Below are 144,179 nucleotides of genomic sequence, written 5' to 3'. Positions count from 1 at the left end.
ATTTTTAACCATACACCAAATAAAAGATAAGTATTAAATCTTATCTCATAAGCTTTTTAAAGACACTAAGAATGTGTACAAACATGGAGACCTGCATTTGTAATACTAAAAGATTAAAAGATAAGTATTAAATCTTATCTCACAAACTTTTTAAAGACACTAAGAATGTGTACAAACATGGAGACGTGCATTTGTAATACAAAAAAATAATAACTACTCAATTTGTTCCCTTAAGTTTTAAGTTACTTATTTTTTACAAGATAATATGAGGAAGTGCGACTATTGTGGTGGGAAATACCTTTTACATAAGGTCTTCCATGGATAAAGCTATGAAAAGTTTTAAACTAAGTAAGTAAGCATCTTGTGATTTCACTAGTTCCATCATCATAACAATACCTATGTATGAAAGATACAAAGGATCAAGGTTTATAATTTTTCTTCTTATAGAAAATTATACAATGTGATTAGAGAATCAAGTGGCTCATTTAAATCCAATGGAGAACCCAACTACAATGTCATATAAAAGTGATACATATTTACACACTTTTTGTGAGTATGCATGTATGCATACATCATAGTGAGTGAGTGGAGCTCAAAAGGTATGAACATGAACTACATAAATACAAGAAAACTTGTCATTTACATAACACAAACATTGTGGTGGAGCAACTTTTGACATCATCTATAAAGGAACAAAGCCTAAAAGAAGATTACTGTCGTTTGCATAACTTTGAAAAATAAGTTGCACAAACATTTGGTGAAGGATGTAGTTTTTAAGAAGTAAATGTGATAAGAATCTCCTCTATAAAACTATATGCATCCATGATGGCACATGCACACTGCACATTGCATATGGTTCCTTGTGTGCACCTTATTTCAAGAAGAAGTTGGCCTTAATGCGAAACTTAGTAAAGTAATATAGCTTTTATGATAGTATCCACCCAATTACTTGTTTACAACATCTTGATGGAATCTCTTTACATTTAAGAGTCCATAGAGGGGGGATTTGTGATATTTTGAGTAAGAAACTTAAAAGTAAACTTTATGCCATCCTTAGCCCAAAATTATTGTTGCACTTTTACATGTTAAAAAAATGTTACTTAGTTCGTCAAACAATTTAGCTAATGAAAAGCAAGTTATACTTTCTTGTCAGTTAAGTCACACTCCAAAAAATCACATTCTTTAGTTGTATAATATGGTCCTATGGTTCTATGGTTCTCCTAAGGGTTCTTTTGTTGTCAATATGATCCTATGGTAAGGGTTCCAAAAATATCTAAAAATCACAAATTAAACTTCAATGTATTATCAATTGTTGATTTCTTGAGTAAGAAAGATGTGTGTGTGTGTGTGTGTGTGTGTGTGTGTGTGTGTGTAAACTTGACAACCCCAAGATACCACATCATACCATAAAAATGAAAGTACATTTTAGAAAAATGAATCAACAGACCCAACTTTAGTCTGAATTTGATGATTTAGAACCTTTATTTAGAACTGCCAATACGATTTAAAGAAGTGCCTAATCTCTCGAGTAGAAAAATGTGTGTGTGTGTGTGTGTGTGTGTGCGTGTGTGCGTGCACTTGATAACCTTAAGATACTAGATTGTACATTTTCAAAGTAAAAATTTATAATATAGTTTGCAATATAAAAATTTACATTTTAGAAAAATTAACCAATAGACCCAACTTTAGTATAAAATGGATTATTTAAAACCATTATTTGGAACCTCCAATATAATGTCTAGTATTGAAATTCATAAAGTTCTATTGAAGTAGAGAATATCGGAGATAGACCACATCACATCATCCATACCATAAAGCTAAAGGGGAATGATTACCTATCATCATCCCAAAAATAACGTAAGTTATAAATTAGAAAATTTTAAAGGGGTATGCACTTGTCAAGACCCATCCCACCTTGTTATTAGAGTCACGTCTTCAACATGTGTGTAAGTGAGTGTGCATGTTTACATGTTTTTATTAAATTTTAAACATGGGTTATTTTGATAACATGAGAATCTCATTAAGGTCACTACTACTGGTGGATTTGAGTTGATGATGAGGCTAACGAAAAAAAGGGCTTTTCATGTTTCTCTAAAAAATGAAAAATTCAAAGCAATAAGGGCTTCCATGGTGTAAGGTATCGTGAACTAGGATCCATACGTGAACATTTTTAGTGAATTTGGTTTTTGTATACTTTATTCAAGGTTAAGGACAAAGAAATTAGTGATTAATTAGAGGTAATAAGCCATATTCCAGAGAAAATAAAATAGCTTACAACTAAGAATCGAGATTATCATTTTATATGGGTAAGAGGGGTAACCAAAACTAAGCAAAGTGAAGATTTTTTTTTAAAAAAAATAAGAAAAAGTATTACAAAACCTTGTTTTTAAACATGGATGTGGTGATCAAACAAATGTAATTGGTGCATATAACATGGAATGACCAGTATCTGTATTACATCCATGTTGTTATGATATGTGAATAAACAACTTGCACAAATAAAGGAGTGACCTGCTAAAATATCAAGCATTATAAAAGGTTGATCTATCTTCTCTTTTCCATTACGTGATACATGTGGACTTGCTCAAATTTGAGCATCTCTAGAACCACTATGTGATATGTCAAAATGCCTAACATTCTACCTCAACCTACTTGACTAAGGTCTTATACTAGACTCACTGGCTAGAGGACTCTCGTAGTCCACTTATGTAAAATCCCTCTTCCTCTGCCATAGATTTAATAGAGGTATTATTTTCTAAAGTGCACTTTCTAGTGAGGAGACGTGATTTTTTTAAAGAAGGTATGCATTCAATGGGAAAGATTTGGGAGTCTAAGATAATAAAATTAAAAAAATAAAAATTTAGGTTAATTGGCCAAGTTGGCATGTGCACAAATTTTTTGAGGGCTTTCCCATGTGCACGTGCCCCTCCCCTCCACACATTAGAGTTAGAAAAAGAAAAAGAACAATATTAGAAAATTTTATAAAATAAATAAATGAGTTATTTCTAAGAAAATTACATAATAAATTATGCTAGGGTGTGTAAGCATTAACCTTGGCAAAAAATTGTAAGCATTATGCTAGGGTGTGTAAGCATTAACCCTTGCTCCTACTCCTCACCCTCATCATTAGATTCTTCCTGTTTACCATAGGATTCACAAGGACAAGGCATGATGGGAGTTTTCCTGGCCCCGAGGTCCTTTTTTCTTCTTCTTCTCCATGTTGGCCAAGATTTCCTTTGTACTTGCAATGAGGACATGTGTTTCTTCTAAGTCTTGCTCTACTACTTCTTCTTCTTCTTCATGCTTCTTCTCCATGTTGGTGGTGGCCTAGCACCAAGATTTCCTTTGTACTGGTAATGAGGACATTTTCTTCTTCCAACTCTTCCAATACTTCTTCTTGGTTAAGCTTGGATGGTTCTATAAATGCTTCTTCTTTTGTACATAGAGGCATACGTGTCATGTGACTAAGGACCTTTGTTAGGAGATAAGGGTTTACCGCTTTGTTCTAATGTTGGGGCAAGTAGGCATTGAGATCTTTGTGGAGGTCCCAATCATTAGTAAGATTCATGTGAATCTTTTGGAGCTTACAAAGATAAATTCCATTTTACCAATCGACTGGCTCAATCTAATGATCATTAGAATAGCCTCCCTATGAGTTTATCTACTTTTTCCCTTATGTTTGTATATTCTATGCCATTGTTAATAAACACCCTTTCCTTTAGCATTGTATCAAAAGGTAAGTCCTTGCCCTCCACCATGTGTGTCCATGTTGTTGGCCGCATGGCTTGACAGATATCATCTTCCCTTATCATCATCACCCTTCTCTTTGTCCCATCCTACAAAGTGGCTTTACTTGTTTTGGTCCTCTTGTCATAATACTTAATAAACTATGCATATATGTGGGCATTGATTATTATGGGAAGCTACTCTTTATATTGATCCAATGTTATTGATTTTAGCTTCGCCTTTAGCTCTGGTGTCTCAAGAAATAAGAGGCAATCAAGCAAGTGATATTAGAAGGTGACTTTACCCTTTGGTTTGGTTGGCACCTCCCTGCGACGACTAATGATCCTATCAGCCACATGCCTTAGATATGGCTCCAAATGAGTTAGCTTTTGGGCCTTAGAGATATTCTTCCTCCCCTTTTTCTTAGTTAGTGTGCTCCCGATGCCTTCTGAGGACTCTCTGGCTTTGTAGGCATAGGCGGAGTCTTCATGCTTCTCCTTCTATAGGGAGTCATCCTAGCAGAATAATTATCCAATTTGTTAGCCCATAACCTTGCTAGTAGGGTAAATCCTTACTCTACTTGACCCTGTAATGTTTTTATTTTGGAGCTCATATGCTAGTGTTAAAAGCTATTGTTAGTGTATAGAACCTATCTACAAGCTTGTTTGATGTTCTAGGAAGGTTTCATGAGGCATGAAAAATCAAACTAGTTTTTCAAATGACCATGAACATCTTGAGATATTCACGTCAAAAAAGATAACATTTTGAGGTGTAAATTTATGGGAATGGTTCACTTATGCCAAAGAAGATGAGATCAAGGTGAAAAGTGCCATTCTTAATAACTTACATCAACGTGAAAAACCATACAGGTCTTTCATGGCATGAATATCTTAAGATATTCAATTTGAAAGATGTTAGCATTTAAAGACATAAAGATGTTAGAGTGGTTTGCTAAGGTCAAATAAAGTTTAAACAATGTGTAAAGTGTCATTACCTTCCTCCTAATGTGAAAAACTAGACTGGTTTTTCACAGCTTGAGATATTCACGTGTGTGAAGACTTGTATGTTTTGACCATTTTCATGCATGTTAGTATCACAAAAGATCACTCAGATGGTGCGGGGAGGTTAGTAGATCATGCCATTTTTAAGATTTTTGTGACGTGAATAACTATATTTCAGTGAAAAATGGTGATATATGAATGTGCTAAGGCTAGAAAAGATGAAAGACATGAGAGTTGAACCCTTCTTGAGACTTAGACTTGCTGTGAAAAATCAGACTGGTTTTTCACGACTTGAATATCTTGAGATATTCACCTCAAATTTTTTATTAGAAAAACAAATAGAAAATACATCTATGAGATTTCAAGCACTTTTTTGGGCATGAAAAAATCTAGAGATACTCATGGTTGTGAACTTCTACTAGTTTTTCACGCCAATTGAACTTTTGAATTTCATGTTTTTGAGCTAATTTTATGAAGCACTGAATCACTGTATGAAGACCTTGGCATGATTTATGCTACTTTTGAGATAACTTTTCGGATGTGAAAAACTATTGTTATTCGCAGTCATGGTTTTTCACATTGAATGATCTTGTGGTTTTTCTTCTTTTGAGCTGATGTTGTGGTTCACATGATCCCTTAGATAAGTTGGGTATAATTTTAATGCTTTTGGGATGCCTTTTTTGGTTGTGCAAAACTTAAGCTTTTCACAACATGAATCCACTGGTTTTTCATGCCAGCTAAACTTTTGAATATCGTGCTTTTGAGTTTCTTTCATGATTCTTCTAACCCTTCTGAAGTGCTAGTATGATTTATGATCCTTCTAGAGAAACTTTTTTGGGTGTGAAAAACTCAAGATACTCACAACGTGACTATCTGAGGAGAAAGTCATGTGTGAACATTCCCACATGTTTACCCATGATTGGCTCTATGGGTATAAGGGACTGAATCTCACTTCAGTTCTCTAGTATCCACTTTGTTCCTTTGTTTTTGAGGGATATTGTTGGCAGAGGTGCTCTAGCTCCTTCTTTGAATGTTGCATCTTGTTATATGTAGTGTGTAATACGCTTACGGCTCAACCACTAGTGGAGTTCGAGCATCGTAGAATGATCAACATGGGCTAGTGGGGTTCAAGGGTTATATGCCTAGTCGTTGGAGAGCAAAATTTACCGTCGTAGAGTGGGATGGTCGTGGGTGATCAGGTGGCCAACCAGTGTGTGTGGGCACGCCTACACATGTCTAGGGTGTGTGTGTGTGCACACACCCTATCTCTTTGGTTGGGTGGTGAACTGGGCTCTCTCTCTCTCTCTCTCTCTCTCTCTCTCTCTCTCTCTCTCTCTCTCTCTCTCTCTTTCTCTCTCTCTCTAGTCTTGGGAGCTATGGAAGCCCCTTACCGTTGTCCAGAACAACACATCAATGAGCTCCTTGTCATCCATAGAGCAAGGCTCCCGAGCTCCTTCCTCTTCGTAGAAAGTAGAGCAAGGCTCCCGTCGTTCAATGGCCATCATGGGGCGTTCCTTGCCACCATCAAGTGCCGAGTAGCCTCTCCTTCACATGCCATTACCGGAGCTGAGCTTCTTCTTCTCCCTGATAGAGGGTAGTCACACCGCCAAGCTTAGCATGGTTGATCATCTTCTTTTAGCTACAGTGGGACTTCAAGACCATAGCCTGGAGACCATACAAAGGCTAACATGTTCAGAGTTAATTGAACACCATCAACAAGCTAAAAACTATTTGCAGTAGACATAGTGGAACAAACAGTACGACATACACATTACAAATTAAGTGGGAATTTTCTCATCAAGCAAGGAGGGAGCTTGTGCACAAATTCTTCCATGACACTGGTTAATTGGGAGCAAAATTGTTCACATCAAGCATAAATTGGCTCTTACCTCGTGTGTGTGCCCATGGGCATCCGAGAGGATACGAGCAAGTGACATCTCCACCCATAACGGCGTTGCTTGTCCTTGGCATTAACATCGCACATCGGGCCGACACATTCGCGAAATCTGGTAATCCGACACTTTTTCATTCTTACATCATTATTTTTGTATAATTTATCATTTGCACTCATGGTATCGAGTGATAGCACAACCCCAACCTCATGGGGTACCTTAGGGGGTGTTTCTAGGGTCTTGTCACCTTTCTTTAGCTTGACACAAGCCGAGCTTGATCGTATACATTAATAAATACATTCATGTCAGATGAAGGCCATTCGTCAGCCTTGACAACCTGACTTGGCATGCACAAGAATGGTAGTTCTCATGGTGCGACTTAAACCTTACGATTGTCCTTTGAACGACCCCATAGATCAGTCCATATCGGGCTGAAGATGAGGGCTGAAGATGACCCACATTTGGGAGCAGACCACATAGATCTAAACAATTCTGAAATCAACTTAAACATAGACCAAGGACCTCTTAGACATTGAGGAGGAGGATGCCATAGATGTGCAACCTGATAAGTTCCCACATAGGAGGTTTCGCATATGAAACCTCTTGAATTTGTTTAAAAGAATCCAGACTTTAAAGCAAAACTAATGAGATATCTTGAAAGTCCTTTGAGACATACACCACCATTTGGAGGGCTAGTTAGTAGTCCCACCATTTCTTGTTGAGTTTCCTCAATCGAGCAGAGTGCATTTTGACTCTACTCGTTCGATGAGATTCTGTGCGATCCACATGAAGGCAGTCCTTAGTGTCTGTCATGCAATTCGAAGCAACTGCAAACGTCTTAAAAGATCTCAAAGCGCCAACCTTTGGGGGGAGAAAAAAGAAATCAATGTGATGACACCGGCACATCATGCTCACCATGAAATATAATGATTCTACCCTTATACATAAACTCAAAGCTGTTCTATTGGTAACTACAATGCAGGCTAGGGCCCAACACTCCCTCCCTAGTATCACATCAGCTCTCTAGTCAAGTCCATCACTTGAAAGTGAAGTTTGGTCTCATAACCCTAGGATGAGATAGGCACTCCTAAGACCACTATGTCCCAAATGGTCTGATCAAAGCCATTTACCAATGAGACCACGTGGGAGCAGATGACGTAGACCTAAACATTACCCAAATGAACGTTGACACAAATGAGGACCTCTTAGACATTGAGGAGGAAGGCGCTGTTGATGCGCAACCCGATGAGGTTCCCACATGAGATTTTATACATGAAATCCTCTTGGAGTTGTTTAAGAGAACCTAGACTTTAGATAAAAACCAATGAGATATCTTGAAAGTCCTTTAGGACATACACCACCATTTCCCTTAATCGAGCAGAGTGCATTTCAACTCTACTCGATGGGATTTCATGCAATCCACCATGAAGGCAGTTCATAGCATCTTCCACATAGATGGGAGTGACTGCGAACATCTTAAAGCACCAGTCTTTAGGGGGGAGGAAAAAGAATGCAACAAAGACGCAATCAACATATTTTTACAAAAATGATCTGACCTACATAACCATAGGCATACGCTTGAGAAATATAGAGCGGTTGAGACCACCCTGGCATTGTTGGGCTAGGCATACAAATGGTGGATGAGCCTAGTCGATAGTGCTAGATAGCCTCGCACTTGGGTTGAGTTTGAGAGCGCATTCTATAAGGAATTTTTACCTATGAATGAGTTTCAGAGGTCATGGCATGAGTGGGTTAGATACTCCATGAGGGGCATATTTCAAACTATCGCGAGATAGTTTTGAAATTGAAGGAAATCGATGCATTTTGAATTTTGCGAGGATTTATACATGGTTTAGAGCCTAAGTACAAAAGCTATGTGCAACCCAAAGAATCTAAATACCTTGATAAACCGATCAAGTACACTCAGATGTATGATGATATATCTCATAGATCACGGTCAATTTCCAAAAAACAGTCTGGGGAGGGTGGGACATTAATTATTTTTTTTAATCGAAGTGACAAGGGAAAAGGGGGTCATGGAGGGCAAGAGAGCAAAAATCTCACAGAGAAAGGAACCCAACACACATGTAAAAGAAAGAGCAGTATGAGAAAGCAAAAAAGGATAATTTATACTTTCACTACTTTGAACCCAAACATAGTAAGGCGGCTTGTTGGTGTTGGACATAATTCCAATAAGGCTAAGAAGGATGCTAAGCCTTCTAGGCAAGTACACACGATGCAGGTGTTGCCTCTCTAGATCGGAGTTTAGGGAGGTGATAGTTTGTCACGCTGATAGCACCCATGCCTATAGTGATATGTAGGCAATGTGGTAGCCATCATTTGGGCCACATAATTTGGTCTGAATGCATAGTTCGATCAATGATCATAGAGTCATCATAATGATCAACGACAGTGCCACACACAATTTTCTTAACTACGCGTTGGTTAAGAAATTGAAATTACCTGAAACCCATATAGCGATCATAAGTACATGGTCTCATTGGCAAATGGCTTTGATCATACCATTTGGGACATTGTGGTTTTAGAAGTTCCTATCTCATTCTAGGGTTATGAGACCAAACTTGACTTTAAAGTGATGCTTTTGACTAGAGCTGGCATGATACTTAGGGAAGGAGTAGTTATTCCACTTGGACTCTAGCTTGTGTTGTAGTTACCAACACAATAGCTTTGAGTTTATGCATGAGGGTAGAATCATTGCATTGTATGGTGAGCATGATGTGTTGGCATCATTGTTGTATGTCCAGTGTTTGAATTACTTAGAAAACAATTACTATTTACGCAGAAAACAAAATGTATTTTTTTTGCTAAGGAGATTTACTATCTGGTTCATATTGTGTCCGCCCCACTGAGGAAATTCGAATAGACCTAGAGAAGGTGGAATTCATTCTCAAATGTCTAGAGCATAAAAACCTAGAAGAATTACAACTTTTTCTTAGTTTCTTGAGATTTTACCGACAGTATGTAAAGGACTACGTGAATATCGAAGTCCCTTTGCTGATTAGTTTAAAAACAAAAGGTAATTCAATTTTATGGGAAGAACGCCAGCGAAAGAGCTTTGAAAATCTTAGGGTTGCATTGCAATCGCACCTGTGTTAAAAATAGTCGACCCAAATGAGTCATTTATCGTTGAAACAAATGCAAGTGGGGAGGCGATTAGGATAGTATTGATGCAAGCGGGATGCTCTATTGGATTTGAAAGGCAAGAAGCTTGACCATGCTCAACGTAACTACTCGACCTATGAGTGAGAGCTACTAGCTATTGTTCATGCTCTTTAAAAGTGGCACCATTACCTTTATGGAGCCAAATTTGAGATTGAAATGGTTTTCTAGTCAGAATGAATTTAAAGGGAGGAAAGCTCATTGGGCTCCAAGAGTTCGACTTTCATCTCCATTACCAGTGTGGTAAGTATAATATAGTGGCCGGATGTGCTAAGTTACATGCCAATGGTGAACAAGTTGAGTTTCACCACTTTCAAGAATGATTTTTTGGAATCACTATAAGGGTTATGTGAGCATGATCCTTCTTATAGTTAAGCATGTCTTGTTGTACATGATCACACTTCCCAATAGCCATGTCCTTCCTCGTCACATAGGAGTACTGATCCAGAGAGATTAGCCAAGGTTTCTATGAGAGAAAGAGTGAGCACTGATCTAAAGCAATTAGCCAAACCTCTTAGGTTATGTATTGAGATGGAGCGCTCATCAGAGGTGGACCCTTCACAATCAATTGATCGTGTGTCAAATGGGGGTGATAAAATTCATCGAGGGGAAAGGTTCAGAAACTTTTCCATTGACAAATGGCTACTTACTTTACAAGGGTAGAGTTTTTTTCCCTACTTACTTTACAAGGGTAGAGTTTTTTCCCCTAATAATGGCCTAAATTCTTATGGAAAGTCACTATAGTCCAAGTGCTGGTCATCCAAGTGTGCAAAAGACCTATGCACTTGTTAGATGGAAATTTTATTAGCCCGGTTTGTTCCAGGACGTCGAAGACTCTGTGCTGTAACACAAGAAGTGTCAAGTCAATAAGCATAAGTGCCTTAAGGTAGGAGGTTTGCTCCATCCATTGGAGAGGAAAGTGGGAAAGTATATCCATGGACTTTAGCACCAAACTACCTAAAACAAATTGAGGGAATGATTCAGTTTGGGTAATTGTGGATTGGTTAACTAAAATGGTTAAATTTATTCCAACTAGAAAAGATGTGAAAACATCTGAGCTTGCTAGGATCCTTATCGAACATCTCTACGAACTATATGGCCTAGCCTCATAGATATAGTGTCTGATATAGATTGGAAGTTCAATAGTCACTTTTGGAGGGAAGTTTTTAAAAAGTTGGATACTACGTTGAGTATGAGTACATCTGATCATCCATAGTCTGATGGTCAAACTAAGAGAGTTAACCAGATTCTAGAGGACATGCTATGTGCATATATCAATAAAAACTAATCCAATCAAGAGGAGTACCTGCGCCACATTTGGAGTTTGCTTATAATAGTTATAAACATTTGACAAACTGGGTTTAGTCCTTTATGTTAATTTATGGATTTCAGCCTAGATCTCCTATGGCTGTAGGGCTAAAGAAGGAGAAGATGCAATCCATGCAAAATCAAGACATGTAGGATATGCTCAAAGTAGTATGGACTAACATCCATAACACACAGGATTGTGCAAAGGCTTATGCAAATAAAGGCCTCAAGAAGGTAACCTTTGAAGAAGGTGATCGAGTCTTTTTGAAAGTCCCCATGAAGTCGGAGACTCAAAAAATAGGAAAGCGTCAAAAATTTTCTCCAAAGTATTATGGTACATTCACTATCCCTAAAAAGATTGGTAGCATGGCATACAAACTCGAGTTGTTGGAGAGCTCTCGAGTGCATCTAGTTTTCCATGACAAGATAACGTGGTTAGTCTCGAGGTTTTAGTTGAGTTCATAGAACTACCATCACTTCCACATGAACCAAAAAATATTCCTTGAGTTTAAAACTTGAAACACAAGGCATAACATGTACTGAGAGGCACTTATTAAAAGGAAGGATAGGTCGAAGGAGGCCTTAGCATGGGAACGATTAAGTACGCTTACCCAAAGATTTCCCCAATTTGTTTTCGCAGAAGAAAACATTTCTAAAGGGGGGAGTAATGTTACGTAGCATGTAATATGCTTATGGCTCAACCACTAGCGGAGTCCAAGCATTGGAATGTGACTGGCATGGGCTAGGTGGGTGCAAGGGTGAGATGCCTAGCGGTCGGAGAGCTAGAGCTACTGTAGAGAGGGATGGTTGAATGATCGGGGGTGTTCAGATGACCGATGAGTGTGTATGGGCAGACTAGGGGGTGTGTGTACACACACCTTATCTCTTTGGTTGGATAGTGAACTGGGGCCAATTGGTCTCTCTCTCTCTCTCTCTCTCTCTCTCTCTCTCTCTCTCTCTCTCGGGAGCTATGGAAGCTTGGAGCAGCAAAGCTATGGAAATGGTGTGACACATCCCTTCTTCGAGCCATTGGATGAAGCTAGTTATTGGTATACATGCACATGCGGGGATGGACCTAAGCACATGGGGGATTAGGGTCATTTGTACATTGGGCACATGGTTTATAAGAAAGTGATCTTATGTGCATATACACATTGGGAGGATGGGCCTATGCACATGGGGGATTAGGATCATTTATACATGGGACATATGGTTTGTAAAGAAAGTGATTTTATGTGCACATGCACATGGGGGGATGTGCCTAGGCACAAGGGAGCTTAGGGTCATTTGTACATATGGAACATGGGCCTTGGGACTACCTTTTAATGCATCCTCTTTGAATTGGGAAGTGAGGACTGACCCTCAATTCATGTACAATGTCTTCCATGATGCATATATGCATTGGGATAGAGTTCTCGATTTCATGAATGGAGAGAACAAGATTGAAAGTGCACCCACAAAGTTTAGGCCGATCAAGAAACCCTAGTAGTTTATTGCAACCTAATTTAGACTCCTACATTGAATCAAAACGATATGTGTTCATTTTTTACATGCCTATTATTTCAATATCATGCAAGTTATATTTATGCTTGTATGTCTTTTGTAGTTGGTGTGCCTTTGGTCTCATCTGATTTGAAGTGAAAATCTATTAACGAAGAGGCCAAGATGCAAAAGAAGTGGTGCAATAGTGATGGACAAAAGATAATCAGATTTTTCTTTCAAAAAAGTATTGAAAAAGTTGATTGTATTGGTCATTCTCCACCCACTTTCTTCCTCTCCTTCTCAAGCCTGCCACCACCACCACCCATTACAAAAACATCAACATGCATAGACAGAGAAGAAGGAGATGTCTCTTCTACAAGAGTATCATGTTTTACATTCTTCTCCACTGTTTCTTATTTCTAGTATTGTTTGCCTGAATATATGTGAATAAAAAATAAGAAAAATATATAGTACAAAATTTAAAAACAAATTACATAGCGTAACTGAATTAGCATAGACATGTCTACCATCAAAATTTACATCATAAAGTTGCATTTTCTTTGAGATGATAGTGTATCTTAAAGCCATTTAACATACCTTCACCTCATGCTTGCATAAATTTCCAAGCATAGCCCAATTACAATTACAACATGCCCATTTGCCATATCCACATGTTGTACTGTATTACAACAAATATTTTGATTTTGGTAAGCTCATGATCATTCATCAATGAAATTAACTAGTAGCTTAGGAAAACTTAACAGAGAAATGCACAATTTTTTAATGTTGAAACTCTTTTTAAACCTAGCTTTTTTAAGTATATCTTGGTACCAATAGTGTGAGAGTCATGAGCTTGTGTATTAATTAAGTATATCTTGGTACCAATAGTGTGAGAGTCATGAGCTTAATTAATCCACACATCGATGGCCATGTTGTTTTATGCCTTGTCTCAAGAATCGAGATTTGAGGATTCCATGGTCATTGGTAAGACTCAATGCTTCCATTTGTATCTTGGTTGTTATGTGGTAGTGTGCATGCCACTCATATATATCGAACCGATGAACGATCACGACAATGTACTCCATAATGACACACTACATACCAAAATCAATTGTGAGATGGCCAATTCTCCATGAGGTAGGATAAGAAACCTTCTTATGACTCATACTTTTGAAAGACTAGGAGTGACACATCTTCAATTCTTTGTGTCATGTATCACCTTGTGCACATGTTTATGATGTTCCCTAAATCGTTGAACATATTAACCCTTATCTCGCTGTCACAAACCTTCTTAACCAAGTTCTTAAGTTAACATCTCCTAACATGCCATATGTAAAGAAACATAGATAGTCCAAAAATAATTTTTCATGTAAGCATTGTAAGTCAACAAGACAATAACATGAGTGCATTAGCAAAATAGCAACATTAGAAAAACATTTATCTATGCTTATGCATTATCCACCCATGAAAGCATTTGTCTCCCACAAAGAGTGTGTGCATTGCTCGTACCCACATGACTAAGAGAAGAGAACATGTAGGAGCTCTTTTTATAACGGACAACTGCTCATACCAATGTACTCTAAAATGACACACTACATACCAAAATCAATTGTGACAAACTGCATACCTATTTCTAGATGACCAATTCTATTTGAATTAGGATAAGGAACCTCTTATGAGTTATAATTTTTAAGGAATTAGTAAAATAGGAACAAATAATCCTCAATTCTTTATTTTGCACACTCATGCGACCCCTTGTGTGCATGTTCATAATGTTCCCTAACTCCCTATAGCATCCATTGTCTCAATAAGCCATTGTTACCATACTTGTCACTCATAAGCATTTGTAGTTTTTGAATACCTAGGATAAATGGTTGATCTTTTCCATCATTGTGTAACTCATGGTATATGAATATATGACCCTAGCCACTATAACCATCATAAAAAATGCCATTTTACACCAAGACTCACCCATATATATGAAATCCATGACTATAAGCATCATTACAATGGCTTCAACATATAAGCATCATTTTGCACTTAGACTTACCCATATATATGAAATCCATGACTACAATGGCTTCAACATATAACAATTTACGTGTATATATGAAATCCATGATTATGGTAATCTAAGTATTATAAATTCACTTCATAAAAAAACTATAACAATGCATTCTGGGAAATCTAGGAAATTATGTTGGAACCATTAGGTTCTAAGAGTATGACATTGTTCATTTCTAAGGGTGTGAATATGTTGGCCTTAAACTTTTCTCACATTTATAATTATAACTATTTTGGCCATTTTTTTGTGACGGTTTGAAATTGTGACACAGAATTTATTTAACACCACTATGTCCTAACATGTTAGAACACTCAGGTTTCAAATTTTGTAACCATTTTTTACCTTGCTCACATCTAACTTTAAACTCATGTATGACACCATTTGTAGGGGATGAACACCACTAGGTTTAATCCTTCACACCATCTCTTATTAATTCTACATAATAGATGCCACGAGGCTTAATATTTGAATCCACCATGCTTAAAAACCATGATAGGACTTTTGTATGATCAAATTTGACACACTTTGACACCGACACCAGAATGCTTTTCCTTATGCTATAAGAAAATTATTTTTTAAACTTTTGTTTGTAAATTCCTAAGGGAAATTTTGTGAGTTCTTAACCAATGTGTTGAGAAAAGTGGGTATGAACATAACTGGGATGGGTGACCTCCTAGGACTTGGCTCTACGCCCAATTTCCAAGATGGTATCAAAGCCATGGGATACATCACCCATCAACCTTATGAATAGTGTAATAAGATTCACAGAAAGGGTGTTCAAATGCTTTATCTTTGAAGGAATTAGAGCACTACTATACCAAAAGTTTCCACTTCTAGATTTACTCCAGTAGTACAAACTAACAAGCATAAGATGTATCAATCATTGGTTAAAATACCAATGTAGCACAAACTACAAATCCAATGATGGGAATTTTGGCTAGTGGCTATGGGCTAGTGGTGGCTATGAGTACCATGCCTAATTTCCCACCCAACAGCCACATGAGAGAGTCAATTATGTCTCTCTAAAAACCTTACCCAACCCCCAAATAATTACTACCTATACTGCTCTCAACCAATGCGCACTGCTTGTATGGGCCAACAACTTATCTAGGGCTTACACCTAATACATCACCACTTCATGGGGAAGCGCACAACCCCTCATGCATGACGCACCAACTAGGTTGAGGTAGGCAAAAGCCAATTCCAAAATTCTCACCCCAAATAGACAAATCCCTCAGGAAAAACCATTATTAATCCCTTAATCACTTATTAAGGCCCCAAAGACTTTGGCTTATCAAGAGAAAGCATGCTTCGATAAATTTGATACAACCAAACACTACAAGGGAAACCCTATAAGGGATGCTAACTGTGCAAAATTACATTTGCAACCTCAACCTTTTGTTCCATCACCAAAAGGATAAGTAGAAGACATGTTAAGGATAAGTAGAAGACATGTTAAGGATAGCAACAAAAATGGGGAAAGGGGGTGGCATATGATACCTATGCAAAGAGCTCTAGACTAGATACGGGTAAAGCGAGTCCACATCTCTAAGCTAATAATAAAATTTGGATGGGAATGGAGACATGATTTCATATATTCAAAAACGTTTGATCAAGTTTGTAAGGCTTTTGGGGGAATGGATGACATAACAAACGTCAGTGCCTTTGGCCTTTGTCTCAAATACAATATTGAGACATGCTAGGTGGAGATTCTTGCTACTACCATCAAAACCATGGACATGTGGAGATACTCTTGGCTACTATCGCTTGGCCCATCGCGTGAGCCTCGTCTCATAACTATGGCCATGCATATTTTCTTAGTTGTAATCTCTTGGCACCGATATTGACATCAGTATGTGATCCATTGACATCAACATCACCCATGATGGAGATTAAAGACATGATCTTATGTTTTATGGATTCCTTAAGGTTCACATGCAGTGGACTTGTGTTATCTTTTGGGGATTTATACATGGCATTCTAGTTAACTTGGCATGTTCCATGTGTGGGAACAAGAGAGGCCCCAAACTTGTATGGGAGAGCGGCAAGTGTGGTGTCAGATTCTTATATGTGCCTGTATGCCTTTATTTTTAGTGTTTATTTGCATTAATAGTCATGTGTGAACACCATTCCCTTTTCATATGCTAGAAGATCGAGGAAGCAACACCTTGGCATGGTGATGAATTTCTTTCTCTCTTCCTTTTGGAATTCATCATGCTTCAAGCCAATAGGTCTTGCTCTTATATCAATGTTAGGACCACATACCTGGAAACCTTAAAAGGGTTAAGTTAACCCACATCGAATTTGATGTCAATGTTGCAGGTGATTATGGCTAGCATCTCACCTCCAAGCCCTAGGCTCCCTTCCTCAGAACCACCCTCGAGCCATGAGTTAGATCGCCATGAGTCAACCAAGCCCTGATAGCTCACCTTGGCATCCCATACCACCAAACTGCTACTTGCCCCTACAGCTACCTTGGGCCCTGAGGTCCTGCATGCCTTGGAGACTTCTCTCTCTGCATGGATTACTCATAATAATCATAAGTGAGCCCAAACTTACTTATTAGTAATAGCCAAACTATATTTGGCCCATTGATTTTATAATTAAGTCCTTAATTAACCTAGTTAGTATTTTATTGATGCTAGGCTAATCTCTACCATATCCTTTCTAGACCTTAGCCCGTGAGCAAGTCCTACAGCCCTTAATTAACTTAGTTAGTTTTTTATTAATGCTAAGGCAACCTATCTCGTATTCTTTCTAGCCTTTCGCCCATGATGGGAGAGTCCTATCAGCCCTTTAACCTAGTTAGCCTTTTATTGATGCTAGGCCAACCTATATCGTATCCTTTCTAGCCTTTAGCCCATTCTATTAGCCCTTATAATTGACTAAGCCTTGACCTTAATCTTGGGTTACCACATCCCCTTAACCCTAGGTTATCCTAACCCCCAATAACACTAGCCCACTAAGGCCCAATTAGGGACATAAAAACTATGCTTGTGATTGCCGGAATAAGTAAGCTGAAAGAAGAAATCTAATAAGAAGAGCAAAAAGAAAGAAGAACAAGCAATGAGATTGGTTGTGATTGCCAAAAGAAGCAAGTCGACAAGAAGAGCAAGCAATGGAATTGCTTCTCAAGTAAAGTTAATGTTGTCTATTGAACAACACTAAGAAACGAGGCACGTGACACCCCATGCCAACTAGTTGTTCAGTGGCATGAAATTGGTCACCTCAAATTGTGAGCAGATCATCCGTGACATCCTATTTAAGGAGTATGCCATATTCTTTATCTACCTAAGGAGGTAAAACTCTATCACATGTTCTTTGCATGCCTTCTATGTCAAAGAACTTGTTGTCTATATCCAGCATGCTAAAGAACAATATGAAGCTCACTTTTGAAGATAAGGGGGTAGAGATATGTCATAACGATACTAACCAAGTGGTGGCGATGAGAATGGAAGATTGTGGAATGTTCAAGATAACAACTTTTGTGGTGCAAGTAAGTGTCGGCTATGGCATGAGCGCTTCCGCCACTTACCTCTTCAAACTTTGGTAGAGATGCATAAGATGTTAACCATTAAAGAGATGCATACAATTATATGTGTTGATTGCATGCAAGGAAAACAACCCTGGCTTCCACCCCCAACATCATGCCTCGTCCTTGGTTCATTTGGATTTATGGAAACCCATGTATACATAATTAATATTTTATGACAAAGCTAAAGAGAACATTAGATGAGGATCATTCCAATCCAAGAAAGAGAGAACCCTAGATCATTCTATTGATATGCTTGAGATCTCCATGTCACTTGGGTGTGCAGGGAGAGCTTGATCTGCCTTGATGGAGGCAAGAAAAGATCCCTACACCTCGGTTCATTGATATAAGAGGTGGTAGGAGACAAAATTCATGCAAGAGAGAACCCTAGAGAGATTCCCACATTTAGGCAAACTTCCATCTAGATAAGCATGGATCAAAGACATAGAGAGGAGAGGATGGTAAAACATTGCCTTACAAAAGATATGCTTCATGCTATAAAAAGATATTGCAACACCTTATAAAAAGGCTAGGATTGAAAAGGGACCATGTCCTTGCAACGTCATGGAAGGAGCTTATATAAACAGCTTACAGGAAATCCATCGGCCCACTACATCTACCACATGATAGCAAAGTCTATAAAACCCTATGTCTGACATGTGCTCAAAGATAACAATGTGGAACCCATAGAGGTATATCTATGGAGTCCACTAACTTCCCGACTATTTTGCATTAAGCATGAGGTAAGGCCACTTTAACATATGGTGTAACATTGCCTTACAAAAGATATGCTTCATGGTAGAAAAATATATTGCAATACCTTATAAAAAGGCTAGGATTGACAAGGCTATGTTAACCACAGAGTGGTTAACATACCCCCTAGGTGTGATCATATCCTTGCAACGTAAGCCAAAGGTGTTGAAGATTATATTGGCTTCATGGAAGGAGCTTATAAATGGCACGGGAAAGCCATCAACCCACCGCATATACCACATGATAGTAAAGTCTATAGAACCCTATTTTCGACATGTCCTCAAAGATTACGATGTCACACCCATGGAAGCATTTGACCATGCCATAATGTTTGAAAGTAGAGATTTCATTGAGATTGAAGATAAGTACTTGGACCATTTGTCTTGGCACCTTCTCTCTATGATGAGGATGATAAGCTTGAAGAAGCAATAGGTGGCACACCCATGGAAGCATTTGACCATGCCATAATGTTTGAAAGTAGAGATTTCATTGAGATTGAAGATAAGTACTTGGAACATTTGTCTTGGCACCTTCTCTCTATGATGAGGATGATAAGCTTGAAGAAGCAATAGGTGGCAAACATAATCGGATCTAGCACTTTGGTGTAGTGCTTGTCGACAAAGTTCTTCATCCTTAGTTCCATCTCCGGGGTGATGAGAGGTTTAGGCCCAATGAAGTAAGTGTTGTTGCAAGTAGAAGTGACGAAGGGACATATTAGGAATGAGGGGGAGTGTGCACCATAGAAGAAATATTTGTGTAAGGCCTTTATTACATGCTATTTGTCAAAGTGAATGTAAAAGCCTAGGGAAAAGTGTAAAAGCCAAAGGTCAAAGGGAGATTCCTAATGATGTATGCAACGAGGTGTCAAAGCCTCTCTGGAGGTTATGAAGAGGTGAAGTGTCCCTTTAGGTTTTGAAGAGGTGAAGTGACCCCCAATGGGAGTTGATTATGGATCTAGATGCTTCCATGAGAAGTTGTTTTATGATGTACTCCTATGCTCATCTTAGAGCTTCATTAGTATGAGTTGATGACTTGATAAGTGTTCTTAATCACAAGAGTTGATTGCTCATTAGTTTTCAATCATAATTTTTATTATTCTCTTTTGATCCTCCCTAGCTTAGGTTAGTATGAGAGCTTAGGTTAGGGAGTGATTAGTAATAGGTTAGGGAGTGATGAGGAACTGATTAGCAACATTAGATTAGTGGGGGTTGCTCTTGGTTCTTTAAAAAATCTGCATCTAACTCCATTAAGGTTTTCATAGTGAGAAGGAGAGATCATGGCTTCTATGTATAATAGGTCTACAATGAGGCTCTAGACCGGGTCTCTTTTCCAGAGAGAGCAAATGTAGAGAAGGTGAGTTGTGTGGCCAGGCTGCTTGAAGCCGCAGATGTTGGTGGGTATAGATAGGATCATCCACAATAGCAGAATATTGATTGCGCTTCGTATGATGATCCAGGTCGGCGAGGAAGAAGAAGAAGATGTTTCCTTTCAAAAAAGTAATACAAAGTCGTCAAACCCTTAGGCCTTTTGAAAACCAAAGGATCTTAAGTTTTAAAAAGAAATTGATTCTTTCACACACACTCTTTCAATTGATTCTTGAGCTTTTGGGAGTTCAGAGAAAGTATCATTGCTTCTATGATGAGATCATCATCATCAACATCAATAGATGCTTTCGCATCGCAAGACTCTGCTACAACAACTTGAACGTTAAGAACATCTGCATTTACACAAAAAAACCATCATTTTGTAATCGGCCAAAGAGCCAAGTCCAATGCATCAAAATGTTATGTGTGAGTTGAGAGCAAGCTTTGAGGTATAATGGCATAACTCTCACCCACATCTGTAACCCTAATCCTCCCATGTGTAAAGTGTCAAATCGAAGCCGACCTAGTAACCCATTGGGCAACTGAGATAGACCACTCTAGCATATGACTAGGAATGTAGGTCCAGTGTGAAACATGTAAGGTGACATGCCCTCATCAAATTGAGGGGGAGTGTTGGAAGTCAAAGTGATGAAGGATACGTGTTATAAACGAGGGGCACCTTTAGAAGAAATATTTGCATAAGGCCTAAAGGGTCTTTATTATTGAAGGTTATTTCTCAAAGTGATGTGAATGTAAAAGAGAAAAGGGTTGAAAGCCAAAGGTCCCAATTATGTAAGCAATAAGGTGTTAAAGTGTCCCTTGAGGTTGTGAAGAGGTAGAGTGACCCTTGGGAGATAAAAAAGGTGGAGGTGTAAGCAATAAGGTGTTAAAGTGTCCCTTGAGGTTGTGAAGAGGTGAAATGACCCTTGGGAGATGGAAAAGGTTGAGTTGATTGTGGATCTAGATGCTTCCATGAGAAGCTATATAATGATGTACTCTTATGCTCATTTTAGAGCTTAATTAATATGAGTTGACTTGATTATTATTCTTAATTAACAGTTAATAGCTCAATAGCTTTCAATCATGATTTTGATTATTTTCTTTGATCCTCCCTAGCTTAAGTAAATTTTTAGAGTAAAGAAATTTCTAAAAGGGGTTGTTCTTCTTTAGTTGTAAGAACTTTTACCAGGCATCGTCTCTTGATTGGCAAGAGCATTAGGTCACGGTGGTGGTCAGAGCTCTATTAGGGTAGTTGTGTAGTTCTTCCACATCTTATGATCCAATAAGTAAGGTTTTTGCCACTTTGGCTACATTCCCATGTGGTCTTTTGGTTTGTGATACCATTGATACCAAGGATCTATGTAATCCTAGCTGCCTCTTGGTGTGCTTGGGATTCTCTACCTTCCACTTTGCATATAGCTTTAGCATGTACTGGCTGATGAGATTAATTTTTATTGTATCAAAGAGGCGTATCCCCAAGATTTCCAAATAATTTCCTTGGGAAATAAGATCATATGGAAAATATGTTAGTTTGCTGCTCATGGATTAACAATGAGAGGCACATGGTCTTTTCCTTCATTGGCCTCTAGGGCTCTTCTTGAGCGGTCGAGGGTAGCTCCTCATTGAGGGTTTGGATCTGCATGGAGTGCTTTTGACAACATTGTGAGTTAGTTGATGGTGTTGATAAGTTGATTGGCTCCTTTGGTGAAGTAATCCAATAAATGTGGACTCAAAGGCCCAAGCAATTTGCTCACCAGTGGTGGAGGGTGATGAGGATGGGTGCGGGTTTGGTGGGGGTTGATTTTGGGTGGGTGAGGATGGTGTGTTCTAGGGGTGGTGTGATGGCACTTCTTTCTCACTTGTTGAGGAGGAGGACATGGCTTCTTTCTGACATGGTGGGGCTTCTCTCTCACGTGATGCACTTGAGAAGGAAGGCATGTCTTCTTTATCATGGATGGTGCCTTCATTCTTGCATGGCCTGCATCTCTCAATGATCATTTTCATGTGCTTTCTCAAAGGAAACATGTTCCTCTTTATTGCATATACTGGCAATGAGAGCATGATCCACAAAATAATAAGATGCATGATGTGAGAAGAACCTACACTTTTCCTGCTACATAAAGGAGTAGTTAATTTGTTATTTTGATGACAACCATTGTGGCATACTATTGGATGCTTATATGGCTACCCTTCCATCCACTACATCATCCACAATTGCCTCATCAATAGGCTGATCTACAGGCTAAAATTTGAGCTTATTTTCAAATGGCATGGGTAGCATCTTGATGAGCATTCATTTGCTTTGCATTTGGATGCTCGACATTGTACAGAGGTAGGAGTGTATCCAAGATGTCCTGTGAGCATATATTTTGCATCTTGATGAGCATTCATTTGCTTTGCATTTGGATGCTCGACATTGTACAGAGGTAGGAGTGTATCCAAGATGTCCTGTGAGCATATATTTTGCATAAAAGCATGGACTAAACTAAGTTCTCAACAAAGATAACATCTCTCCTCACCAAAATCCACTTTTTTGGCCGAATGGTAGAGTTTATATCCTTTTCTTTCTGAGCTGTATTCCACAAAAATTCATTTTACTGCCTTATCATCTAGCTTATTACATTGTTGATTTCCCACACACATACTAGTTCAACTTTGCTGAGATTTCTCTTCTTGTAAGAGCACTGCAACCAACTCATCAAATGCAAGGGCATTATGGTTACCCTTCATCATGAGCTAAAGTGTGGAGGCAAAATCTTGGTATGAATACAGTAAATCTATGAGAACAATAAACACCAATAAACTTCCCTTATCAATACATGCAAGCTGCTCATGAGATCTTGAATCCTTATGAGGAACTCATCCATTAAATCTCCCTCATTCATATGCTTGGATTTTAACGACTTGTGCAAGTATGCCACTTGTGCCTTGTTACACACCTAGTAAAGCACAATAAGTGTATCCCAAGCTTGCTTGGCAGTTTTACATGAGTGGATATGAGGAATAATGCTTCTCTTCATAGAGAGTGCCACCAATGCATGTGCCTGGGTATCCCTGTCATCCCACCTAGCTTGTTCCATTGTGGGAGGTGTGGAGGCAAATGCCACAGTTGCATGTGAACTAGTGTCACCATCCAAAGTACCTCTACTATCCTGTGCTAGCAAGATAGGGCATACCTCAATGTCAATGATGACATTCCAAAGCTAAACTCATAAGTATTCTATTACAAGGAAATGAATTGTAAAACAAATACATGATACATCATATTGACCACAATAGGTAATTAGTCCCATCAAGTTATTTCTTAGTAGGAAAGCATCCCAAATGCATGAAATGCAAATATCCCAACTACCTATATGTACTGTCAATACCCAACCAGCACTGAATGCAACCGAGATGGTTGTGCCAATGGATCACTTTGATGACAAAGGAAACCTAAAAGTGTATGCAAAATGATAGTGTAGAGTGTGGGAATGATACTTAGCTAGAATGTAGAGTGTGGAAATGATACTTAGTAGGAATGTAGAAATCGATGATACTTATTAGGAATGTCGAAGGAAACCTACAAAGTGTAGGGTGTGAAAATGATACTTAGCAAGAATGTAAAAATTGATGATAATGTTGACGATGTTGTTGAAGCTGTTGTTGATGATGAGCTCAAAGATGCATGTCGAAGACGATAACAACCATGTGTCTACACACCAAATGCTGTTGTAGTACTAAAAAACAAAATTGAACAAAGACATATGCCAGGTGTCCCTTGGGTTGGGTATGACATAGTAAATGCACCTAGATGTACCCTCACCAAACATGGCAGAATCTTAGGAGACGAGCTCTGCATCCTTGAAACAGTTAATTGCTGGACCTAAAGTTTGAAAGCGGACATTGAAAACGAAAATGAAACTCAGATTATGAAAATAAAAAATAAAAAATATTTTTTCTAAAAGGAAAAGAATAGTTACACCCTATAGCCGTATATATATATATATATATATATATATATATATATATATATAAGTTTTCAAAAAGTGTGCACATAAACTTTCTAGATATCTTGCAAAATTTTTGATGTTACTTGTATATGACCCCCAAAAATTTGCTAATTCTCATAGTTAAGGGGCCACTATAGGAACTAACACTTGGCTGGCTCAAAAAAAGTGCACCATTTCTTGCCAATATTGTTCAAAGACACCTAAAACCCACTTTGGACAAACCTGGCCAACACTTTATTTTTTTTTTAAAAAAATGTATGGGACATCCCCCTAGTCCTAAAATAGCCTGAAATGACATGCAATTGCGATTTGGGCGCATTTTAGAGACGGATGTAGAGGAAAGTGCTTGTACCCAACTAGGCTCCTACCAGCCCCTTGGCTTGAGACCTTCTTTAGAGACTCAGTTCAACATGGCGCAAGGCCTAAGACTCTCAAGTAGTGACACTTCCTTTGATCTTGGATCGATGGAAGGACTACAAGACCTAGTGAGTGTTGGAATTAGGGTTGCAGGAATGCACACACAACTTCAAGAAGATGAGGAAGCTTGAGCACAACACAGTAGTGTATTATGAGTGCCAAAAATGAAAGATAACCAGCCCTAGAAGATAATGGGCGTATATACAATGCACGGGGGAAAAAACCTCCTAGTGAGGGAAAAAGTGCCCCGGCGGTCCTAAGTGTGTTCACACACATCACTACTATAATATGGTAACAAATCCCCCCTGGAGTGATGCGGTGAACAAGAGCTAGCACTCATGTATAGGGAAGTGTCTAGCTATGTGGACGAATCCACAAAAGGGAGTAAGCCCAAAGCTTTGCGAAAAGCTTCGAACTTCTCACGAGGCAGAGCCTTTGTGAAAAGGTCTGCAAGGTTATCCTGTGTTGGCACATAAGCCAAACTGATCTCTCCTGCAGAGAGTCTCTCCCTGACATAATGGTAGTGCACCTCAATGTGCTTCGTACGAGCATGGAACACTGGGTTCCGCGCAACTGCCAATGCGCTCTGACTGTCAGTGAAGATGGTGGTGGCAGATGGCTGCCCAACACCCAAATCAGCCATAAGGCGTCTGAGCCACACACACTCAACCGTAGCTGTGAAAGCTGCCCTGTACTCAGCTTCACAACTAGAAGTGGCCACAGTAGGCTGCTTCTTGCTCAACCATGATATGCATGAGCTTCCAAGCATGAAGCAAAAACCACTCGTGGACACGCGTGTGTCATAACAACCAGCCCAGTCAGAATCTGAAAAAGCATGTAAATCTGGCGGCAATGATCCCCCCTTGGGATAAAACAACCCAAGATGCCGAGTACCACTCAAATAGCGAAAGATACGCTTCACTGCCTGCCAATGCTTAATGCCTGGGCTATGCATAAATCTGCTCACCTGTGAGACTGCAAACTGAATGTCTGGCCTCGTAATGCATACATAAATGAGGCAACCAACAGCTGTCTGATAGAGTGTGACATCAAAGTGATCTCCAGCATCATGAAGACTCAACTTCAAACCTGTCTCCATTGGAGTAGCAATAGGCTTGCAGTCTTCAAGGCCAAATCTCCGCAACAATGTTTCAATATACTTTGTCTGACACAAAGCAATACCTCCATCACACTGCTTAAATTGCACCCCCAAATAATGATGCAAATGCCCCAAATCTGACATCTCAAAAGAGGCATTCAAATCAGCCTTAAAATCAGCAATATGATTCTCATTTGGTCCTGTGAGCAGCATGTCATCGACATAGAGAGCAATGATTAGATGTACACCATCCACACGTTTAGCATACAAAGTGCTTTCTGTTGGACTATTCTGAAACCCATGTGCAGTCAAATATGCATGTATTTTTTCATACCAAGCTCGTGGAGCTTGCTTTAAACCATATAAAGCCTTTTGTAACCTGCACACTTTGTTTTCCTGCCCTCTTTGAACAAAACCACGAGGCTGCGATACATACACCTCCTCATGCAAATCTCCATTTAAGAACGCAGTCTTTATGTCCAACTGATGTACATTCCAACCATTATGAGCTGCTAATGCACAGATGCTACGAACAGTGGTCATACGACATGTGGGAGCAAAAGTCTCATCAAAATCAATGCCCTTCTCTTGAGCATAACCTTTTGCAACAAGCCTAGCCTTATGGCGATCCACTGTGCCATCAGGCTTACGCTTCAATTTGTATACCCACTTAGTGCCAATGGCCTTCTTGCCAGGGGGCAAGTCACATAAAGACCATGTACCATTCTTCATAATAGCATCGTATTCTGCTTGCATAGCAGCCATCCAATTTTCTGAACTTTGTGCCTCATCAAATGAAACAGGCTCACTTTCATCGCACATACTAGAAACAGCCAATGCATAACAATCTGACGCATAAGAGGCACCATGAGAGCCAGAACGAGTGCGACTAGACAAAGGGGCATCCAACTTGCTGTCACGCAAAGTCTGCACCAGCCATCTAGGCATATTCTTAGAGCCCTCAATCTCTTGTCTCTCATCCTCAAGTGCATCATGCACATCTGCATCAGATATAGGCTGATCTGTGCCATCATTTAAAACCTGCATAGGCTGAAAAACTGCCTCATGAGGTATTGCACTTGACTGTGCACCACTGAAAAGAGGCAACAATGTATCATAGACATCACGTGAGCTGATATCTGTCTCCTTAGTACATGAAACCAAGGGCTGAACTGCATCTTCCACAAATACAACATCACGGCTAACCAAAATGCGCTTTGTCTGTGGATGATACAAACGATAGCCTTTGCTCTCAGCACTATATCCAACAAAAATACATTTGACAGCTTTGTCATCCAATTTTCTGCGATGTTGCACAGGCACTAATGCATATGCCAGGCAACCAAAAACACGTAAATGGCCAACAGATGGCTTGCGGCCATGCCAAGCCTCATATGGAGTGACAACCTGTAATGCTTTGGTGGGACACCTGTTTAGTACATAAGTGGCACACATGACAGCCTCAAGCCAAAAACCATGTGGTAGACTTTGACTCTTAACCATACATCTTGCCATTTCCATGAGAGACCTGTTTTTTCTCTCAGCCACACCATTTTGCTGTGGTGTATACGGCACTGTACATTGGTGTTTTATCCCACGCTCAGCCAGAAATGCATTAAATTCTGAAGACATATACTCCCCCCCTCGATCTGAACGGAGGGTGCCCATCTTACTTTCTGACACATTTTCAGCCATAACCAAAAACTGTTTGAAGCACAAAAACACTTCGGACTTTGCCTTCAAAGGATATACCCATGCATGCCTGGTAAAATCATCAATGAAAGTCACGAAGTAAAGGTAGTTTCCAAATGATGGAGTTTGCATGGGACCACAAACATCACTGTGAACAAGCTGCAATCTGCGTTCAGCTCTCACTGATCCATCTTTGGGAAAGGAAGCACGCTGCATTTTACCCAATATGCAGCCCTCACAAACATGCTTGACAGGTGCCTCAAGCTTAGGCAAAGAAGACACCATTTCAGATTTCTGCAGGCGCAGCAAACTTGCAAAATTCAGATGACCAAAACGTGCATGCCACAGTTTTGCATTTGAAATAGCCTGCGTATCCATAATAGCACATGCTGAATCCTCTACACATTTGCCATCCATATTGAGCTTATACAGCCCTCGACATAGTGAACCAGATGCTACAATGATGTCACCACAAGAGAGATCATGAACAGTACATCTGTCATCCACAAATTTTATAACCAAACCTGTTTTGGCAAATGCGGAGACTGACAGCAGATTCTTTTTGATCCCTGGCACATACAATGCATCAAAAAGTGTAAAGGTGTTGCCATTTGCAACATTCAGCACAATCTGTCCAACTCCTTCAACGGGATAAGAGGAGTTATTGGCACAAGTGACAGTATTCCCTGTGGGAGCAGACTCAAGGAAAGTGAATAAACTGCGCTGCGAGGTGATATGCTTAGTGGCACCACTGTCAAAGTACCATACATCTGAATCTACTGCAGACATACATGTGTCATGCAAAGATGGGTCATAACTGCACTGCGCATTGAATGCCCATTCTGTATCTAGCACAACATTAGCAGATTCATTGTTAGAAGGAGAGGCATCTGCAACAGCCATACCAGCCTCTTTCTTCTTAGCCTCTTTCGCAGCCAGCTTAGGACACGCTTTGATGACATGATCATTTCCCTTACAGTACTTGCAAAATGTCTTCTGTTTGTCACCCTTCTTCTCATCTTTGTCTTCCTTTTTTGGTTGCGCAGCATTTGCAGATTTCTGCTTACTAGAAGAAAAGCCAGCTTTACCTTTCCCGCTTCTCTGATTAGCAACAAAAGCTTGATCTGCGACACGCATAATATTCCTGTTTTGCCTTGACTGGTCTTCTTGCAGCAAAACAGAAACTAACTCCTCAAATGATAAGGCATTGGGATTGCCTTTCATCATCAAGCGAAGAGTGGAAGCAAAACCCTGATAAGAATCTGGTAGACCATTCAAAACAGTCTGCACAAGTGAACTGTCTGACAGGATTTCATCTGCAGAAATGAGCTGCTCTTTGAAATCCTTGATCTTTGTCAAAAAGCTATCCATAGAATCACCTTCGTTCATATGCTCACTCTCCAACTGTTTTCGGAGGTAAGCAACACGAGCCTCATTTCTTGCCTGATACAATGTGGCAAGTACATCCCAAGCATCCTTAGAAGTCCTGCAGGAGCGAATATGTGGGATAATGGTACGTTTGACAGACAGCGCAATCAAGGCATGAGCCTGCGCATCTCTACCATCCCAACGAATCTGCTCTGCTGAAAGTGGTGGTTCTCGAACAGCTGCTACAGCACTTGTGCCTGTACCATCATCAACAGTACCTGTTTCTGATGTGTTTGCAGCATTCCCAGCCACAATAGGACGTGCATCAATACCCTGCACAATGTTCCATAACCCCTTTGCTACCAATACATGTCGCATCATATATGCCCACAATGGATAGTTGGTGCCATCCAACTTATCCTCAGCAGCCAACATGCGGAATACATCATTGTTGTCAGCCATGGCCAATGACTGTACTACTAGATGTAAATGCTGTCTGTAAGAGGAAAACCTGTATAAAATCGACCTGTGCTATGTAGCACAGCCCAAAACAGACGAATGGGCACCTGTCCTGCAGATTTTAATCTTGACAGAAAATCTGCACAGTAGGACGATTTTGCCTGCGCAGTACTTGGAATGCAAAAACGGAGGGCGAAATGACCTCAGATCAAAATTCTGAAATACTAACCTGCAGACGCTCGTGAAACCTCGTCGCAATCGGAGGAGATGAAGCGGCAGGTGCCGGTGATGCTGCCCGGGAGGAGGAAGCCTGCTCTGATACCAATTGTTGGAATTAGGGTTGCAGGAATGCACACACAACTTCAAGAAGATGAGGAAGCTTGAGCACAACACAGTAGTGTATTATGAGTGCCAAAAATGAAAGATAACCAGCCCTAGAAGATAATGGGCGTATATACAATGCACGGGGGAAAAAACCTCCTAGTGAGGGAAAAAGTGCCCCGGCGGTCCTAAGTGTGTTCACACACATCACTACTATAATATGGTAACAGTGAGAGAAAACCTCGCTTAAACAACGAATGCAAGACCAGCTACATTGGGATATTCATATTCCATCAGCATATAGATGCTTCTAACTTTGCTATTGGATGCGTCCTAGCTAAGCCGAGTGAACACAAACTAGACTACCCTATAAGTTTTGCTACTTGACAATTTTATGAGGTTGAGATAACCTATACCACCACGAAACATGAAGGATTAGCTATGTGTATGCAATGAAGAAATTTCGACATTACCTATTAGAGCTAATAATTTTGTTTTCTATGTTGACCATCAAACCTTATTATACCTTGTTAATAAACCATGACCCACAGGGAGAATCAACAAGTGGTTTGTTAATCCTTCTTGAATTTGATTTTACAGTAGTTGTGAGACTTGGGAAAAAACATGTCATGTTTGATCATCTATCTCATGTACCTAATGGTGAAGCATCAGTTGGAGTAGATGATAATCTACCTAATGCTACATTGTTCAAAGTTGAAGCTATACCAAAGTGTAGTGAGAAAATCCCTATAGCTAATGGCTTTCTAGAACTGAAGAAGTTGAGGCAAGATTTAGCAAGGAAATTGCTAAAATAAGTGGAGCCTTAACTGCTGAAACCCTTTATAGAAAAGGTAAGGATGACATACTAAGATGCTGCACTAGGGAGGATGAATACTTATACATCTTAGAACAAGCACACCAAGGGGTACTTCACAGAAGACATTACTACAAGAAAGATACTTTAATCGAGGTATTGGTGGCCCACGCTTTTTAAGGATTATGGAGTATTTGTTAGAGGATGTGATGATGAAAGCCAACAATGATGTGCCAAACCATTAAAAAAAGATAGGATGCCTTTGCACCTTGTCAAATTTTTAGAACCCTTTATAAAATGGGACATTGATTTTATGGGACCCATCAGTAAGGTCGCACATAACACCTAAGCAAGACACATTTTAATAGCTACAAACTATGTCACAAAATGGGTTGAAGCAAGAGCTTTGAGGATGGATGTTGTGGCCCCAAAGTAAGTTTCTTTACGAGAATATTATTATCTATTTTAGCTATCCTTTTGAATGGTAAGTGACCAAGGAAACCATTATAAATGATGTAATTAAACATCTTACCAAACAACATTCACGATTGCACATCACAAATCCACGTCACAAGTAAAGACTACCCACAAGCAAATATTATTACTCATTTTAGCTATTCTTTCAAAATGATAAGTGACCAAGAAAAAAACTTTATAAATGATGTAATTAAACAACATTCATGATTGCACACATCGTAAATCCATGCTATACTACCCACAAGCAAATGGTTAACAAGCCGAGAGCACCAAAGTTCTTATTTCTAAACTAACTAAAACTATTAAGGCTCGATACAATGATTAGGAATTTAAGCTCACCGTAGCTTAATGGGCTTATTGCACCTCTTACAAAGTTACAATTGGTTGCACACCTTTTAAGATAGTATATGAGGTTGAGGCACTAATGCCTTGGCAATTCATGATACCTAGCTTAAGTGTAATAATAGTCGAGAGACTTTAAGGTAATATGTTGGCAGATTGATTGTTTATTCTTGAACAACTTAAGGAAGAAAGATAGATTGAGGTGCAAAACATGTTGATCGAAAAGGGAAAAAATGGTTCAATAAGAATCTCAAGAATAAAGAAATTAAAATTAGAGATCTTGTACTTATGTACAAGATCTGCACTGTGGCAAGAAAAAGAAACTCAAATATAAGGGGAAAGGACCATTTAGAGTTTGTGAAATAATGCCCCAAGGTACCATGTGTGTTGAAACTCTAGATGGAGTCAAAACAGTAGGTCTCCTTAATGGAAGCAAATTCAAAAAGTACTATGGCCCTCTCACCAAAGAAGCCTTATGAGAGTTGCACATGATAAGAAAGTAGCCAAGGAAAAAGCTAAGTTAAAAAAGGTCCATGCTTGACAAAGCAATAAATCTGATAGAAAAAACATTGAGAAGGTAGCCTTGAACCCACACAAGCCTTTATCAAAGAGGTTGAAGGGGAGATAGATGATCACAAAGCACCTCTTCAGACACCCATAGAGTTGACTAGCTCTTATGGGTAAAGTGTTTAACAATTCATTGCTTGATACTAGAGCTAGTATCAATTGTTTCTCTTTCAATACATGGAACCAGTCGGGGAAGCCTCAACTCATAGATACCTCTTTTGAAAGTGAAAGGTATCAATAGTAGGAATACTAAGGTACTTGGAATACTACAAACTGACATATATTGTGATAACAAGGACCTAGTGTAAGACTTCTTGGTTATGCCTACAAGAACACTAAAGGAACCACTAATACTTAGTTGTAAGTGGATGAAAGCTGCAAAGTGCACTATTGACTAGTCAATAGTGCACTATTGACTAGTCAACGGAGAATGTCTTTATGGGGAATTTCCAACCCCCACCGCTCAGCCCTTTACACACAACTTACCACTGCCTCTTACTCTCATCAAGAATCACAAATAGGAAATGTCACCATTTTCTAAACCTAAAGAAACCTCTTCCACCACATCGTCCATTGATCAGCCAACTCCTGGTTCTTTTCCATCCACATTGTCAAAACCTCGTTGTCAAAAGAACCAACCACCTCGATGGGCTAAAAATCGGTAACCCCAATCCACCTTCAAATGAGTTCCTAAAAATCACTATTCATGCCACCTCAACTAGCCCACAAAGAAAATCTCAAAGAGAATCTCTGCAAAAATTCCACATTACAAGTTATCCTAAAATGGATACGTACATTGGATCCCTAAAAGATAATAAGGTCAACAAGTACCTTAGCAAGGAGAACGCTTGGGGAAGCTTCTACTTCTATGCAAAAAAGGTTTACAGTACCCTCATTAAATATCCAAACCCAAACCCCATTCATGTCCCAAGGGGGGTGCATCACACAAACTAAACTCACCTTGCTGCACAACCAAGCACCACCTCCACCAATGTTCATTCATGATGATGAGTAAAAACCCATAAGCTCGATCTGGTCTTATGAAAGCCCCTTACCACCCTTGAGGGTAGAAAAAAACGTGCCGCAAACAAGCAACGACCTCTAAACAACTAACACTAATGGGGAAAAGCTAGAGAGGATGGTTAAGTAAGACCTACAACACCTTTTGAGATACAAGTTATGACATGAAGTAGAAAGGGGGGAAAACATGCTATTTGCTACACGTCTACCCCCACATTTTTGCTCCTTGACAACTTTCATGCCCGTATAAGGAGGGGGCTTTTTGGAAAAAGCTAGCCCCACATCAATATGGCTTGCACACCAGCATGTACAACAAGATAGCACATATACACAAAACAAAAACAAATTTATAAAAAAAGAAGACGAGAAAGAGTACAATTAGAGAGAGAGAGAGAGAGAGAGAGAGAGAGAGAGAGAGAGAATATAAGTCTATCTTGTATTACTTTTATTCCTAGTGGCCTTGAGCATGGAATTTCATCATGGATTGATACGGGTGCCCTTATCATAATAAGGACAGGTACTAACAAGGGGAGTTAAGTGTTCCCCCTTTCCAAACTCACTCATGCTATTTTTATGCATCATTAGGAGATTGAAGTTGTGGAACTAACTTTGTTGACTTATTTTACTTATAGCTTCACCCCATTGCACCATGTCTTGCTTGTAAGCATCACATGCTCTCCCCAATGTCCTACTTATATTGGTATTGTAAAACTTACTTTAGGCGCTATGGGATGAGACTCCTTTAATCCCTAGTAAGAGACTCCCCACAACAACATGATAACCTGAGTGTGCTTTACCCAATAAAGTGGACCCTATCAAGTAAGGACTGTGCAAGAAGAACTCGTAGAACGATAGAAAAAGGAAAGATATTATACATTCACACCATCGTTCTATGAAATAATGTTGCTAATCATTTGTCTCTTTTGGAGCATAGTGGGTGATTTCCTTGATAGCTTAGAAAGAGGTAGCTATTTAGCTCACTTGCCTGTAGTACCCATGCCATTCTATAGATATCATGTACTCAGACCGTTGCCCCGTACACTCGAGGAGGCATATCTATTAGAGGCAACGTGTGAGAAGGAGGATAACCATAGTGAAGCTGAGTTGGTGGACCCAGTGTATGAGTTATGGCTATCTGATAACGAACTATTGCAATGAGATTGAAGCTTTTTATAGGTTCTATAGGATGTAACCAATGAAAAGAAGTCTACATAATACATGATGCAGTTCTACAAGAGTAATTTCCAAACCATACAATCGACCAAGTGCATTCAAAACCAATTCTTGCATGAGACTATTATTTTTAGTTTTTGGTGTTTAATTAAGTTCCTACTTATGTTTGATATGGCTGGTTCAAATTTCTTATAGTTATTATTTGGATGACCATTTAACAATAAATTCCTTTCTTGGAAATGGTCCTAGTTCAATCTTTACTTAGACTGACCTTAAGGTATGCAAAAGGAGTATGCCGAGTACTCCACCTTCCTTTAGTGTGTCTTCTCTAGTTAGAGTGTAGCCTTCTAAGTGAGTTACAAAGGTGAGGATAGTTTTATTTAAAATTGAAAAACTAAAAATAACAATCTAGAATCCAGAAAAAAAAGAGAAAGGGAAACCAAGAAGATAACCATCACCATCGTCATGTTGTTTTTGGCTCCTAGTGTCGATGCCTTGGGGCCGTAGCCTTGACCTTCATGGGGTGGAACCTTGTGTTTGAAAACATGCTAATAAAAGGCTAAGCAAAGCCTCCACCGTATCAGGAGGTACTTATTAGTGGTTCTTAGATACACTTGACAAAGGTCTCTGGGCTATTGCTTTGGTCTCTATGGGGTGGTGCCTTATTACTAATTTGTTTTGGATGTTTAAAAAAAAGAAGAATAATAATTAAAAAACAGGGCTTTATAATAAATCACTTAGTGATTTCACTTCTAAGGCCAAACTATAGCTTGAGATGGGTTTACATAAGTGATAGTGTGTTGAGACTAAGGCCATAACCATAGGCATATTCTTAAATAAGTTTTTGTTTCATAGAGTTTGGACCAGCTTTAATATTAATCCTTGTAATAACTAAGAAAATTCCACCATTCATAAACAAAGTCTCACAATTTCATGTTTAAGTATTACATTGTTTGTTTAAGTTAGATTATTTTCAATAAGAACACTTTACTGGTTGCCATGTTATCATGTAGATCTCGCCAGACTTCTCGACATATTCCCACAAGATCCATAACACAATCATGCGACACCAACCTATCCTGCATGTAGCCTTAACTTATCTTTTATCGACATATTCTGAGAACGGAATCTGTATCAAGCAGGGGGCATGACCTTTTTAACCATGGGCCTCGGAAGGTTGAATTCACATTAAACAATTGTAATGTATTATTTTACATGTGCGATCATACGCGATCACCACTTGTATATGAAAGGCATGCCACATGATAGCTTAATTAAGAGTACCTTTACTTAGACTGACCTTAAGGTATGCATTCTGTATGATTCTTGCTACTATTATTTTGTTTCTTGTTACCCTTAATCCCCCAATTCTTTTACCATTTATGTAATTTTTTTAATTTCTACATTTTTTTAAAATTTTAAATTTTCTATGAAGTTCTTTTCTTTTTGGAAAATAGTAATTGGATCTCGAATTTGATTTTATTTGGGTAGTTAGACCCTGAAATCGAAATGTGGGCATAGGGTAAACCCTAGTTTAGACCTGTTACATGGCCAATGTTGGTCTCTTTCCAACATGTGTATCTCAACCTCATGGTTTTGTTGAGAAGGGACTAGAGTCGAAAATATGCAAGTTAAGAAAAGCTTTATATGGTCTTAAGGAGGTTTATGTGTATCTCAGCCTCATGGTTTTGTTGAGAAGGGACACGAGTTTAAAATATACAAGTTAAGAAAATATTCATAAGGAGGCTCCCATAGCATGGTATGAGAAGATAAATGCATACTTGGTTGCAAATGGTTTTTTCAACAGTCCAAGTGAGAGTACCCCTCTATGTAAAGAGGAGTAAAGATTTTTTTTTGAATCATCATTTTATATGTTGATGACATGCTGCTCACATGCCCTAATGAGGAGATGATTTTAGCCTTCAAGGCTACAATTACATGATGACAGATTTGGACTTGTCATATTATTATTTAGTCATACAATTTATGCAGCGTGATGACGGTATTGTGATGTTGCAGTCAAACTAGTACATAGAGAGATTGCTTACATGGTTTGGTCGAAGACAATAAGCCTACTGCTACACGAGTAGAGACAAATGCTAAGCTCAATCTCTAGGATGTAAGTGAACCATTTAATGAATCACTTTATCATCAGCATGTGGTTTGGTGCCTTATCTATCTATGTAATACAAGGCTATCCATTCAGTTTGGGGTCTCCCAGTTGAGCATGTTTCGCACAATCTCAGATATAAGCATGTTACCATATTATAGTAGTGATGTGTGTGAACACACTTAGGACCGCCGGGGCACTTTTTCCCTCACTAGGAGGTTTTTTCCCCCGTGCATTGTATATACGCCCATTATCTTCTAGGGCTTGTTATCTTTCATTTTTGGCACTCATAATACACTACTGTGTTGTGCTCAAGCTTCCTCATCTTCTTGAAGTTGTGTGTGCATTCCTGCAACCCTAATTCCAACAATTGGTATCAGAGCAGGCTTCCTCCTCCCGGGCAGCATCACCGGCACCTGCCGCTTCATCTCCTCCGATTGCGACGAGGTTTCACGAGCGTCTGCAGGTTAGTATATGCCGTGGGAGAACCCAGAGGGCTCGGTCATTTCAGAATTTTGATCTGAGGTCATTTCGCCCTCCGTTTTTGCATTCCAAGTACTGCGCAGGCAAAATCGTCCTACTGTGCAGATTTTCTGTCAAGATTGAAATCTGCAGGACAGGTGCCCATTCGTCTGTTTTGGGCTGTGCTACATAGCACAGGTCGATTTTATACAGGTTTTCCTCTTGCAGACAGCATTTACATCTAGTAGTACAGTCATTGGCCATGGCTGACAACAATGATGTATTCCGCATGTTGGCTGCTGAGGATAAGTTGGATGGCACCAACTATCCATTGTGGGCATATATGATGCGACATGTATTGGTAGCAAAGGGGTTATGGAACATTGTGCAGGGAATTGATGCACGTCCTATTGTGGCTGGGAATGCTGCAAACACATCAGAAACAGGTACTGTTGATGATGGTGCAGGCACAAGTGCTGTAGCAGCTGTTCGAGAACCACCACTTTCAGCAGAGCAGATTCGTTGGGATGGTAGAGATGCGCAGGCTCATGCCTTGGTTGCGCTGTCTGTCAAACGTACCATTATCCCACATATTCGCTCCTGCAGGACTTCTAAGGATGCTTGGGATGTACTTGCCACATTGTATCAGGCAAGAAATGAGGCTCGTGTTGCTTACCTCCGAAAACAGTTGGAGAGTGAGCATATGAACGAAGGTGATTCTATGGATAGCTTTTTGACAAAGATCAAGGATTTCAAAGAGCAGCTCATTTCTGCAGATGAAATCCTGTCAGACAGTTCACTTGTGCAGACTGTTTTGAATGGTCTACCAGATTCTTATCAGGGTTTTGCTTCCACTCTTCGCTTGATGATGAAAGGCAATCCCAATGCCTTATCATTTGAGGAGTTAGTTTCTGTTTTGCTGCAAGAAGACCAGTCAAGGCAAAACAGGAATATTATGCGTGTCGCAGATCAAGCTTTCGTTGCTAGTCAGAGAAGCGGGAAAGGTAAAGCTGGCTTTTCTTCTAGTAAGCAGAAATCTGCAAATGCTGCGCAACCAAAGAAGGAAGACAAAGATGAGAAGAAGGGTGACAAACAGAAGACATTTTGCAAGTACTGTAAGGGAAATGATCATGTCATCAAAGCGTGTCCTAAGCTGGCTGCGAAAGAGGCTAAGAAGAAAGAGGCTGGTATGGCTGTTGCAGATGCCTCTCCTTCTAACAATGAATCTGCTAATGTTGTTCAAGATACAGAATGGGCATTCAATGCGCAGTGCAGTTATGACCCATCTTTGCATGACACATGTATGTCTGCAGTAGATTCAGATGTATGGTACTTTGACAGTGGTGCCACTAAGCATATCACCTCGCAGCGCAGTTTATTCACTTTCCTTGAGTCTGCTCCCACAGGGAATACTGTCACTTGTGCCAATAACTCCTCTTATCCCGTTAAAGGAGTTGGACAGATTGTGCTGAATGTTGCAAATTGCAACACCTTTACACTTTTTGATGCATTGTATGTGCCAGGGATCAAAAAGAATCTGCTGTCAGTCTCCGCATTTGCCAAAACAGGTTTGGTTGTAAAATTTGTGGATGACAGATGTACTGTTCATGATCTCTCTTGTGGTGACATCATTGTAGCATCTGGTTCACTATGTCGAGGGCTGTATAAGCTCAACATGGATGGCAAATGTGTAGAGGATTCAGCATGTGCTATTATGGATACGCAGGCTATTTCAAATGCAAAACTGTGGCATGCACGTTTTGGTCATCTGAATTTTGCAAGTTTGCTGCGCCTGCAGAAATCTGAAATGGTGTCTTCTTTGCCTAAGCTTGAGGCACCTGTCAAGCATGTTTGTGAGGGCTGCATATTGGGTAAAATGCAGCGTGCTTCCTTTCCCAAAGATGGATCAGTGAGAGCTGAACGCAGATTGCAGCTTGTTCACAGTGATGTTTGTGGTCCCATGCAAACTCCATCATTTGGAAACTACCTTTACTTCGTGACTTTCATTGATGATTTTACCAGGCATGCATGGGTATATCCTTTGAAGGCAAAGTCCGAAGTGTTTTTGTGCTTCAAACAGTTTTTGGTTATGGCTGAAAATGTGTCAGAAAGTAAGATGGGCACCCTCCGTTCAGATCGAGGGGGGGAGTATATGTCTTCAGAATTTAATGCATTTCTGGCTGAGCGTGGGATAAAACACCAATGTACAGTGCCGTATACACCACAGCAAAATGGTGTGGCTGAGAGAAAAAACAAGTCTCTCATGGAAATGGCAAGATGTATGGTTAAGAGTCAAAGTCTACCACATGGTTTTTGGCTTGAGGCTGTCATGTGTGCCACTTATGTACTAAACAGGTGTCCCACCAAAGCATTACAGGTTGTCACTCCATATGAGGCTTGGCATAGCCGCAAGCCATCTGTTGGCCATTTACGTGTTTTTGGTTGCCTGGCATATGCATTAGTGCCTGTGCAACATCGCAGAAAATTGGATGACAAAGCTGTCAAATGTATTTTTGTTGGATATAGTGCTGAGAGCAAAGGCTATCGTTTGTATCATCCACAGTCAAAGCGCATTTTGGTTAGCCGTGATGTTGTATTTGTGGAAGATGCAGTTCAGCCCTTGGTTTCATGTACTAAGGAGACAGATATCAGCTCACGTGATGTCTATGATACATTGTTGCCTCTTTTCAGTGGTGCACAGTCAAGTGCAATACCTCATGAGGCAGTTTTTCAGCCTATGCAGGTTTTAAATGATGGCACAGATCAGCCTATATCTGATGCAGATGTGCATGATGCACTTGAGGATGAGAGACAAGAGATTGAGGGCTCTAGGAATATGCCTAGATGGCTGGTGCAGACTTTGCGTGACAGCAAGTTGGATGCCCCTTTGTCTAGTCGCACTCGTTCTGGCTCTCATGGTGCCTCTTATGCGTCAGATTGTTATGCATTGGCTGTTTCTAGTATGTGCGATGAAAGTGAGCCTGTTTCATTTGATGAGGCACAAAGTTCAGAAAATTGGATGGCTGCTATGCAAGCAGAATACGATGCTATTATGAAGAATGGTACATGGTCTTTATGTGACTTGCCCCCTGGCAAGAAGGCCATTGGCACTAAGTGGGTTTACAAATTGAAGCGTAAGCCTGATGGCACAGTGGATCGCCATAAGGCTAGGCTTGTTGCAAAAGGTTATGCTCAAGAGAAAGGCATTGATTTTGATGAGACTTTTGCTCCCACATGTCGTATGACCACTGTTCGTAGCATCTGTGCATTAGCAGCTCATAATGGTTGGAATGTACATCAGCTGGACATAAAGACTGCGTTCTTAAATGGAGATTTGCATGAGGAGGTGTATGTATCGCAGCCTCGTGGTTTTGTTCAAAGAGGGCAGGAAAACAAAGTGTGCAGGTTAAAAAAGGCTTTATATGGTTTAAAGCAAGCTCCACGAGCTTGGTATGAAAAAATACATGCATATTTGACTGCACATGGGTTTCAGAATAGTCCAACAGAAAGCACTTTGTATGCTAAACGTGTGGATGGTGTACATCTAATCATTGCTCTCTATGTCGATGACATGCTGCTCACAGGACCAAATGAGAGTCATATTGCTGATTTTAAGGCTGATTTAAATGCCTCTTTTGAGATGTCAGATTTGGGGCATTTGCATCATTATTTGGGGATACAATTTAAGCAGTGTGATGGAGGTATTGCTTTGTGTCAGACAAAGTATATTGAAACATTGTTGCGGAGATTTGGCCTTGAAGACTGCAAGCCTATTGCTACTCCAATGGAGACAGGTTTGAAGTTGAGTCTTCATGATGCTGGAGATCACTTTGATGTCACACTCTATCAGACAGCTGTTGGTTGCCTCATTTATGTATGCATTACGAGGCCAGACATTCAGTTTGCAGTCTCACAGGTGAGCAGATTTATGCATAGCCCAGGCATTAAGCATTGGCAGGCAGTGAAGCGTATCTTTCGCTATTTGAGTGGTACTCGGCATCTTGGGTTGTTTTATCCCAAGGGGGGATCATTGCCGCCAGATTTACATGCTTTTTCAGATTCTGACTGGGCTGGTTGTTATGACACACGCGTGTCCACGAGTGGTTTTTGCTTCATGCTTGGAAGCTCATGCATATCATGGTTGAGCAAGAAGCAGCCTACTGTGGCCACTTCTAGTTGTGAAGCTGAGTACAGGGCAGCTTTCACAGCTACGGTTGAGTGTGTGTGGCTCAGACGCCTTATGGCTGATTTGGGTGTTGGGCAGCCATCTGCCACCACCATCTTCACTGACAGTCAGAGCGCATTGGCAGTTGCGCGGAACCCAGTGTTCCATGCTCGTACGAAGCACATTGAGGTGCACTACCATTATGTCAGGGAGAGACTCTCTGCAGGAGAGATCAGTTTGGCTTATGTGCCAACACAGGATAACCTTGCAGACCTTTTCACAAAGGCTCTGCCTCGTGAGAAGTTCGAAGCTTTTCGCAAAGCTTTGGGCTTCCTCCCTTTTGTGGATTCGTCCACATAGCTAGACACTTCCCTATACATGAGTGCTAGCTCTTGTTCACCGCATCACTCCAGGGGGGATTTGTTACCATATTATAGTAGTGATGTGTGTGAACACACTTAGGACCGCCGGGGCACTTTTTCCCTCACTAGGAGGTTTTTTCCCCCGTGCATTGTATATACGCCCATTATCTTCTAGGGCTTGTTATCTTTCATTTTTGGCACTCATAATACACTACTGTGTTGTGCTCAAGCTTCCTCATCTTCTTGAAGTTGTGTGTGCATTCCTGCAACCCTAATTCCAACAAAGCAGATATAAGCATTGGCAGGCTACCAAGCAAGTATTCCAATACTAACATGGCACTTGGTTCCTTGACCTATTCTATGTTAAGGGGAGTGATATTTAGCTTACATGCTTTTAATGATCCCGATTGGGCTAGACATTATGACACGTGAGCGTCCACTAGTGGCTTTTGCTTTTATCTTGATGATTCATGTATATCATGGCTCGACAAGACGCAGTCGAGAATGGCCACTTCAAGCCGTAAAGCTGAGTATACGATAACTTTTCTAGCGAGACGGTGTAGTGTGTAAGGCCTAGATGCCTTTTGACAGATCTTGGTGTTGGTGGATAATAGTCCCCACCACCTCCATCTTCATTGATAGTCCCCCACCACCTCCATCTTCACTGACAGTCCCCCACCACCTCCATCTTCACTGACAAATGCCTTTTGGCAGATCTTGGTGGTGGTGGACAATAGTCCCCACCACCTCCATCTTCACTAACAATAGCCATAGTGCATTAACGGTTGTGAGGAACCAAGTGTTTTATGCTCACACAAAGAACATTGAGGTACATTATCATTATGTTAGGGAGAGACTTATTGCATGAGAAATTAGCTTGACTTATGTCTCTACACACAACAATGTGGTATATACGTTCACAAAGACTCTGTCTTCACAAGATAAGTTCAAAGCTTTGGGCTTATTGCCATTTGGAGATTGATCAACCATATGATCCCTATACATGTTCACTTTATCATTTTGAGGGAGGAGGGGGGGGGTATTTATAGCCATTTATATGGATAGAGGCTAATAATGGACCTTATCAGGTCACTGCACTTCTACTTCACTCATTCCCATCAATCTACTTTGAGTGTTGTGCTTCTCTCTATCTCTCCTTGCTTGTTGCATTTGTGTGTGTTGCTCTACCTTTGTCCCCATTCCAACAAGATTTCCTAGTATTATGTGACTGGAAAAGTCTTTAGCTCATGCCCAAACTGATGAGAGCTCAATGTGAGTATGTAGAGGACAAAGAGGGAAGTTAAACTCAATGAGTATATAGAGGAAAGAGAGGGAAGTTCAACTCATCTCGCTAGTCATTAAAGGTGGGTAAAAGAATAAGTATGTGTTAAAGTGAGAGAGTGGAGTGTAAACAAGGAAAGATTCTACGACATGGGGAAAAATTGACGGCTAGGAATCAATCAAGTGAAAGATCAATGATATTGGGACTATATGGTTTTTGAATAAGAGAAAGCCTTGTGGCCATGGCCCCTCAACGTGGAGTGGAAGATCACAATTTTATTTTATTAGTCCTACTTATATTATGAGGAGTGAGGAAACTGGTTTAGTCAAAGGCTAGTTTGTCAAATGTGCCAGTATTAAAAGGAAAATGAAGAGAGTTTTTTTTTTCATATATTCTTGACATCGTATTAATTTATTTTGTTGTTTCTATTTCTTCCTTAAACATGTGCATGTGCCGTCAATGTCTTGGAACATTGTTACTTATATTTAGCTTGATCTTCAGATATCACTACACACTTAGTACACTTGCAAATAGTTGGTGCTCCCAGCATTGCTCATCACGAGTAGGCTAATTATTTATTTGTGTTATGAGTTCGTGAATTGATTTTCTATGAGTTATCCAATTCATGGGATCCCTAGTCTTTGTCTTGGGCAGCCATAGTAGTTTGAGCAAGCTCACCTTTGATCTACAGAGTATTGCCAGTAGATAAGATCAACATCATTTAAGCAAGCTAAGCTTCTTCGGACCATCTCCTTGCCCTACATGATTATATCGAGAGTTAGAGTCTACCAAGAGTGAGCTCTAGGTTAGACACTTTTAAAGCCCTTAGGCCAATCATCCTCATTGTTAATACATATATATATATTTTTGGGATCTTTTGTGCTCGTGTGCATGTGTGCTTTCATGTCGCTCTCTCAACAACCAACTGGTTTTGAACCCAGCACCTCATCCATGGGACTTCAACACCTTACCGCTAGGCTGTGTCTCCATTGGCAATACACAAATTTTATTCGATATTGCCCTCCTTGTTTTGTTTTATTTAGCAATATTAGCCATCAATAGTTGGTAGTCTTGAGCATGCAGTTTCATCACCTTGCTTGGACATCTCTGGATACCATGTGTCAAACCATGATTGGTGGGTTTTGGATAAGATTATCCACCCAAAATCTATCTTGTATAACTCAACTTTACATTGTTTGTAGGTTTTGCAATTTTAGCATAATTTTGGGGATTTTGGAGTTTTTTGTGAGATTTTCAAGAATAAGAGTATTTTTTTCTAAGGTTTCATTTTAGTATGTAATGATTAATGCTTGATGATGGCCCTCCATACCCTCTCCAATGTTCAGGAAAAAAATATTTTCTTAAAAAGTGGAAAACCTTCATCTGGAAATTGGAAAATTATTTATAAAAAAAAATTTAAAATTTGAAGGTTTTTGTTCTACAAGCTCTCAAAATTTGCAAGTATTTGTACCTTCGTTTAAAATTTAAAGGCATTTTTTGAAATCTGCAAGTGCAAATTACACTAAACCTGAGTTTTTTTCACACACTGATCCTCTCTATTTAAGGCAATGAAATGATGACCTCCCCCCCCACATGCTTTCTATTTGCATGCATTCACCCCTCCATATCCTCTCTATTTAAGGCAATGAAATGATAACCCCCCCATATGCTTTCTATTTGAGTGCATTAACCCATGCCCTTTTTATTTAAAGTCTTACAATTCTCTCTAGAAGGTCGCAAAGGGCATTGGAGGAGTAGGAGGGAGCGAGAGAAGGAGGGAGAGGGGGTAAGGGTCACTGATGTACTAAGGTTATATAAATTAAATACCAAGTCAGTGGCATTTAATTCACCTACAAAATTGTCTGAATATGAAGTACTTTTTAATAGTAGTGAATAGTATAGTTTAATACTTTTTATATGTGTTGTATATTGAGAACTTTTATCTGTGCTGTATTAATTAAATGTCACTGACGTGGCATTTAAATAATACAACACTACCTACCCCACCTAGCCTCTCCTCCATGTGCCCAGTCTCATTCCCTCTCGCTCTGCCTTACTTGCGCCCAGTGTTCGGGAAATTTAAAAAATTGAGCTATGTTGAAATCCTCCTCTCTAATGAGTGAACCGGTTTCGAAAAAAATGAGCAATTCATATCCTCTTCATATCTACATGAGCCGGCCAAAGACCTTCTTGGGTAAAATTTGAACAAGTTTTACATACTACAAATTTATACTTTGCTAGAAAACAAGTAGCAAGATTTGCTAACCAAACTAATTGGAGACTAGTAGATGGAAAATGCTTCTCTTGAAAGCAATAACAAACCCAAAATATGAACCTTTAAAAAAATAATTTAAGTGTTGTAAATGTTTCAAGAATCATACCTTTTAACTTGAGTCACATTTGGATTCTGGAATCAACATAAGTTTAAAGCATCCACCCAAATTCCAATCCTCTAAAATCTTGAACATCGAATGCTTCTATAATTGCATGAAATATCTGTAAATAATAAACAAGCAAATAGATATTCTATTCATGATAATTTCATATCAAATGAGTAAAGTTAAAAAGTAGCATGCAAGGTAATCACCTCCAAAAGCATGTCTCGCAAACAAAGAAATTTCGCCATCTCCAACCTAAGAGAGAGTAGGGGATTTGAACCCCTTCGCCATTTTACATGGCTACACCAAGCTCCCTTGGGAAAAAGAGGAGTAGTCTATCTACTCCTCTTTTTCCCTCTTCATAAAAGTGTTAGTCATGGATAATAATTGTTTCAAAAAACAATAAAAGAAATCACTATTGAACAATAAGTGAACAAATACCTTCTGAACTAAAAAGATGTCGATGAGCCTTTGCACTCCAAATCTCAATGCATTCTAGAAGCTCTTCCTCACACAATTTTTCTGGCCCTTCAATAGCAATCTTCATAAGAGCATCAAGACTTTTAGTCTCAAGCCTATTTCGAAGGCAAGACTTGATCATGGTTCTCGCACTAAAGCCTCTTTCGCACACTGCAATGCTACAACATTGAACTAATGCAACTTGACAAAGCGTTAGTAAATTGGGATATATCGCTCTCCATGAAGCATTGCTGGCTATTGAAGAAGCGACTTCTACTAGGCTATATCGGACAAAGTCTTTTGGAGCTTGATTTTTGAAAGTTCTAAACTCTTTTTTTAACTCATCACCATCAACCAATGCTTTAAATTCAAACATACCTAGTACATGATCCTTACCATAAAATGACACTAACTTCGTAACTTCTTCGATGCCATATGCTTTCAACGGTCGCTCCAAGAGTGGATGTTGTGCAGGAACAAGGATCTTCATGTTGCTAAGTATGGAATTATCTTCAAACCTTGTTTGCAAGTTGGCAATGATAGAAGAAGAAAAAGAAATTCTAAAGCTCTCTTTAAATCTTCACCATAAATATCGCGTTTTATTGACTCATCAAAGAAAACATTACCATGAAGTGATTCACGAAGAGAAAAGAGGTGACCTTTTTCGGATCCATATCCTGGCAAAATTTCAAAGCCTCCTACTCCATGTGTAAAAGCATTGCAGTCGGGTTGTGGTTCTTCCATGTAGTATTGTTTGATACGATCAATCTCGTTGTCAACTAGACCATTGATTGTGGTTACATCAACATGATCTTTTTGAAACATTTTACTTAAGGAAGCCAAACCTTTGAGTATATCCGCCAAGAAAAATAAGCAATAAATAAACTCAAACTCCGCAATGTCATTGTGGAGATGAGAGTTTTTCTCTCTTACCTCAGCCAAGATAGCATCAAATGATCTACAAATAGATTTCAAAGCATTATATCGACTTAACCATCGAATATCATAAGTATGTTGTAACTTCAAAATGGGACAAGCCAAATCCTCTTGCAAATCACGTAGTGCTTCTTTGCGCTTAGAGCTCGCATTGTAAAAAGTAGCTAAACTATTGACAAGTTTATCTATCCTTTTACAAGTGTCATTACTCTTAGCTACATTAGAGACGGCAAGTGCAGTTCTATGTGCTACACAATGTATTGATGTAAGAAAAGGATTGACATTTTTCTTTAGAAGAGTTGAAAGTCCATTTTCCTTACCTGTCATGGTGGAGCATCCATCAGATCCAAACGCAATTAGTTTGGATAGGTCCAACTTGCACTTCTTGAGTTCAGCAATCAAAGTGTCAAACAAACTTTTTGAAGTTCCATCACTCACGCGCACAATCCCATAGAAAGAGACTTTTGGTATGCACTCAGATTCTACGTAAGAAAAGTAGATAACCATATGACCATGAGTGGCAATATCGGTGGATTCATCAACAAGCACCCCAAACCATGGACTCTTAGCAACTTTCTTTAACGTATCATGCATCAAATAATTAGCAATACAATAGACCATTTCCGCACAAGCTTTATCATCATTATACAAGCTTGTAGTGTATGGGACACCACAATCTTGCATGTGAGATATCAAGTGTGGGAAAAGTGCAAAGGATTCATTTCTCTTAGCTATGAAATATGCAGATTTAAACAATGTCAACAAAGCTTCATCTTTCAACTCTTTCACTTTTTTAATGCTACTTTGTATGCTTTCCTTTCCCTCCATAAAACATGCTTGCATAGCAAGCCTATGGCAATCAGTACTGCAATGAGCTTTGAGATTACTTACCTTGAAGTTGATTGATCCACTCAATGAATATGCACTATGGTGATGTGGATACTTTTTACAAAACTTACAATATAACCTTGCCTCCTCCTTATTGTACTCAAGCCACTTGAAGTCTTCCAACCACTCTGCTTGGAAAAGATCTCGTCGACCTTGTCTTCTTGCCTCCTCTACCCTTTCCTCAGGAGATAGAGTAGAGAGGTCTACTTTTTCTGCAATATGAGATGACATACTTGCGAAAGTAATTTTTTCTTTATTACGTGGAGCTTTAGGATTACCTTGAACCCATTTAAGAAGGCTTCCTTGCCTCTTACTAGTCTTTACTTTCTTCTGCATGCTCTCTGGTTCGAGTTGGTATGGCAAAAAACCCAAAATCTTCAGTTGCCAGCACCCAGTACGTCTGCCTTAATTTTCTGAGAGAGTTTCAACTTTCACAGTTCACTGCTCAGACACACAATTTCACAAAGAACATCACAGTACCTCTCTCTCTCTCTCTCTTACAACTTACAAGCATGCATCGGAAGTTGGAACATATCCACAGAGAGACCTTATACTATATAGGCTTATTACCTTAATGAACTCCTCACCAAGAACTTAGAAGGAGATCGTGGTGCAGCCTGCAGGCCATTTTCGACAAAACAGGCGCAACAGCAGACTCGAGAGGCGGGCTGGAGCTATGATGGCCGAGGCAACAGCAGAGTTAAGCAAGCAGAGGCGGGCTGGAGGCTGGACGCCGCTGGAGCTACGATGGCCGGTGGCTGCGTGCAAGGCAGGCCGCAGAAAACATATAACAAAGTTACAAACTGGTTTCACAGACTACACTTACAGACTACAGTTCGCCGTTCGCAGTTCGGCCTGGAGGTTGACCGCCGCTGGTTTTCGAAATTCGACGTTCACCTTGAAAGTTGAAACAGTAACCTGAAAGTTGAGGGCTCAAGGCTCAAGCGGCAACTTGCAAGTTGCAAGCCTCAAGGCTCAGGTGACAGGGAGGTCCGAGACTCCGACGTCGGTGAAACAAAAGTTGAGGGCTCAACTTCAAGCCTCAAGGCTCAAGCGGCACGCCGGCAAGCCTCAGGACTCAGGAGTCAGGGAGCCTGGGAGTGGGAGGTCCGAGGTAGACCGTCGGAGGAACTGCACAGGTGAACGGTGAGACTCGAGAGTGCATGTGCCATGCAGGCTTGCAGTTGCCAGAATATAGTAACGGGCCTCAAGGGCCGCCCAGTGCCGCCTGCGCAGTCTGCACAGTGCAGATAAGGATGCATGCAGCAGGCCAATGGCAAGGTATGATGATCATACCTTGGCCAATGGCAGTTGAGCCTTGAGGGCCGACTCGCCGAGCCTTGAGGGCCGACTCGCCGAGGCTTGAGCTAAAATAGTAAAATCTTGCATGGCACATGCAGCATAATATCGATTTTCAAAATTTTAATTTTTGACGTGCATTTGCCATTGTAATTTGTGTCCACTGTGACGTGTCCAGAGTCCAGACTCCAGCGGCCACCCGCCCAGACTCCAGCGGCCGCCGGCCACCCGCCCACAGGCACTGAGGCACCTGGCACACATGCACCATGCCACCATGACCATGCTCATAATAATCAGCCGGGCGCCCAATTTATTTATATTATTTATATATAGTAAAAATTAAAATCCTTCTCCTTTTAAAATGAATCGGCCATATTCCTTCTCAAAAAAAAAACGAGAAGGAAGCTTTTCCTTCTCAAATTTTTTTGAGCCGACTCGTGTTCAATTTGAGCCGGCTTTAGGCTAAGTCGAACCTATTTTTTCCCGAACACTGCTTGCGCCTCCTCCTCCAACAATCTCTCTCTCCTCCACTGCTCCTCACCATCTCCTCCTACTCGAGAGAGTCATAGCCTCCTCAACCTACCATGCCATGCTAGCCAACAATAGCAGCCCCACTTAGCATCCATCGGCTCCATGTCTGCGAAAACGAGAGAGACCTGCATGTGTACCGGGCGACTGCCAGGAGAGAGAGATAGGGACTGCAGAGTAGCGAGGTAGAGAGAGGGAGGGAGGGATGAAGAGAGATCTGCATGTGTACTGGGCGAGTGTCTTCCTTATCCTCTCGAACCTCCCAAAAATAGAATGCGGCACCTACGCGATCCGACAGCTAGCTTCCTTCAAAATTACTTAAAAAAACCTTAGACCACCTACGCGGCCTAGCTTCCTTCAAAATTACTTAAAAAAACCTTAGACCACCTACGCGATGCGGCGGCCAGGTTTTATTAAAGTTCTTGAATGGTGCTCCGTTTTTATTTAATTAAATGCACAAAAAGATTTTGGGTGCATAATAGTGTTTTTTAATTTAAAAAAAGCGCTCTAGCCTCTCGTAGTATATATATATATATATTTTTCGTGTTTTTGCAGCAATGGGATGCTTCAAAAACAAATTAATTTTGTGTCGCGTCCCTCGCACGTGCATCCGTCAAGTGTAGGGCGATAACTGTCTGAGAGGAGCATCTACGTTGACTGCATGTAAAACAAAGAAGAAAGAAGGGATGTACGTGGACATCGCACATGCAAACCAGAAGAAGAACCTGCAAAAAATAAGGTATTTGAGTTGCAATGATTTACTGCATCTTAATCAAGCTAGGTAGCGCTAATGGTCTGATTAACCTGCCACGCGGATGAACCACAACCCACCATTTGATTTTTCACGGCTGCTGCTGCCGCGTATTTTGGTTGTAACCGCCTAAGAGGAGACGCCAGGGGCCAGCTTGCAGAGACTGGGCTATAGCGCCGCCTGCCCAAAAGGGTTTAGGTGTGGCGCAGATACCCTCTCCAAAACCGCAACAGCCGACGGCAAGTGCCCAGAAATGGCGAACGGCATCTGTCAACGCCGCCTCCGCTACGCCCATTGTGCCCAGAAATGGCCAACGGGACCTGTCAACACCGCCGCCGCTACGCCCATTGGCCATAATTTGCCGGCACACATCAACATAACCAAGATCGCGTCATAGAGTCGATCTTTCTTGCATGGAAGTGTGCTCAATATTCTAACCTTTTTTGCTGGTAAAAAGCTTAGGAAATCTCTTATTTACAAATCTTCGAGAAGCCAAAGATGGCGTAAAATCAGAAAGTGGAAATGAAGGCCACGATGAAAGGCGTTCTCAGTGCCATAAAACCTGCGACACAGAATCAGGTAGCCAAATTAATCTGAAGCAAGTTGTTTATTTATGTAAAATTAATTCCTTAAAAATGCTTTTATTATATTGGACAAGACTAGCTTCTTCGCTCTTTTTTTTTTTTTTTTTTTTGGGGGCTACAATTCTTGAAAGTACTGTTTTTTTTTTCTTTGGCATCTTTAAAACTCTCTTATTTATATTCCTGCAGACGTTGTTTTACTGCAATTGAAAAATCTTCAAAGTCTTTTACAAGAGCTTAGAACAATCCAGCCTCCCTTGCATGTTTGTTTGTTTCTGGCAATAGATTTTAGCCCTTTTTTTGAATTCCACAGAGTTTTCTCATTCTATTTTATGGAGAAAGAGATGATTATCTGATTCATCTGTGGAAATTCACTGATATATGCAAGTAGGCCTGCATGTGGAGCGAACCGGATCTCGTTGGATGGCTGGATAAGCGTGGGGGGAAATTCAAATCATGGAAAAAACGCTTCTTTGTTCTACAAGGGTCTTATCTTTTCTACTTCGAGAACGATTTCAAGGTAGTTAACTCCATCTCAACCCCATACATGGTGCACATAGTTTGGTTTTAATATCAAGGTCTTGTGACACACAAACCGCATGGTGTGACAAGCCATGCTGAAAATTACAGCTTTGATTATGGGGAGTATACAGTGAGGATATTATCAGATGTCATGTGAGGAAAGATAACTTGACACACCCTTCTTGAATAGAGGTGGGATGTGACTTCCCTATCATCTTGTCCCCATATCACTTCATGAAAGGGAAAGCTTAGCTCGAGCAAGCATGGCATATTGGTGGAAGGGGAGCTGTCTATGTAACCCGACTTGGAGAACCACTCAACTATTAAATGAATTAAACAAAAATGGCAAATTTAAACCATTCAAATAACCACATAACACTGAAATAAATACATTAGCATTGGGGCCAGACCTTGTAATCCAAGGAGTATTATACAGACTAGAAGCTTAAGGGTGCCATAGAGAGTAACCAGATCTCTGAGTACACGGTTTTACAATAATGAATCCAAACAATAATCCTTCTTCCAAGGCCTTGGTTTTCCACACTAGACCCTAAGAAGCCAAGTCCTGGTGTGTGTTGCTAGGACAATCGTCAATGGACACACTCCAAACACCGCACCATACTCATCTACAGGGAAGGCAATATCCTCTCTACCCTCCTAGACCATATGCCCATCATTGTGGTATCTAGAAACTTCCCACAACGAGCTATATGTTGAAATATCTAGGTGATTACAAACTTTGCTACTACTGGCAAGCCAATAAACATATTTGTGTCGTTATAGAGCTGCCACAAGCTGCAAATTGACAACTGTGTGGGGCATCAACAACAACAACACATGGAGTTCGTGACTTAAGGAGTTAAAGATATTCCTTGAAATGCTATTCATCCAGTCACTTGGCATCAGTAGTCACTTGGCATCAATGGCAAGATAGTTCTTAAACTTCTCGAGATACCGTCTTTGTACTCGGCCTTGTGCAAGCTTCTTTTTTTAATGAAAAAAATACGTTCTAGCTGAAGAATCTCTTTCATCTCATCCATGTTATGTGGATTGTCCATAGGTGAAAAGGACCACCTTGCCATAAATTAATTCAAAAAGAGCTTTGTTTGTGGAAGAGTGCACTGTGATATTGTATGCAAACTCCAATGGGAAATACTTCTTAGAAAGTCTTTTGATTGCCCAAGCACTATTGAATTTGTGGGCTAAGTCTTGATGGGAGGCAATTGATACTATAGCCACATATGGTTTGCAGGACAATGCATGAGCCACTACATTCTTCTTTCTCGAAGTATTTATAATCTAAAAATGAAACATGGAAAGAAAGTTGGCCATCCTCATACTTAATTTGAGTAAGAAGATACTACAAGCTTTGGTTGTTGATCTTGATTGTAAATTCAGTCCCTAATGGATAATGTTCAACAAGAAGTTCCTACTTGCAAACTTTGAAGTAGATGTGCAAAAGGAATGGGATGAGGTAAAGCAGAAAGTTGGTGAGAATGTGGCATCTTACCTTAACAATTTTTCAGCAGTTTCTTCCCATTCCACCACTAACGGAAATGCGTGGGTTTGTGAATGGGTTGCAACCTAAGCTTATGCAAGTAGTGTATATGGCTGGACTGAAAACATTAGAAGAAGCCCAAGACAAGGCTTTACAAGCCGAGGCCTTGTACATGCCTTGGATGGACGGCAAGACAAAGAACGACAATCGGGATCCACCTCAAAGGAAGAAGTTTAAAGACCGATCCCCTTCAAGAGTCGAGTCTCAAGAGAAGAAGGATGGGAGTGGGGACAAACCCCCATTCTTTCAAAGAAGATTGTTCCTCGAGCAACGCGAAGAATATGCCAAAGAAGGGAAGTGTTTTCAATGTGGAAGGAAGGGACATTTAGCTGCAAATTGTCCTAACAAGCTAAAGCAAGAAGCTAGAAAGATCGGAAGATCATTAGATTGACATTTTGCCAAGAAATTTGTCAAGAGGAAATTGCTTTGGAGCAGTCTTGTACCATGAGGGCCATGTTGTGGCCTATGAAAGTCTTGGATGAGGATTTCTAGGATTGTATTGGAACAGATTTTAGAATGGAAATTTTGTGACTTTTTTTTATCATCAAGAAAGATTCTTTTATGAAGTAAACCCGTTTATGTGTAACAAAGGACTTGAAGACCAAAAATGTCTACAACTCAAGCTTGGGAGAAGCTACTACAATGGCCTAGTAAAAAGAACATTAACTTTTATGTTCAATGTCAGATGGACAAGTTTGACTGACAAAAGCTAGTAGGATTATTGCACCCATTGAATGTTCTATGTGAGAGTATTGCTATGGATTTTATCTTTGGATTGCCAAAGTCAAGGAATGATGGTATATGGACCTTTCAGATTACCAAGAAGATCAACCATGTATGTCATGATGTCATGTGCACAGTGGGTATCTATCGTGTGCTATACGCATGCAAGACTAGTTTCGAGGCTTGGGGAAGCTTGGAACTAGGCAAGCTGATTGACGAGCTGAGTTAGGGATATACTAACGGGCGGGCACCCAAGTATGGACGGGCAGGCGGCCAAGTGTGGACGCTCGATGACCGGCCAAGAGCCTATAAAAGGGTGGCCAAGGTTAGTTATTGATTATAGAGAGTCTCGCGAGTTTGTGAGAGCTCTATGGTCTTGGAGCCTGGATCTAGTGCAGACGTGCACCTGCTTTATGCAGCCGAGGCCGGCAGCAGTCTCGAGGCCCGCGAGGGCAGCTTCGTGGCGGTATGGGATGTCTCGAGGAGGAGATTGGTCGGTACGTCATCCTAGTTAGCTCAGCTCGTGGCTCGGTGGGGACAGCCAAGACTGTGGGCTTGCCCATGGTTGTCATGGTTGGGAGGTGAGTCAGGCCTGCACCCCCTTTGCTTGTTTGTTTGTTCATTTGCTCGCAGGATTCGAGTTCGAACCAAGATCGATCACGAGGGGATCCGTGGGGATTTGACAGTGGTATCAGAGCATACCTCGTGAACGAGCAAGTCGGTAGGTAGAGAAAAAGAGGTCGAAGAACGGTATGTGTTAAAAAAGCTTGCTGTTTTTTCTGTGCATACTGCAGTTTTCAGATTTTGTATGTGTTTTTTCTTCATCAAAGACACCCATGTTGATGGGAGATGGTAGTGTAGTAAGGGTCGTTGCTTTACAAAGAAGAGAGGGAGTTGTTGGTGCAGTCGCATAAACTGCAGGAAGAGAAATCATAAAAAGCATGTTTGTTGCTTTTCGTTGTTCGAACGAGAGAGAGAGCGAGAGAAGTACTGGATCGCTGGCGAGTGGGTTTGCTGGCGAGTTTTGTTGACGTGGCAGGCGAGCAGGTGTGTATGCAGGCGGGCGCATGGGCCTACGTGGCCAGGCGGCCAGGCCCATGTAGGCGCCTAGGCCAGGCGGGTAGGTGCCCAGTCCAGCCCAGGCCAGGCCTGCGCAGCCAACCCAGGCCGGCGTCCAGGCCACGCACGGCTGATGCCCAGGCCACGTGATCCTGTGGCCAGCCTGTGGCCAGGCGAAGGCGCAGCCTACCTGTGCGCACACAAGCGTTGGCCAGAACGCAGCAGTCGACGACGGCAGCTCACCAAGAAAAGTCAGCAGTCAGCGATGGCAACCAGCACGCCGGCGAGGGAAAAAAAAACAGTAAAGCACTCGTTTATTTTGAGGCTTTCGTTTTTTTTAGTTTAAATTTTTTTTAATAAAAATTTGAAAGTCATCCTCTCTCCAAGGTTTAATAGTGTTTATTTTTTTTAAGACAATAGAATATATATATATATATATATATATATATATATATATATATATATATATATATATATATTCAAGAAAAAAAAAACACAAAAGTTAAAGCAAAAGCTAAGCCTAGCTTTTCGAGATTTTTTAGCTTTTGGGAAACCTTTATAAACCCCTCACGTGGGCTTCTTGCCACACATCTCTCAAGTTCTCAAGTTTTTAAGCTCTCAAGCTCTCGAGTTCGCTCGCACTTTCATTGTGCGAAGATCGAATTCTCTCTCCGCGTACCCTCTTCACGATGTCGACCCAAGAATCGGAGTTGGAGCCCCTCGTGGAACGCGAAGGTTTGCCGGCTACGAAAGGTACCGATGCCGATCTTTTTGACGATTTTGTGTCAAAATCAGATTTCCAAGAGTTCAAAGTAGCTCTCGAAGCTTCTTCGACGGAACGTCAGGCACAAATCGCAGCCCAGATGCAGGCTTTACAGAACTCCATCGCTCTATTGACCACTACCCTCTCTACTTTCTCGGGTATGGATACCTTGGCTTCAGCTTTAGGCCCCAATATTACTCCGGAACCGTTCAGGGGCGAGCAAAGGCAGCGAACCAAGGAGATCGTGGACACGTGGCTACACAAGTGGCAAGTTCACTTTCAGTTTCATCCATATGATGATGGAAAGAAGATACAGCTAGCAGCAGGTTTCTTGTCCGGCAAAGCTTTGCTTTCGTGGACGGAACTGAACCCTAAGCCAACGACTTGGGCACAATTTGAAGATATTTTCAAGAAAGAATTCCTCAAGAAAGAGGATGATTACGATGTTGTTGCCCGGTTTTCAGCTTTGACCATGACCTCGCAGCACCTCACTTATGAGGTCTACCTCCAGAAATTTCGTGACTTGCAGATGAAAGCTACAAAGATAGATCCCACTACTCTTTTGGGGTTTTTCGTAGCTGGTTTACCCGACTCGTACCGATTACAGGTTAAAAATAACAAATGTAAAACTTTGGACGAGGCCATTCATTCAGCTCGTATCTATGATGATACAATGGTCTCTTCCAAGTCAAAACCTGTTACCGAGCAGGGGGAACAAGCATAAAAGAAAGTTCTCCGCACCTATGGCTAACACGACTGAAGGCAAGTCTTCGGACCAACCTTCGAAGAATTCAAGCTCGACACCAGCGAAGAAGAAACGACTCCTTAGGGCTCTGAAGCTCAAGAAGGAAGGACGTTGTTTTATCTGCGAAGAAAAAGGACACATGCGTAATGAGTGCCCGAAGCAAAAGGGTACCAAGTCAAACGCAGGACCCAAGCCAAAGGCAGCTAACCAGTTGTCTTTGACAGGTACGTCAATTACTGTACTTTCTCGCCCTAGTACTTGTTCTGATTGTCTGTTCAATTCTAAGGTATTTGGCATACATGATCTTCTCCGAGTTTATGGAGAAGTGAATGGCCATAAGGTTCACATTCTTTTAGACCCTGGCAGTTCGCATAACTTTGTTAACTACAAACTTGTGCAGAAATTGAGTCTTGATACGACACTCAGCGACCATACCTATGAGGTACGTCTACCTGCGGGCAGACAAGTTTGGGATCGCAAGGTGGAGATGCTTCCAATCCAGATTCAGGACTACAAAGATACTCTGGAATGCTGTGTTATGCATCTGGAAAATGTAGACTTGTTATTAGGGATTGAGTGGTTTAAGACTCTTGAAGTCCAGATAGATTGGTCTAGTCATATTTTTTCTTTTCAGCATAGGGAGGTGATTGTATTCATCCCTCTCAGGGACCTCTTGTAAATACAATTGATTTTGGAAATATAATGAATTCTTCTTTGTACACCGCTTTCCATTGTGTCTTGATTCCACTTTCTTCTTCTCATCCCTTCCTTGGATGTGAATGAATTAAGTGTGTTTGAAAGCAAAGAATTAGAGAAGATACTTGATTCGTTTTAAGATGTATTTCCTAAGGAATTACCATCGGGTTTACCACCTGAACGGGCAGTAGATCATCGTATTGACTGGATCCCTGGTGCTCATCCTGTGAGTATTCCACCTTATAGGATGAGCCAAGCTGAGGAAGATGAGTTGGCTAAACAACTCGAAGATTATTTGAGGATGGGCCAGATCCGTCCAAGTAAATCACCTTGGGGTGCACCTGTGTTGCTTAGGAGAAAGAAGGACAATGCTTGGAGAATGTGTATAGATTACAAAAGATTGAACAAGCTGACAATTAAGAACCATTATCCTCTCCCTAGATCAGATGACCTAATTGACCGGTTAGCAGGAGCGAAATATTTCACGAAGATAGATTTACGTACTGGCTATCACCTGATACGTATTCATGAAAGGCATGTCGAAAGAACCGCCTTTCGGACTAGGTATGGCCATTACAAGTTTCTCGTATTACCTTTTGGGTTAACTAATGCTCTAGCCACTTTCCAGCAAATGATGAACGATCTTTTTCGTGAACATTTGGGGAAATTTGTGGTGGTGTTCCTGGATGATATTTTGATTTATAGTCATACTCTTGAGGATCATGTCAGACACCTCACGATTGTCTTATCTATTTTTAACAGAATCGACTATATGCTAAATTGAGTAAATGTGAGTTCTTTATGACCGACATCATTTACTTGGGACACAAGATCACTAGAGATAGTTCAGAAGGTTTTGGACTGGCCTATACCGCGAACAGTGAAACAACTTCGTTCTTTTCTCGGTTTTGTAGTTTTTCTTCGGAAATCTGTACGGGAGTACTCTCAGCTCACACTACCGATGACCGACTTATTGAAAGGTCGTGGACGTAAGTCCAATCAGCCTATCACTTGGAATAACGATTTGGATATGGCCTTCAGACTTTTGAAAGATAAAGTCAAGGAAGCACCTATCTTAGCATTACTTGATCCTAGTCGGCCTTATGTTCTTGAAACTGATGCCAGTGACTATGCTATCGGGGCTGCTTTATTTCAAGATGGTAGACCGGTTGCTTTTGAAAGTAAAAAGCTAGACGACACTCAATCTCGTTGGCCAACCCTTGAGAAGGAGCTTTATGCTGTGATTCATGCTCTCAAGGTTTGGAGACATTATTTATATGGCTCCAAGTTTGTGGTATTGACTGATCATCAGTCAATCAAGTATGTGTGTGATGCAGATGATTTGAGAGGAAGGAAAGCTCGTTGGGCAGAGTTAATGCAAGATTTTGATTTTGAGATCCGTTATCGGAAAGGGTCCATGAATAATATTGCAGATGCGCTTAGTCGGATTAGAGAGGTGAACACTTTGTCGTTCACCGAGATTTCTACTGACTTATTTCAGTCATTGAGAGGGCTTTGCAGGACTGATAGTTATTTTGGTCCATTTTGGCAGAAGATCCAGGACGGGAGCTCATTGATTGACCAAGACTCGGTGACTGAGCAGTTTACTATTCAGGCTGCAGGAGGTCAGTGGATGATTCGGAATGGTTTACTATTCCGTAATGACAAAATTTGTGTACCACAGATCCCGGACATTAGGTCCAAGATTCTGAAGGAGTGTCACGACGCCCCTTCTGTTGGACACTATCATTAGTGAAACACACTTTTTATTGGCCGAAGATGAAAGGGTATGTAGAAGATTATGTTCTCAAGTGTCAGATTTGTCAGGCAAATAAAGCTGAACGCTTTAGACAAGCTGGGTTGTTGCATCCTTTGCAAATCCCAGGTAATAAATGGGAAAGTATTTCCATGGATTTTATTACCGGATTCAAGATTGCCAAGAACACATCAAGGCCACGATTCTATTTGGGTTGTGGTAGATCGCTTGACAAAGATGGCTAGATTTTTACCGACCCGGAAGACTATTACAGCTATGCAATTAGCTCGGCAGTTTATCGAGCAATTGTTTAGACTGTACGGGTTACCGCAGGACATAGTCAGTGATAGGGACTCAGTTTACGAGTGACTTTTGGAAACTTGTTTTTGAGAAGTTGGAAACAACTTTGAATTTGAGTTCCTCTGATCATCCTCAATCTGATGGCCAGACTGAAAGAGTGAATCAGATTTTGGAGGATATGCTTCGAGCATATGTATCCAAAAGACAGAGTTCATGGGAGGATTATCTTCCTATGTTAGAATTTGCATATAAGAATACTAAGCATACGAGTACAGGGTTTAGTCCTTTCATGCTTATATATGGTTTTCAACCTAGATCACCTGTTACAGTAGGATTCTCAGGACTTCAGCATGATGCAGCACGTAATTTTTTGCAAGATATGCAGGAAATGTTACAAGTTGTGAAGGAATCTATTAGAAGTGCTCAAGACCGAGACAGGTTTTATTCTAATAGAAATCGTTCACCTAGAGAGTTCTTTGAAGGAACGATGGTGTATTTGCGAGTTCCGAAAGATTCCGAGACTTTACGAACAGGTAGATCTCCGAAATTATCCCCTAGACTGTGGACCATTTCGTGTTACACGACGGATTGGTTCAGTTGCATATGAATTGGATTTGCCTTCTCATATGAAAGTTCATCCTGTATTTCATGTCAGTAGACTTAAGGAAGTACTGGGTGGAGCAGATCAGTTAGTTACTCCTCAAGAAATCATAGATGTCCAGGACATGACATTTGTTCCGCACGAACCTGAAAAGATTCTTGGCTTTCGTGAACGAAGATTGCGTCATACGCTTATCACGGAATACAAGATCAAGTGGAAGGATCGTGTTGAGGAGGACGCTACATGGGAGACATTGACTTCTCTTCAAAGAGATTACCCTGGCTTTTTAGTGAGCTCAGGAGTGAGCTCTTTGAGGAAGGGGAGTATGTCATGTGCACAGTGGGTATCTACCGTGTGCTATACGCATGCAAGACTAGTTTCGAGGCTTGGGGAAGCTTGGAACTAGGCAGGCTGATTGACGAGCTGAGTTAGGGATATACTAACGTGCGGGCACCCAAGCATGGACGGGCAGGCGGCCAAGTGTGGACGCCCGATGACCGGCCAAGAGCCTATAAAAGGGTGGCCAAGGTTAGTTATTGATTATAGAGAGTCCCGCGAGTTTGTGAGAGCTCTATGGTCTTGGAGCCTGGATCTAGTGCAGACGTGCACCTGCTTTATGCAGCCGAGGCCGGCAGCAGTCTCGAGGCCCGCGAGGGCAGCTTCGTGGCGGTATGGGACGTCTCGAGGAGGAGATTGGTTGGTACGTCATCCTAGTTAGCTCAGCTCGTGGCTCGGTGGGGATAGCCAAGACTATGGGCTTGCCCACGGCTGTCATGGTTGGGAGGTGAGTCAGGCCTGCACCCTCTTTGCTTGTTTGTTTGTTTGTTTGTTTGCAGGATTCGAGTTTGAACCAAGATCGATCACGAGGGGATCCGTGGGGATTTGACACATGAGTACGACCTTTTAGATCATTGGAGGATATATAATGCCTTCCATGACAGTTTATGGAAACCATGTACAAGGCTACCCCTAGAGGAGCCTGTATTGAAGGATCCACTAGGGGTGGAAGAGCCAGAACACATTGAGTTTCGAAAAAGAGGAAAGACAATGAACTCTCGGGCGGCCAGATGGGCCTTGAGCAAATTCTCGGGCGGTCCTAGTGACGAGATGGCCTTGAGCGAACGCTCGGGCGGTCTTAATGACCGGATGGCCTTGAGCGAGTTTGAGCGGTATCCCTCGGGAGCCGGATAGCTCAGCATGGTTTCTGATGAAACCAGTTAGGACAATCCATGAACAGGAGGATGATTGAATACATGTGGAAGGGCTCCATCGAAGGATTGGTATCTTGGTGTGAGTTCCTAGCATGATTTATGAACTCATGGAAGGGTGGTAACCCTGGTGAGTGACTCTGGACTCATGGAAGGGTGGTTACCTTGGTGAGTACTTTTGGTCCTGCATGGACGGCGCCTGTGAACGGGCTAGTTGGATGTACAAGATGTAAGTTGGGAGATTTCATCCACTATGTTTGTGCACCAGCATATGTATGTGAGTTGCACATGCATAGATGACTTGTTTTTGATGCGTGGACATTGCTTGGTATTTTGCTTGTGAATGTCCACGGGCACCGGGGATGCCTGGAGGACAACCCGTGGATACGCGTGTGCGCACCTGTTTAGGACTCATATGGTTTCCTTATATGTTTTGCAGGTGGTAAGTGTGCACACTTAACCCAATTTATTCATTATTTCATGTTACTAAGGTTTATTGGGTGCTAGGTTCACATTCACTGAAAGTGTGGGCGGACACGCTTATAATTTTATAAGTGAGTTCACATCAGGCTGGACTATTTTTAATGAACCAAGGCCAATTATGAGAGATGGGCACCCGGGCACTCCCAAATAGCTCCATGACTTGCTATTCTGGGTGTGGGAGGGCCAAAGTGGGCAAGCCCTGACTTGTAGAGCACTCATCTGAAAAACGTGGGCTGTTAGGAGCTGTTTGGACAGGAAAAACAGCAAGTTTACTCAGTTTGCATGAGCTACAGGTGGAGTACATGCTAAGAGCAAGAGTCCCAGGGTTGGCTGGCTACTCTTTTCTCTCTCTCTCTACAGGGCTGGCCGACTGCAGCCTTGATGTATGCAGCAGCGGTTTGGGCACCAGGGCTTGCAGCCTCCACATGGGAGAGACCACAGATCTTGATGCTCTCGAGGATGATACGTAGCAAACCATCCGTCCCGCACGACATTGTTCGAGCTGAGTTTGCTGCACCACCTATGGCAGTGGAGGCATTGTTCCAGACGATCTCCTTTATATACAGGATGAGGGAGATGCCCACGGAGAGATTATCCCGCCGAGCTTTTGAGGCATCCAGACAGCTGGCCGAGGCTGGACACACTGGATCTTGGTATGCACAGATGCTACAGTGGTTCTCACATCATGGGATAGACATTGAGCGGTTGCCACCTTTTCAGTATGATCAGTCTGCTCCATGGGGTTACCTCTCTCTCAATGAGAGGAACAGAGTGATGAGATAGGACATATGGCAGCGCTACATACAGGAGACATGGACAGCACCAGAGAGCCCACTATCACCGAAGATGCTGTATCACAGAGACCACTTTATGAGCATCTTAGGGGATGGGTTTATACAGCGACTGCGGTATATGGATGTATACATGCCACACAGCTCTCGCGTTGCTATTGGACAGCTACGAGTGTCATCACATCAATGATGATCAACTAGAGATAGAGGCTGGGAGAGCGGCACGGGGGTTCCCAGAGCCAAGCGGATATGCAGATTGTGTCGCGAGGAGGTGGAGACTGAGGATCACTTTGTATGTAGATGTAGAGCCCACCAGGGGGTCAGAGATAGTTATGCAGGATTGTTTGAGGAGCACTCTTCACTACATCAGTTGATGGAGGCCTCGGACCAGCGACAGCTTGGCAAACTACTACTAGAGCTTCATAGTTCTGGAGAGAGACTCCTCCAGACACCCGCTCCCACTAGGGGTGGGAGACAGTCCCAGCTCACAGATTTCTTCCAGAGAGCTATGCCAGTGCCAGCTGATGTACCACGTGGGGTGACCGCACAGAGAGCAGAGGAATTGAGAGCCAGGAGGAGACCTAGACAGACTGGACACAGAGCACCCCGACTCCGTCATCGAGAGATAGCAGCTATCCGGATGAGACACCAGATGGAGACACAGGAGAGGCTAGCTCGCTTTCATTCAGACTCAGGGTACATGTTCACGGCACTCACAGCCTCAGCATCGACGATGTATGATATCTTATATCCCTCTTATGGCACTGGATGGAGTTAGACATAGATTTGCATAGCATGCTTGTACTACCCCTTCAGCATATAGAGATGCATCTTGCCTTAGCACTCCATCCACATCCCCACCCCCCTTTATATTGTTTGTATATGGGCTCCACCGATCCATGATGATTCACAGTTGTATCTAGACACATGCACACTTTTTCTTTTCTTTCTTTTCCTTGTCTTCCGATGACCGGAAGAACACAGTTGTATTATTTTTCTCATAGGCCGACTTTGGCCTCTCGTAGACGTTAATATATCTTTCTTTCTTTCTTTCTTTCTTTCTACAACGCTGTAGGCTGTTAGATTTGTTTCTAGAAGCTAGCGCATGGCTTTTGGGACTGTTTTTGTGCTACTCTGCTGAGAACAGGGCTTGGACAGAGTGAACAAAGACTCAACAGGAGCTGGCCGACTGTTGTAAGGGCCATTATTGGCTGTTTTTACAGGTCTGCAAGAGGTTTCTCGCGACGGAACTTGAGCAAACATGTCCCTAGACAAGTATCATGCCTGGGGATGTGATCTTTTGGAACCTGTGGGTGGCCAGTGAGCCAAAACCATGGCTGGTTACTGTTTTGCAGGTTTGGGACAGCACTTTCTTTGTTAGAAGGTTGGTGACAGCTATATCAAAGTATAGGAGTGGTTGGTGTTCACTCTACCCTGGTTGGTGACCGAGGGTATTTCTACAGGAGCGGTTGGTGATCGCTTAACCTTGGTTGGTGACCGAGGGTGTTGCAACAAGAGTGGTTGGTGACCACTCAACCTTGGTTGGTGACCAAGGAGTTGTAGGTAATGTGTTTACCTATGTTTTCACAGTTGGATAAATCTGGTGTCGCGGCTGGATGAATGTGTACTCTCCGGGCACCCGCATCTTGTACATATAAATACTTCTGTTGGTAATAAAGATACCTCAGGGGGGATCTGGCCCAACTTTAGCCCCTAGTGCTTTGTCATGTGCAAGTTGGTTTATGTTTGCAAGATGTATATGCTCATGCAATGTTTCACAATGATGGTAATCATGTATATGCCAGGAATGGTTGATGTATGTATGTATAGCATTGAAGAGCATTTCCCTTTAGGAAAGAAGCTGCCTTTCTTACCTTAGATGCCTTTGTGAAGTTACCACCAGAAAATGCCGCATCAAACTGTTGAATGAAGGTGAGAGCCTTCAAACTATCCTTTGCATCACTAAAAGTATCAAACTTTACTGCAGCACCACCCTCTTTATAATCTTTTGGCTTCTCGCCCTGAACAAGATTATCATATGGATGTGGTTTGAGAAAAGAGTTGCCCACAGCATTAGATCCCATGCCCATCATACCACCTTCCATACCAGGCATACCAAAAGCACTTTCACCACCACCACCAAAAGTTCCATACATACCTCCATGCATACCTGGTTGCATACCATAGCTCCTAGTCATGCCCATGTTGGGTACACCCGTCATGGAATGAAAGACAGAGCCTCTGCCAAAGTAACCAGGATGAGAAGTATTAAAAGGGTTTCCATGGATAGGTGGGGGAAAAGAAGAGGAAGAATCGGGGTATGGCTGAAAATTTGGGTGGATGGGAGCCGAATGTTGAGGCTTAGCTTTCTTCTCAGACCCCTGCTTCCGTGGTTTAGAATTAGCTTTGAAGTTTTGTGGAAATCGGGAGTCCTTTGCGAGTTCCATTAATCCCTTCATCAAGCTTTGCATCTTTGCTTCATAGGTGGCATCATCATCTTCAGCTTCTGGCATATCGGAAGGTATTTCGTGCTCGCTTGCCTCGTCTTCATCGAAGTAGTCATCCTCTTCCGAAGATAAATCCTTCATCTCCACACTAGTTCCAGCCATAGAATTAAATGTGTCGACCACAGGCTCGCCCTCTTGAAAAATTTGACGATGAAATCCCCGCAATGGAACCTTCAAACCGGCCTTCAGAAACTTCACGGGCGGTGAACACACTTAATCACACTTTAATCGCTTTACGAACTGGAATAATAAATTTGGAAGAAGAAGAAAATAAATAAGTGGAGCTAGAGTGCTCGTGCACAAAAGACCAATTGGCCCCAAAGCCTGGCGCCCCCGCAGGTATTTATTTATAACTCGAGGTCGGCATAGCCCTTGTACAATCCCCGAGAAGATGCCTCCTTGATCCACATGGAGGAAATCTCCTTCTAGCTTTCACGCAAATTGTGTTGTGAGATACAAGAGCCTTGGCCCCCTATTTATACAAGTTTGGGGAAAAAGCTATGCTTTTCCTCCTTAGGAAAAATCTATTACAACTTACAAGTGCTTTTTCCTCATTCAAAAACTCTTCGAATATTTTCTATTTAAAAAAAATAGCACGGCTCTAGCGTTTTTGAAAATTCCCCCACAGTTTTTTTTTCTTTCCGCGTTTGGGCTGCCCGGCGCTTATCGCTTGCGTTTGCTTTTGCTTTTGCTTGTGCGCCTGTCCGTCTGCGTGGCAGCCAGCCACCTTCGCTTCACCCAGCCGCCATCGCTTCTCTCATGCAGGTGCGCTAGCCTTGAGCTTCGCTTCGCCTCTTGCTTGCTGCACGGTGCCTTCACGACTAGCTGCCCTTTGCCTCTCTTGCGCTTGTTCCACGGCGCTTCTCTCTCTTGCTTGCATGCCTGTCTTCCCACATGGCAGCACCTGCATTCGTGTAGTTCAACCTGCCACGTCAGCCAGCCATGTCAGCTCTTGCAGCCAGGTGTGACACGTAGGCTGCTTGTACTAGTGCCATGTGGCAGTGCCACGTGTCAGTGCCACCTTGAGAGAGAAAGAAGGTACACCTGCAACAAGGTAAGAGAAACACACATATACATGCACATGAACAAACACATGAGCATGCACATGTGTACACACACACACCAAACATGTATCTGCATCCACACACATGTACAAACTTACACATGCATTTACAGGTAAACATGATTAGTGAATGCTAAACAAGTTTAAAACATAATTACCTCAAGAAAAAGAGGTAAAATACTCAGTCCTGTAACATAACCCCCTCTTAAAACAAAGCAATCGTCCTCGATTGTTCATTGAAAGGATCTGCCAACTGAAAGAGAACCTAAGAGAGCAATGAGAAAGCTATGTCCTGGCAACTGAAACAGAACATCTGAATAACATAACTCGAGCATCCACCTTGTGAATAGTCATGTCTCCCTGGATGCTTTACCTGCTCCGCTCATGGCCATCCCACAGGACCCACGATCAGCAATACATCATGAACATGAGTAAACACTGATGCATATCAACGAAAGTCTAGAAAAGGCATCCCCATTCTCTCAAAAGATTCGAATATCCATGAATCAAACCATTCGAGGGTTGTGGAGAGGAAGCGTGCCCAGTTTATGAGAGTGGGACATTGGTATCCTTTTCACATCCTCTCATTCGGGACCCTATTGGCAGCACAGGGTTCTTGATTGGTTGAGATCTCCACCTTGCTTGGTGTTAAATCTCCATTTTGTAAAATTTTTCATACTTAATAGAAGTCTCCTTTCTGGAAAAAAAAAAACCATGTGATGAAACCGGCCTGACGGGCGGTGAAACAAACACTCGCACATAAAACACTTCAACGCCATTCAGGACCTAGAAAAGGAAAACAAACAGGGGGAGCTAGAGTGCTCCTGCAAACAGTACACAGACATCGATTGGCCCCAAAACGCAGTGGCGCCCCTTGTGGTATTTCTTTAATTGATTGTAAGAGCTTTGATTACAATAAGGCTGGAAACTCAGCCGTCACAGTAGAACCCCTGAAGCCTGCAAAGAACCTGCATCATGGCTTCTTGTCCACTCGGCATCCACAAATAAGTCCAGCCATTGTTCACATCAAAACACTCCCACACATTGAGTTTGCATACAGAAGCTTTCTCCCATGATCAGGACTGCCACAACCATCCATAGCCTCTCACCCTATGAACAGCATCACACCCTCACACATCCAGTGCTTCTGCATCACAACACAAACTCCCAAACTGTCTCTCAAAAGAGAACTCGCATCACAGCACAGCATACCATACAGTCGACACACCTGTACCAACCTTCGCTACCTTCCAAGGGTACTATCCATCTTTGTCATGGATTCCGTGTCCCTTGCCCAATCGGTAGCAAGGCTGTACCAAACATGTGTCCATTCCTGTACCTTCTGCCTGCATGTGACCTATCTCCTGGAGAAACCCAAAAAAACATGTTTCCTCGAGAAACCTACGACCTGTTTCCACATGAAACCCTTAGGCCTGTTTCCCTTTGAAATTTCTGTCCTGTTACCATACAGAACCATTCATAGCACCATTCAACAACAGTGCCAACAACAGCATACATCTAGTTACCTGTTCCCTCATGAAACATCTGGCAACATAGAGATGCCCATAACTGTAGGTCCCTGTGTTCCTTTCTAGCAGGAAGAAAACAATCTGCTCCATGAGCACGCAGCCATGCGAGCTTGCATCATTCCCATGCCAAGAAACATAACCAAGTGACCTGTACTTGCAGCCAGAAACCCAAGTACATAGCTGAATTTGCAGCCAAACAAAAACAGCCCATAAACAGTTCCGTTCTCTTGTTTTGCAGCCGAGAGAGGGAGAATACCTGTGGGTGAACCTGATGTCCAGCCCTGCACTCTTTTTTTCAGTCCACGCTTCTATGTCCAGCACTGTATGTATAAACAACAGTTCAGTCCGACAGACAACCTCTTGCCAAAAGCCAAGGAGAGAGAGAAATTCAGTAGGCGCCTGTATACACTGCAGCACAGCAACCAGCCAACCCTCCAAAAGCCAAAGGGAGAGAGAAAGGTTCAGCGCCTGTGTCTCAGTTCTGTAGTACGGCAGCCAACTGACCTTTTCTCCCCAAAAAGCAAGCATAAGAAGATATTCAGCTGCGCGTGTATTCCCTGTAGCGCAGCCCGCCAGCAGTACCTTCCTGCAGACCTGTTTCCCCGAGCCAAAAAGCACACGCATGGTCTAGCTTTTTATGTGCTGCCTGTACCCTGGTGATGCGCTTCCTGCAGCTATACAAGACTGAACTGTCCCGCCTGTACCTGCTGGACAGAACTGTCCTTATCCGCCTGCATGTACCTGTTCGTACAAGTCTACACCTGCACAGTAGGCGCCTGCACCTGCAGCATCCGTACTAGTATGTACCAGCCTTCTCACAGCTACTGTACTGTACGGCTACTCCCCACGCAGTCAACCGGCCTGCTATATCTTCTCCTCCACACAGCCAACTTGTACCACCTCTCCCAAAAAGCAAGAGAGAGAGAGAGGCGTGCCCCCCTCCCAAAAGTAGAGTAGCCTCTATATTTTACCTAGGGGCCTCCCAAGGTTTTTAAACCTTATTAACTTTAATTTTTGGCCACCAAAGGTTATAAAACCTTTTTAATTAAAGTCTCTTTGCCCCCTTCACACTTGGGGTTGTCCACACATGGGCTTCCTTTTTAACTCCAATCTGATGCCATTCACACTGTCCACCATGTCCCCGTGCACACCTGCATACTGTCCATAGAAAAACACAGGGTCGTTACATACCACCCTCTTGAAAAATAGCAAGCGTCCTCGATTGCACTCAATGGCAGAGTAAGGCATCTTATGAGCAAAGACTCCCCATACGACAAAAGCAATGGCCCTCCAATGCATCTGGGTGATAAAACAATCATCGTGCACAATAGGCCAAAAGTCTAAAACCAAATGGAAACACGTTAACTGTGTTAGCCAAAAACAAAACCATGCATCATTCTACATATGACAAACATATGCATGACACATATATGCATTCACAAACAATATGCTCCTCAAAATGCTCTACCTACTCTAAAGTAACAGTCTAAGGGCTGCTCGCAAGCCTTACGCCTATGGACATCCCGCAGGATCCATGAGTGGTGGTACAACATGTGCATATGAAAGCATTCAATGCATCCAAACAGTACATCCACTAAGTACTTCCCACATATGTCTCATGGCCATCCAGCAGGAGTGACACCCAATGGTGCATCCATGAACATAATAAAGCACTTGATGTATCATACCAATATACATGCAGCACACGACATAATCCAGAGTATTACCCAATGTATTCTCAATGGTACCAGGATCCAATGGCACCAGAATACAAGAATACCACAAAAAGTGTATGCATACATGCACAAATAGAGTTCAATCCATATATGAACCAAACCAACTCTAGGACTGCTCGCAAGACTTATGCCCTCCATAGAGTTATCCATAGTTGCAGTTATAGTTCAAGGTGCGCGCGATTGTGAACCATACCCAACTTTACCATCTCATGTGACTAGTACACAAGATCATAGAAGTCCCATAAGCAGATGTACTGTCAGCCTCAGTACCTTCGGGTGAATACAAAGATGTCACCAAGCGACTCCTAGATAACAAATGAGCCTGTCTGTAATAACAAGGGAGCGGAGGTGCTACCCCCCTCTTGAGCATCAGGCAATGCTCCAGACCTATGCTCTGCTGAACCTGAATGAGCCGTAACAAGAGTCGACTCCAACTCAAAGGCATCAAGATAAAGCTGCAAATCCTGAGGTGAATCTGCTAAGTCACCCTCCTCCATCCACTTCGCATCCATCAGTGAACCTCCTCCATCCACTTCGCATCCATCACTGAACAGCTCTTGAACTTCACAGGATAGCGACGGGAAACTTTACCTTGTACCTTTCTTTCCTTATGTGTCAGTATCTGCTCGGGAATAAGAACCTCGTCAAGTTCCTCCGCTTCCGTCTGAGCCTCATGTGATACATCCTCAGGCACCCAAAACCTGCTTGCACTCCACCCAAGTCGTAAGCACAAGTCTCCGATGAAGCATAGTAGATCACCACTGCTAAACATAGAAAGAAACTGTCTTCCGAACCCATGAAGCCTCTATGAAGATATGACCGGTGACAAACTGTCGAATGTTTTGCACCATAACACTTCAACTGCTTCTTGTTCCTGGCCGACTACTTCTTGTTCTTGGTGTCTTTTCTCCTAAGCTTCATCTTCAGCTCTTGCTCTTCACCTCATATAGGCAAAGACACACAACCTTGCACTGTCTCCTGCACTTCCTTTTCACTTTCCTCATGTTGAAGCTTTTGATGTGACAACCACGGGCTCGCCTCCTTGAGAAAGTCGACGATGTGTCCCGGCAACGGAACCTTGAAACCGGCCTGACGGGCGGTGAAACAAACACTCGCACATAAAACACTTCAACGCCATTGAGGACCTAGAAAAGGAAAACAAACAGGGGGAGCTAGAGTGCTCCTGCAAACAGTACACAGACACCGATTGGCCCCAAAACGCAGTGGCGCCCCTTGCGAAATTTCTTTAATTGATTGTAAGAGCTTTGATTACAATAAGGCTGGAAACTCAACCGTCACAGTAGAATCCCTGAAGCCTGCAAAGAACGTGCATCATGGCTTCTTGTCCACTCAGCATCCACAAATAAGTCCAGCCATTGTTCACATCAAAACACTCCCACACATTGAGTCTGCATACAGAAGCTTTCTCCCATGATCAGGACTGCCACAACCATCCATAGCCTCTCACCCTATGAACAGCGTCACACCCTGACACATCCAGTGCTTCTGCATCACAACACAAACTCCCAAACTGTCTCTCAAAAGAGAACTCGCATCACAGCATAGCATACCATACAGTCGACACACCTGTACCAACCTTCGCTACCTTCCAAGGGTACTATCCATCTCTGTCATGGATTCCGTGTCCCTTGCCCAATCAGTAGCAAGGCTGTACCAAACATGTGTCCATTCCTGTACCTTCTGCCTGCATGTGACCTATCTCCTGGAGAAACCCAAAAAAACATGTTTCCTCGAGAAACCTACGACCTGTTTCCACATGAAACCCTTAGGCCTGTTTCCCTTTGAAATTTCTGTCCTGTTTCCATACAGAACCATTCATAGCACCATTCAACAACAGTGCCAACAACAGCATACATCTAGTTACCTGTTCCCTCATGAAACATATGGCAACATAGAGATGCCCATAACTGTAGGTCCCTGTGTTCCTTTCTAGCAGGAAGAAAACAATCTGCTCCATGAGCACGCAACCATGCGAGCTTGCATCATTCCCATGCCAAGAAACATAACCAAGTGACCTGTACTTGCAGCCAGAAACCCAAGTACATAGCTGAATTTGCAGCCAAACAAAAACAGCCCATAAACAGTCCCGTTCTCTTGTTTTGCAGCCGAGAGAGGGAGAATACCTGTGGGTGAACCTGATGTCCAGCCCTGCACTCTTTTTTTCAGTCCACGCTTCTATGTCCAGCACTGTATGTATAAACAACAGTTCAGTCCGACAGACAACCTCTTGCCAAAAGCCAAGGAGAGAGAGAAATTCAGTAGGCGCCTGTATACACTGCAGCACAGCAACCAGCCAACCCTCCAAAAGCCAAAGAGAGAGAGAAAGGTTCAGCGCCTGTGTCTCAGTTCTGTAGTACGGCAGCCAACTGACCTTTTCTCCCCAAAAAGCAAGTATAAGAAGATATTCAGCTGCGCGTGTATTCCCTGTAGCGCAGCCCGCCAGCAGTACCTTCCTGCAGACCTGTTTCCCCGAGCCAAAAAGCACACGCATGGTCTAGCTTTTTATGTGCTGCCTGTACCCTGGTGATGCGCTTCCTGCAGCTATACAAGACTGAACTGTCCCGCCTGTACCTGCTGGACAGAACTGTCCTTATCCGCCTGCATGTACCTGTTCGTACAAGTCTACACCTGCACAGTAGGCGCCTGCACCTGCAGCATCCGTACCAGTCTGTACCAGCCTTCTCACAGCTGCTGTACTGTACGGCTACTCCCCACGCAGTCAACCGGCCTGCTATATCTTCTCCTCCACGCAGCCAACTTGTACCACCTCTCCCAAAAAGCAAGAGAGAGAAAGAGGCGTGCCCCCCTCCCAAAAGTAGAGTAGCCTCTATATTTTACCTAGGGGCCTCCCAAGGTTTTTAAACCTTATTAACTTTAATTTTTGGCCACCAAAGGTTATAAAACCTTTTTAATTAAAGTCTCTTTGCCCCCTTCACACTTGGGGTTGTCCACACATGGGCTTCCTTTTTAACTCCAATCTGATGCCATTCACACTGTCCACCATGTCCCCGTGCACACCTGCATACTGTCCATAGAAAAACACAGGGTCGTGACATGTGACTAGTACACATATATCATAGAAATCCCATAGCCAGATATACTGTCAGTTTAATATCTCGGGTGTGCTGATAAGAACACCAAGCAACTTCCAGATCTCATCCAAGTGAACTCTGTGTGACAAAGAAGCGGAGTCACCCCCCTCTTGAGTAACAGGTAGTACTCCAGAATCCACAACTGAACCTGTTGAAGCACTTTCTAAGGTAGGCTCCAAACCAAAAGCCTCGAGGTAAAGTTGTAGTATCCTCCGTGAATCCGCCAAGTCACCCTCCTCCATCCACTTCGAATCCATAGGTGAATAGTTCACAAGCTTCACCAGATATCGACGTGAAACTTTTCCTTTGACTTTTCTCTCTTTATGTGTCAAAATCTGTTCCGGTTGAAGAATCTCATCAAGTTCTTTTACATCTGGTTGTGTCTCATCAACCTGATCTTTAGGCACCTCACCTCTGAAAGGTCTAAGAAGACTCACATGGAATGCATTATGAATCTTCCAATGATCTGGTAACTGAAGACGATAGGAAACACTTATCTTCTCAATCACCTGAAAAGGCCCATAGTACCGCATACTCAATTTAGGATATAAACTCTGTTTACCCTTCATTTTCCTGAGTCTAGCCTTCTCAAATCTCAAAAGCACCCAATCACCCAAATCAAAAACCAATGATCGACGGTGAAGGTTTGTTGCTTTCCTCTGTTTCTCTTGAGTCCTTTGAAGAGCCACTTTGACCTTCTTGTAAGCCTTATCCATATTCTCCACAAAACGATCGGCCTCGAAGATCTTATCTTTTGTGTGTAGGATCGGAGGTACTTTCTTCCCGCCTTCCACAATCTCGAAAGGTGCCTTACCTGTCGAGGTGTGAATGGTGTTGTTGTAAGCAAACTCCACCAAAGGAAGATACTTTTCCCATTGTTCCTTATGATCCGAAACATAACACTTTAGAAGATTCAATACAACTGAGTTGGCAATTTCCGATTGCCCATCTGTTTTTGTGGATGAAAAGACGATGAGAACTTCAACAAAGTCTTCATGTTCTCGAACAATGCTCTCCAAAATAAACTTGTCATTCGAGGATCTCGGTCACTAACAATAGATGTGGGCATCCCATGGTACTTGAAGATATTTGTCAAAAACATCCTCACCATTTGCCCTGCATTAATCTTCTTCCTGACTGGAATGAAATGAGCCTACTTGCTGAAATGATCTACGATAGTCCAGATGCCATCATTTCCACTCTTTGTCCTAGGAAGATCAAAGATAAAATCCATAGCAATACTCTCCCACGGTCTATCTGGAATAGGCAAAGGATGAAGTAACCCAGGTGTCGTTTGACGGTCATACTTCACCTTCTGACAAATGATACAATCACGAACAAAAGCACCAGCATCCCTGCGCATAGTAGGTCAATAAAAGAATTCCTCCAAAGCCTTCACTGTAGCCTCAATACCATGATGGCCTGCATAAGGCGGAGCATGGCATTCTGTCAAATCCTTCTGCCTCAACTGAGATGTGACACACAATTTGTCATGCATCATCAAAAATCCTTCCTTGAGAGAATAATGATCTATTCGCTCTCCTTCAGTCAAACGATCAAAAATTCGCTCAAAATCTGAGTCATGAGCATACTGTTCTCGCATATCATTAAGTTCATGATGAAAGATAATAGAGACGGCGGCCACATGTGGTTTTCTAGACAAGGCATCCGCTACCACATTCTTTTTGCCATCCACATGAGCAATCTGAAAGTGAAACATGGACAAAAAGTTTGCCCATCTCATATGCTTCTCTGAGAGCTTCGTTTGGGTAAGGAAATAGCGAAGAGTGTGATGATCACTCTGAACAATGAAATCAGTCCCAAGAAGGTAATGCTTCCAAGTAGAAAGAGCATGGATAATCGCAAGAAGCTCCTTCTCATATACTTGTAGATTCCTTTCTGCTGGTGACAAAGTTCTACTCTCATAAGCAATAACACGTCCATCCTGCATAAGAACAGCTCCAATGCTATTCCCGCATGCATCACACTGTACCACAAAAGGTTTATGAAGATCCGGTAAAACGAAAACTGGATGAGTGGTTAGCTTTTCCTTAAGCTTGTTGAAAGCTTCCACTTCCTTTTTTGTTCATCGGAATTTTACATCCTCCTTGGTCAGGTGATATCAAGGTGAAGCAATTTCTGCATTTCCAGTAGGCCCATTGGCATAGCAGCCGATCATGCATACCTGAGTTTCACACTAGTAGGTAGATCCCCGAGAGATGGGCCAGCCACTTATCTACCTAGGTACCCGAGATATTAGTTTACACGTGAGATAGTTGGGGTTTATTGGGATGCAGTATCTGATGGCTTGTTCGCTTTAGACCCGCATAGCCCTCTGGACGAGATCACGAGAGGATTGGTAGGTGTAACTTGGTTGAACACAATGCTAATCAATACACTTAAATACACTAAGATTTGAAGGACACTTGCTCAAATACAAGAAGTAAAATTGCTGAATTGACAAGAGGCACACAATGAGCCGGAACGGCCGACCCCTCCCTTGAGTAAATTGTATTACTATTGGAGAAATTTAATACATAGTTTCACGGGCATCCATTGCCAAATCCTCCATGCCAATGCATATGAAATTCAGCATTTAGAAAACAATGGTATGTCGATGTAGATCACCAAGGAGCTGCCTTGATGCCCGGCCCGACTTCAGTGCCCATATTCTCTACCATTGGCTCTATGTTCTACCAAGCAAGGTAGCAACATCTTCAAGAGCACATAGGACAAGAGAAATACTACACAGGGCGGCTAAACAAGGAGTCCTGCCCTTCTACTGAGTAAGTAATGACAATACATTGTCCAATTACCTTACCAGTCTTCATAGAAGTTGTTGCAAGCGGAAGCCTTCGCGTTGGAAGCTTTAGAAGTGTTGATATCTTCGATTTGCCGCAATCCTTCGCGACAAAAGTCTTCAAGAGGATGAAGGGAACCTTGGGAAAGCTTCCCCTATGGTTCAACTTGAGAAAGGAAGGCTGAAATTAGGGTTTTCAGCAAAAAGACCAGAAATTACAGCAAAAATGAGAGCTGTTTTGTTGAATTTCAGTCATTGGGAGTGAGTAGGAGAGTGATTAGCACTTGGAAACACTCTTGGAAGCTTGGAAAACACCCTAGCAAGTTGGGTATGGCTATGGAGAGCTTGGAAATGGAGAGAAATGGTGGAAAAACAGAGTTTTCAGCCTCCAAAAATCCTCATGAAGAGAAAACACGAATTTCTCTTAATAAGTAAGTGAATTGGGGTCCAATTAGGTGAAGGGACATGGGGAGATGCCCATTTATGAGTAAAAGGGGAGGATCAGGTCCTGGACATTGAGTCTTGTCCGCTCGGGACTTCAGTGAGTGTGAACTTGGAAGAGGTCATAATTTATAAGTGACTTTTGGGCGCCCAAACTTTAATGAAATGGGAACGCACTCACTTATAAATATTGGCTAAGTCCTAAGGGCTATTTGAGCCTAGATCGGGAAATACTTACCACCTGTTCACATGCCACACAACCATGTCAGCAGACAGTTTCACACGCACGGTTCACGGGCGGGCGTCCCCTTACCTGGAACTACACATAGGTCATGCAGGCATGAAAACAGCATGCAATTTCATTTGCAGGCAAGCACATAAAGATGCTATGCAATGCAGCATTGGCATGAGCAATTTCCGTTCATGAAACCATATAAGACCAGGCGTTTCCAGGCAAGTATATGCAATACCAGACCCAGTGGAAAGCCAATCCTCCAGGCGTTTCCGGGCATGTACACAAAGGCACAAGTCCCAGCGGAAAGCCAAGTCCTTCAGGCGTTTCCGGGCATGTACACAAAGGCACAAGTCCCAGCGGAAAGCCAAGTCCTTCAAGCGTTTTCCGGGCATGTACACAAAGGCACAAGTCCCAGCGGAAAGCCAAGTCCTCTAGATATTCCGGGCATGATAACATCAAGTCCCAGCGGAATATCATATCCAACTATACAGCATGACACGTGTCAATCACCTGCATAGGCATATTCCATAAGCCATGGACACTAATCCAATATGTACATAGTGTGAAAGCAAGAGTGAACCATTCAGGTGGCCAAATGGTGACATTCCCCCCCGCTTCTAAACAGTTGTCCGCAACTGAAATGCATCCAAATATGTCTGAAGCACATGCGGGCAATCTTTGAAGAACTCTTCATCTACCCATTTAGCATCAATGGGAAGATAGTTCTTAAACTTCACAAGGTAACGCCTCACAACTTTGCCTGCAGCAAGCTTGCATTCCTTGTGATACACAATCTGCTCTGGCTGCAAGATCTCCTCAAGCTCATCCACTTCTGGTGGATCCTCGATGACCATTTCACTGGGGGCTCCGGCCCTATATACTTGCGAAGGAGACTCACATGAAAAGCATTGTGTATGTGCCAATGACTAGGTAATGCCAATCTAAAAGCCACTTCATTGATCTTCTCGATCACTCGAAAAGGTCCATAGTACCTGGTTGCAAGCTTAGGATATGCACCCTCTTTGCCAGGCCTCTTTGCAAGTCTTGCTTTCTCAAATTTCAGCAATACCCAATCATTCTCTTTAACATCCAATTGCCTTCTATGCTTGTCGGCAGCCTTTTTATGCTTGTCTTGTGACCTTGCAATGGCTGTCCGCACCTGAGCAAAAGCAATATCCAAGTCTCTTACATACTCATCAGCTGCAAATATCTCATCCTTTGTGCGAAGGATGGGTGGCAAAACCACCTTACCATAAACAATCTCAAACGGGGCCTTTCCCGTAGATGCATGCACGGTGTTGTTATATGCAAATTCCACAAGGGGTAAGTACTTCTCCCAAGAAGACTCTGATCCGCCACATAACATTTCAAGAGATCCAACACGGCTGAATTTGCAGCCTCACTTTGCCCATCCGTTTGAGGGTGATAAGCTGATGAGAAGTCCAATTTGGTGTCCATATCAGCAAAACAATCATTGTGCTCTTGCAAAAATTTCAGCCTATCATTATTAAGAGTGTTTACATGCACATTATTTTTCTCAACATGATCTCGTACAAAAATCAAGTACGCAAAAACACTCTTTTTCATTACTTTCTTAATTTGTACATGAGATACAAGGGGAATGGTATCACCCTCTTCACCAGCATCAATTACATGTTCTCGGCCTTTATGCATGAAGGTGATCCTGTTAGTCTTGTAAGCCTTGCACGGATCAATACATGTATGCCAAGGCTTTCCAAGCAATACATCAAAGCCATTCAAAGGCGCCACAAGAAAATCCTCATGATCCACATAGCCTTGAATGTGTATGCGCAACTTGCCAAAAATAGGCATGACCTGCACTTCTCTACCAACAAAGGCAGTCCCTGCTTCAATTTGAGGACCCATGTCCTCCACTTCAATACCCAAAGCAGCTGCCATCTGAGTGGATATGAAATTTTCAGATGCACAATCATCAAACATGAACAAAGCGGGCTGATCTTTGAGTTGTCCCCAAGCTTTGCATACAACCCTATCTTTGCTATCATGTGAAGTGTTGCCTTGCACATCCGGAACCATATGCACATTAGGCTTCGGTACATTAGCATTTTCAGCTTTGTTCTTCTTATTTGGGCATGCTCTTGCCATGTGCTCAGTGCTGCCACAAATAAAGCATTTGCCTTCACGCATATATTGCTCCTTCTTCTCAGCACTAAGACCAAAGTTTGCCGGCTAAGGGCGCTTGTTAGCAAACTTATTTTCAGCTTTTGGACCTGATTTGGCTTGGTTTTGGTCCCTTTTAGGTGGCTGTCCATCATTTTGCAGGTTTTGGACAGCCCTCTCTTTGCCTTGAAATGAGGGTTTAGCCTTATTGGATCGACTCAATTTGAGTTTCAATTGCTCGGCGGCGGCGGCGGCGGCGGCTGCGATTAATTGGTGTAAGGTATGACCAGGATACATTTGTAATCCCGCTTTGTACACGGGTTGCAATCCCGATTGAAACCTTCTCTTCCTTTCCGCCTCGGTGACATGCATAAATGGAGACACCTCCAAGAGCACTTTCCAAAACTTTTGTACATATGCATTTACCGATTCCCCTTCATTTTGCTTTACCCAATCCCACTTCATTGTTATCTCATTCAATGCATTGGGAGGCAAGAATTGAGCATAGAACCTCTCCTTGAACTCTTCCCATGATCTAATAGGATTCGGTGAGAGCTTCTCCGTGAGCCACCAATGGGCAGCAGTGCCTTTCATGAACATGCTTACATGCCGGATCATGGATTTCTGAGTGAAATCCTCATCACTGAAAGCAATATCAAAATGGGTAATAAAAGCAAGTGCCTTTGATGCATCATATTCTCCATGATATGTGTCAAACTTCACAGATTTATCTCCGGCTTTGAAGTCACGGGACTTTGATGCATGTGTGTGCATCGCAACATGTTTTCTCCCATGTTTGTCCATTGGGACAGTCCCTGTAATTGGCATCATTTTTGGACCAAAAGGTGATACATAAGGCATAGATACATGTGCCCTGTAAGCATGAGGCATGGCTGGCCCCTCAACATGCATTGATACATTTTCAGCCATAACTTCTCCCTCACGAGCACACTCGAAGGCATGAGTGGCATGAGAGATACGCGGAATACCTGCACCAACAGAAAATTGCAGCCCATGTTGCATGTGTTGTGCATGTACATTTTCAGCCGGCAATGGCATTTGACATACATTTTGACCACTGCCATAAACATTGTATCCTTCAGGGGCTACATGAGATATTCCTGCATGGCGTGAAGTCACTGATTGTTCCTCTCCCATAGCATGGAGATTCATCCTCTTAGACATAACTTCTTGTTCGGGCACTTGTGGGGATTCCAAAACATGTGGGATGGTTGCCTTTTCTGCATAGGCATCCTCGGTACGAGCCAAGTATGCACGTGCTGCATCCCTCGGTTGCATGTGCAACTCTTGAGCAATCATTGCCATTGCATGATCCATATAAGATTCAGCTTTCTTGGTCTTCAAACGGTCATGTACCAATGGATCCTCGCAGCGATAGAGATTCAATTCTTCTTGTTGTGCTTGGAGAAGAGCCTGCATACGAGTAAGTTCAGCCCTCAAGACTATGGACTCTTCTTCTTGCATCTTCTCTTTGCCACGGGACGGTTGTCCCACATATTCATGTTCCCTATTGTGCACCACATGAGTTTGCTCATCCTGTAAAGCATTGGAGGCATGCATTTCATTGTCCTTGCCTCTTGTATTAGCATCTCCAACATTCATTGTATGGCTGTCCATAATGTTCTAAGTGTAGAGATAGCTAGCGTTCACGGTGATCGTCCCTCACGATAGAAGTGAAAGAGAACCGTATGCTCTGTTGGAAATAAGTGCTCACTAGGAGTACTTTTAGTCTTGGTCATCTCAGTGTATGCCACGTGGCACTCAGGGATTTATCCCATATGCACTCATGCTCAGCTCTTGTACTTTCCCCTATATATTCAAGGGGTCACATCAATGGAACAATCTCTCAGTTTGCTTCATCCCTCTTGCACTTTTCCCATGTTCTAGTTTTGTGTGATACCATGCTAGATTTCTAACATGGTATCAGAGCCATGTAGATTCCTCTTCTCCTCAGCCCTTTAGTCTAGATCTAGCCATAGATTTTCTCTAGGTCTAGCTTCCTTTTTAGCTTTGCCCCATCGGGGGTCTTAGATCCAGCTCTAGCTACTCTCCTCTCCTATTCTTTGAGGTGTTGCTGATCTGCCACAAGCTGCCTCTCTCAGTTTCTCTACCGTTGTCTCTCCATACGCCCATGCCAAGTCTTCCCTTCTGAATAGCTCACTCTCTTCGCCGTCTAGTAAATCTCTCCTTCCGGCTCATCATCCTCGATGCTGTCGCTTCACCATGAGCGCCGGTGATGGGGAGGCGAAGGTCTTCAATGTGGAGAAAAGGGCTGCCGGTGCGACGGCATTAGCGTTGGCGGTTGCAGCGGCGATGGTGGTGCCGGAGATAGCGGAGGCAGCGCAGCCCGCTATAGTGTCGCCTTTCTCTATACTGCTGAAACAGGCCGCGTCGACTTCGCCAAGCTCAATCAGAGGGCTCTCCTCTTCGTCTCTCTTCTGTGCTGAGTGCCACCGCTTCTGTTCAGCAAGCAGGCCGACCTGCTCTCTTTCCATTATGCTACAGCAGCAGGCCGCTTCTGTCGACACCTTTCTTGCTGCTGGTGCTGCAACAACAACTCGTTTTCAATATGGGCAGCCCCCATTCTCTGTTCAAGACATATTCTCTATTGGCTGCTCCACTCCTATATCAAAACAAGCTGCCTTTCTCTCGGGTTACCCCCTGGATAGCATGTCTGTCACATGGGCTTGAAAGGGTGGAAGACCTGAGGTAAAAACTAAAATGGATTATCCTTTGTATGCTGCAATATTCTCAGTTCTATTTTACTCTTAAAAATTAATTTTCAGAACTGAATTTTATCTTGTAAGAGAACAGACACTGCCCATCAAAATAGGGGTAAGACCTTCTCATTTCTGATGCTGTCTCTCATTTATTTATCTTTGGCATCTCTTCTTGGGTACTCTGCCCTTGCTCTCTGCATAAAAAGATAGGAGCTGCCTTGATGCCCGGCCCGACTTCAGTGCCCATATTCTCTACCATTGGCTCTATGTTCTACCAAGCAAGGTAGCAACATCTTCAAGAGCACATAGGACAAGAGAAATACTACACAGGGCGGCTAAACAAGGAGTCCTGCCCTTCTACTGAGTAAGTAATGACAATACATTGTCCAATTACCTTACCAGTCTTCATAGAAGTTGTTGCAAGCGGAAGCCTTCGCGTTGGAAGCTTTAGAAGTGTTGATATCTTCGATTTGCCGCAATCCGATGGATGAGCCACATGGGCTGGTTTATAGGTTTTGGCGCTCATGGATGCGACATACAGGCTGTTATACAGGGTTCTGAATTCATGGATGAGCCACATGGGCTGGTTTACAGGTTTATGAATTCATGGATGAGCCACATGGGCTGGTTTACAGGTTTATGTGCTCGTGGAAGAGCCATATGGGATGCCATACAAGTTTATGCGCGTATGGAAGAGCCATATAGGTTGTTATACATGTTTGTGTGCCTATGGAAGGACATGTTGAATAGCCATATTGCATGAAGGACACGTTTATGATTGTATATGGATAATCCGTCATCTCCCATGGGGAGAGTAAGTCCCTTAAAGCTTGTACATGTTATATTTCTCCTTGGATAATGAATTACTCCAAGGGGGGGGTCGGCCCATTCCGGCCTCTATGTGGTGTTATATGTGCAACTTTTATTTTTAGCTGTGTGGATTGTTTAGTGGCTGTGATTACATGCCAAAATGTTTAATTATGGAACTCATGGTCAAGTGATGCACGCCCACTCTTGCGCTTCCCGGGTGAGTTACACGTAGGTGGAGAAGATGAGGGGGTCGCCGGGGGGGGGGGGGGGGGGGGGGGGGGGGTTGTTGTTGCACGAAGGTGGGGTAGAGAGGTGGAGAGCAGCGGGGAGAAGGCAGAGGGGAAGCTTGAACAGCCTCTTAGAAGGATATTATGTAAAGTAGTGATGTGTGGCAAAGTGACACCTATTAGGGACACTTGGCATCATATTTGGCATATGGCATATGTGGTGGCAGCATATGCTTCACCTTTGTAAAGGGGCTCTCCCTTATAAAGATGACCTATCTCTGTAATGAATTTATGCTTTCCACTACTCTTGTATTTCCCTTAATCCCTTTTGCCTTGTGTTGATAATATTACTGGTCAACATCTCTCTCTCTCATCTCCCCACTAGCTGTGTGCTTGCACTCTTACCGTAGGCACAACTTGCCAACATCGCCCAATGTTCAATCAAATTTATTTTCTAATTATGTTTAGTTAGTGATAATCTTCACAAAATGGCAGTCTGCTACTTTGTTCTTTCTTATGGTAAAGAGCCAATTAACCTTAAATATATTTAAAAATGCAAGTATTTAAATTTGTTTTTTTTTCAAAAGCTGAGCAAATCTGAGTCAAGCAAATTGCTTTTGTTTGCATCATTACTTTTTTGCATAATGCAGGTGCAAGCCAAAAATCCACTTGGTGTCATTCCACTTGATGCAAGCAAAGTAGAATTGAAGAATGAGGAGTCGGGAGATGCATCAAAGAGATACACATTCTATATTTGCCTTGGCAAGCAATTTGTTGGTTATTCAAAGCGAGATACGTACGTTGTAGCGGCACCTTCTCATCAAGCACTGGTATGTTTTTTAAAATTTTGCTTATTCAAAACAAGAATGTTTTAGGTCTAAAAGAGGACATAATTTTTGGGAAATCTTTTGTGGCTGTTGGATCCTTGGTGAGCCAAGAAGAAGAAGCAGCATGCCCAAATTGTTGAACATTGGAATAATACCCATCCATACAATCATCAAAACCTTATGCAAATGATTGAAAGAAATTACAGAAATGTTTGCATGCAATGCCATCCAAGAGGGGACTTAAAGTACTGTCCCCATGTCCAAAAGAGGGGTGTAAAGTACTGTTCCCATGTCCAAAAGAGGGGTGTCCATGAAGTCCAACCCAAAATGTTGGTGATATAGTCCTCATGCCAAGTAATTGGCAGCCCTCTATATGGTGATCAATTACAGCGAACCCATTCAGCCTCCAACCACCATTCTACACCTGTCTGCTTGAATTTTTATCTCGATAGCCTCTTATTCAGTATTATGGAGTAAAGAGATCTCAAGGAGTCACTGAAGCTTGGCAGGCCACTTGAAGTTTCCAACGAGGGTCCAGGTGCGCTGCACAACACCAAGGCTGCATGACCTGTGCCATCCTCCTCAATGGAGAGGGGGACCAGTTTGCCTCCCAAGGTTGACGGGATGAAGTTGGTGCTGGGGTGTCGCGAATAATCAACCATCAACTGTTCAATCTTTCACCATACATGATGTGGTTCCAAACAGTCGCAAATGTAATGTTGATATGACTTCCTCGATACTCCACGATGAAAAAAGTGGCCACTCTATCCATGATAAACAGCACGGCTGCCATTAACAGTCAACTAAAGGAAAAGGGTAACCTTGCGTGGTTGGTAGGCACTCCACCTCCCCTATGATGCAGCCTTTGTGCCTGGTTGTATGATCCTTTCTTTAAGTATAACCTTTTTGACTAGAAGGGAGTGTAGCCTCATAAATGTGACCCCCCCCCCCCCCCCCCCCTCTCCCTCTCCCTCCCGTCCCCTTTCTCCACTTCTCTCCCTCGTCTCACTATCTTCCTCCCCTTTTTGACCTCCCGCCCACACCACACCAGGCACCCCCCCCCCCCCCCTTCCCCCCCCCCCCCCCCCACCTTTTCTTTGTGTGTTACCTCTTCCCATCCCCCACCCTCCCAACGCCCTCCCACCACCTCCACTTTACCTCTTCCCACCACTACTTTCCCCTGCCTGCTCCATTTCAACACTTCCCTTCGCCCATCTCCGATTGTCATGGTTTGCTACCACCCATGCAGTGCAGGCTGTCACCCGTCACCACCAACTATTGTTGCAGCATGACTCACCAGTCTCCACCTTCCATTTTTTGAGCCATAATGACATTGAGAGTGTTTTACCACATCTGATACCTTCTAACAGAAACTTTTCGAGTACCACATCCTAATCAGATTTTGATCGTCTTAAAAGTGTACAGGACGAGTGGGTTCAAAGACTCAAAATTGCTGCAGAAACACGGGATTTCTTGCTAGGTAATACGGTAAAAAGCATCAATAAAAGATATCAGACTAAAACGGTGTAGCAAACACGCAACAAAAATAACAATTATTTGTAATTTCTGTACATTATTGAAGAATTAGGGGTACATGGCATATGTAGATCAATTGCGTAAAGCTAGATGGAGAGGTGGTGACCTTAGAAGAATGTTGGCGAATTCAATGGGCAATAGAGAAATGCTTGAGTGTGAAGCAAGTAAACCCGAAGGACAAGCACTTATGGTAACTTGGCCCTTGTATCATCTCTTTAATTATTAATAAGCAGATTTTAGTATGCATTATGATTTGACGGACTTACCTTGCTTTAAATGTAACTTTGAAAAATAGTATCAACATGTGAAAGGTTGTTGTTGCAAAAGCTTGACTGAATCTACCTTCAGAGAGCTCCGTCTTCTCGCAGGTCCACCGGATCTTTTTTTTGTGGGGGGTGGGGGGGTGTGGGGTGGGTTGTTAGGTATTAGCCCTCATAATGTCATGAGATGTCAGAGGGCTAATCTCCCGCTAGAGGCCTCCCCATTCCTGTTTTTGCAGTCTCCACTACCATTGCCAAAGCAAATTAATATGATGAAAGTAACTCTTTTGTGATAAAAAATATACTTTTATGCATAGAAATCAATAATGATAAAAGTAACACTTTTATAATAAAAAAATATTCTTTTATGCATAAAAAATCAATATGATGAAAGTAACTCTTTTGTAATAATAAAAAAATATACTTTTATGCATACTTTTATGCATAGAAATCAATAATGATAAAAGTAACACTTTTATAATTAAAAAAATATTCTTTTATGCATACTTCTATGCATAAAAATCAATATGATGAAAGTAACTCTTTTGTAATAAAAAAAATATTTTTATGCATAAAAATCCATAATGAAGAGAGTAACACTTTCATAATAAAAAAAATTTCAATCAGTATCTTTCATAGAATTTAATTCTATTGAAACTCATTCTTTTGTAAAAATTAATCAATATGCATCTTTCTATGCATGAATGAAAATGACACTTTTAGAATACTCTAACGATGGGGATTACTCTTTTTGATTAATAAAAGATAAAATTTATTTCATAAATTTTCAAAAAATTTTGCCATAACCTCCTTTGTATGGTTGACCATTTTTCAAATTTTAACTCTCTAAATTTAATTAGAAGTTTACCAAGAGTATTAAATCATTCTAATGTAAACATTTTCTACTTATTTAAGAGAAATATTATGAAAAACTTGATTTTATCCAATAATCAATCATCTAGGATAAAGAATGGTTGGATTTACTAAAGAAGAGAGGGGAATGCCTTTTTTTCAATGAGGCATAACATCATTTCATTTTAGAGAAGACAAAAATCATAAAAAAATCATACCCTGATATTTCTTTTGGCTTTCAACAAATCATCCTTATGCTTTCTCATCTGGAAGGAAGGAAGCCCAAGTATCACTGGTCTTTGTATTGAAATAAATTTGATATAGACCCAAAACTATCATGTAAAAGAAAGTGGTACCTTCCAAGAATCTCATGATAGAGAGGACATATGAAAAGATAGGCTACTCTGTCACAAGTAACCAGAGACACAATGGATCTTGGGGGAGAGGAGGGGCGGGTGTTAGGGATTCTCACGACACAATCTATCCAAGATCTCCGAAACGTAGGACAAGCACAAGATTAATCCAGATTAAGATTCTGGAGGCTAGCTTACCACCCAAGCATAGATGCCGTACAACACAGGATATCCTCCCAGCATAGGGGCTAAGTCTTTGTACATACGGACCACACCAGTCAGCCTGGGCATCCCATACGGCTAGAACCTATCGTAAGCGGCCGTCGTTGGACCATCTGCCCCAAGGATGGATAATCAGGAGTGGGTTGCGTCCGTGGTCTAGGCACCATCTTGTCACATGACAATATAATATCCACTATGTAATTTCCCTAGACAGGGTTAAGCACAATCTTGCTACAATTAAACTATTATTACCAATAAAAAAGATGATAAAAGGCACTGAACAAAACAAATACACAAAGCTGAAAATGATGACGCCTCCATTGGGGCCGGACCCCTGCTCAATAATATTGTATTTTTAAGGAGTATTTGATTGTACAAGCTTCACGGACACCTTGTGCAAAGTTTCCATTACAAGAATAAATGAAAGCAGGCATCAAACAGAGTTTGTGTGTCGATGTAGATTCACAATCCACCACCAAAAGGGCAGCCCCGCATCCTTCGAACTTGATCATCAAGCCAATCCCAGACTACCCACCACTGGGCTCCGAGCAACGCACGTGAGCTCCAGGGCTGTGCAGTAGTAGACTGGATACAGGCGCACGGTTGGAGGTCTGAGTGTCTAGACAAGCCTTCGTCTTCACAGCTACACATCGTGATTGGCCAAAGCCAAAGATAGGAGAACCTCCTCCAGGAACTGTATGGTAGGCTGCAGTAGATGAGTGGTTCTCAGCACATGGGCTCGACATGGATAAATTACCGCCCTTCCAGTATGATGATGACTCCCCGTACTTTACACTCTCTTGAGAGGCCAGGAATACAGTTCTGAGACAGGATTTGATCCAGATGCACACCAGGGAGACTTGGTCGGGTCACCTTCCTAGCAAGATGCACTACTACAGAGATCATTTCCTTAGATTCACAGAGGATGGATTTGTCAGACGACCAGGCTACATGGATGTACACTTGTCTCACGCTATGAGGGTGACTATTGGTCAGATCAGAGTTACTCTCACACTCTAGAGATTGAGGCAGGGAGAGCAGCACGGACCACTTCTTGTTCAGAGAGGGTTTTGGCCCACTTGGCTGGGTGAAGAAGGATCCTAATCAGAGATGCCTAGGCCTTTTCCTCCTTGAGCTACACCAACATAGAGAGAGGCTTCTACAGGTGCAGAGCCTAAGATCCTAGCCACAGATCACCAGCTTCTTCAGGCCTATCCCCCTCCCCCTGTTTCTACTTCCTCCCGACGAGGGCTCACACTACAGAGAGCCTCGAAGATCAGAGCTGCCAGGAGACCGTGACTACCTGGACGCAGGCCACCACTAGTCCCTCAGGCCCAGTCTCCCCAAAGCCAAGCACAATACCGCAGAGCTATGGAGGAGAGAGTCCAGAGGCTACACCAGGGCACAGCAGATGTGAGAGTCCTCGTCGCCCCATGCCCCATGTATGATGTACTACACCCCACCATCTCTACTGGGTGGAATTAGTAGTATACCACTTATCATGATTGTACATCTATAGCATGCTAGATAGTGACTGCATAGTGAGCTGCATATGACTAGGATTAGCTTTTCATTTCAGTTTTTCTTTCCATGATACTCAGGACATGGACTTGTTATATACAGATTTGTCTCATTGGGCAATCTGGCCTTCCGTAGATGTTAATATATCTTTTCTTTTCTTTCTCCCCCCTTGTCACCAACAGTAGAAGTATGAGTGGAAGAAAATCGTGATTGGCCTCACACTTGCATAACCCACAGGATAGGAAACACACAAGAGCAAGATATGGTGCTGGAAAGGCCACCTGTACGGTTGTACGGCCTGTATGAGCAGAAACAGGTAGTTGTCACACGTGTGGGCTCAGTTATTAGAGCAGCATATAAGGAGGAGGTACACCAGTAAGCAGAGGTACGGCCAGTACCCCTACTGTACGGCGATGAACGGCAACAAGAGAAGGTGTATGGGCAACTGACTGTACGGGTATGGATGCACATATCTTTTCTTGCTCCATGGTGAGAGAGAGAGAGAGAGAGGTGTGCCCATGGTGGTTAGCCATGCGCCTAACACCTGACATGTGTTAGGCTGGGTGTGTGTGAGGTGCACGCACAATGCCCAAACAAGAGAGAGAGGTGCCCTCTGTCCTTTGGCCGACCACATGGTAAGAAGTCCATCCTTGTTAATCAAATGGCCACTCACTTATCAGTGGGTGTGAACCTGTAAAGTCACTCTATAACATAACAAAGCTATTAAAACAAGTGGAGAATCATACTTACCACTTGTTCACATGCCCACAAGGAACGTCAACAAACAAGTTCATGGGAGCGGTGCACGAGCGAGCGTCCTCGTGAACAGGACATCTAATGAACAGAGAGATCCTATGTAGGCATGCCACCCCTACCCCCACCACCAGACCCCCGCCCCACCACCTCCACCTTCTTCACAAAGGGCATGGTCCTCAAGGCCATTCGTAGACTACGCAATGGGCGAGCCCAAGATCATGAGGGACTCACTGCTGATTACATCTCGCATGCAGCGCCCCTACTAGCCTACATGTTTAATAGAGCCCTTTGTGAAGGATTTCCACCCTCTTGGTCCACCAACACCATCACCCCCATCCTCAAAGCCGGAGATCCACTTGATCCTAATAACTACAGGACGATCATGATTGGCCACACATTGGCCAAACTCTATGGATCAGTGCTAGAGGCGGAGCTAAGTTCATTTGCAGAGAGCCAGGGATGCAGAGCCTCAAGAGAGGCTGGCTTTCGGAGGAGCTACTCTACCCTTGACCACATCTTCACCCTCCGCGCCATCATCAAGGAGGGTAGAGCACGACACCAGAGGATTTACTGCTGCTTTGTGGATTTCCGCAAAGCTTTTGATACTGTACCCCGAGCCCGCCTCTTACACCGTCTATAGGAGATCGGAGTAATTTGACATGGTTTGGAGCATCATCGTCCTCTAGAGTCCGTCACCGGACGAGTGAGCCCCAGGAGGTACATCACACGAGATTTCCCGCACCATTGGGGTGAAACAGCGCTGCCCTCTATCACCCACTCTTTTTGGCCTCTACATTGATGAGATCTCGAGCTTCATTGATGGATTAGGCGGGGCTGGTCCCACACTGGCAGGCATATTGATCCCCATACTACTTTATGTAAATGACATCGTCCTCCTCTCAGACTCAGCCTCAGCCGAAGGGCTTCAAAGACAGTTGGATGCCTTACATGACTTTTTCACTCAGCGGGACCTCTCTATTAACCTTGGTAAAACCAAGGTAATGGTCTTCAATACCTCTCGCCCCGTCACATCCAGATTGAGCTTCACATATAGAGGGGATCTTGTGGAGATTGTCTCATCCTATGTCTACCTTGGTGTCACTTTCAGTGGCCCACGCTTTACCATGCTTCCCGTAGCACATGCTAGAGTGACGCGGGGATATGCAGCCTTTAGCTTACTTGAGCGGCAGTGCTTCCAGGCACATTTCCAGGAGCCCAGGATGAAGGGCTGGCTTTTTGACACCGTCGTCACACTAGCCTTGATGCATGGAGTAGCTTTTTGGGGGCGAGATTTATCCGATGAGGATTGGCAGCGAGTTGAGAGGCCCCAGGTCGTGATGTTCTCCCGTATGATCCACAGCAAACCATCAGTCCCACACCAGATTATCCGGGTAGAGTTTGCTGCAGCCTCGATGGTAGTGGAGGCACTCTACCAGACAGTCACGTAGCTTCATCGCATCAGTCACATGGATCCCCACAAGTACCCGAGGCTTGCCCTAGAGTTCTCCAGACAGCTAGCACTTGAGGGACACTCTGGAGTATGGTATGCACTAGTTTCCACTTGGTTCTCAGTATATGGGCTCTGCATGGACCGCCTACCCCCCCTTCAATACAGTTTGGACTCCCCTTTTTTCCGGGTGTCTCACGAGGATACCAACCGGGTGATCCGGTCAGATCTTCTTAGCCTCTACACACATTGCACATGAATCACACCCTCGGAGCTCCCCACGAAGATGCACTTTTACAGAGACCACTTCCTCACACTCACTGAGGATGGATTCATCCAGCAGCCGGGCTACTTGAGTGTTCACATGTCCCATGCCATGCGGATTGCGATTGGCCAGATACGGGTTTCTTCCCACCGCCTCACAGACATGTAGAGCTGAGCGCTTCTTCAGGGCCGGGAAGCTCGGAGAGGATCTGTCGACTATGCCACACAGAGGTTGAGACGGAGGAGCATTACATATGATGCTGCTGCCCAGTATACTATGAGATCCGCGGGAGGTTTCACTGTCTATTTCGTGAGGGATTCGGTCCACTCTCCAAGATCATTGACTTCCAGGACCAGCGTTGCCTGGGCCTCTTCTTGCTTGAGCTCCGTGATCACAGGGACACCTTCCTGAGATACAGGCCCCAGCCACCCCGCCCCCTCCCTCGGCAGCCAACCATCACCAGTTTCTTCCGGACCGAGGAGGTGGAGGACACCGACATAGTGGATCTTGTGGACCCTTCACGAGCTGCTCTGGACCTACCTCGCCCGAGAGGAGTTAACTCGGACCGAGCCTCTGCACTCCAGCGTGCCCGACGCCCTCGACCCCCCCGTCGGCCACGATCACCTCATCAGCTCCAGATCTAGGACATGCTCCACCGCCATCGAGCTACCTTTCCACGTGACATAGCTGAGGGAGACCTCTCTGCCATACTCGTCAACCCCATGCTTGACATTTTGGAGAGTGGTAACCATCTACTCGGAGCTGATGTTGCTCCCATGTTTTTATGTTCTTAGTATTCCATGACGAGTTTCCATGGACAATTTTGTATCACCCCAGTGAGATAGCTATATTAATGTTTTCATTCTGTTTTATTTTCCATTCCATGATGAGATATGCCATGGACATTATTGTACCACTTTGGTCTCATAGGCCCATTGGGTCTTTAGTAGACGCTTAATATATCTTTCTTTCTTTCTTTCTCTCTTTCACCCCCCCCCCTCCCCCCACTTCTTCTTCCCTCTCCCTTTCTTTCTTCTTTTCCCTTAGTGTATCTTTTGTTTGTCAGCTTACCACCTCCTGGTCCTCTCCCCTTCTTTCCTTTCTTCTTTCCGCTTTAGGGTATTTTTGTTTGTCAGCTTGCATCGATCATACTATGCAAAGACTACGTCATTGCCAAGTCATATATATCATTAATGTATTCCCATAATCTGTCTAGTCAGAATTCTCCATTTCGAAGCACAAGGATGCACAATGTTTTCTCTGTTTATAAACACTGCACTCTTTACCTTGTGTGCAAGCTTGGTACTATTAACTAAAGCTTAGAATTTTAACTTAATTCAATATTAACAGATGTAATTTTGTATTTATGAGCTTTCTTTTGCATAGAGTTTGTGTTCTGTTTATTTACCGTGGAGCTTGTTGATCAGGCAGAGTTGACAAAGGTCCAGGAAGGAATTACAAAGCTAGAGGGAAATGCGCTGGGGTTAGAATCACAGGCGAATCATGAAGAGGGAGCTTTGATGCGTGCTATTGTTGTTTGGGATATCCTTAATCAATATCTAACAGGTTAGCCTAATAGGACATGTGTACATTTTTTTTGCAAATTCCGTAATACTGAATGGAATTTATTTGTTGCTTAAAAAATTAACTAGTTAGGATTCAGGCTGTCCTGGTAGCGCTTATCTGTATGAGATCTCTTTAGATATTGATAATAGTTTGTAGATTAATTGAATGATAATTTCCCAACCTAAAGGCCAGTGATTTTGTCATGCCCAAGTATTGCCACTACGAGAATGCTAACAAGGCTCCTTTAGTTGTAGGTGTTGCGCTTTTTATAAGAAAGTGCTATACTTAGATGTGTTGGATGACTTGAGTCCATCTAGCAGTTCACTTACACTCTAAAGATCTGTACCATATGGTTTGCTTTGATGTTCCTGCGAATTGGTAGGAAGTTTGCCTTTTTTTTTTTTCCAAGAAAGAGATCCTTCGTTGAGTTGCTGAACAAAACAGCCATAATGGGCAAGTACAAACTCAGCTCCATAGAGGAGAGTGATAATCAAGAAAACTGAAAAAGGGGGAAGGATGCTCTTCTCCCCCGACTGGCCACTCTGGGAGGAGAAGGCTACCTCATACAGTTTGGGGGGGGGGGGGGCGGGGGGACAACCACACAGGTGGTCTACGATGCTGAGTGGGGTCACCACCACCATCAATGAGAAAAGGACCGTGACACCAAATCCTCATCAAGGCCTCGCAGCGCTTCTGCATGCAGTCGGAGCCACCTTGAAGCTTCCCCCAATGTCCTCGGAGGGTATGAATGATGTCAAGCCATATGCTTCAGATTGACTCCACTGGCGGGGTGAGGGTGCCCTCGACGGCCTCGCTAAAATGAGCTCCCCAAATATGGGGGAAGGATGCTCTTCTCCCATGGCTGGCCGCTCTGGTACCTCATACAATTGGGGGGGGGGACAACCACACAGGTGGTCTATAATGCCGAGTGGGCACTTCACCACCGTCAGTGAGAAACGGAGAAAAGGACCATGACACCAAATCCTCATGAAGGCCTTGCGGCGCTTCTGCATGCAGATGGAGCCACCTTGAAGCTTTCCCTAATGTCCTCGGAGGGTATGAATGATGACAAGCCATATGCTTCAGATTGACTCCACTGGCGGGGTGAGGGTGCCCTCGATGGCCTCGCTAAAACGAGCTCCCCAAATAGGGGGGAATGATGCTCTTCTCCCATGGCTGGCCGCTCTGGTACCTCATACAATTGGGGGGGGGGGGGGGGGGGGGGGGGGGGACAACCACACAGGTGGTCTATAATGCCAAGTAGGCTCATCACCACCGTCTGTGAGAAACGGATTGTGACGCCGAATCCTTAGGATGGCCTCGCAGTGCTTCCGCATGCGGTCGTAGCCACCCTGAAGCTTCCCCCAATGTCCTTGGAGGGTATGAATGATATCAAGCCATATACTTCGGATGGACTCCGTTGGTAGAATGAGGGTGCCCTTGATGGCCTCGCTACAACAGGCCCCTGTGTCGAGGCTGAATGATCAACTCTCCAAGCCACCTTGGCCCAGGCTGCCCATCGCTACCAGCCCAAAGAAAGTTGCAACTGAACTTGAACAATGTAAGCTTGGGAAAAGCCCATTAAGAGGTGATGCACCGCATAGTGGCCCTAGCCAACAAAGGAAAGCTTGGTTGAACTCTAGTTAGCATCTTCTTCCGAATGCTCAGACGAAGAGGGGCTAATTGGTGCTCTGAGAAAATATCGATATCAACGTGGCATCCAAGATAATGAACTGGAGTGCCACTCGGGATCCACTGAAAAGCCTCAACTGGCCTCTTAAGTCGGGGAAGGTGACGAGCCAACCCAGACTTCACATGATTTGTGCCTGTTGATCTGTGCGCCGGATGCATGGCAGAAGATCTCTATCGCAACAGAGCGAATCTCTGGAGATTCCCCTCATCTTTGCATAAGTATGCAGTTTGTCATCGGTGAACTCTAAGTCAAGCAGTAGCTCCTATGTGCGGATGAGAAGACGCAACCCCCGTAGCTCTATCTCTTGAGTGGAGAGAAAACTGCGCATGGTCTTGGCAACAAACAACAAGAGAAAAGGTGCCAGTGGACAGCCCTGCTAGACCGAGTGAGAAAGCAGAAATCTGTCACCTTTGGCCTCCTGAATGAGAACCTGCCTGGGTGAGTAGCTGAATAAAGCCTAGAAACACCTCAAACCCACTTGTCGGGAAATCCTATCCAGCACATTGTCCCCTCCAGAAAGCCCTAGTCCACCCTATCATAGGCTTTCTCAAAATCTAGAAGGAGAACTATAAGATTTTGCTGCCTCAACCTGGCCGAAGCGATTGCCTCCCAAAAACTGAAGATGTTGTCCAGAATGCTGCGATCTTGGCGAAATTGTATGAGTGCCATGAACCAAGTGGGCTCACCACCACCGTCAGCGAGAAAGGGGCCGTGACACCAAATCCTCAGGAAGGCCGCGCGGCGCTTACGCATACGGTTGAAGCCCCCTGAAGCTCCCCCCACTGTCCACGGAGGGTATGAAATGATATCAAGCGAGATGCTCTGGATGGACTCCGTTGGCGGGGTGAGGGTGCCCTTGATGGCCACGCTACAAAGAGCTCTCCAAAAGTGCCATGCAACAATATTGTTGCAAATGTCCCATCTCTGGCAGGAGCTGGAAGTCCAATGATCAGTGGATGGAGCTAGAACTGGCATTGCAGAAATACATCGATGAGAGACTTGCAGGGCAAGTCCCCCACGCTCCTCCCCATATTCCATGACGGCCTCGGTGTCAATGGCCCAAGTAACTCTGCCCCATGTAACTATGCGGGAGATGGATGGTCTTTAATGAAAATGCGGAGAATCCATTGCGAAACCCACCGAGCCTCCAATCAGTCCCAAAGGCAGTGACGTTGGACTCATGGAGATGGCGACACCTCGAACAGCCTACTGGCCTACCTCCTATGGCCAGCCAAGTGCCAATCGCTAGGCTTTGATGGGAGAGATGCCAAGAAAGAGAGTGATCTTTCATGCCTGCCAGCCAATCTGCTCTAGGCAGCCTCTTGCAACAAACTGCTGATCTCTCCAAGGTTTGCATCCAAAGCTCTTGCGGGCTGACCCAATGAAACCGGCCTCTGGTAGAAACCAAAGTGCAGTAGACTAGCAGTCACCCAAACCAGTTGTAATCCAGCAAATAAAACAAATATTTGGGAGCTAGAGTGCTCCAACACGAAAAGAAGAACAACACCTGTTGGCCCAAAAGCTTGGCACCCCTTTCGGTATTTCTTTATTCAAATTCAATGGAAAAGTTTAAATGAGTACATCATGGCCATTCATGGCTTGTATGTTCGCATGTCCAATCTGCCAATCCTCTGGACCTCTCAGCATAGAGGTTACACACAGCTTTGTGTCCCAAAAACACCACACTGTTATCTCCTCTAATCCGCCAAGACAGTGCATCCATGAGGCCTTGAATACGCAACTAACTGGCCCATGCACATAGCCACAAACTCAGTCATGAAACAGTCCACAAACTCTTCCAAGTCAGTCCAAAAACTTGCCCTGTTTCCACCCTCCAAACTGCCAAACACTTCCCCTCACAAAGGGCCAAAAAAAACAACTCTGAAACAGTCACGAGCCAGTGAAAAGAGAGACTCAATTTGACACTTCCTGCAGTCCCACCTGCTCACAAAGAGAGAGATAAACTTAGTCCCTGTGTCGCTTTTCACAAGAGAGAGGAGGCGTGAGAAAAGCTCTGCTCTGTCCTGGCCTCCTGTCTTGCAGCCGCCTGCAGTCCAGCACCTGTTTCCACGCGAGAGGGAGAGAGAAACGCGTGGGTGAACCTGCTGTCCAGCCCTGCACTCACTGCAATCCAACCCGCCAGTTCACAAGGAGAGAGAAGATGTGTTCCTGGCTGCAGCCCAACTCCTTGCAAAGAGACAGAGATTTAGTCTACGCCTCCTGCAGTCCACTTCTTTGTGTCCAGCCTACCTGCCTGCTTGTTGCACACAAAGAGTGCGCCTGTGCGCCTGTGTGTACTGCAGCGCAGCCTGCCAGCCAGCCTCTCCTCCAAAAAGCAAGAGAGAGAGAGAAATTCAGACTGCGCTGTCGTGCCATTGCACGTCTATGGTGTGAAACCATGCATGTGAGGCCATCAAATGCAAATCCAGATGCATGGGATTAAGTGTCTGTGTACATACGGGATGTATGGTGTGTGGAGAGTTTTGCTTTTGAGGGCGTCGCCAGGTGTACAGGTGAAATGGTTTGGTGTTGAGCTTGTTACAAGCCTGTCTGGAGTAAGGTCAGTAGGGGTGACTTTAGCTGCTTGATGGCCGTCTCAGTGTGTACGCGTCCCCAAAGAAATGAGCGGGCACTTGTATGCTGCGTCTTGAAGAGGTATGGCATGGGGAGCAATTAATGATTAGAGGGGCCAAGGTTGCTTTGAACATTTGGTGTGAAAAGGATAAGAGGGATGGTGGCCATTCATTAGGTTTTAAACAAATGCAAGAAATAAATGATAAAAACGTGGCCCAAAAAGCAGACACGTGGAAGTAGAACTACTGCAAGCGTAGCTGGCCAGCATGTGAAGAGAAGATACGTGAAGGAGAGGTGGCGGGTGAACCGCGGGCTGCAGGGAGAAAGGGACCGCCTCGTGGAAAAACAGGCTTGGCCAGGGAAATTCTAGGAGGAAGGGCGCAGCAGCTGCTGCAGAAAAAGGAAGATAGCCGCTTTGATCAGTGGGGGAAGAGGACCAGAACTGGGTGATCGTGAATCTGTAGAGGGCTGGGCAGGTTCTACTGATGGGGGGGGGGGGGGGGGCGCTGCAGCGGGGGCAGAGAAGAAGAGGTGTAGTCGGGTGGTCGCTGCTGGAGAGCGTCGCGGTGCTATGGTATCATCAATGTGAAGAGTACAAGGCAAGCTCAAGTTACAAAACAGTGTATCTTTGTGTGAATAGTATACATCTACAGTGTTGCATCATCATTTATAGTATATTGGATTTTCAAGCTGTCATGCCAGCAGTCTAAGTTGGGCTGAAGATAGGCCACAGTGCAGCAAACACCAAGCCAATGTAGAGTTGCAGTTTGTAACGAAATGTACCTTGTGATGATCAGCAGCGTGAAGTGCTACTTTCCCGTATCCGGGTGCATCTGCATGCATTGAAGAAGTATACATATGGTTAACATATTGTTGCTCGTGTTGAGAAGGTGGTCGCTGTGGTGGCTGGCGACAGAGTGAAGGAAAAAGCACGCTGTTTTGCTGCTGGCGAGCTGAACCAAAGGTGGCGCTACTGTGAAAAACTGGCGGGCTGGTAAGTGAGGGGTGTGCGCTCTGAATTAGTAGGAAGGAGGAGGGTGTACTCTCTGCAGAATGTACATAGAATGTGTATATTGATATTTTGCAAATAAACAGAGCTTTCAGAAGGCAGCGCTCTGTTTGACAGGAAAAAGGGTGTGTATACATCAATATATTCTTAGTAATGTGTGATGCTGGGCTAAAAGTAAGGAAGATCCTCATGGTTTTGTTGGTTTTCTTTATGTAAAGTTGTTTGTGAATGGTGCCTATGCTGGCTTTTGGTGAAATCTATGTGTAACTGGTATTGGATATTGTGAAAGTTCCAGCTTCTGCTGGTGAAGTCTCTTGAAGTTCAACCACATACTCTCACAGCCAGAAGCCTCGCGCTTTCCCAGCGACACCGCCCACGTCATGACAGCGCGTGTGTGTACTCCAGTGCAGCCCGCCAGCCAGCCCCCTTCCAAAAGCGCGAGAAAGAAAAGAAAGAAAGAAAGATTTTATTAACGTCTTCCAAAAGATCGAACTCGGCCTATGAGACAAATCGGTGTACTTGTATGGGGTATCCTCTGTCATCCCAACAAAATGAAAAAGTACTGAACTAAAAAGCTGAATCTGGGTGTGCAATAAGTACAATGAGTGGGGCAGGGGATGGAGCTCTACTACTAGGAGAATGCAAAGCTATATGCATGGAGTATACAATCATGATATGCAACCTAGCTAGCTCCATCCTGTACCATACTGGGGGTATAAAATGGTATACATCAATGAAGTGGGTGTCCACAGCTCCCTGAAGAACATGCCTGGGTGTGCTCTGAAGCGAGCCAGTCGCTCCGCACCCTCTCTGTGAAACTGAGCTCAGATCTCTGTCATCTCTCTCTGGTATAGGCGTGGTGTCCGAAAGCCAGGTGTCCTCTGTCTCCTGCGGGCTGTAAGTGTCTCTGCTCTCTGGAGAGTAATTCCCTGCCGTGTAGGGGTTGGGAGTGGGATGGATCTCTGAAAAAATGTAGTAATCTGTGTCTGTCGTCTCTCCTCTGGAGCTGTCTGAGCGTGTAATGATCTCTCTGTGGCGCTTTATGTCTAGAATGAATCTCCCCAGTATGCGCTGGTCTGCTGCCTCAAAGATCTGGCGTAGGGAATGTGGCTCTCTGAATAAAATGGGATATCTCTCTCTGATGGCTGTATATGCTCTGCATCTGCATACATAATGCTCCTCACTCTCCACCTCCTCTCTGCACAATCTACATACCCTCTCCTCTCGGGGGATCCGTGCTGCTCTGCGAGTCTCAATCTCCAATCGGTGTGATGAAACTCTAAGCTGACCAATAGCCACTCGGGAGCCGTGTGGTAAAAAGCCCTCCATGTATCTAGGCCTCTCTATAAATCCATCATCAGTGATACTCATGAAGTGATCTCTGTAGTATAGCATCTTCAGTGGAAGAGGCTGTGTAGGCGATATCCATGTCTCTCGTGTATAGAGCTGCCATAAGTCCTGTCTCAATACTCTGTTCCTCTCACTATGAGAGAGACGGATATCTGGTGCATCCCTGTCATACTGGAATGGTGGTAGATGATCCATGTCTAGGCCATGCTGTGAGAACCAATGTGTGACATGTGCATACCATGATCCTCTGTCTCTTGCCTCAGCCAGCTGTCTAGATGCCTCAAAAGCTCTGTATGACAATCTGTCCTGTGGCATCTCTCTCAATCTGTCTAGCAGGCATATAGTCTGAAATATGGCCTCTACCATCATAGGAGGCGCAACAAACTCTGCTCGGATAATGTCATGAGGTACTGACGGTTTGCTGCGTATCATGCGTGCCATCATGAGGGCCTGTGGTCTCTCTATCTGTGTTCACCAATGGGTAGCAAGCCATGGCACCCATACCGCTGCTCCATACATCAATGCCGGTGTGGCTAATATGTCAAATAGCCACCCCTTCGTTCGGGGCTCCTGAAAATGCGCCTGGTGGCACTGTCTCTCTAGCATAGCCAATGCTGCATATCCCCATGTCAATCTAGCTCTGGCTGGTGAACCCATGGTGAAGTGTGTGGCTGCTGCAGAGAAGGTAACCCCTAGGTACACGTATGATGTCACCACCTCCACCTGGCGTCCTGCGAGAGTGAATGTCAGCTGACTCCTGCCCTGTCTCGATGTATGAAAGACCATAACCTTGGTTTTCGCAAGGTTCACAGTAAGACCCCTCTGTGTGGAGAAATCATGGAGTGCATGTAGATGCTGTTGTAGACCACCTGCATCCTTGCTTCACACCAATGGTGCTAGCAATAGTCTCGGACATACCTCCTGGACATCTGACTCGCCCAAAAACCTGCTCATATAATGCATAGATGCCCCATGTCATATCTACTGGTATGCCAAGAGACTGCAGGCGTTGAAAGAGCCTCTCTCGTGGTACCGTGTCAAATGCCTTGCGGAAATCCACAAAGCAGCAATAGAGCTTTCTCTTCCTCACTCTGGCCTGATCGATCATACATCTCAAAGTGAATACATGGTCAGTGGTAGAGAAAGCTCTCCTGAAGCCTGCCTGCCTTGATGAGCGTAAACCTGCTCGCTCAGCATATAAGCTAAGCTCTTGCTCCAACACTGCACCATAGAGTTTGGCCAGCACGCAGCCAACCATAACCGTCCTGTAGTTGCTCGGATCGAGCATATCCCCTGTTTTGTGAATCGGCACAATGGTGTGCATCGTCCACTCCGCAGGCAAACCCTCTGCTAGTGCCCTGTTAAACAGGTGTGCAGGCCCATATGGTCGGTGGCCCGTCCATGCTGTAGGCGGCGGATAGCTTCCTGTACCATCGAGTGGGTAAAGAAGCTAGCTGTGGTAGGTCGAGGCTCCTGTGGGCTGAGGTATAGGTGGCTGCTGTGGGGCGTGGTATAGGCCCTCTGCATATGTGTGCCATGTCTGTGGGTCTGCAATAGGTGTCGGTGTCCGGGGCTCTCTGAAGTGCGCCATGAGACAGGGCTATCTCTACTCATGAAGAAATGAAAGATCTCTAGCTCCTGTATCTCTGTGAAGGCCCGCCTTTTGCAGCGAGAAAGTCTCCTCATCTCTCTCCTTGACTCCTGCTCTGTGATGGCTCCCAAGGCTCTCTGTATGCGGAGCCGTGAGTATAGGGCTGTGCACTCGTCATCATACCATCTGTTCTGGGGCATAGTCCTAGATCTCGCAGGCTCTCCTGAGTGGACAGGATGTGGGAAGCTCTGTAATGCAGCCGTGTGTAGGAGTGATGCCAGCTGGGCTGTAATGGTATCCATAGGTGCGAGGGGATCCATGAGTAGGAGCCCATCCTCTACTCTGCCAGTGTATATGTCTGCCATGTCATGTGTGAAGTAGATGGTAGTGTGTGGCGTCGGTATGTGGGGGGCTGGTGATACTGGTGATCCGGCTAGTGAAAATGCCAAGTATGTATGATCTGCCCCAATAGGACGAGGTGGAATGGAGAATGAGGTGACAAGCTGTGATGCCTCCAAAGACCCCATAATGTAGTCTACCACCGTGCCTCCGGTCCGTGTATGACCCCCATGTGGGAAGCATGTCAGCCCTCCTGATCCCGGCCACTGTAGCATCCCGTTATAAATAACGAGACGATGCCCTGGCTCCCAACTCTAGTAAGTGGTCCCCATAATGTCCTCTGTCTGGTCCAGTGTCCTCTGATGCCCGACTAGCCGCTATCTCCTCTGGATCCACATGGTGGAGGATCTCCATGTCATCATAGTCATACACCTCACACTGTCTGCTCTGTGTGCGGGCATTGAAGTCGCCCGTAAGAAATACTTCCCCAGGTGTAGAATAATGCATAATCTCCTCTGACAGACAAGTGTATGGCGAGGCTCCTGTCTCCTCCTCCTGTGGCATGTCCTCTGTAATGACATAGGAGGATCCTGATGGAGAAAAGTAACATAGAGCTATGTATATAACCCTATCCTGTGAGAGCTGTAAGCTGATCCACATGTATCTGGCCTCTGGATCCTGTGCTACCACTCTCAGTCTCCCCTGTAGCTCCCGTCTGAATAGAACTGCTACTCCCCCCGACCCTCTCGAGGTACCCTGGCGTGTGGTCCTCCTGTATGCTGACTCCCACTGGAATCCCTCTACTCGAGGTAGCCCTCCTCTGGGCTCTGATGTGTCTCTGTCAGAAGTATGATGTCTCTCCCCACCATAACATGCTCCAGTCATCCAAGCTGCACCCATAGTGAACCATTACAGTTCCATATTTGCCATGTGTATCTCTGTCAGTGGCTTGGTCTGTGTCCCATAGGCCCCAAACCGCTAATCCATGGGCCGGCTATCAATGATGACCCGACCATCTCGATAGAAGGCCTTCTTGCCTTCTCTCCTCGCGTGTAAGACTCGTGGCATGCAAGCTCTCCTATGCTCAAGCTGCATCCTCGTGAGATCATCATCCAAGAAAATAGGAGCTCCCTCTAAACCTCGTAGTATGACCCTCTTCCTCATGAAGGTGACCCTCTCCGTCTTTTTCAGCAAACTGTAGGATGAGGGCTCGCTTGCGTGTTGAGTCTTTCCCGGCTCTCCATGCTTTGGTGAAGGGGAGAGGGTGCTCTTCCCTGTAGCCGAGCTTCATGCATAGAAGCTGTCCATCTTTCTAGGGAGTGGAGTCGGGTGTCTCGGCTATACCTGTGACTCGAATGTTGAGGCGGCGGGCATGCCTCATCTTCTCCTCCTCAATGGTGGTGTGAATGATTTGGTGTTCTTCCCTTTGAGTTTCCTCTCTCACTTCTTTACGGATGTTCTTCTTCACCACCTCAACCCATCCTGACTGCTTGGCTTTGAGTTTTCCCTCCATGTCCTTTGTGATCTCCTTGGAGATCTCTTCTTTGATGGCCGTGAGAGTGTTGTCATTGATCTCCCCTTCTTCCTTCTCAGTATTCTTGATGGCTACCATTTCCACTTTCAATGCACTCACCTCCTCCTTGAGTGCCGTGTTCTCTTGTTCAAGGTTCGTGACCCGTGCTTCGAGAGCCATGATGTGCCGGTGTAGTTTGTTCTCCACCTCATTGAGGTTGGAATCGGATGTCTTCTTGTTCTCCTTGATTAGTGCCTTCATTGCCGTCTCGAGGGCCTCGAGTTTCTCTTGGAGACTCGGGCCATTCCTCTAGATCACTCTGCAGTCCTTCCCACAGGCAGGGAGGAGAGAGAGAGAGAGAGAGAGAGAGAGAGAGAGAGAGAGTTATGTTGTTGCCTTGGGGGCCTGACCAAAGAAAGTTCCGAAAAGGCGACGAAGCTGGACAATGCAGCCCTTACGAGAAATCCAGCATGAAGCAATAAACCAAGCCTTGGCTAGCAAAACTTGGTTAACCACCAAAGCTCTAGAGGCCAAGTCGAGCTTCCTCCTACTCCAATGATGAAGTTTGCTTTTAATGCTTAAGAGCACTGGAGCAAACTGTTGTGCAGGGGAGATGTCAATGCCCACCTGACAACCAAGGTATCTACCAGAGCATCCTCTCTCAATCCAAGTAAAACCAACATCTGTACCCCAATCTGCAAGAGGAGAATCAGTGATCCAAAAACCAACAGACTTATGCCAATTGATAGTAGCTCCTGCTGCCAAACAAAAGGCCTCCAAGGCTGTCCGGAAAGCACATAAACAAGCATGTGAATCCTCAAGGAACAACGCTGTATCATCTGCTAACTCAGAGGTTAAAAACTCTTCCTCTGTGCATAAATGCAGCTGAGATCCACAACACCAGGGGCAGCCCAAAGAAACGTGCTCATAGCCTCAGCTACAATGAGGTACAGTAAATGGGCGAGTGGACAGCCCTGCCTCACTGAATGGGAAATCTGAAAACACTCACCGTGACCCCCACAAGCTAAAACAGTGCTATGCGCCTCCGTGTATAGGCAGGACACCCCTTTGATCCAGTTTTGGGAAACCCCATGTGTGCCATAGTGCCCTCCAATCCACTCTGTCATAAGCTTTTTCAAAATCAAGCAAAAAGAATGGCAAGAGGCTACTGATTGTTAGAAGGAATGATCCAAAGTCATGTCAAATGAACTAAGGTTGAAGGGTACTTCATGGCCTAAGGTTAAAGGCAATGTAAAAGCTAGAGGATCAAGTAAATGAGGTAGATTCTGTCATGACATAACTGATGATGTATGTAGTACCTCTTGTGTGTGTGAAAGGACAATGACCTTTGGGGAGATGGAGAGATTTTAGGAGATGCCTTTTGGCTCTTTGTAAAGGTTGTATCATGCCTATTTAAGAGGCTATTCCTAATGAAGAAACACGAATTCTATTGCCCCATTCATGTTGTTATTATGCTGTGATTAAGTCTCCCTAATCATGCTTAACTAGTGCTTAATTACTAGCTTTATGATATGGCTCATTTCCATCCACCATAGCTCATCCATTGAGTATGAGATCAAGCTCATTCATACATTTAGTATTCTATCATGGTATCAGAGCAACATTTCATCCCTAGGCCTAGTTATCATCATCATCTACAAGGCATTAAACCATGGTCTTCATTTTCATCAAAATGAAGCTTTCCATTGAAGCTTCAACTACATAACCCTGGTCTTTTGCTGATTGCGGGCTGAATACTCAACCATTTCACAAACTTTTTGGTGCAAAAGAAAGCTAAGAGGCGGCGCTTTCAGCGTGTAGCTGCCCAAGAGTTCAATCGCCAGCATCGCGTCGCCATTACGCCTGCAAATCGGCGCCTTTTTTTTGCAGAAAACGGCTACAGCAGGAGACATGGTCCATGGTTTACTAATTCCTTTGGTGAGCACTTTAGTAATGATATGAAGCTTATACATATTGAATTTCATGAGCATTGATGCACTGTAGCTGCTGCTTCAAGTCATTCATCAGTTTCAAAGTGTCTGGAGTGTTGAGGCTCATATCAGTGATTACTCACTTGTTTTGGATGGTGTTGAGCTCAATAGCTTAGCAAATCACTGCTATTCATTGTGTTCAAAGCATTTTAAGTGAATCATTTGGGAAGACCTTCAATGAAACACTCAAAGTCAACTCTGTTTTAGGGACAGCCTTCATATGAATGGATAAGGTTTGAGCTAATCCAATATGATTTTGTACTTCACTATCATATGGTATTGTGATGATGTAATAATAACATCACAATTTAAAATCCTCTTCAACATTATCATGACGGAAAGTGATGCAGAATCCTCAAATGAATCATATGTGGGAAAATCCCTCAAAAGCACAAGAAAATTCAGAAAGCCAAGGATGCGGGTAAAAACTAGAACCTACTACTATCATCATGCTAGAGCTTTAGGGTTTGGGGAATTTCTAAGTAACAACATGCACTTGTATGGTGATGGTGCCTTCTAGTTTTTGAACTCTCTTATTTCTCATGAGACTAGACACTGCCATTGTTTGGTAAGACCTTCTCATGGAGATGTCATCTCAAATCCTCATTAAAAAATTCAATGGCCATGACTTCCACACATGGCAAGTCAAAATGAAGTTTTGTTGATGAAAGATGGTGTTTGGGGCATCGTCAATGGATCTATACCTAAGCCCAACACTAGAGAAGGGGAAATCTCATGGCAAACCAAGGATGAGAAAGCTCTTGCTCTCATTGCTCTTGGATTGGAAGATAGTTACATTCATTACATTGGTAATGGTAACTCGTCACAAATAGCTTGGAACACACTTGACAAATCTTTTGGAGCACAAGGTCTACACAGTAAAATCAGTTTAAAGGTTGACTTTTACAGCTTGGAGCTAAAAATAGAAGAGACACTTGCGTCTCATATCAACAAAATGAAGAGCATAATGGCTCAACTAGAAGCCATAAATGAAACAGTCAAAGAAAGTGATGCCATTGCTATACTTCTCAAATCTATGCCTCCTGAATATGACACCATAATGCCCACTTTGAAGTATATGCATGATCCCACTTTAGAAGGCATTGAAAGTGTCCTTCTAGAAGAAGAAAGAAACTTAAAGGAAGGGCCACCACAGAATTTATGACTCCTGCATATCTTGTTCAAAAACAAAATGGTAAAGCTCTTCAATGCTCACACTGTGGAAGAATGGGACACACCATAAAGAACTGCTACCACAAAGACAAACCAAAGCGTCAATGCACCATTTGTGGAAAGCCAGGACATCTAGCAGACAAATGCTACAACAAAGTGGAAGCAAACATTGCTAGCACTTCAACCAATGCAGCCAACACTACTACCACCGAACAATGTAATCATATATCCACCTCTTATAATGATGAAGAGGTACCTGATGATGAATGGGCTTTCTAAAGCCATGATGATGCACTCCTTTACTCAAGATGTATGTTCACCTCTGACCACCGATGATGTAGGTCATGTGATATGATGTATGCTCACAGTTCTCCTACGTTGGCCATGTAGCCCACAAGGGGGGGATTGATGGGAGTTGGGTTTCCATGCTCAACACATGATGGTGCACATGAGGCACAATGTTCATGGATATGGAGTATTTGGAGAGACATGTTTTCATGTTTATGTTTTTTCAGTTTTTAGAGCTATGCTCCCTATGAGCTATGCTATTTTCTTTTATGCAATGTAGAGCTATGCTCCCTATGAGCCATGCTATTTTCTTTTATGCAATGTATTGGTCAAGGAAGGGTATTACACTATGACATGCCTTGATCAAGGAAGGGTGTTAGAAGGAATGATCCAAAGTCATGTCAAATGAACTAAGGTTGAAGGGTACTTCATGGCCTAAGGTTAAAGGCAATGTAAAAGCTAGAGGATCAAGTAAATGAGGTAGATTCTGTCATGACATAACTGATGATGTATGTAGTTCCTATTGTGTGTGTGAAAGGACAATGACCTTTGGGGAGATGGAGAGATTTTAGGAGATGCCTTTTGGCTCTTTGTAAAGGTTGTATCATGCCTATTTAAGAGGCTATTCCTAATGAAGAAACACGAATTCTATTGCCCCATTCATGTTGTTATTATGCTGTGATTAAGTCTCCCTAATCATGCTTAACTAGTGCTTAATTACTAGCTTTATGATATGGCTCATTTCCATCCACCATAGCTTATCCATTGAGTATGAGATCAAGCTCATTCATACATTTAGTATTCTATCACTGATTAGACTTTGCCCACTCGACAGCTTCTTAGAAAGAAAAGATGTTATCAAAAATACTCCTTCCTTGGAGGAACCCATTATGTGTATCATGGATAGTCCTTTGGAGAATCGGCTGCAACCTTATACTCAAGGCTTTAGCTAAGATTCTATATGCAGATCCAAGGAGGGTGATGGGCCTCCATTGCTTGATGTCAGTCTTGTCCACTCTCTTGGGGATAAGGTGAATCAGCCCCTCCGTGAGGTATGGCGGCATAATACCTGGCAACCACATTTCTTGAAGGGCAACAGTGATAGCATCTCCAATATGATCCCAAGAAAGAATAAAGGTGGTGGGAGAAAGACCATCATCCCCTGGGCATGAACCATTGGAAAGAGCATGCAGTGCGTGAACGAATTCATCCTTCGAGAAAGGGGCATCGAGGGAAGAACACATAGCATCTGTAATGAGCCTGGGCATGCACTCCCAAACTTTATGCCGTGCCACATCTCTCTCAGGAGAGGGCACCTCTGCAGTCAACAAAGACTGATAAAAATCTAAAGCAATACCCCTCACCTTATCAGGCTCAATCTGAACCTCACCCTGTGAATCCTGCAAGTACCTCACAGAATCCCTGCTAGGGGAAGGCCTGTGTGCTGAAAAAAGCTCTTTGTTGCATCTGCCACCCATCTGAGTCCAAAAAGCCTCCTTCGCATGAAACGCGAACTCAGCCCTCCTGTCCATGGCCAACTGCAGCTCTGCTCTAACTGTGGTCAAGAGGTCTGTAATCCAAGACGCATGTGGATGCTTTTCACGTTCTCTCGGAAGAGCAGCAATCCTACGCCTAATAGCTCTCTCCTTGTCCAAAGCCTCCTTCTTCTTGGACAAGGCAATGCTATGATAATGATGGCTCGTCCTCTCAAGAGCCAATGCAATATTATGATGAGGATCAGGACCGTCACAAGATCTCCATCTCTCTCTGATCTCAAGGGAGATGTTAGCATCTAGATAAAGAGAGTCAGGGATACGGACACGGGGAGAGGCCAAGCGAGCCCCAGGCTCCCTGACACACAAAACGATGGGGCAATGATCAGATTTGGTGGTGCCAAGCATAATAGGAATGGTGCCTCCTCTGTCCAAGGACCAATCATCCACATAAAACCTGTCCAGACGTGCAAAGATGCTCTCATCCCCGCTCCTGCGGCGGTTATGCCAAGAGAAAGATAAGGAATTTGGCCTTCTTTGGAACTCATCCTCAGTCCAGCAATCCCCGCCAAAAAAGGAAAGCGTGAACCTCTCCCATGAGGTTCGCTCCAAAGGGTGTAAACCCCCTTCGCGTCCACCCTTCTTGTCAGAAGGTTGCTCAACCATATTAAAATCTCCTCCCAGTATCCAATGATCAACTTGGGGAATGACATTTGTAATGGTGTCCCAAAAGGCCACCCTTTCACCTCTCACGTTAGGTGCATAGATATTCAAGATTCCCAATTTTCTGATCCTCATGCATGATCAAGATCCACTGTGCTCTAGCAGGGATGATAACACCGTGCCCAATAACATGAGGCATAACAGATGCTGCCACTAAAATGCAAACACCCCTCTAGTCCCAACTGTCGAGGACCAGAAGGTGTGGCCAGAAAGCATCTTACCAGTTTTGCCACAATGAGATCTATCCAATTTGTGTTCCTGCAACAAAAGTACATCCATAGACCCTCCTGTAACAGCAGGGTGAAGCTGGTCCTTTAGAAGGCGCTTCCTACCATGGGTGGGAAGCCCTCCAAGGCCCTGAACATTCCATGAGACGATTCTCATGGAAGAGAAGAGGGTTTGACCCCCAATCTAAGAAGACGATGGGCAGCCTGAGGACGCCTCTCATAATGGTGGAGGACGGGATAATCCACGGGGGCAAAGTCCACAGACATGCTCTTGTCCAAGGCCTTGCACAGGACCTGCATATGTACAAGAAACCTGTTCGCCCTGCGGGGCATCAAGGGCAATGGCATCATGCTGCAAATCCTGCAATACATGATCCCCACTTGCGCTGAACATCCTGCATATCGCCCCCTCCAAGTAGAGAGGACTCAACAAAATCATCCTAATCTGAGATATCATGTCTTTGCAAAGATGCATCAGTTGGGTAGAAGTTGTCGGCAAGGCGTGGAAGGGGGGCACTTGAAGAAGCAGCCCAAAGGCAGACCTGATGGCCTCTAACATAGGCCAATATGCGAGAGGAAGACCAGGGAATTTGAGAGTAATCGGGAAACGGTTCCGGTCTACCTCAACAGGGTCAAATAGCTGGAGTAGGGAAGAAAGAATATCTTCCTCGGGCCCAATGGCAAAGGGTTGCCCTTCAAAACCTTTGATGCTGCGACCTCAGAATCAAAATCCACTTGGAAGAAACCTCTTCCAAGCAACCTGACATCTCGAAAGTGTGGAGCGAGGTCGGAGGCCAGAGACGCTAGGACCCAATCTCGAGCCTGGAGACGGGACGGGTGAGATCCAAAGATTCTGGCAATGAGGGTCGTTTTGGCGTCTTTCTCGATTTCGGCGTAGAGGACCGCGAGCTCAGCTTCGGAAAAAACAACGGTTCGCCTGGCCGAGGGAGATTGATTAGCCATGATGCTAATCGAAGAAAAAGGCCGACTTGAACCCGGATGAGGAGCAATCCGAACCAAGAGGAAGAGGCAGGCAAGGAGGCGGAGGAAAGGAAGGGAGGGTGGAAAGGGGCAAAAAGAAAAAAGAAAAAAAAGAAAAAAGAAAAAAAGAAAAAAATAAGGAGGAGAAAAAACCAGGCGAAGAAGCGCGGGGGAAGGGCAGCGTAGCAAAGGCTATGCAGAAGGAGGCGGTGGAGGAAGGAGAGGAGGCGGCAGGCAAAGAAGGGCTGGGGAAGGGCAGCGCAGCAAAGGCTGCGCAGAAGGAAACTGCCAAATAAAAGCAAGAGCTTTGTAACTCCAGCTTCCCAAAGAAATTCTCAAATTTGATGTGCTTAACCCCTGACTTAAACTCTTTGGCTTTCTTCTTTGAATGAGATCCTCCATGTCCATCAGTTTTAGCCATATGGAACTCATGGTGAGCTCTCTTTCCACTATCCCGAGCAACACTTGTAGATCGGGTGGAATTAGCATGATGAGAACGCTCTCGGCGTGGAGAGAGAAGCATGATGAGAATGCTCTCGGCATGGAGATATGGCCTCTTCTGAATCAACAGAATCTGCATGTGCTTCCCAGTGCGAGAAACCTTTCTTCCATTGGAGTCCTCAGATACATCCCTTTGTCCTCTTAGATAAGACTTGGCCAATTCACGAGGATCTTTATATCCCATCTTTGCTGCCATGGCCTCAAAGGCTGCATCATCTGGAGAAATTTTCCTTTTTGTACTCAACACTTTTTGCACATCTAGATCCTTTCTCAAAGATCTCCACTACATAGTCTCATCATGGTATCGTCTAACTTAGCGCTTCAAGGCCTTCAACTCAGACCTTACATCAATAAGATTTGTATATGAATTACCAACAGTCTCTCCTGCATTTGCCCTCTCTTGCTCAGGAGAAGTATAAGCGTTTCCAATAGATCCCTCGGCATGTGCCCTCTCTTGCCCAAGAGCCTCAGCTTGAGTGCTCATGTTATCTCTTCTGTCTGGTTAGCCAAGAAAAATTTTGTATGCCCAAAAATCGTCCTTTCTCAAGCAGAGCCCCCACCCACACCCAACACCCCCCCCCCCCCCCCCCCCCTCCGAGGTATCTTTATTACCAACAGAGTGTTCTGTTATACAAGATGCGGGTGCCTAGGAGTTCCACTCCTCAACTAGCACCAAATTTATCCAAATCTGTGGAAAACAAACAATACAAGATCTCGGTCACCAACTAGAGCAAGGCAGTCACCGACTGCCCAATAGAGAAAACAAATCCTTTGTCACCAACCAAGGCCAAAGGAGTCAACAATTGCTGTCCAGATAAAGCCAACCTTCGGTCACCAACTAGGGACGAAGCAGTCACCAACTGTTGTGCCGTGAAACCAAGCCCTTGGTCAGCAACCTGGGCTTACCTAGTCACCAACCTGGGCTTACCTAGTCACCAACTATTCCTTAGTTTCAGAGCTGTCCACACGATTGTGCAATTCAGCAGCTCCAAACAGGCCCAATACAGCACTTAGGCCAATCGTTTTGCTTCCCTTGAAGCTGTGTTGAAGCCGGGCACAACCTGTATCTGTTCCATTTCAAGGAAACCCTTAGAGTATTGCTGAAATCTTCTGTAAATCAGCACAGCCAGCCAAAAAGAGAAAGCAGTAGAGGAAGTCGACCAGCTTTAGGGAGCAGTTAGCAACTTGACTGGCCCTTTGTGGATTGTGCAAACCCGACCAGAAATAGAAGAGAGAGTAAACATTGTCAGCCAACCCTGTAACCTGTTTTTCAACAGCCGACCAGCCCTATTGACCCTATTCCAAAAGTCGACTAGCCCTGTAGCTCTTGTGAATGGAGTCAGCCAGCTTTACCACACTTCCTATTGCTGTCCACAGCCGATATAGCCTGTACAGAAGAAGTCGACCTGCTGCATCTGGCTGCCCTTGGCTTGCTCCACACCCCAAAACCTAGAAAAGCAAATCGTGTTTGGCAAAAATAGCCTGCAGGGTCACTTTTAGCAACTCGTGGGTTTTTTGGTCCATGCTCGGGTGCGCAAACCTAAAAATTGGTCCCGGTTCATTAAAATAGTCTAGCTCGATGTGAACTCTCTTATAAATTATAAGTTTGTCTGCCCAAACTTTAATGAATGTGAACCTGCAACCATAGACTTTAGTAAACAAAGAAATAATAATTAAATAAGGTTGTAGAACCTTTTGCATCACGCGAAGCATGCCCTGACTTTTCAGATTCTTGCTGGAGTTCTTACTGCCTTTAAATCCAGATGAGACTCCAGTGAGTAACGCATTTGCTGTCATAGCATTCTCTATCATCTGTGACATATTTGTTACTCGAGTCTTTATACAATAGTCACGCACTTCCTTGGGCAGCCCACAACGATACTTCTCCACCTGCTCAGACAAAGGCACTGCACGATAAGAAGTAACTGGGAGTAAAGCTTCCCAAAACTTATTATTATAATCTTCAAGATTTTCACACTTTGATGCATCCAACTTGTGCCATGCTGTCATTACATCCACCTCAAAAGTAGATGTGAGCCATACGGAAGAGAACACCTGTTTAAACTGTACCCAAGTAGATGGTGCTATGCCCTGCGAAAGAAGAGTAGACCACCACTGCAATGCATTGCCTTTGAGAAAAGTCGCAACTTTTCTCACTTTAGAGGACTCCGTGTAATGACCACCAGAAAAAGCAGCATCAAACTGCTGTAAAAGGGTAAGTGCCTTTAATTTATCTTTGGCCCCACTGAATGTATCAAATTTCACAGCAGCTCCCCCTTCCTTATAATCTTTCGCCTTTCCCATAGGTTACCTGTCCGTACAGGTCAGTAAAACCCTACTGTACCTGTCCGTATAGTCTTTGCAGCCACCTGTACCGTATAGGTCAGCACTTGCACAGCAGTCGCCTGTTGTATGTTCCTGCCAGCGCAGCCTGAACCTGTACCTGTCCGTACACATGTACCTGCAGTCGTACAGCAGCCACGTGGAATGTACTTGCTGTCCGTACCTGCCTGCGCCGCCTGAATCTGCAAACTGCCAGCCGTCTACACTCTGGTCGTCAGCGTCGCCTGCAACCACAGCCGTCACCTGCTCTGTACGGCTAGGTCTGTACGGCCAGTACCCTCGCATGTAACTTGCACGCTTCCCCGAGAGAGAGAGAGAGAGAGAGAGAGAGAGAGAGAGAGAGAGAGAGAGAGAGAGAGAGAGAGAGAGAGAGAGAGAGAGAGAGAGATTGATTTTATTAACGTCTTCCAAAAGACCGAACTCGGCCTATGAGACAAATCGGAGTACCTGTATGGGGTATCCTCTGTCATCCCAACAAAATGAAAAAGTACTGAATAAAAAAGCTGAATCTGGGTGTGCAGGGGATGGAGCTCTATTACTAGGAGAATGCAAAGCTATATGCATGGAGTATACAATCATGATATGCAACCTAGCTAGCTCCATCCTGTACCATACTGGGGGTATAAAATGGTATACATCAGTGAAGGGGGTGTCCACAGCTCCGTGAAGAACATGCCTGGGTGTGCTCTGAAGCGAGCCAGTCGCTCCGCACCCTCTCTGTGAAACTGAGCTCTGATCTCTGTCATCTCTCTCTGGTATAGGCGTGGTGTCCGAAAGCCAGGTGTCCTCTGTCTCCTGCGGGCTCTAAGTGTCTCTGCTCTCTGGAGAGTAATTCCCTGCCATGTAGGGGCTGGGAGGGGTATGGATCTCCAAAAATATCCTAGGCCACTTACATTAATATTTATTAAAGTTCCTAGGGGCCACTTAGGCCTAGGGGCCACCCCAAGGTTCAAACATTACAAATATTAATGTCCTTGGTCCCCCCTTCACACCTGAGGATGTCCACACATCATTCCCTTTGTCCGGGCACCCCAAATATGAATCATTTAATATTTATTTTGCTCAGCAACCACCATGCGCACACTTGTGTTGTTCCATTTTCACAGGGTCATGACAGGAAGATTTCACCCAAAGCCACACGATTTGTGTGAGTTGATGTAAGATCCCTGCAAGATTCAACCTAATACACACGCACAAACAAGATTAGAGAAACCCATAAAGGGTGTAGGCAAGCTCACCAACCAACCGCAGGTGCGTGTCCGCAAATTTCCTTCGAGCCAGTGGGCTAAGGTTCCACTCCCATGAGTCCATGCAAGTCAGTCTTGGCGCCCCGTATCCCCAGTGCCTACCCTCAAGGGCCCTCGGCAAGACTACCCGTGATCCGCCATGTCCATGGCAGGAGTAAGCCTCTTGGTCTAGGTCCAGACCACAATGAATCAGTAATAACCCAAGACTCACTTATATAGTGCTTTTTAAATAACGGTCTAATCATAAATAGCCAATAAGCTTAGATTTATTAATATTGAACCTTAGTCACCCATCTAAGACTATTTTTCCTTATCCTAGGGCTCCCCTAACCCTACTGGATTAGTCCTGAACCCCAAGACTAGGCATATAACATTCCTCCCCACTTAGGACATTCCCACTCTTGAAAATAAATGAAGGAGAAACTAGCCACCTTTATCAACTGTCTCCGAAATCAGGTTTAGACATGTCTATCCAATTCACATAGCCATGTATCCAGGAAGAACCACAAAAACAGAACCTTCTCAGCGGGTCCCTAAAGAATATAAACCATCCTTCAATCCTCCAACTCCTCATGGAATTGGAAACTTGAAACGACCAAAACAAATATCTGCTAGCTGTAACATAATATCCATCCTTTCCAGGATCTAGTGAATCCTCGTACCTAGGGGATATCATACCTCTCTCCCTCTCAGAGACTCCTAAATATCAAGCATTACAACTGTGTCTCTTTTAAGCTATCAAAGTTTGAGGGAATCTGCATTTTGACCCAACTCCTACCAAACTACAACTCCAGAACTAGCAGTTGATAGCCACTATGCAGGCAAATATGCAGTCTCTTCTCCCTCCAACCACCACCGTCACACGAGCTCAACCAGATCTTAGTAAGTATCATGTTAAGTGTGATCATGCTGCAGTCATGCAATTCATTCATCAATTTGTAGCATATTTTCCATTGGCAAAGGTTTCAGATCCTCAAGATCGTGTCCACCTAGCGGCATCTCACCTTTCCGGTGAAGCAGTTACCTAGTGGCAGCATTGGTCGAGTCTACATATAGACGTGATCACAGGGGCTCCACATTATGTATGAGACACCTTCATGTCCGATGTCAAAAAACAATTTCTACCTCCCCAATACACGACCAACCTCGAGGATGAGTTTTACAGACTCTCCCAAAATGGGTCTCCCGTATTGACATACTCTAATAAAGTAATCATGTCAGCACAATAGTCAGGTATATCCGAGAAGGATAAATTGAAGCATCTCATTAGAGGTTTGGATACTAATATTAGGTTTACTGTACGTAATTTTGAGCCACAGTCATATGACAGGGCTCTCACCCTCGCTCAGAATTAGGAAATGATGCTGAATGGAGGTAAGCCCGGGCTAGCACCAAACCCCAACAGTAGTCATCCACCACCCAACAGTTATCATCTCAGGGGGGGAAGGGAGCTTACCCTAGCAAAGAGAACAAGAAAGATTCCTAGAGCACAACGCGGTTTAAGGGGAAGAACAAATGTTTCTTCTGCCACACCGTGGGGCATGGCAAGAAAGATTGTATCAAGTGGCAGGTTGTACAAGCCTCCAAGACCTCTGCCTCCACAGAAGCCACCGCTATAGCTGCATCTACACCTCCCACATCGGCCACTAACGCCATCCAACTCTTACCTGCCTTAAACACAGTATCCACAGTGATATTTGATGATAAGTAGGAGGGTGAGGTTGAGGAGAAAAAGAAAGCCTTCATTCATGCTTATGGCACAGTGAAGGGACAATAATTCATTGTCCTCTTCAATATGGGCAGCTTTGAGGATGTCATTTCTCCTCAGTTGGATAAGAAGACGAGTGTACACTTGTACCCTGCGAGGGCAAAAGAGACCAAAGGACCAAATATATGAGAGATCAGAGTAAATCACACAGCATGCAATGGTGATATGTATATAAATGATAAAGTCCAGTACAGGAGCTCTACGTGAGACTCCGAACGAGCAGAGAAGGCTTCTGTCCCAAAAACGCAGATAACAGTCCCGAAGCAAGCCTGATGTAAGCACCGATATATGCCTGATGTAAGGCTGATGTGAGCTGAGATGTAAGCGCTGATGTAAGCGCTGATGTCCTGATGGCTGCTGAAGTAAAAACGCAGAAGTATGCTGAAGTGAAGTGTAGATGTATGCGGCCTGTACCAGTAGCAGTAACCGGAGAGGAAAAACGCTGATGATCACCCCTGATGTAGGCGACCAGTTCAGCAAAAGAAGAGAGTATGTTCCACCTGTCATAGTAGGCGGCCTGTACCAACAACAGCAGCCGGAGAAGAAGAACGCAGATGATCTGCCCTGATGTAGGCGACCAATCCAGCAGCAGTAGGGAGTAAAAACACTGAGGTACAGACCCGAAGTAAGCGACCAGCAGGGAAGTACTCTGGATGGATGTGTTCATAAGGATATGCCTCATATTTATATGGAAAGGGAGGGTGCTGGTCGGCCAGCAGATAAAAAGTGAAGTTGAAATGACTAAATAGCCCTTTTTGGGCTGGGTAAAATACCCTTCTCACACACCCCCTCTGACACCAAGAAGGGATCATGAGAGAAGAGGGGAAAAAACAACTTTGGTTGTCGAAGATGAGGATTCATGTGATTTGAGACCGGAGTAGAGGCTTCTGAGTTGGGAGGTACTGGAAGAATGCCACAATGCAAGAGGTTTTCACATGCATGAACACCCATTTTTTGGGTTTTCATTCATACATGCGCCCCAAACACAAAAACAGAATGCTGTGCATAGGGAATGCAAGATGGAAAAAAATGCAATGTAGTGGGTTTTCACATGAGCCGTGCCCTCATGGGGTTTTCACCGACTCATGTGCCTGATACAAAAATGATAAAAAATGTGAAGGGAGAGAAAGATCCCCGTCTCAATGTGCGGAGGATGATGGTGGTGGACCGATGCCAATCCGATCGCGAAGACGCTCGAGAATGGGGCGGTTGACAGACTTCGTAAGGATGTCTGCATGGTTGTCCGCCGTGGGAATGTATTGGAGTCTGATGGTTCCAAGCTCAACCTATTCCCTGGTAAAATGAAAATGGACACCCACATGCTTGGTACGGTTAGAAAAAGTAGGATTGCCAGCAAGGGCAATCGCACTCTGACTGTTGACGAAGATGATAGAAGCGGTGTCAATGGGGTCGCACATCTCCGAAAGAAGCTGACGAAGATACATAGCCTCAGTGGTGGTGTCATAGAGGGCCCAGTATTCGGCTTCAGTGGAAGAACCTGCAAAATGGTATCTTGCTTTTTGCTATACCAAGAGAAAGGGGCAGATCCGAGGGAGTACAAATAACCACCATGAGAACGTCGGGAATCGAAATCACCAGCCCAGTCGGAGTCCGTGTAACCACGCAGGGTGATCCCACAACTGTAGTGAAGTCCATACAAATAGGTACCTGCTAGATAACGAACAACCCTCATTGCTGAACTCCAATGTGGCCCCTTAGGAGCATTGAAATACTGACTTAAAATGGATGTGCAATAGGAGATATCAGGACGAGAATTTGTGAGCCAGATTAGTTTCCCAACCACTTGGCGGTAGGGTCGCTCTTCATATGGAGGCGAGTCCACTTCCTTTGACAGTTTGACGGTGGGATCCAATGGAGTAGCCACAGGGATAGCACCATCAGGAAAGTAGGAAGTAATGTTGGAGACAATACTTTTGTTGAGACACAAAAATACCATAAGGATGTTGGACCACCTCCATGCCAAGGAAATATGAGAGAAGACCGAGATCAGTCATCTCAAAATTCGTCTGAGCTGTGCCATGATATAAGCCATTTTGGCTTGATGTGAACCATAAATAATGACGTCATCGCCTCTTTGAGAATGCCATTTAAAAAGGCACTCTTAACATCCATCTGATAGACTGGGGTGAGCAGCCAGATTGAGTAAAAGGTGGATTGTCATCATTCGAGCAGTGGGTGCAAAGGTCTCGTCGAAATCATCTAGACATAGACAGGTTCACACCCGGTCTTCGCACTCACATATCTCATAAGGCTCAACAGCTCGCACTCATGGAAGGCCAGATTTCAACGAGACTTCATTGTGTCACCTATTTTGGGGGATGATGATTCTCAACATTCAGTGGTTTAGGGATTATGCACCCATTTCTAATTGGAGGCTGGATACATTCACTATTGTTGATGGTGTTCTTGTGCCTGTCTTGATTCGTGGGATTAGAGCATTCTAGGTATTCCACTCATCTCACACATCCAGGCCCAAATAGCTATTAGAAAAAGACCCGAGTGCGCTTTGATTGATGTTCGTAGCCAGCAGTCTACTGTTCAGTTAGCAACCTCTTTGAAGCAAAAGCTGGATGGTCTCCTAGCACAGTTTCAAGACATCATGCTAAAGGTGTTGTGGCTAGAGGACTCAATTGTTTTTTTTTCCAAAAAGGAGACTTCTATTAAGTATGAAAAATTTTTACAAAATGGAGATTTCACACCAAGCAAGGTGGAGATCTCAACCAATCAGGAGCCCTGTGTTGCCAATAGGGTCCTGAATGAGAGGATGTGAAAAAGATACCAATGTCCCACTCTCTCATAAACTGGCCGCGCTTCCTCTCTGAAGCCCTCGAAGATCCCTGGATTCTAGCCCAGGTAGCCATAATGGTGTTATAATATCACTCCAAATCCTGCAAAGACACTGAGAAACAAGAACGGGAGTACCCTCAATGGCCTCGGTGCATCTAGCCTTCCAGATATTCCAGGCTGAGATGATAGCAATAATCTCCCAAGAGCTGTCTAACCTCTATGCCGGAGGGACAAAGTGTGAAAGTGGCAAATCCTGAAGACAACAGTGCCGAGCAACTCCTTGCCTAACCATAATGGCCAAGCTCCTGTCAGTCCCCTCGAATCTCAGCTGAGGCCCAGACTGTGTCAACCAAATGATAGAACCAAAAGAAATGATAGCATCCCTCTTAATCCTACCAAAGAGGTGTGCAATTGCAGACCAAATCCTCTGTGCTTCCTTCCATTCCCATAAACAATGGTAAACTGACTCCGAAACTCCTGCACATCTAGGGCATGTTGGGCAAGCACCAGTAAAACAGACCTCCACTAATTGGTGGCCAGACCACCATGAAGAGAAACCCAAATAAAGGAAGAAATCTGTGGCTTTCTATAAGAATGCCACAATCTCCGCCAAAATACCCTCTGAATGTCAGTCAAAATGCTGTAAGACTCCCAATGGGGTCTAGGAGTAGGGACACTCTGAATGTGTCCCAAGATAAGATGTCTGGCATTCCACACCGTATAACTGAAAAAAGGCATGCTTTTCAAAGGGTTACAAGCATCCTTCCACTCCCACTCACCGGGGTCCCAATGCAAATGTCTGATAGGGCAGCCACCATACAACCAAAGGCTAACACTCTCTGTGATCATCCCTTGGGGGGGTGGGGGGGTCAACAAAGACGTGCTTCCCTAACCTGCCAACAACTCTGACTGGACGAATCTGGGGGCTCTCAATAAGGTCTTGCACGTCACATCTGTCCAGCTGCCATCCATCCTGTAAATAAAAAAAGACCGGTACATCATCCTCCCTAGGCAAGGGGAGACCCATAACTTGAAGAGGAACACCTGTCCCAGAAAAAACCCCAAACCAAGAATGATGACGGCCTTCCAAGAAAGATCCAGTAATCCAGTGGTTGGGAATGGCTGCATCAATGTGTGCAATCCTCTGGCTAGAGCCTCTCAAATGTTGCGTGAGGACTCAATTGTTTGAGTTTCGACAAGAGAGCTCTTATGTCTCGTCGAGCTTGTTTGCGATGGTTTACACAGCTTCAGATGTGAATATGGTGTATTTTTATTGAGATACTCCTTAATTGTTTGGAATTCTGTATTCATGTGTTGCATATGTTTGTTTGTGGAAGCTTGTGAATGTATCACACAAGTTAATGGATTGCCGTGTGGGTGTCATTTGTAGGATGCATCACTCGAAAAGGCGCTCGTCCGAGATCTTGACCCCTCTCGGCCGAATGTGGGTGTGCTCTTGGCACGATTGGTGTGAGGACTGGAAGCGACTCTGGAGTGAAACAGGCAGGGTGGTGCTTGGTGGATAAGTATGCGTGGTGCAAGTACTTAGATATATGTGGCTCTTGACGTCAGTACTTGGAGTGTTCGTGCTTGTAGGAAAGGTGACGACCATTAGAAGCGACTCCTAGGATTATTTGGCACTTGTGTTGAGATGGATGTGAGACATTGTAGGGCTCCTTCGGTCACAGTGGTCTAGGAGTGTTCGGACTCATTGGTGCGTATCGTCTTGTTTAAGGATTACGGTCATGGTGCGAGAAGATTGATGATGATGAGGTGACACGGATGTGTTACTTGGATATTTTTTATGTGATGTGTGACATGGACACATGATATATGCATAGTTTGAAAAGAACAGTGTGATGTATGTTTTCTTTTGGAAGGACTGTTTTTATAAAGGAGAGTGTGTAAACTCTTGTTTTTAAGTGGTGTGAGAGTAAAATGGCAATTTTTGATTATGGTTCGTGAGTTCACACTAGCTCTATAGGTCTAGTGAAGGGTGGAAGGCTAGACCCATGGTATTGCATGGGGCTAGGCTGAGCCTATGTATCTGGTCGAAAACACTGGAAAGTGGGCAATCACGTGGACCTGAGAAGTGGATACTTTCCAAAATGAAATAGAATTGTGTAGAATGAGAAAAACCTGGGAGCCTAGTTGGCACATCAGGAATAAGGATAGACGCATTGCCATCATAATTGAGGAGTTGGGACATCTTGTTGAGCTCGGAGGAGCCGCTCGATGTGACTTGCTTGTGAGAATTATGAAGGGAAAACACTTAGTTTAATCATTCACCTTTCCTGTGTGAGGATTGTTCTAGTCAAATTGAGAGGAGCTGACGCAATAGCTAAGCATTAGGACATTGTGATATGAAGATCCGAGTGAGTCGCTATACCCATAGTGTGATTCCATTGCCATAGATAGAGGGGTAGGGGTCTCATAGGGAATGTCATTTATGCAATCTAAAATGTAAAATCATTTTAAATACTACTCGATTTTTTTTGCTATTTTTGATCCATACATTTCGTAATCCGTTTCAGATTCTCGGCAATGAAACATTTCCTTCAAGTATTTTGAAAACCGTTCTGTTTTAGAAGCGAAAATGTTTTATGCAACACTCCCTACCGATGAACTTATAATAGGTCCACTTCGGATGGGTGATAGCTAGCTGATGGTGGCCTTGGACGGGGTGGATGAGGTGGTTGCCATGCAGTCCTAACGGGAAGAAGCCAAAGGAAACTACTTCCTGTCAAGTGAACACGGCGCAAGCGGGCTGCTCAAAGTGAGAGAAAACAGGGAGACATGAGAATAAAGGGAAGGGGGGGGGGGGGGGGGGGAAGGGGGGGGGAGGGAAGAAAAGAAAAGAAGAAAAAAGAAAAATAAAAAAGGAACAAGAGAGGCACTCACACTCCGCCTGCGGAGTCAATCAGGAGCAAATGGCTTGATATCATTCATACCCCCATGGCCAGTGGGGGAAGATACAAGGTGGCTCTGACCACATGCGAAAGCGGCGGGAACCCTTTTTGAGGCTTTGGCGGCCTGGCCCTTTCCTTACAGATAGAGGTGGTGAGCCCACTTGGCACTACAGACCACCTGAGTGGTTATTCCCTCCCCCTCCCCCTCCCCCTCCCCTTCCCCCTGTATGAGATAGCCTTTTCCTCATAGAGCGGCCAGCTAGAGGAGAAGAGAAACTTTCTCCACCCCTTGAGTTCTTGATACTCACCCTGCTGATGGAGGTGAGTTCATATCTAGCCCTTCATGGTTGTATTTAGCCCTTCGTGGCTGTTTTTCTGTTAAGAATCTTTTTCCCGCCGCGCGGGAGGGGGGGGTGGGGGGAAGAGAGAGAGAGAAGAAAAAGTGGGGAGAAACAAAGGAGAGGAGGACAGGGGGAAGCCTATAGGTGTGGGGGAGAAGCAAGGAGGGGACGAGGCTAGTGAGGGGTGAAAGGAAAACTGCATAGGGGGGGAGGATAGGAAAAGAGTTGGCAGTCTAGAGCATAGCATGGCAAAAGAGGGAGCGGAGACACCCAAAAACGCTAGGGGGGGAGGAAATGCAAAGAAGCAGATGAGGAGGGGGGATGGGAAGGCAGGGGGCAACTTCTGAGGATGGAAACAACACAAAACTTGTTCATCATCATCAGATAGTTTTTTTGTAAGGAGTAAGAGTGATCTGGTGTCCCATGTAGTATCCCCTGTTGTATGTTGTATGGTTACCCGTATTGGTGGGAATTCCTCATCTAAGTGATAAGAATCCCTCATAATTTATAAGTTTTTATGTCTTTATGGTAGGCAATTGATATTGCCTGTACCTATGGCCTTCAAGAGCATTCAGGATTATGTAGAATAGAAAATAGAGAGAAAGTTGGACATCTCATATGTGTCACAACTTTGCTTGCATAAGAAACCATTGCAAACTCTTATATTCTGTCTTGACTAGAAATTCGTCCACTACGAGATATTTTTGGAGCCTGATCACACATCATCCATATTACATTCCAAAAGATAGTTTTGTAGCTTGTAGTCACCTGTTCTCAGATGCAATTGCATGGTCCTCGTGGTTGAGGATTGCTCCAGTGCAATCTCCATAAGAATCGCACTCAACCGTGATTGGCTTCTGTAGATCTGGCATAATCAATGTGGTAGGTCTTGCTTAAAGATCACAAAAAGATTTTACGTTAGGGTTGTCCACTGGAAACTTGCCTTCTTATTAGTAGGAGACATGTGCAAAATGCCCAATGAATCTCCTTACTGCATATATTGTCTTTAGCTCATGCCAATCTGCTATTGCCTTAGCTTCGTTGGATCCATGTGAATCCCCTTCTTGGACATGATATGTCCCAACTAGTGGTTCTTTCTCTAGAAGAACTCTTATTTTTGAGAAAGAACTCAGTCGTCCTGCCATCAATGTGCAACTTGTGCTTGGGAGGTAGGTCAAATACAATTTACACTCAAATAGCAAATGCCAGAAGCTACAATAGCTTGGCGCACACTAGATGGATCAAATCTCTAATAAGATTGCGCAGAGTATTTCTAAAGTAGGTGTTTAATTCCTTAAAATTGCAGATAGCACTTTCTTGAGATCTGGACGTACATATGCTGTATGATCCTCTCTCACATGTATACGGTGTACATAAACAGAGATATAAAGAAAATTCTTACCCTTAATGTAATATGTTACATGCAGGGAAAGCTCAGGCTGGTGAACAATCATTAGCACAAAATAGAATCAAGATAGAAACAGGAGCTGTCAAGCAGTTATATAGAATGCACCAAACAAAAGGAAACTATCTACAAGGGCAAAATATTGAATATGTAAACACTCTGTCCACTGTCAGTCATTTTTTAAAAATGGGATGTATTATTTAGTCATAACCATAGTGGGTCCAGCGGAGGCAGGTTTGATGGGTACTGAACCCAAATTCTTACCCTGGGAAGCAAAATCCTCCACCACCAGTCTGCACACCCGTGGACATGAATTGCCAATTTAAAGAAGTATTTTGATATAACAAAATAAGGAGAGTACTCAACAAGTAGAAACAAGATAAAAGAGAGAGGGTGCTGAAATTGTAGAAGGAATCATAATCTTAAGGAAATTCACATGGATTCATTCTTTTTTGTTAACAATGTAGCACATGGTGTAGCCAGTCTATAGCGTGAGATGCAGACTTATTCTAGTGCACTTGTGCCAAAATCATGATAAGGACTGAACCCTGCACAGCATACACAGCACAATGTGCAAGAGTGCCCTCATATATCATATGAGGACCCCCGTGTGCCCATGTAATATACTGTTGTCTCCTGCTATGAGACATAACAACTGCAATCATCTGCCTGTGCTTTCAGACTATGCATCCACAAATGCAATTCTGAAATGTCTCTCATGGTGCTGTGCATTTGAGACAATCACGGGATGGCACTCCTCTAACTGGTTTCCACTTGTTAACAGGAAATCCACCATAACCCCTTTCTTAAGAAAATGCCTATCGATGTCAGTCCATCTGTCATCGATTATTGGAGTCATTCCAAATGATGGGCTGCCTGTCTAACTCATCTTGTGCCTTGGAGAGAATACCTCAAACCAGGCCTCCAGTGTGCGCCATGCCAAGATGATGGAGACAAGAGGAGGGGAAGAGGGTTGGTCTGAAACAGACCACACTCTCATTTATTTTATTTTATTTTTTCAGAAAGGAGACCTTTATTAAGTATGAAAAATTTTACAAAATGGAGATTTCACACCAAGCAAGGTGGAGATCTCAACCAATCAGGAGCCCTGTGCTACCAATAGGGTCCCAAATGAGAGGATGTGAAAAAGATACCAATGTCCCACTCTCTCATAAATTGGGCGCGCTTCCTCTCCGCAGCCCTCAAAGATCCCTGGATTCTGGCCCAGGTAGCCATAATGGTGTGAATAATATCACTCCAAATCCTGCAAAGACACTGAATAATATCACTCCAAATCCTGCAAAGACACTGAGAAACAAGAACGGGAGTACCCTCAATGGCCTCAGTGCATCTAGCCTTCTAGATATTCCAAGCTGAGATGCTAGCAATAATCTCCCAAGAATTGTCTAACCTCTATGCCGGAGGGACAAAGTGTGAAAGCAGCAAATCTTGAAGACCACACTGCTGCGCAACTCCTTGCCTAACCATAATGGCCAAGCTCCTGTCAGTCCCCTCGAACCTCAGCTGAGGCCCAGACTGTGTCAACCAAATGATAGAATCAAAAGAAATGATAGCATCCCTCTTAATCCTACCAAAGAGGTGTGCAATCGCAGACCAAACCCTCTGTGCTTCCCTGCATTTCCATAAACAATGGTAAACTGACTCCGAAACTCTTGCACATCTAGGACATGCAGGGCAAGCACTAGTAGACCTCCACTGATTGGTGGCCAAACCACCATGAAGGGAAACCCAGATAAAGGAGGAAATCTGTGGCTTCCTATAATTGTGCCACAATGTCCGCCAAAATGCCCTGTGAATGTCAATCGAAATACTTCCAATGGGGTCTAAGAGTAGGGACACTCTGAATGTGTCCCAAGATAAGATGTCTGGAATTCCGCACCGTATAACTGAAAAAAGGCATGCTTTTCAAAGGATTACAAGCATCCTTCCACTCCCACTCACCGGGGTCCCAAGGCAAATGTCTGATAGGGCAGCCACCATACAACCAAAGGCTAACACTCTCTGTGATCATCCCTTGGGGGGGGGGGGGGGGGGGGGGGGGGATGATGGTCAACAAAGACGTGCTTCCCTAACCTACCAACAACTATGTCTGGATGAATCTGGGGGCCCTCAATAAGGTCTTGCACATCACATCTCTCTAGCTGCCATCCATCCTCTACAGAAAAGAAAACCGGTACATCATCCTCCCTAGGCAAGGAGATACCCATAACCTGAAGAGGAACACCTGTCCAAGAGAAAACCCCAAACCAAGAATGATGACGACCTCACACTCTCATTTATTGGGAACGTTATCCTGGAATGTCCAGGTCAGTTGAGGTTCCGCCTCTCTCTGTTAGCGGGATCACTAGGCTCTATGACATTCCTGGCTGGCTGTCTTAGCAGTGATTGTATTTTTTGGTTGACCCCTGCTGATGGCATGCTATGTTATACTGGGGAGGAACCATTATAATAATCTGATTGTTCTATTTATATCAGCTTGGGAAAGAGGCGAGAGAAAAGCTGAGATTTAAAGTGGAGCATGCTTTGTATCGTGTGCAAGAGCAGCAAGCCAAGGTAAGTTAGGGCTTTTTTAAAGCTAGTTTTTTTGGAGGATTCCTGTTTAAATGAATTGAATTTTGTATGTGTTTCTGGTTGCAGACTAGGTCCAAAGCACCCAGGTACTCCTTCAATCTGAATCCTAAAATCTTTGAAGATGATGGGGAATCCCTCCACCAAGAGTTTGAGCTAGACACAGAAGACACCCAACCGGCAGCCCTGAAATTCTACAAGAACATCCGTGCCGAAGTCTTGGAAACAGCTGAGCAACTAAAAAACCTCAAGAATACTGCATTGAAAGTAGCAGGGATTGAGGAGAGAGGAGAAGAGAGCATCGACAAACTAGTCTCTTCACAAGAGAATGACACCAGTTATGATAGTAGGATGGTCTCCAACTCAAATATGCTTACTGATATCATGAGAAAGAGGGGAGGACCTGCCAGAGATTTTTCTGTAGAGGATACCTCAGGACATCAGATAGTAGAAGGAACCACTAAGGCATGGATTCGAGACCAGCAGAAAGAGCAAAGGCCAGGCATGCAAAGCCAACCTACACCACCTCAACCCCTAACAAGCTGGCCTCAGCAAACTCAAATGCCTGGGGTAAGGCCATCTCCAGAGTCTTTTTATCAGCCACAATCTCAAATGCCCGGGGTAAGGCAGCTTCCACAATCTTTTGATCCACCACGATATCAAATGCCATTAGGAAGGCCATTTCCACAATCTCAATTTCCTGGATCGAGGCCACTACCGGAGTCTGTTGTGCCACTGCAATCCCAACCACCAAGAGCTATGGCACCATTAGAGTCTTATGAGCCACCAATGGAAGGATTTCGAGAGCCTATGCCACAATATAATTCAAGGCCCATGAATCAATCTCTACCAATGAGGCCCACAAATCAACCTATTGGACAAGCAGGACCCGTTTCTCAGAGTTTCTTACCTAGAGGTTTCCAGCAACAGATGAGTTCCATGCCACAACCACCCACACCCAACTGGTCAGTGCAACAGCCTGCTGCACAACCCATAACACCGCCAGAAGGATTGAGGCTGCCTCCACAAGCCATGGGCACAAGTGGACCAACTAGATTTATGTCACCGGGCACAATGATGCCACCACCAGGGGCAACGATGGTAAATAGGCAGCAACCAGGATTAAGCCCACCAGCAAGCCAAATACTACCTATTTTTACACCGTCAAGGATGCCAATGAGTCCACCTTTAGGGGCAGGTTCACAACAATATATGGGATCCCCTCCACAACCTTTTTCACCTGGAGGGATGGCCTCACAGATGCAGCAGATGCCGATGCCACAACAGAGCACATTGCCTCGTATGCAAGCAAGAATGCCTCCCCAGATAGCTTCAGCTTGCCAAAACTTCCCAAGGCCAGCTCCTCAGATGGCTTCAGCTCAACAAAACTTTCCAAGGCCAGCTCCTCGAATGGCTTCAGCTCAGCAAAACTTCCCCAGGCTTCCTCCTCAAATGGCATCAGCTCAGCAAAACTTCACCAGGCCGCCTCAAATGGCATCAGCTCAGAAAAACTTCACCCGGCCCCCTCAAATGGCTTCAGCTCAGCAAAACGTCAGCAGACCCCCTCCGTCTGATGGTGGGCTTCCATATTCTCCTCAAATGACTTCAACGCAGCAGTTCATGGGGCGGCCTCCCTTTGGTTCTGGGCTCCAACATCCATTGTCATGACCTAAGCATTTTGAATCCTTCCAGTGTAAAAGATTTACCCTATCAGCCTTGCCTTTTATACACTCTTTAAAGGAAACAAAAGATGGGAAAAAGTTGTGATGGTTGGTAAGTAAAGGTGGTAATTAGGGTAATAGTTCATGATCTTTGTATATTATCTTAGTCAAAAAACATGAAATCAATGGCAGCTGGTGCTGGACATTATTGTGATGCAGGCCTGTTTTTTATGGCCGATGGTTTTATTTTTCATTTTAATGTTTTCTTGACAGCCAGTTTATTCATGGGTATATTGCATCACTTTCTTCTCTCACATAGCTTTTGGTTCTTTTGTAGACGTTAATACAACCTCTCTCTCTCTCCCTCTTAACAAAACACACACACGCACTCACTTGCCGTGCGCACATGCATACAGGTGTCTTTCTATCCTAGCAGCCGCATTGGTTCACTACCATCTCGCTCTAAAATGGTCTCATACCACCACTCCGTAGTACGGCCTCTCTTACAACCTTGTCGGTTGTTAGTGAAGCACCTCACAAAGCAGCCTAACTGTCGTTTCCCTTCACAATCAACTTATCAAGTCCACAAAGGAGGTGGCAGGGGGTACCAATCCTTCAAATGCCTGGTATGGTGATGAATTCAAGGCAACAAAATGAAGTTTTGTGCACCATTCACCACCAGGCCAGTCAAACTCCGTATGGACATCTTGAGTTTTGAAACAACAGGAGTTTTTGGCAAAAAAAAACAAAAAACAAAACCTATCAGGCATCTCATGCAGTTGTAACTCCAAAGAGTTCTTCAAAGTGTCGAATTTGTGCATATACAGATGGGCTGCTCGATGCACCTCACCAGCCTTCTATTGATACTGTGGATATGGATATGCCTCGACCAACCTAGTTGGTTTCCTATGGCTATCCATCACGTCTAAAATGGTTACCCATGACTACTAGACTCTTTGCACCAATTCTTGTAGAGCTGGTCAATGAAGCCACTTGCAAAGGACTTTCCAAATCATGGTGAGTGAAAATAATTATACCTATCGTTAAGGTAATTGATGACTATAGGTCAAAGAGGTCATTTGAGCTACAATAACACTATATAAGTTACTAATATAGAGCAAGGATTCTTAGAGGAGATGCATATAGCACTATCGAAGCCGATAGTGGAACAAGAATGCTGATTTTCTCTTACACTTTATGTATGCAGTGTGATATCGTGTGCTCATTACGCACTATGCACACATGTTTGGGGGAGAGAGAGAGGGGAGGGGAAGAGAACCAAAGTTTTTTTCTGTCCAATATGTTCCCTTAATGTGCACCATAGCAAAGTGATCTTTCAACCTAAAACTTACACTAAAGAGACTAATTTGGGCTCAACTCCTCTCTCTCTCCCCCAAACATGTGTGCATAGTGCGTAATGAGCACACGATATCACACTGCATACATAATGACTAATCTTACAAAAGAAACCAACCTGAAATTGTGAAGACAAGGAAATCAGCTTAGCTCCCCGAACCTTGACCTGCGCCCCTCCGCTTCTGTGCCTCCTCCGCCTCCCATCCTTCCTCCACCGCTGTTCGCCCCTGCCTCTGCCCGCCCTTCTTCCTCTCGCTGTTGTCTCCTGTTTGCACTGATTCGCCTCCCCTCCTTCCTCCGCCTCATCCCTCTGTGCAGCCCATGTTGTGCTGCCCTTCCCCCGCCCAACTTCGCCTGTGTGTCCAGCCATCTTCCCCTCCCCCTTCCCTTTCCTTTTTACTTTTCCCTTTTCCACCCTCCCTTCCTTTCCTCCGCCTCCTTGCCTGCCTCTTCCCCTTGGGTAGGATTGCTCCTCGTCCGGGTTCAAGTCGGCCTTTTTCTTCGATTAGCATCATGGCTAATCATTCTCCCTCAGCGAGGCGAACCATTGTTTTTTCCGAAGCCGAGCTCGCGGTCTTCGCCGAAATCGAGAAAGACTCCAAAACGACCCTCATTGTCAGAAAATTTTCAAATCACCCTTCCCGTCTCCAGGCTCGGGATTGGGTCCTAGCGGCTCTGCCTTCCGACCTCGCTCCACACTTTCGAGATGTCAGGTTGCTTGGAAGAGGTTTCTTCCAAGTGGATTTTGATTCTGAGGACGCAGCCTCGGAGTTTTTGAAGGGCAGCCCTTTGCCATTCTTCCCTACTCCAGCTATGTTGACCCTGTTGAGAAAGATCGGAACCGTTTCCTGATTACTCTCAGATTCCCAGGTCTTCCTCGTGCATATTGGCCTATGCTAGAGGCCATGGGGCCGCCTTTGGGCTGGTTCTTCAAGTGCCCCCCCTCCACGCCTTGCCGACATCTTCTGCCCACGTGGTCACTGCCTCGGCGGATGCTGTCCCCAGGGTCATGGTTCTTGCCCGTGACAGTGAGCTCTTTGAGGACTATGTTTTGCTTCTGGGCCCAAGTGGTCCTTTGAAGCAACGTATGGAGATTGCAGGTAAACCTGACCAGTGCCAAGTTTGTCACCAACAGGGTCACTTGAACCCGATCAGTGCCGAGTTTGTCACCAACAGGGTCACTTTGCTCGAGATTGCCCTTGGGCTCGGGGTCACATGAGGCCTCGCAAGCGTGCTTCTCAGGCGCCACCTCCCTTGGATCCTTCCCGTCCTACAGTCCGCCAGGCGTGGCGAGCTGTCTCTCATGCCCGCCCCCCTGGTGCGATTGATGGGAAGACCTCCTCGGATCTTGTACCTCAGATAGATGATGTTTCTGGGCAGAGGGATGTATCAGCTCGCATCGTTGCAGGGAGATGATATATCAGATCAGGATGATTTTGTTGAGTCCTCTCTACTTGGAGGGGGCGATATGCAGGATGTTCAGTGCAGCGGGGATCATGTACTGCAGGATTTTCAGCATGATGCCATTGCCCTTGATGCCCCGCAGGACGCACAGGTTTCTCGTACATATGCAGGTACTGTGCAGGACCACGGACAAGGGCATGTCAGTGGACTTTGCCCCGTGGATTATCCCGTCCTCTAGCACTATGAGAGGCGTCCTCACGCTGCCCATCGTCTTCTTAGATCGGGGGTCAAATCCTCTTCTCTTCCATGAGAATCGTCTCATGGAATGTTCAGGGCCTTGGAGGGCTTCCCACCCGTGGTAGGAAGCGCCTTCTGAAGGACCAACTTCACCCTGCTCTGCAGGAGGGTCTATGGATATACTTTTGTTGCAGGAACACAAATTGGATAGATCTGTGTGGCAAAACTGGTAAGATGCTTTTTGGCCACACCTTCTGGTCCTCGGCTGTTGGGACTAGAGGGGGTGTTTGCATTTCAGTGGCAGCATCTGGGCAGATGCAACAAAGAGCTTTTTTCAGCACACAGGCCTTCCCGTAGCAGGGATTCTGTGAGGTGCTTGCAAGATTCATAGGGTGAGGTTCAAATTGAGCCTGATAAGGTAAGGGGTATTGCTTCAGATTTTTATCAGTCTTTGTTGACTGCAGAGGTGCCCTCTCCTCCAAGAGATGTGTCACGGCAGAAAGTTTGGGAGTGCATGCCCAGGCTCATTTACAGATGCTATGTGTTCTTCCCTGGATGCCCCTTTCTCGAAGGATGAATTCCTTCACACATTGCATGCTCTTTCGAGTGGTTCATGCCCAGGGGATGATGGTCTTTCTCCCGCCTTCTTTATTCTTTTTTGGGATCATATTGGAGATGCTATCACTGTTGCCCATCAGGAAATGTGGCTGTCGGGTATGATGCCACCATACCTCACAGAGGGGCTGATTCACCTTATCCCCAAGAGTGGGGACAAGACTGACATCAAGCAATGGAGGCTCATCACTCTCCTTGGATCTGCATATAAGATCTTAGCTAAAGCCTTGAGTATAAGGTTGCAGCCGATTCTCCAAAGGACTATCCATGATACACGGAATGGGTTCCTCCAAGGAAGGAGTAAATTTGATAACATCTTTTCTTTATGGGAAGCTGTCGAGTGGGAAAAGTCTAGTCAGCAGCCTCTTGCCATTCTTTTGCTTGATTTTTAAAAAGCTTATGATAGAGTGGATTGGGATTTTTTGGAGGGCACTATGGCACACATGGGGTTTTCTTCCCAAAACTGGATCAGAGGGGTGTCCTGCCTATACAGAGAGGCTCATAGCACTGTTTTAGCTTGTGGAGGGCACGGTGAGCGTTTTCAGATTTCCCATTTGGTGAGGCAGGGTTGTCCCCTCTCCCCTTTACTGTACCAGCAGGTTTCTTTGGGCTGCCCCTGGTGTTGTGGGTCTCAGGCTGCCTTTATGCACGGAGGAAGAGTTTTTGGACTCTAAGTTAGCAGATGATATGGCGTTGTTCCTTGAGGCTTCACATGCTTGTTTATGTGCTTTCCACTGTCACCATTCCCAACATCTCATAATGTTCTTTATCACCTGAAAATCTGGCTTAAAATTCCAACAACTCACAAACACAAGATGATATATGGCATAACTTTAACATATTCACATGATTTTAAAAGAAATCCATGGGACAGCCTTGGAGGCCTTTTGTTTGGCAGCAGGAGCTACTATCAATTGGCATAAATCAGTTGGTTTTTGGATCAGTGATTCTGCTCTTGCAGATTGGGGTACAGATGTTGGTTTTACTTGGATTGAGAGAGGATGCTTTGCCACATACCTTGGTTGTCAGGTGGTGTTGACATCTCCCTTGCACAATAGTTTACTCCAGTGCTCTTAAGCATTAAAAGCAAACTTCATCACTGAAGTAGGAGGAAGCTCAACATGGCCTCTAGAGCTTTAGTGGTTAACCAAGTTTTGCTAGCCACGGCTTGGTTTATTGCATTGGCCAGCTTCGTCGCCTTATTCGGAACTTTCTTTGGTCACCAGGGCCAGAGTTGCTTGGGAAACCATTATCGGGCCTAAGCAGGAAGGGGGATTGAATATCATTGACCCTAAGGCTTTGCTCTGTAAGCTTGTTGTTAGGGGCTTTCTTCCGGGCACTGAGCCGTGGAAGGATTTTCTCATGCAGCAGATCACAAAGTGTGTCCCTGTTCGCGGAGGTGACTGGACTCTCAGCTCATGCTTTATTTTTTCGGATGCAGTTCACCACTCCCCTTGGTCCCCCTTGGTTAGGTCCCTCCTACGGGCCTGGGATTGCCTGAGGAGTTTTTTGGTACACATCCCCTCGCGTTCAGCGGAGGAAGGTAACCGGCAGCCCATTCTGTGGAATGATTTGATATTAGATGTGCATGGTAGGCCTCTTGGGGCAGCTATGCATATTATTTGGGCTGGCTGGGAGACCCTATGCCCCACAATGCTGGCTTGGAAGAGGCTTCAGAGCCTCACCAAGGTGCAGAGATTGGATTTCATGCAGCACTTGAGAGGCTCTAGCAGGAGGATTGCACAGATTGATGCAGCCATTCCCAACCAATGGATTACTGGATCTTTTTTGGAAGGTCGTCATCATTCTTGGTTTGGGGTTTTTTCTGGGACAGGTGTTCCTCTTTAGGTTATGGGTCTCTCCTTGCCTAGGGAGGATGATGTACCGGTCTTTTTTTCTGTACAGGATGGATGGCAGCTGGAGAGATGTGATGTGCAGGACCTTATTGAGGGCCCCCAGATTCCTCCAGACAGAGTTGTTGGTAGGTTAGGGAAGCACGTCTTTGTTGACCCACCCCCCCCCCCTAGGGATGATCATAGAGAGTGTTAACCTTTGGCTGTCTTTGGAGTAGGAGGAAGCTCGACTTGGCCTCTAGAGCGTTGGTGGTTAACCAAGTTTTGCTAGCCACAGCTTGGTGGCTGCCCTATCAGACATTTGCATTGGGACCCCGGTGATTGGGAGTGGAAGGATGCTTCTAACCCTTTAAAAAGCATGCCTTTTTTCAGTTATATGGTGCGGAATGCCAGACATCTATCTTGGGACACATTCAGAGTGTCCCTACTCTTAAGACCCCATTGGGAGTGTTACGGCATTTCGATTGACATTCAGAGGGTATTTTGGCAGAGATTGTGGCATTCTTATAGAAAGCCACAGATTTCCTCCTTTATCTGGGTTTCCCTTTATGGTGGTCTGGCCATCAATCAGTGGAGGTCTGTTTTACTGGTGCTTGCCCATCATGCCCTAGATGTGCAGGAGTTTCGGAGTCAGTTTACCATTGTTTATGGGAATGCAGGGAAGCACAGAGGGTTTGGTTTGCGTTTGCACACCTCTTTGGTAGGATTAAGAGGGATGCTATCATTTCTTTTGGTTCTATAATTTGGTTGACACAGTCTGGGCCTCAGCTGAGATTCGAGGGGACTGATAGGAGCTTGGCCATTATGGTTAGGCAAGGAGTTGCTCGGCAGTGTTGTCTTCAGGATTTGCTGCTTTCACACTTTGTCCCTCCGGCATAGAGGTTAGATAGTTCTTGGGAGATTATTGCTAGCATCTCAGCCTAGAATATCTGGAAGGCTAGATGCATTGAGGCCATTGAGGGTACTCCCGTTCTTGTTTCTCAGTGTCTTTGCAGGATTTGGAGTGATATTATTCACACCATCATGGCTACCTGGGCCAGATTCCAGGGATCTTCGAGGGCCGTGGAGAGGAAGCACGGCCAGTTTATTAGAGACTGGGACATTGGTATCTTTTTCACATGCTCTCATTCGGGACCCTATTGGCAGCACAGGGTTCCTGATTGGTTGAGATCTCCACCTTGCCTAGTGTGAAATCTCCATTTTGTAAAATTTTTCATACTTAATAGAAAGTATGTTCTCGAACTTGTTTATTTTCAGAACATACCAAGCATTGACAATCATTCCTTGCATCATTGCAAAAATAAATTTAAGAATTCCTTGCATAAAGAGGTTACGTTTGGTTGCAAGATCAGGGTGCTCAACTTTTGGAACTCTCCGAAAAAACATGACAAGCATTGGGAACCACAACTCGTAGGTAGGGTACCTTTGATTGAAGTATATGGCCGAATGTGAATCTCATGTCCATGAAATTCTGGCTCAAGTATCTCGATTGAGGTCCAGTGTCCACTGAAACCTAGCTTGTCAGACCTAGATCGAGGTCCACTAAAGCACCACAATGGACCTCGATCAAGGTCCACACAAGTGCCACAATGGGCCCCGATCAAGGTCCAACAAGTGCCATGATGGACCTCAATGGAGGTTCAAACAACCGCTATGGACCTCCATTGAGGTCCGTCATGGCTCGTGTGTGGACCTTGATCGAGGTCCATGCATCCTCCAATCTATATAGGTTCATGCATCATAAGTGCATGCATGGATGGACCTAGATCGAGAATTTGTTTTAATAATTTCGCATATATAACGGCTTTTTATCATTATTTGGCAAAATCGGCAAACATTCTTGAATGCCCAAAAGATCTTCATACCCAAAAGATCTATAACGTTTATACCTCGAATGAGGTATCCTGATGGCATTCCTCTGTCCATACCCTTTGTAACATTTATACCTCGACTAAGGTATGCTGATGGCATCTCCTCTTTCCGCACCTCGATCGAGGTGTGCAGATCACATTTACATCATCCATACCTTAATGGAACATCTCCATCATCATCCATACCTAGATTGAGGTATTTAGATCATATCTACATCGTCCATACCTCGATCGATCCGTAGATACCTTGATCGAGGTCAGCCAAGATCAAATCTGCACTGTTCGTATTCATACATCTTATTTGGAGATGAAAATCCCTAACCCTAACCCTAACACCTCAATCGAGATAGTATAAACTCATATCACTCTTTGCTTTCACCATTTCACTCCTAGAGCTCTCTTGTTCAATGGTTGGATTAGCTCTCTATCTTGTTTACGCAATTTCTTAAGCCTAATTATCCTAATAGCTCTTTATCCATTCCCCTTTTTCATACTTGCCCATTTTGGTCGCGTACGTGACTCCATTATCTCTTCTATTGAGCAAGAGCTGTCAGCGGCACTAGATTCTCAGGCACGGGTGGTACCATGGAGAGAATCAGCACGTGGCGCATCTCTTCTCACAATCCAAGACGCCTGCGATCCAGGTAGTTCTCTATTTTATTTCTTTAATAATTTCTTCATAATCGTCTTTGTGTTTTTGCTAGATATCTTATTAGAAGTTGGCCTTAACCAACAACATTTGGGAGTGCAGATCCAGCTACATTGCATGCGTTACAGAGGTTCTTAGCAGAGCTTCACCAGGCAAGAACAGAGCGACTTGAGTGGGCCCCGGGTGTGTACGAAAATAAAAAGAACACAGCGATGTGGTGGGGGAGATGCAATTATTTAATGTAGTGAGAAGGTGGCAGAACATATGTATCCATGTCGTTAGGCCTTGGGAGACCCCTTTTGGCTGCATACGTCTCATCATAGCCCGAAGGCTCGAGTGCCAACCTTGAGAGCTCTCATTAAATTGGGCACTTCCCCATGTCATCATTCCCGAACTTCGTCCAATCGCGACGATGAGACTTTTCATGCACAAGGCTCGGGTGCCATTGAGATCTCTTGTAAAATTGGATGCCATCTTGTAACAAATCTATTAGTGTCTCATATAGTCTACCATAAAGGTAGGTTTGGCATGCTCTGAGGACTACACCATGTGTGAAGGACGCTTGTGCCAAGTATCTACCCATCTTGACATGGTGCAATCATCCGAGTCACCGTCCATACATGCTCCTAAAAAGCATGCAAACTAGTGCTGCCACCCAAATGCTCAGAGCACAAATCAACCCATCTGGCACTGCACACCCTTAAACCGCTTTGCATCATGCCACCTTCCACACATCCTTAAACTTGGCAAACATCCTTAAACCCCTCTACATCATGCCACCTGGTGCACATACTTAAATTGCTCTACATCATGCCACTTGATGCACATAGTTAATCGCTCTACACCATGCCACTAGCTAGTAATGTCAAAAAGTGCATGTCACACACATGCCTATACAATCATGCTCACCCTTCGTGTGCCCAATCTCAAAGAAGCTCCAAATGACTTAGATGTTGGTGATCTACACACAAGTGACACACGTAGAGCCAATAAAACTGATGTGTAGACTCGAACTGTGTACCACATCCATCAAACCAAACCCATCAATGTTGCCATGTTAACCCACACTCCAAATCATCATAGAGATAGAAGTTATGTTGTACAAAATGTGCATCCTATGAGAAATCATCATCACTACTGTAGAAGTGGTACTCCCTAATGATGAGTGTCTTGGGGGTGCTCGCCTCTCTATCCATGTGTAACTCCGCATACTGGTAATAACTAATATGCACCACGATCACAATCCTTTTTTTTGGGTGAGGGGTATAAGTTACCTTACATTTATTGAATAAATGAAATAATGTATAAATTCATATGAATAAACAATCAATACCTACTAATACTCGTAAGTGAATCTCCTAGTAAGGCATCAATGTGTAATTCTCGACAAAATTGACTACAATGATAACCACACAAATAGGGAACTCCACCAAGCATGCTTGAAATTGACAATTTGGCCGCTTGGCACCATGAGTAAAGATACATACATTCTGCTTGGCACCATGAGTGTGATGTATTTATGGGTACACACCTCCTTGAAAGTGTGTGTGAAATTCCTACATGTGATGATGTATGATGCTCCATAAGTTGCAACCTCCTAGATTGCCCACACCACCCTAGAGCTAATGGACAACATACTTAGAGCACTGCCACTACACTATACATGTCTTGGTCTACTATATATAGCTTCACAAGAGATCCATATGATGCACATGTACCCTCCACACAAGAGAGATTGTGGTAAATGGCATCCTTCCTATGCGCACACAATAGGGAGCGGATGAAATCACGAGGGTTGGGAGGCAACTTTCTATGAGAGCATTAAACCTCATAGAAGAGGAGAAACTACACATGGTACCGAGAACATTGTCATGAGGACAACACAAATCATGGCTTACACCCCTCAAATGACCTTTCTTTGCTCATTCCTAATGTGTGGAAATGTTGGCACAAACTGAGAATACAGTTTGGTTCATCTCAAGAAAGCAAGCACCATGCTCCATGAACACACCTCTTGCAACTCTCTTGTGCAAAGCTTGCACAAAGATTTCTTGAAAACTAGTAAGGGATGGCAATACTCCTCCTAAAACCTTTATATCAAAGATTTAGTGGTTTCCTCTACTAGGCAATCATGCCTAGGTGTACAACCACTACTCGGCCCCACATCATCCAAACTTTTCCTCCTATTATGTCTTGCTTCCGCATTTTTAGCATCTAAACTCTAAGTGTGCATGGTGCTATGGAAAGCCCACAAGAGTGTTTGGGACATCATAGCGTAGCGGAGGCTACACTCCAACCCACACACTTTGTCAATCCGTGAATGCAACCCGGTTAGCGCATAGAGGCTATCCCGAATGGGAGAAGATTAGTTAACCACACACTAATGACTTCTAGTCCTACTTAATCTTTCTTCAACACTCAAGCAATCAATCTAACATAATCAAAGCATCAAGATTAGGCTACACTTAAGCATAAAAATGCAACTTATGCAAAGAATCTAACATGCAAAGAGCTATCACACAAGCCTCAACTACACATCATTTCATGCACAAGCTTCATCACATGCACTCTACAATTCACAAATCAAATTTTAGCATCAAAACATCATTAAGAAATCTAGATTAGCAAGTGTGTAGACCATAACCTCATATCATTGAAAATGTAGAGAATAGAGAGTACAAGATTGAAGCAAGAATGGAGATGGAGAGCCTTGGGAGAGCACATCAGAAGGAGCTATGGAGCAAGCTCTCTCAACCAAATGACCAAAGAGTGTCTCTAGCTCTCAAATGGGCCACTTTTTATACAAAAACTCTAGAACTCCCAAAAGTTCCCATGTGGGATTATTGTCAAGCCCTCTCCCACATTCATCTACAACTTGGAATTCTTTACAAGAGCCCTAAGTGTCTTTTTTGTTGCATCCTTGCATTGATCTTCATTCGTCATGCAACACTCCCCCTTCCTATTTTGCGCACGTCCTCGAGCGCGGTAGGAGCACGAGCTGCAAAAAACAATGGATACAAGTAAAGCCTTTTATTGAGAAAAAGAAAAGAAAAGAAAAGAAAAAAAACCAGCAATGATAATTTCACACGTGAGCATACAAGTGCAAAGCTGATTAAAGTTTTAAAGAGTACTAAAATAGGTGAGTCAAAGTGAGACTAGATAGTGCTATACAAAGGCAAGTGTGCTTGTACACCACCGGTTATGACCGCAGTCTCAATGTCCTACAAGTATTTAAGTTATTCCTAAGTGGCAAACCTACTCCTAAATATGAGCAAAGGTGATTGGAACTCTTTATTTTTATTTTTATTTTTATTTTTTGATGTGTCTGTAGAAGGTGATAAAGATTAAGGTTCCATCCCAATGAGACCCAAGCAATGGCCAAGAGACCTCCGCCAAGAGAATCTAAAGGCCGCTAAGTATCTCAAAGGCGACAGACCCTTTTCTTTCTTTTTGTCATAAAGGAGTACCCCATGAAGATGAGGGCATCGGTCTCGAGGGTCCATAATGTACCCCAGAGTCCTACCAACATCTATCAAGGCGATAGAATCCTTGAAGGTCTTTTTCTGAAGCTTTTAGACGTCAGTGTTCACCCCATGGAAACCAAGGCATCTGCCCCAAGGTGCTAAGACAACCCCAGGTCCTACCAAGCATTCCACATGGCTGTAGACACGTCATGTCTCAATTCACTTTGTATATTTTTTTTTAGGTATATTTTCATAAATTTTTATTACTCCTAGCACCTAGCCCATACCTAAGAGGTAGCTACCACTAGGGATAACTAATATACCTTGAAAGCATAAGAACTTGGCATACTCCATTGGTATATATCCTACACTGTCTTTAAATAGAAATATCTTCTACTAAGTTCACTAAGAATCTAGAATTCACTCACCATATTTTAACAATTAATCAAAAACTTAAACCAGCCAATATTGTGTGAACATGCAAACCATATATCCAAAAGATAAAAGCACATAAAGAACAAAAGATTAAGATTTGAATACACCTGTTGTAGTGCCCGTTGATGTTGTTCGTTTGCATTGATGCATTGCTGATTTTGTGCAGATTGCTCCTCCTTGGTCTTTGTAGGCGTAGCATGTCTCCCCCCTTCTTAATTTGTGTGCACGGTAGGTGGACTGTTGGGGTGTGTTTGATGCTCTTGTTTAGCGGAGATCTCTGCAAAATTTTTATTAATAAACAAGGAAAGAAAAGAAAGGAATAAAATTTGCTATTGGTGCCAATCACCGAATATAGCCGAGGGGAAAAAACCCAGTGGGAGAAAAGTGTCCTGGTTGATCTTATTGTGGAGTCGCTGAGCTTACCCTTGCGCTGGTGGTGGATCCGTATCCACTTCTGCTGGAAAGATGGTGTCAATTTCCTCAGGATGCAGAGGCAACCCCTCACAAAAACCGGCCTCTGGAGAAGGTGGTAGAGGAAGGAGTGCTTCCTCACTAAAATATGGCATTGGTTCTATGGGAAGGTTAAGGAGACAATTTCGATTTTGGAACTGCGCAATATAGGTACTCATATTGATCCAATATTGACATATTGAGGCTTGGGAAAGGAGTCGGTGGTTGCAAGTCATTTAAACTTGCATCCCTCCATTGTTGTGCTTGAACCTCCTCAGGTAATCTACGTTGATTTGGTCCTCTCTCTGGTATTCTCACATTAAGAAGATTATGGCGTTGGGGTGTAATTCCCACAATTTGCTTCATTAAGCCCGTGCCATATCGTCTAAAGTAAGAGCGGCATATCCAACAAATATGTGAAGCTTCTCCTAATACGAGTCGTGCACACTCTTGACAATGTGGAAATGGGTGATGCTGTTGAACGTGACAAAGTGATGCCCACAGCAATTTTCACCTAAGGGAGCATAGAAGTACCTAGAATGTGTTTGAAACGGAGGAGCACTATAACCCCCGCGATGATCAGGTCGAGTACTATCAGGGTCAATGCATGGTGGACATGTATCTCGCCAAATATCCATCAGGAGTTATCTGGACGTAGAACAATGAAATTTAGAACACTCATATCCATCATTACAATTCCAATCAAAAACCAGATTTATCTCAAAAAGAACACATCTTCTAAAGGCGTAAGGAACCACATTATTCAAACATTGATCTACCAAAGAGCTTCAATTGTAGTGTTAATGCCTTATCTTTGGTTTTAGGTATATCCTTTTTAAGAGGTGGGAATTTTAGCAATTGTCTTGGAATTTGAGCAAGATAAGAGGATTTAGGCATTGAAATGCTAGAATCTATGCTCAAATGAGACTCATTTGGACTTGTCTTAGGTACACAAGTTGATGGTTGAATTGTGTAACGAGGAGAAATTGGGACAACCGGTGTTTCAATACATGTTTTAGGAAGATCAACACAAGTAGATTTGTAGGTGCTATCACAGCCACCTATCCTATCTTGAAGAGTTTGTGTTGAGATCTTTTGCACCCACTGATATGGAAAATCAAGGGTGGCTTTTGGAATCTTACTGAAACACTCTTTTACTCCTAGCAAACCATGGCATTTTGGAAGCCAAATTGCTGTTGCCGCCTCATAATAGCCTTGTGCTTTAAGAACATGTTTTTAGACCCATCGAGTAACAATCTGAGGTTTAGGCTTGGAAAAGATGTGCTTCTTAGGAGGCTTAGCATTTGGACTAGATGGTACAAGTTTGTACGCATCTTTGGGTAGCCAAATTGATAATTCTTTCTTGCCTGGCCTTCTTTGAGCAGCAACTAGAGTAGTTGGAACATGCCAGCCATGGCCCTCACTTGAGTACTCATCAATTATCCACATCATTTGTTTTGGAGCTTCAAGAGCAGATTTTGAGAGTGGGTTGTGTAAGGTAGAAACATTACCCTTTTGACACGATAAAGCTCGTGGAGTAGCAGATCCCAAGATGCAATCAGAATCAATTTGCAACTTGTATTGTCTCTTCTTCCAATCTAATGAGCAATTGGTAGCACTTAACCACGATCGACCGAGAACAACCTCTACTACTGCCTTGGACTTACGTGCCACATAAAAGGGCACTGACATCTGGTGATCCTGAATGGTCATCATAATGACACATTTTCCCTCTATAGGGTTATCTTCACCTGAGAAGCTTCGTAAGTCAACAGGAATTTGCACAAGTGTTGGTTGACCCAAGGCTATCCATGTGTCAAACGAGAGAACATTATAATCTGCACCAGAGTCAATTAAGGCAGAGACAAAGTAGGTAGTCTCATGAAGATGGAGGCACACTTGAATATTGAATGGATCGACATATGGTTCATCAGTAGCCAACTGTATGGCCAACATAGAAGCTTTGCGACGCTCCTTGGCTTTTGCAACTCTAGCTTTAGCCTCCTCTTGAGCCTGATGTTTAAGTAGGTCAAGTGCTTCCTTCCGTGTTTATGCAGCATGCATCTGTTGAAGCATGGCTTTAGTTAATGGTTCATTGTATTTCTTGAGACGACTTCCATTAATGAAGTTAGGCATTTGCTCACCTTCTAGTGTCTCTAAACGCACTGCACCACTTGGAGTAAGCTCATTAATCACAAACGGTCCTAGGCCACGTTTCTTGAGCTTTCTCTTATGCTTCTTAAGTGTGTACAAGAGCACAAGGTCTCCTTTTTTGAATCGGCCAGTTGTTACATTTCTATCATACCATTGCTTTTGTCTCCTCTTCTTAGCATACATCCCCATTACCGCCAATAAGCGGGTCTCATCAAGCTTTTCCAATTCGTCTATGCGTTGTGAAAGCTCATGACCAGTCCAATCCAATTGTTTAGCTACTCGTAGAGTAGGTACAAGAAATTCAATGCGAAGAATCGCGTCTAATCCAAAAGCAAGCTCAAATGGGGTTGTGCCCACATATGTTTTATAGGCTGTCCTATATGCCCAAAGAACTGAGTGCAACTTTTGCTCCCAATCAGTCCTATGTCCCTCAACAATCTTTGTGAGTGCTGTGCAGAGAATCTTGTTAGTACTCTCAGCTTGTCCATTGGTCTGGGGATGATAGGGTGCAGAACGCTTGTGAATTACCATAAATTCTTGAAGCAAAAACTCTATGACCTCATTCACAAAGTGTACACCTTGCTCACTAACGATTTCAATGGGTAAGCCATAGCGTGTAAACACGTACTCATACAAGAACTTGGCTGTGGTTCTGGCATCATTTTTGACTGTAGCCTTTGCCTCTACCCATTTTGTCAAATAGTCAGTTGTGACTATAATATATTCTGCATGCGTGTGACGAGCTGGAGGTTTAATGGGACCGACAAAATCAATACCCCATTTTCCAAAAGCACGTGTGCTTAACATAGGTCGCAATGGCATATTGTCCTTTGTGATGGGAGGTTTGGTCCTTTGACAAACGTCACAACGTTTCACATATTCTTCGGCATCCATTTGTAAGGTTGGCCACCAAAGCCCAGACCACCTAATCAACTTAGCTGTGGTATTGCCCGAAAAGTGTCCACCCCCAACACCTGCATGTGCATGAGTTAAGATTTTCAAGTAGTCAGCTTCACATACACACATGCGTAAGTTGCCATCCTTGCCCCTCTTGTAGAGTTGGCCCTCTATCAGCATATAGTTTGCCGCTTCAACTTTAATAGCATGCTTTCGATGTTTAGGAATTTTTTGATCCATATGACCATGCTGAAGATAGTCCACAAGATACTTACTCCAACTTGGTGTAGTTGAAATTTGGAATAATGTGACATTATGAATTGGCTGTTGAATTTGACATGAAGCACAGTTACGAACAAATGTTTCAGCATCTGCATGCATGGTAGGCCACCATTGTCCATCCTGAGATATACGTCGCACACAAGTAGTAGCTGATGCATGGATTCCACCGATACCCGCATGTGCCCATTCCAAGATCTCCTCATATTGGTCGGGGTTAGGTATAAGCCTCAACACTCCATCATTACCCTGACGATATAATCTCCCTGAGATTAACTTGAATGGTCGCCATAGGTCCACATTAGGTCTCGCTAGTTGTATCTGCCCACTTGTCAAAATTTCTAAAATGGATTCAGACCATCTAGGAGCTGTCTTTACAAGGAAAAGTGTTGAATCTAACATATCATCATCCACACCCACAGGAGCTTCGCCAGAGGTGATTCGAGACAAGTGATCTGCCCTAAGATGAGTTGTTCCTTTTCGAACTGCCACTTCAAAATCAAACTCAAGAAGGATGATAAACCACCTCACAATCCTTCCAGTTGCACAAGGCTTATTTACCAAATATAGCAGTGCTTGATGGTCCACAAAAAATATGAATTTGTTTGCCAAAAGGTAATGGCGAAACTTTTTCACTGCATATATCATGGACAAACCTTCTCTTTCTGTTGTGGTGTAATTCTTCTCAGCATTGTTCGACTGTCGACTAGCATATGAGATTGGGAAATCCTTATTATGTTCTCCCGATTGAGCCAAAATACATCCAATTGCAAAGTTTGAAGCATCAATATGGACATGAAAGATTTGGTTCCAATCTGGTGCCCGTAAGATGGGTGCAGTCACTAATGCTTGCTTTAACTTTTCAAAGGATTCCTCACACTCATCAGTCCAATTAAACTTTACAAGAAGAGCATATAATGGTCTGGCTAGGACAGCGTACATGTAGATGAATCTACGGTAATAGCCACAATGTCCCATGAATGTTTGTACCCCTTTAGGGTTGATAGGCCGAGGTAATGAAACAATGACATCAATTTTATCCATATCTGTTGAAATCCCATTGCGAGAAACAATATGGCCCAAAATTTTCCCTTGTCTTACCATGAATTTGCACTTGTCAGGATTCAAGCATATACGATAAAGTTGACACTTTTGAAACACAAGTCTGAGGTGTTCTATATGATCATCACGCTCTTGTGAGTGAACACATAAATCATCCATGAAGATCTCAAGAAATTGCCTAAGGTACTCCTTGAATACATGACTCATTAACCGCTGAAAGGTTGCTGGTGCATTTGTTAGACCAAATGGCATAACACGATAGGCAAAGATGCCATCTTCAGTAGCAAAGGCTGTCTTGTGTTGATCCTTTGGATCAATTGACACATGATTGTAACCGGAGAATCCATCCAAGAAACTATTTGCCTTTTTCCCTGCAACTCGTTCCAGAACATGATCCGTGATTGGAAGTGGGTAATGATCACGCACAGTAGCTGCATTTACCTTTTTGAGGTTTACACATACTCGAAGTTTTCCATTTTTCTTGGGCACCACTACAATAGGGGAGACCCATTCAGTGTGTTCAATCTCATAGATAAATTCTGCCTCTAAGAGCTTGTCTATTTCTTCCTTTATCTTCCATGCAAAGTTTTCATTGTAAGTATAAGGACGTTGCTTGGAGGGCTTTGCATCCTCTCGCAATGGAATTGTATGCTGACATATGCTTGGATCAACTCCTTTGAGGTCTTTATAACTCCAAGCAAAACATCGCGATACTCCTTTATTGTTTGTATTAATAACTTCTCCTCATCTAAGGACAAGTCTGTGGCAATCCACACATAGCGAGGCTCTTCACCTGGCTTAGCAATATCAATCTTTTTAGCATCTTCTGGACCATTATATGAAACCCCTGGCATGCTTGGTTTTTGTCGCATGGGCTGTTGAAGAACAATCTTCCGATCTTGAAGAGTGTACTGTGTGAAATTGGGAGGAACATTGAGACCTTGTTCTTGTCCACTTGAGTCTCCACTCATTGAAGACCATGCGGTTTTGACCTCTCCTTTTCCATCTTGCATTGGATTTTTTTGTTCAACCTTTGTCTTTGCACTTCCTTCATTCTCTTTTGAATCGGTTTTAGACTTGAGTTTTGGTTTTTGTTTCTTCGTTTTTTTTACGATTTTTGCTAACAGTTGTTATCTTTTCTCCTGCTTGGAATCCATCTGATCGTTTTACTTGGTCTTTGATACTATCTTCTGCTTGGACATAGTATAGATATCCGTTCTTTCCTGAGAAGTGAGGTTGTGGTCGAGAGTTTTCACTCTTAGACTCCTCCTTTTCTTTTTGTAGTCTCTCACGTTGTTCCCGCTCATCTTGTTTACGGATTCTTTTATGGCTCTTACAGCATTTACGTTTAGGTCGGCTTCGAAGGATCTCTACTTGAACCTCCCTTCCTCTCAAGAGTAGGCGTGCCTTTCCTAACTCTTCCTCAGGGATTGTCACATTATTATCAAAATCTGAGTCCCATCCATCTTCCTTATCAGCATCATTAGCAGATTCGAGTGTTAAATCCTCCACTGAGACTTCCTCGACATGCATAGCTGTTGTGGATGTATCCCTATAGTACAAATCATCTAGAAGGGCAAGTGGTTGTACCATTCGTATAGGAATAATATCATATCCATCTGAGTCACAAAATTGAATTGGCTTCGGTAAAGCATATGTCGATAATGTTGCAAGGACATGACTCCATTCTAGTGGATCAATTAAATGCTCAGGGAAGGGTTGTGGAATGTATGCCTCATCTGATACACTTCGATTACCCTTAAGTCTCTCAGTGTTGAAATCCCTACATGAGGCTCCACACATCCACAGATCTTCTCGCCCATCTGACAATGTAACTCTTGAGCCCTCAGATGAAGCAAAATCAAACTCATCTATTGGAGACCTTGTTACATCACGATATGAGTGATTCCTTAGGTTGACCCTTGTGATAACAGAATCATGTCGGAGGTACAAATAATTGTATCCCCAATCTTGAATCATTTGAAATTGTCGCATGAATGGTCTTCCCAATATCACTTCATAGTTTGGATGTTTTCCAAAATCCACTACTGCAAAGGTGTGCTCATATTCAATCCCACATGTGGTGACCAATATGTTCTCAAGCAGCCCAAGGGATGTTCTACGCTTCCATCTGCTAGCTGCAAGCGCATCCTGGTACTCCTAATAGCTGGTTTGCCCCACTTTTCCCAAATGGACCTTGTCACAATGTCACTTCTGCACCACTATCAAGTATTGCAGTTGAAACTACTTTTCGCACTTCTAATGGGAGGGTAGCATTTCCCTGATCGTCCTCACAAAATTTTCCTACTTTGTTGATAGGAACTGGCATAACATGCTTTGTCTCGGGGTGTATAGCACACTCATGGTGACCCTTTTGTAGCAATACCTGCTCTGACAAACATGTGGCAATATCATTCCACAACTTAGGTCGAATTTTTATCAAATCAAGCAAAGGTAAGGTACAAGTCACTGGTGCTGACAAAATAGCTTGCACGATACTCATATCCTTCTCCTTTGTCAACCTTTTATGCATGGAG

The 144,179-nt window shown here is 43.6% G+C and overlaps 4 protein-coding genes across 5 annotated transcripts; 2 read left to right on the top strand and 2 right to left on the bottom strand.

Annotated features, from left to right (window-relative positions):
- Positions 1 to 45,748: 45,748 nt before the first annotated feature.
- LOC147629969 (uncharacterized) lies at positions 45,749 to 46,819 on the bottom strand. Its single transcript, XM_086811012.1, has one exon. It carries the CDS (start codon positions 46,817 to 46,819, stop codon positions 45,749 to 45,751), a length of 1,071 nt encoding a protein of 356 aa, XP_086667138.1.
- Positions 46,820 to 49,260: 2,441 nt separating this feature from the next.
- LOC147629967 (uncharacterized) lies at positions 49,261 to 125,214 on the top strand. 2 transcript variants are annotated; one of them, XM_086811520.1, is made up of 10 exons: positions 49,261 to 49,320; positions 49,469 to 49,652; positions 50,127 to 50,243; positions 50,637 to 50,765; positions 81,445 to 81,624; positions 83,047 to 83,101; positions 83,229 to 83,347; positions 90,261 to 90,399; positions 123,163 to 123,240; positions 123,325 to 125,214. In XM_086811520.1, the coding sequence occupies exons 3-9, from the start codon at positions 50,187 to 50,189 to the stop codon at positions 123,195 to 123,197; spliced, it is 714 nt and encodes a 237-aa protein (XP_086667646.1). In that variant the 5' UTR covers positions 49,261 to 49,320; positions 49,469 to 49,652; positions 50,127 to 50,186; the 3' UTR covers positions 123,198 to 123,240; positions 123,325 to 125,214. The 2 variants fall into 2 exon arrangements, with proteins under 2 accessions (XP_086667646.1, XP_086667645.1); XM_086811519.1 differs by having other exon boundaries at positions 50,122 to 50,243.
- LOC147629968 (uncharacterized) lies at positions 66,383 to 67,315 on the bottom strand. Its single transcript, XM_086810893.1, has 2 exons — positions 66,806 to 67,315; positions 66,383 to 66,697 (listed from the first exon to the last, which is right to left on the bottom strand). Exons 1-2 carry the CDS (start codon positions 67,171 to 67,173, stop codon positions 66,481 to 66,483), a joined length of 585 nt encoding a protein of 194 aa, XP_086667019.1. The 5' UTR covers positions 67,174 to 67,315; the 3' UTR covers positions 66,383 to 66,480.
- On the top strand, positions 123,307 to 125,214 carry LOC147629966 (uncharacterized). The gene has a single exon (XM_086811011.1). The coding sequence runs from the start codon at positions 123,307 to 123,309 to the stop codon at positions 124,921 to 124,923; it is 1,617 nt and encodes a 538-aa protein (XP_086667137.1). The 3' UTR covers positions 124,924 to 125,214.
- Positions 125,215 to 144,179: the final 18,965 nt, after the last annotated feature.

Source organism: Cibotium barometz, chromosome 17, assembly GCF_041138505.1.
Source record: "Cibotium barometz isolate CiBa-2024 chromosome 17, ASM4113850v1, whole genome shotgun sequence".
In the NCBI taxonomy this organism is placed as follows: Eukaryota; Viridiplantae; Streptophyta; class Polypodiopsida; order Cyatheales; family Cibotiaceae; genus Cibotium; species Cibotium barometz.
Note: the sequence above shows the minus strand (reverse complement) of the source record. Positions and strands in the feature narration are given on the sequence as shown.

Bases quoted from the DNA above. Each gene is read 5' to 3' on its own strand.
- LOC147629969 (XM_086811012.1), bottom strand. From the start codon at position 46,819: ATGGTCTATTGTATTGCTAATTATTTGATGCATGATACGTTAAAGAAA.
- LOC147629968 (XM_086810893.1), bottom strand. From the start codon at position 67,173: ATGCGTGTGCTTTTTGGCTCGGGGAAACAGGTCTGCAGGAAGGTACTG. The intron at 66,698-66,805 runs GTATTCTCCCTC...CTGCAAGTACAG, and splicing joins GACATCAGGTTCACCCACAG to GTCACTTGGTTATGTTTCTT.
- LOC147629967 (XM_086811520.1), top strand. From the start codon at position 50,187: ATGAAGGCCACGATGAAAGGCGTTCTCAGTGCCATAAAACCTGCGACA. The intron at 81,625-83,046 runs GTATGTTTTTTA...AAAAGTGTACAG, and splicing joins CACCTTCTCATCAAGCACTG to GACGAGTGGGTTCAAAGACT. The intron at 90,400-123,162 runs GTTAGCCTAATA...TATTTATATCAG, and splicing joins CCTTAATCAATATCTAACAG to CTTGGGAAAGAGGCGAGAGA.
- LOC147629966 (XM_086811011.1), top strand. From the start codon at position 123,307: ATGTGTTTCTGGTTGCAGACTAGGTCCAAAGCACCCAGGTACTCCTTC.